The 128,618-nt window shown below is 35.0% G+C and overlaps 1 protein-coding gene across 5 annotated transcripts; it reads right to left on the bottom strand.

Annotated features, from left to right (window-relative positions):
- Positions 1-21,942: 21,942 nt before the first annotated feature.
- On the bottom strand, positions 21,943-98,643 carry UBE3A (ubiquitin protein ligase E3A). Of its 5 annotated transcripts, none has more exons than XM_044670412.1 (9): positions 82,756-83,045; positions 48,407-49,656; positions 38,491-38,635; positions 32,942-33,147; positions 32,350-32,514; positions 29,609-29,764; positions 29,422-29,495; positions 24,658-24,801; positions 21,943-23,915 (listed from the first exon to the last, which is right to left on the bottom strand). In XM_044670412.1, exons 1-9 carry the CDS (start codon positions 82,949-82,951, stop codon positions 23,795-23,797), a joined length of 2,457 nt encoding a protein of 818 aa, XP_044526347.1. In that variant the 5' UTR covers positions 82,952-83,045; the 3' UTR covers positions 21,943-23,794. The 5 variants fall into 5 exon arrangements, with proteins under 5 accessions (XP_044526347.1, XP_044526348.1, XP_044526349.1 ...); XM_044670415.1 differs by lacking the exons at positions 21,943-23,915; positions 24,658-24,801 and adding exons at positions 96,857-96,901; positions 98,589-98,643 and having other exon boundaries at positions 29,418-29,495; positions 82,756-83,066; XM_044670413.1 differs by lacking the exon at positions 29,609-29,764 and having other exon boundaries at positions 82,756-83,066.
- Between the last annotated feature and the right edge of the window lie 29,975 nt (positions 98,644-128,618).

Genomic DNA, 128,618 nt, shown 5'->3' with positions numbered 1-128,618 from the left:
GTGTGTGTGTGTGTGTGTGTGTGTGTGTGTGTGTGTGTGTGTGTGTGTGTGAGAGAGAGAGAGAGAGAGAGAGAGAGAGAGAGAGCGCATGGAAACAATTATGTACAAATAAACAATTATGTACAAATAAAACAGAAACAAAATAATTTAAAGATAATTATAAAAGAGCAGCTAAGTGATACAGTGGATAGAGTGTTGGGCCTGGAGTCAGGAAGAATAATCTTCCTGAATTCAAATTTGATCACCAACACTAGTTGTCGCTTAGCTCTATTTGTCTGTTTCCTCATCTATAAAACAGGCTGGAGAAGGAGATGGCAAACCACTCCAGTCTCTTTGCCAAGAAAACCCAGAGTTGGACATTACTGAACAACACTTTCTTGCAGAAGTGAAGTTTTAGCTGACACTTGAAGGAAACTCTGGCAGTAAAAGATGGCAGTGAAGAGGGAGAGAGTTCCAGACGTGGGCATTAGCCAATGAAAACGACCAGTTTAAAGAGGCAGGAGGTCAAGAGCCTAGTTTGAGGAATCTTAAGGAGGTCAGTTGCCACCAGTCCACAGGGGACATGGTCGAATATAAGGTATAAGAAGAGGCAGAAAAGGGCAAGGTGCTGAAAGGCTTTAAAAGTCAAACATATTTTATATTTGATCCTGGAAGCAATAGGGAGCCACTGTAGCTGATAAAGCTGTTGATGAACTGATGAATCATGGGGAAAGGTTCAGAAATTTGATCAACTTGCAGAATGCTTTGTTAACTCCCAACGTAGTCAAGCAGTCCTTCCCATGGTGTTATGAATCATAGTGATAGTAAATGAGACCAGTGAATTTTACATGAATTAACTCATAGTTTAGGCTTTAAAGCAAAAATGATGGAGGAGAGAGAAGACTGCCTATATATAGACCCTAAGTTAGATATCATAGAGCATAGCGACAAAAAAGAAAGAAATTAAGAGACTGAGAAACAAAATCCAAGGAGTCAGTAAAAGTCATGTTTTCAAAACTCTATATACCAATGCCCAAAGTCTGGGTAAGAAATGAGGGAACCTAGAAATCCTAAGGCAAGGTAGCAAAGTTGACTCCATATTGTGTGGTACAGTAGATAAGAGCATGGAGTCAGGGAGGTCTGAGTTCAAATCCTGCCTCAGACACTTACTAGCTGTGTGATGCTGGGCAAATCACTTAACCCTGTTTGCCTCTATTTCCTCATCTGGAAAATAAGCTAGAGAAAGAAATGGCAAACCACTCCAGCATCTTTGCCAAGAAAATCTCAAATGGGGTCATAAAGAGTTGGTCATGACTGAAATGCCTGATACAACAACCAAAGTATCACTGAGACTTATTGGTATAAAATCCATGTCTCTGAATGGGTACACTTCATTCAAAAGAAACAGGAGTGGTAAAAGGGTGGAAGGGAAGAGGTAATAAGAAGAGACATAAAAACAAGATATACTAATATATACCTACAAGTAGGAGCTAATTATTTATTGTCTTTTCTTAGTGATTAATTTCATCTTCCAAAAGATGAAGGAATCAACAAAGGGAAATTCTATTCTGCATCTGGTTTTCATAACAGAGAGGAATTGGTTGCTGGGGTGGAAGTGATGGAAACTTTAGGAGGAAGTAAGTACTCTCTTCCAGAGTTTGTGATGGCAGATGCAGTAGGATATGATTTCTCCTGAATTTGGGGGAAAGCAGATTTCAAAGGGCTCAGTAGATAAGTGGAACAATAATAGTTGATGTGAGGATGAGCTGCTTTGAGAGGCAAAACTTCCAGGAAATGGCAGTCCTACTGCACACTGCCCTCATCAGACTTCATCAGGAGTATTGGTATGGATGAACCAGCAAAGGAGACTGACTGTCAGACAGAGAGAACTAGGAGAGGGCATGTATGTACTCCTTTGTGCACTCCATCTACCCTCTAAACTGGTTGGTTTGGTTTTTTTCTCTTTACATAATACTTCTCTTTCCTCTGTTTTTACACACTGGTTTCCCATGCCTGGAATGCACTCCCTCCTTCCTCCTACGACTCAGAACTCCTGGCTTTCTTCAGGGGTCAAGCATTGCCTCCTATGGGAAACCTATTCAGATCCCTTCTCTCTCACCTTTTCCAACTTCCCCACACTTGTTAGTGTTCTCCTCCTGGAAATTAAATATGTTTATATTTAGTTTATAAGTACACATTCTTTCTCCTCAATGGAAGGTAAACTTTTAGTGGGCAGGAGCTATTTAAAATTTTTGTCTTGAGACCCCTAGTGCCTAACTCAGAGGAGGTGTTATAACAAATGCTTGTAGAATGAATTATATACCATTTTCTCTAAGTAAAAGTAGCTCATCTTATGGGCCTTCATCAAATCCCCATCCCATCTAGCTGGTGGTTAGCTAGTCTTTTCTTGAAGACCTCTGATGATGGGGGAATTATCTTCTGATGCATTTCATTGTATTTTTGTGCAACTCTTATTTTTTCCTAAAGCCTAACCTATATTTGTCTTTCTGTAACTCTCATCCATTGCTTCTAATTCTGCCCCAGGGGAAAAAGCAAAACATATGGAAATCCCTCCCAGGCAAAGCATCAGCTTTAAGCCAAAGGCACCCCTCTCTGGAGGAATACTCCAAAAAACGTCCCTTCTTTCCTATTCTTCCAACCTTGGTGAGGTTCTTATTAATGTATATTACAACATATAAGCACATACACATGAATACACATGCTTGACAAGGGATCGGCCAGCCTTTGCCTGAAGATCTCAAATGAGAGATAACCCAATGTCTCTAAAGGCAGCTCATTCCACTTGAAAATAGTTGATTGCTCAGAAGTTTTACTAATGTGGGGTGCAAATTTGCTTGTCTACACCCATTGCTACTGTTTCTTCTGAGATAAGGCAGAATCAGTCAAATCTCTTTTCCAGACGAGTATTTAAAATTTTGTTGTTCAATCTCGTCTGATTCTTCATGATCCCATTTAGACTTTTCTTGACAAAGATACTGGAGTGGTTTGCCATATTTTTTTCCAGTTCATCTTACAGATAAGAAAATTGAGACAAACAGGGTAAAGTGACTTGCCTAGGGCCACATAGTATGAGGCAGGATTTGAATTCAGGTCTTCCAGATATTCGGTCTGGCATTCTATCCACTGTTACCTAGCTGCCTTACCTTTAAAATAATTAGAGGTAGATATTGTGTCCTTCCTAAATTGTCTCTTTTTCAGTCTGAAGATTCCTAATTCCTAGGTGGCTACATGGAGAGAGCATGGGTCTTGGAGTCAGGAAAACCCAGGTTCAAATTTAGCTTCAGATACTAGCTGTGTGACCTTGGGTAAATCACTTAATCTCTGTTTGCCCCAGTTTGCTCATCTGGAAAATTGAAATAATAATAGCACTACCTACCTGCCAGAGTTGAGAGGATCAAATGAGATAATAATCGTAAAGTGCTTAGCATAGTAAATTCTTCATAAATATTAGCTTTTGAGTCCATGTCATAAGAACACAGTAATAACATGGTCTCAAAACTCTTCACAAATCTAGCTGCTCTCCTCCACATATTCTCTAGTCCAGTGATGGGCAAACTTTTTAAAGAGGGGACCAAAGGAAAGGAAATGCTCATCTGTCAGTCTGTTTCTAAGGCAACTCTTTTGAGGTTTCATTGTATTGTATCTTACTCATTGTACTTGTCAGATTAGGAATAATGTCCCGCAGCCGGATAAAACATTTCAGGGGGCCACATCTGGCCTGTGGGCCATAGTTTGCCCATCACTGCTCTAGTCTATTGATGTCCCTCTAAACTTTAGTGCTCAAGACTGAACACAATGTTCCAGAACTGGTCTTGCTAGGAGACAGTGCAGTGTGAATACTTATACTTATTCCTTAAAGCTATGACTGTTAATACAGACCAGTATCATCTTTTTTTTAAAACAACATTTAATTTTTAATTTATTATTTTTTTAAATAACATTTTATTTTATTTTTAAACCCTTACTTTCTGTCTTGGAGTCAATACTGTGTATTGGTTCCAAGGCAGAAGAGTGGTAAGGGCTAGTCAATGGGGATCAAGTGACTTGCCCAGGGTCACACAGCTGGGAAGTATCTGAGGCTGGATTTGAACCCAGGACCTCCCATCTCTAGGCCTGGCTCTCAATCCACTGAGCTACCCAGATTACCCCCAGTATCATCTTTGATTTTTGTTGGCTGCCTCATTATGCTACCAACCCATGAATGGAGCTACCCATTCTGTTTGGCTTTTAAAACCCTTTACAACCTCACCCCATATCAGACTCCACCTGGACTCAATGTTTATTTCTTTTTAAAAAAGTTTTTTAAACCCCTACCTTCTGTCTTAGAATCCAAGGCAGAAGAGAGGCAAGGGATAGGCAATAGGGATTAAGTGACTTGCCCAGGGTCACAGTTAGTCTGAGGGTCATATTTGAATGCAGGGCCTCTTGTCTCTAGCCTGGAGCTCAAGATACTCCCATCTTACCTCCAATTCCTGAATTCTATGGCTTCCTTCAAGATTCAACATAAATCCCTTTCTCCATTTCCCCACAAACATCCCCAACCGTTGAGGTTAGTCTTCCCTCTGAGATTACCTTCTATTGTATGTATTTCATGCTGTATAGCTGAATGCATGGTGTTTCTCCCTTTAGAATGAGTTCCTGGAGGGGAAGAACTGTTTTTGTCTTTCTCTGTTTTCACAGCACTTAGTACAGCGTTTTGTACTTAGAAGGCACTTAATATAATACATGTCTATTATTATTGATTTTATGGTTGTTGTTGATGGTAATGATGGTGATAATGATAAAGGAAAAATCAGAAAGGTGAAGGGAAGGCCCATGTGCAGAATATCTTATACCCTGAGAGAAAGTTAATATGAGAGACTCTGACCAAACAGGCAGGCTTCAGGGGAGTGAAAGAATTTTTAGCCTGAAGGGGAGAAGAACATTAGGAAGGCATCAAAGTCAGGCAGTCAACAAGCATTTATTAAGAGCCCAGCACTTTTAAGTGCAGGGGATGTTTTAGAATCTTTTGTTTTAGAAGACCAAAAATATTATGGTGAATGATGACTTGTGTGAATCAGATTTAAGTGAGGTCAGGTTGTGCAGAATTGTCGGTCTCACTTTCTCTTTTAGAGTGATTGTAGTCCAGGGGCAAAATAAAAAGGGACAATTGGTGATGGTCGAGGATGCAGGGGATGGCCCTAGATTAGTGATTCCCAAAGTGGGTGCCACCGCCCCCTGGTGGGTGCTGCAGCAATCCAGGGGGGTGGTGATGACCACAGGTACATTTGGGGGGGGTGAATAACTGTAAGAGGGCGGTGATAGTATGTGACAGGGGCCACTAAGTAATATTTTTTCTGGAAAGGGGGCAGCAGGTCAAAAAAGTTTGTGAACCACTGCCCTAGAATCTTCAATGTCTGGCCAAGCTCTAAATGCTCCACAGCATTTGCTTCAGCCACCTTGATGGCCATTGGGATGAATTGTTCAGGACCATCCATTTCTCTGAGAGAGGTCTTCACATTTTGAGGCAGACATACCTCTAGATCCCTGTTGGTAAACCTATGGCTCATGTGCCAGAGGAGGCTACTCCCTCCCCCTCTCTAGCCTCCCCCTTTCTCCCATCACCCACCCCTCTGCCCAGCAGCCCAATGAGAGCGCTTCCTTCCTCCTCCGCCTGGGGTAAGCGGGTGGCTCACATGCAGTTTGGGCACTTGGTCTCTAAAAGGTTTGCCCTCACTGCCCTAGATCAACAACAGGTTTAAAACCTGTTGGCAACTTGATTATCCCACCTACCTAGATGCTTTTACCAGAGCCTAAAGGCATAAAGGCAGGAGATATAAAGAAAAGGTGAATGCATGTTTTCTGCCTTCAGAGAGTACTTATTCTAATGGGAACAACCACATGCTTGGGAGTCAGTAGAATTCTGAGAAACACAAGATGAAGTCCAGTACTCCTGTGCAAAACAAATAGCAAACCAGCATTGGGCCTTCAACTGAGAGGGTTATGTTTGATCAAAGTCTGATAAAATAATGCTAAATGCATCATTTGGGACAATTAGTTCTCAAAGCAAACACACCCACCTGGCTCTCATCATGCTTCTTGTCCTATGTCAGATGAGCTGGATTCACATTAAGAGCAGGTACAACCAAGTGAGGCCTGGCAACTCTCCTCTTCTCTGGTGCAGGACATAGATGTCAGAGTGAGCAATGGCAGCTGCCATGTCAATGTTCTTAGTTCTGTCATACAAAGTGGAGTGAGCAGAACTAGGAGAACATTATACACAGTAACAGCAATACTGTATGATGAACAACTGTGAGTGACTTAACTATTCTCAGCAATACAGTGATCCAAGACAATTCTGAAGAACTTTTGATGAAAAATGCTATCCACCTCCAGAGAAAGGCCTGATTGAATCTGAATATAGAACAAAGCATTCTATTTTTCGTATGTGTCTGCTTTCAAAACATGACCAATATGGAAATGTTTTATGTGACCAAAAAAAATGTTCTCTTTGTGGCCTCTGTTCACTTTCCAAAATCAACAAATCACTGGCTGGAGCCTCTTAACATAGCCCCCTATCCTTTTTCATGGAGGAAGAGGATCTGATGTCCTAGCAACCTACAAAGCACTCCATGGCAAGTCTGAACAACAAACTCAGCTGCCTGAATAGAATGAACTGGGTAGTAGTATCAGCCACAGGTAACTAACCACACTCACCTGCATACTACTAGGACCTTGGCTGCTAAGCAGGACCTTATTCTGCTCTGAGCAAGATTCAATCAGACTTAGGAAGAGGGCAGCAGAGCTTGGGGGCATTCGGTCACATGAAGAGATCCCTAGGGTGTGGCTCTTTGGACACCTCCTACATTGAGCCCTCAGGATCTAGAGGGAGTGAGTGTGATTCCTAAACCAGGGAAAAGATGAAAATCAAATATTTGGAAAAATCTTATTCAACCCTTACTATCAACTGTAAGGAAGAGAGCCTGCTTAAGAAAAAACTCAGTCTTTTGGAGAACCTGAAAAAATATGAAGCCAAAACCTGGCTGATGGAGCAGAAAGCCATGTCCAGGCAATATTGCAAGAAGCTCTGGAGGTCAGAATTGGCTCATGCCAGGTTGCTAGGCAACAAGGACCTGGTCAGACAGCTCACCAAGGACTCGTTCTTTAGCTCCTATAGCTCTGTGATGGCAGGTGGTGAACCAGTGCTGATGGCTACAGTGCAGAGCAGGCCAGACAAGAGGAAGATTCCCATACCAGACTATGATGGCCCCAACAGGGATGACTTCTCTCCTGCTACCAATGGCAGTTTGTTGGTGGAGAAGGAAAGCAAGAAACATCTGAACAGGTCTCTGAAAGGTTCAAAGAGAAAGCTAAATCTAGATGCAAAACAAAGCAGTTTGGAATGGAACATGGGAAGAAGGAAGTTAGCCCATCAGGAATGGGGTAGTCTGGACAAACAAATTCAATTTTATCTCCGGAGGGGTAAAGAACAGGAGGGACAGGAACGAAAATCCATCTCTGCCAACTATAGATCTCATTTTAATCAAAAGCTACCAAGTTCTCCAAATCAGCAGCACCCAGCTACCACCCATGTCGGGTGGGATAAGCCAGTTGATGGCCAGGACACAGCCAGTGGCAGGCCAAAGGACAAGTTTCTGGGACATCTACGTTATAGTGGTAGAAGAGAAAGTAGCTACCTAGCCAAATCAAGACTCAGCTCAAGAAGAGTCTTGTTGGCTCAGGAAGAGGAAACATCATCCACGTCCTTGCAGGCTGAAATCCAGTCGATGATGAATCAAACACCACATTTTAAAGAGAAAGTCAAGCACTACCTTCGGAAAGTGGTGATTCCACCATGGCATGCTCCTCTCCCAGAAGACCATAATACCAAAGGGCCCCAAGGGAGGGGTGGAAAAGATCCCTGTTATGTCTGGGATTCAAAGGCTGATATAGAGCAAGAGTGGAGGAAATGGCTTCCGGTGGGACCAGAATCTAGTTCACAAAGCATTACCTTAAAGAAGCTAGATTGGTGTTTTGCTCCAAAGGCTGCTACCCCAGAAATCCTTTTCCTGGAGAGTTACAATGCAATCCTCACTAAAGAAAGTCAGATGAAGAGAAATTGATTCCATAACAACCATTACTGCTCAACTACCAAACTGTCTTAATGGATAATTTCCTTCTTTGGATGAAGAAATGGCCAAGAAGCTGGGCCCAATTGTGGTTGAAATGGGGTACCAGGATCTGGAGATACCTTTGCTCAGATTTGTGAGAAGTCATGACCAGCCAAAGCCAGGGAAGGGATTTTTTTTTCTCCTTTCAAAGCATCACTTTGAGGGCCATGGTTGTGAATGTTTCAGGTTGTCCAGATCCATCTTCCTCTGTGGGTCCTGTATTTCAATATTGCAAAACCCTTTCCTTAGAAAGGATTTCTAGGAATCCAGTGATCTTGAGAAACTTTTTTTCTAGTAAACAGATGTATGTGTGTGTGTGTATATGTGTATAACTGAGTATAAAAGGAAGACCAGAGAAAACCAATTTGTATAAAGAGAAGTTTCAAGATGGAATATCAACTTGGGTAGGGAAGATGAGCGGAAGGAAGGGAAGCTAATTATTTTTTTCTAAATTTCTTACATTGAATTAAACCAAGCAAATGAAAAAGGACTTTTGCTTACCAAGAGCTGGAAGGAATCCAGTAGAATGTCAAAGCTGTGATTAGTGGAATTTGTCTTCTCAAATGCTTAAAGGGAAGAGCCAATGCAGATCACCTCTTACCCCCTCCTTCCCTTCCCCTACACTTATTTGCTTAACTTTCTTTAGGTCAAGGCACAGATCCATTTTATATGCCTGTTCTCCACCTCTCCCTCAAACCCCAACCCCATATCTAGAGCTTCATTTCTTGTACCATTAGCTTTTGGCTCACAGATTCAGAGCTCTGGCTGCCCAAAAATAGAATAAAAACATCTTCAAAGATCCAGTGGTACAGTAAAATGATGACTGAATCTAGTCAGAAGATCCAGGATTTCATTTTCTTATCTATTTAATACAGGGGTTGAACTAGATGACTCATCTCTGCCACCTCTAAATCTATGATCCTAAGCAACTTATTGAGTCAATCAAAATTAAGACTTTTTCCCATTGTGACATGAGAAGTCTCTTTGCCTCAGTGGGACATTATGGTATAGTGGAAAGGTGGGTGTGAATACCAGTTCTAACATCAACTATATGGCCTTGGACAATTTATTTAACCTCTCAGTTTTCTCATCTGAAGCATGGTGATAATACAAGTACTATCATGAAGAGCTGAAAACATTTTGTCTTAAAGTACTTAGATACATTGTTATTATTATTGGGCTCAACTAAGGAGATAAAAATGCCTTACTTTCAAGATTAAAATTAGAAAACCTCCTTGAGCCATTTCCAAAAGTATCTGCCAAACATAGGTATGTGGAGTATGGAGCAGTAGGCAGGGTGCTGTCTTTGAAGCCAGGAAGATGTATTCAAATCCTATTTCTGATACATACTGAGTGTGATATTGGCTAAGTCATTTAATTTCTCCTTGGGCGAGGCAACCCTCTAACATTCTAAATTGTAAAGAAGGTGCAGACATGCAGTGGTAAAAAGTTTTCTCATTTGATAGGTACCTGTAACAGTGCAATTGATATAGTTCCAATCCCTATGCCTCTTTGTGACTGCTTAAAATTCTGAGCCCACCGAGTCAGTAGAAATGATCAATGAAATTGTTAACGATGAGGTATGTTTTCATAGGTAGTGGGACCATATGATAATATGGTATTTTATTATTAATTTGGATAGGCCATATACCCTACAACAAAACAGGAGCAACTAGGTGATATAGTGGAAAGAGTTCCAGGCCTGGAGTCGGGAAGACTCATCTTCCTGAGGTTCTGGTGTGGCTTCAGACACTTACTGTGTGATCCTTGACAAGTCACTTAACTTTGCCTCAGTTTCCTCATCTGTAAAATGAGCTAGAGAAGAAAATGGCAAACCATTCCAGTATCTCTGCTAAGAAAAACCCAAATAGAGTAACAAAGTAGCAGAAATGAATGAAAAACGACTGAACAACAAAAGAATGAAAACTATAGCTGGCATATTAGAGTAGAAAAGGACCTTATGAAATCATATCTTTTCAATGTGGTATACGGAAAAGTCACTTAATTAAATTGAACCAAGATGACTTGGTTTAAAATTTGCTTCTGCTCCTTGCTATGTGTGTAGTGTAACTTTAAACAAGTCCTTTAAATAAGTGTCCGGATCTATTTCCTCATCAGAATAAAGGGGCCAGACTGAAAGACCTCCATGATCCAAAAACTTCTCATTTCATAGACGAGAGACTTTCTTGGAGTGATGTGCCCAAAGGTCTCACGAGTAAGTTAGGGGCAGAGGTAGGATTCGTATTCAGGTCTCCTAACTTTTCAGAAGTCTTTTCGTTACGTCATACTATTGTATATGCCTTTAATATCCAATTTTAACACTAATTAAACAAGACAAGTTATTTCTGTCCCCTGAAACTAAAATTCCAATATTTCTGTGGTTCTCAAATGGCCATAGATTCTGTGGTCTGATTTAGTTGGCTTCTTGGGTGGATTGTTTGAGAAGATCATGTGCATGTATCTTATAATCACAAAAAATGTACCATTAATTGATGCTGGTCCCAAGAGTAATTTGTCCATGTTGGACGGAAGGGATAGGAAGGTTGGGTGGGCATTTAAGTTTGGGGGCCAATTTTTTTCTTAAGGAATATATCACTGGAATATCATGGACATCGATAGGACAGGGTGACTCAATATAGAATATTAAAATATAAAATCCTACTTCATGCTAAACAATCCCTAATCCAAGCTGTTGTAGCCATTTTACATTTAACAACCAACTTCAAATAAGTCATGATCAAAACCAAGATCAAGGAGCTGTCACTTACCTGTGTCATAGATGATATATATTACACTTTCAAAGACTGTCCTTTATCCAAAAATCACTACCTTATATGTCTAATAAAAACAACTACACGGGGCATAAAAGGTAGTTTTCTAGAAATATTCAAACTAGTTGCTGCATCTTCACTGGTCAGGAAGCCTTTTTCATAAATCAAATTCCTTGTAGGAATTCATATCTGAAATGGGCATTTGGGGATACACTGTGAATTTGAGATGTGGCATATCTTTCTGCTGATAGTATTCCTTGAAAATGGAGTCTTCATGGAGTTTCTGTGCCAAGAACAAATCTATTGGAAGAAAACACAAAACGTGTTTACTTGTAACCATTGACAGCTTTGGGGAGATAGTAGAGTTGTGTGGAAAGGAACAATGGATTTACATTCATAAGACCTGAGTTTTAATCCAGGCTCTGCCCACCTGTGCAACTTAGGCAAATCACTTACTTTCAGTGGACCTCAGTTTTTTCATTTATAAAATAAAGAGCTTAGACAAAATGATCTCCAATGGTCCTTGCAGACCTAAAGCTGATTATAATACTAGAAATTTCCCTTTGGTTGAACCTGTTTTCCTCATAACATTCTAAATCGAGAGATGAGAATTTCTGTCCTTGGAAGAACTTAATTTCTAGATTTCTTTTTCCTCCATAGAAATAGGCACTAGGATCTAGAATTCTTGATCATGGATTAGGACTTATTCAAGGAAGAAAATATATTTTGGAATTGAGCCATCTGGGTGAAGGGGGAATCCCTGTCTCAAACTCTTGTGCGTGAATTCATTACATTTTTAAATTGAGGATTTACCAGGTAGCATCATGATCAGTATTTTCTGAAAGATGATCTTCACTTTCTTCTTGAAGAATGCATTATTTGTTATGATAAATAAATGCAAGTCTTCTGTGTAGCTTACAAGCCTTTTGCTCTCTTTCGTTTCTCATTCCTGAACTATATTTTCCAAAATAGTTTTCAGCATCTTCCTACATGCTCATCTTTGTCTTGAAGTCACTAAATGTGGTAAAATAGGTTGGAAGACAAAAAATTCTTGGTAGAATTTTCCTCCCTTCTCATGCTCTACAATGGATTTTGATGCAGAGGTGCAACTGCCTTCATATTGATCCATCACAAGCACTGTAAGATGAGGTGGTCAACTGTACCATTAAAATATTGTTTTTTGTTTCCCTTAGGGAGCATGGTGAAACCATCTCTGCCAAACCCTTTATTTGCATTTCCAAAGAAAACCTTCCTTCTAATTTAGCTAACGTTTTCTTATATCTTCTGGTCTCAAAAATGTCCCTGTTGATAGTCAAAATTCTTTATATGTCAACTTAACAGTTTTGCACTAAGATCTCATTTATAGTACAAACAGCTGAATTAAAAGGCAATATGAAAACGATATGAATCTTAATCATCTCTGTCCCCTTATCATTTTGCCAGTCACTACCAAAGAGAAAGGGTACTGCAAATGGCTATAGTTCATTTTGTCTGGAAAGAGTATTGGATTTAGAATGAGAATCCTAGTTCAAATTCAGAATCTGCTATCTTCCTACTTGTATGACCTTGTACTTAGCCACTATGGGTATGAGATCCTCAATTTGTAAAATGAATAACATAGACTAAATGACCTCTAAAGTTGTTTTTTTTTTTTTTTACAAACCTTGAATTAATGATTCTGAGATTGCATGTCCAAAAAAATTATATTCATGTAGTCACTATTAAACATACTGTCACAAGAACAAGACTCAAAGCAGATTCAGTCTCTCAATTCTAAATATGTTCAAGTCAGTACCTACCAACAAAGCATAAAATGATCAGAAAGTCAAAGAGCAAAGTAGACTTGTCAAAATCAAATACCAGATGATTCTACACCCCTGGAATTCCTATTGTACTACAAATTACTTGGGATAAGAGATCATTCTTCTAAATGGGTTTCATAGTGGGACAACAATATTTTGTGTTCCTACTGACCCTACATTAAAATGTTTTGGGGTTAGAAGAGGTAGAGAATGAAGCAGCAGTGAGTTAATTTGACTCAGAACATCTGACAACCAAAGGAAACCAAATGGAGCTGGTTTCTCCACTTGTAGTCATTTCTGTCAATTAAGTGCTGGATTTCATGCCATATACACATGGTTCATTGTTCTTTTAATGGTGTTTTTAATTGTGTGGTTTGTAAGAATGGATATCACTTCAATGAATTGTGCAAAAGTTGAAACTTTCAAAAAGCATACTTTAGTGACTATAAGAAATATCGCAGTATTTGTTGCTCTGGGGAAACCAAGTGTTTAAAGGATCACTGAAGCCTATAATTTAAAAAGATTAGATATAGAGAAGCACAAAGGCAGTTTAAAAGGAAAAAAATAACCAACAAGAACTGAGTTACTATTGCTACAAAACAGACTAATCTGCAGAAAACAAGCAAAAACCTATGCAGAGACCTAGTAGCTGGATTTTTTTTTAATTCTTCTATACAGTTAAACCTAGGCTTACTGATATTGGAAGAACACAAAGAGATAAACAAAAACAAGATTCAGTTGCTAATTGTTGTTATTAAGAAAATAAAACATGAGAAAGATGGGAACATTGAATGGAAAAAAAAACTCCATGAAAACCACTGGCAGAGAGATTCAAGTGAACTTGTAAGATCTGAGTATCTTCATCATATTGTAAAATATCAACTCAAAAAATGTTCTGGGGATTTAAAAAAATTTTTCCAGTTGGTCTGGAAGTCTTATCCCCATTTAGCAAATAATGAACTCTACATTTATAAGCTGAGAAGTAGCATTTTTTGGAATTAAGGAAATTCCCAAATGATGATCTTATACTGTAACATCTTTACCAAGTCCCATATCATGAAAGTTCTGGAAATCTATCAAAGAGATGAACATAAACAGACCTAGGAACTCACTTGATTTTATCCCCATTAAAAACCTATGGGCTAGAATGGGGGTGGGGGTGGAGAGGAGAGACTTCCCCAAAGGCACATTTAATATCCAATGTAGTACAAATTATGGCATATGAATGTAAGAGAATGGGATTTAAGTTACGTTTTTTCTGTCATGTCCAACTCTCCATGACCCCATTTGGGATTTTCTTGGCAAAGATACTGGGGTGTTTTACATTTCCTGCTCTATCTCATTTTAAAAGATGAGAAAACTGGGGCAAACAGGGTTAAATGATTTGTTCAGGGTCACACAGCTAGTGTCTGAGGTCAGATTTGAAATCAGGAAGATAAGTCTTCCTTATTCCAGGCCCAGCACACTCTATCCTTTGTGCCCCTAACATGCCAATGTAATGGAATACTATTATGCTCTAAGAAATGATGAAAGGGATGATTTCAGAGAATTATGGGAAGACTTATGAACTAATGTGAAGTGAATAGAACCAGGAGAACAATGCATACTATTAACATTGTAAAAATGAACACTTTTGAAAGACTGATCAACAATAGTTATGTGGAATTTTAATTAGGTATATTTCTGGGACTTTAAGTCTATCCAGCCCATCATTCGATAAGCATTGATCAAGCTTTATCTTCCATTATGCTACACACTGGGGAAACAAAGAAAGACCAAAACATGGTCCATGCCCTCAAGAATCCTGGGGGGGGGGCAACATGCAAATAACTGTATATATATGCAGCCAGATCAAGTGTTTCTGGAGTCAGCTAGGAGTAGAGAACTTTCTACCTCTCCTTCAGGGAGCTAGGAATCACAAGTTTTCCTTTGCCCTCCCCATTTCCTTCAATTCCTCCTCTTCCCTTTCTCCTACAAGCTAGTCGGATCTTCACTGTAGTGTTCTGCGAGACCTTAAGCCAAACTGTCTTTAGAACGTCCATCTCAACATGGCTATAGCAAAAGGATCACATTTGTCTGATTATAGAGATCTACTGTTACAGATAGTAGAAGAGATACAAGAATATAGCCTAACATCTTTCAGGACCTGAAGCCCATTCTACCTTAGTCAGTTAGTCAATAAGCATTTACTAAGTCTTTGGCAGGCAGCTAGATGGCTCAGTGGAAAGCGTGTTGGGCCCAGAGTCAGAAAGACCCTAATTCAAATCTAGCCTCAGACTTACTAGCTGTGTGACTCCAGACAAATCGCTTAATCTGTTTGCTTTAAAACACTGGAAAAGGAAATTGCAACCACTAGTATCTTTGCTTAAAAAAATAATACCATGGGCTGTATGATCCTCAGGGTCACAAAGAGTCATACATGACTGAATAACAATGTGCCAAAAACTGTGCTAAACACTGGGTATAAAAAGGTAAAAACACAGTTCCAGACCTCAAGGAAGTCGCTCTAGTGGAGAAAACATGCAAATGACTGTGCTCAAATATTATGTATACACAAGATATATACAGAGTAAATGTAAAGTCATCTCAAAGAAACTAGTTGTGTGTGGGGGCGGCGGGGGTAGAGCAAAGGAGGGTGCTGAGAAAAGTCTTATAAAGAAGGAGAGATTTTATTTGAATCTTGAAGCTAGGTAAACTAGAAGTCAAAAGTGAGGAGGGAGAGCATTACCAGAATGAGGAAAAGTCAAATGTAGTTGGATCATGTAGCACATGGAATTGAAGAAGCCTGGAAAGGTAGGAAGGGGGATAGATTGTGAAATAAATAAAGTCAGAGCATGCTATACTTGATGGTGGAGGTAACAAGGAGTCACTGGAATTTATAGAATAGGAAAATATTGTGGTCAGATCTGGGCTCTAAGAAAATCACTTTGGTAGATGAGTAGAGAATTTGTACACTTATGATAGTGCCTGGCACAAAGTAAGCACTTAGCTGTACTATTTCTAATAGTGAAGTTTCTGACAAAAAAGGTATATGGTCAGAACCTATCTTCTTCAGTAACAGAGAGTATTAGTGTACTGTTTATTAAAGCAGAGAAGTTTAATAATATATATATTTAAGAAATATTTCCATAAAAAGGCTTCAGTCCTTAGTATGTTTAGCTTCAGATATTTGATATTGGATAAATGAGGTAGATGGCTGTCCAGACTTTCAGCTTCAGTCAATAAGAAAGTTCGGTAGACATTAATTTTGGAATTCTTGCAAGTTCAATCCACTATTCTCATTTTTCATTCACTAATGGCAAAATTTACAAATTGTAAAGGATGATTACATGGGAAAATTTTGACATAAAGTCACTCAAGACACTAGGGCTGCCTTTTCAGCATGTACATGGAAAGTGGCAGTATTCAAAAATGAATTCTCTCCAAATCATGGACTTTTGTGCTTTTTGAGGACAGTTTAGGATGTAATTAAGTGATGTCTAGAAAATGGAAGGGAACATCAAGATCCTATGAAGTGAGAATACAGGCCATTCTAGTACGGAAAAAAACATGAGCAACTGTTTTGAATAATAAATTCTCAAAATATTAAAAGATATGGGGAGTTTACTCCAACTACCAAACTCCTTAAGTGATGGGCAGTCATTCCATATTCAGGAAGTTCTCGTTAACATGTTTCATATATTAATCTAAAATCAATTTTTGTATTACTTCAACTCATTACTTCATTAATCAGAGCAACAGAGAACAAGTTTAACTGCTCTGTCATCATCTCTTTAGATACTCTCATTTCCTCACCTCTGGTCTTTTCTGGGCAAAGTAGCCCAGAATTGCACAACCTAAATTTTGACGTATCATGGTCACCAAATTATATATCTAGATGCAAGGCAGCTTACAAAGAGGTTCCTCTTATCTTTGTTCACCTTCAGAAAATATTTACTTTTTGAATTTTTGTCAGAGCTTGTGAGCTCATTTGTTTTTCAGTTACCATCTCATAATTTTAAGCATATCTCAACAATAGCTGTTTTGAATAATTTCATAATGAAGATTTCATATTGTATATGTTATAATTAACTTTCTTTCCTAAAAGTTATGCCCTGGTCTTAAAGGAGCAAAGGAGTCATGGATTCAAACCTATTCCACATTATTCATAGGCTCTTGTTAAATCTGGAAGGAATCCTGAAGGTCATCTAGTTCAAACATTTTATGAGAATGATTTCTAATGGGAAACTGCCCCAAACAGGTTGCAACTTGCCCAAGGTCACTCAGCTACTAAATAACAGAGCTGGGATTAATATCCAGGTTCTCTATCTTCAAACCTAGTATCTAGTGTGCCAAGCTGCCTTCAAACCTTTCTAAAGCAATCTTGAAAAACTGTCAGTTCTGGGATATTCAGGTTCATAATGATATGGGTCTGAGAGTTTGGATTGGGGGTTCCAGAAATAACTTAAAAGTTGACCAGGCCCCTTTGTGTATGGCAAGATAGGAACAGGATGATTTTGGGCTATGCAAAGAGACTATAAGTTATTCAGGGAAAAAAATGACATTATCTCACACTAGCATAGAATTAAGCTGAGTTCTAGGTACAGAAGACTGTGATCCAGATAAAGAATTTTCCCCCATAGAATTCGGCATTTATTCATAAATTCAAAGTACTTTGCCACTACCAATGGATAAACTCCCACATTAAACTGTGAGGCAAGGAAATAAATTCCAGATATCTTATTTACAATTACTTACTTTAACTTTTTGTACTTACATTACAGATAACCTACTAAAAAAGTTAATGGTCATGAAAATCTTATAAATCTTATAAATATACATTGGACCTAAAGTCAGTAAGATCCGGGTTCAAATCTGGCCTCAGATATTTCCTGTGGCCGACTAAGTCACTTAAATTGTATGCCTCAGTTTCTTCAACTATGAAATGAGAATAACTAACATCTACCTGTCAGAGTTGGTGTGAGAGTAACATGAAACATTTGTAAAGCATTTTGTAAATTTTAAAAGTGCTATATAAATGCTAGCTTATATAATTATACATATGTATACCAAACATCAGCTCATAATCCCCATATCTTCTAGCTTCTTCAAAGGAGGAAAATAATAAAAATAATAAAATACTTCAGCAGTTTCCTTACTGAGAATGAATAAGTCTCACATATCATCTTGCAATCTGGTCTTCCAGCTGTTTTCAGGAATAATTCCCCCAAAATGATGTTGGGGTGAAGGGATGATGACTTGAATTAAAAGCACACAAACAATTAAATAGCACATGAACAATCTGTATTTCATACTGAATTGTATTTATAATTTTGTCAATGTGGGTACTCTTTTTATACGATGTAGACCCCAATCAAGCAATGCCTACCCAGGCTGTGGGGCTCTTATTCACGTCCTTCCATAAAGTGGTCATGGGGGGTCTGGAAGAAGGCTCTTGCCTCAGTGCTTGCAGTCTTCTTTGCTTTCATTTAGATATCATGAGAACAATGGACCATCCTAGACCAATTTCTTAACTGACATTTCTTAAATAACTCTTCTCTCTAATAAATGTTTCTAATGTGTTTCTAATGCTTGCATGTATCCACTATTGCCCTTTGAATAGTCCCCCTCGAGGATGTGTGAAATCTTTCCTACAACATAAAAATCAATCCAAGATATATGTCCTTAAGTATTGGTAATGAAATTTATAAGAAAATCAGAAGTGATCCTAGATTAGATCTGGACATAGGTCAACCCGAAGGACTGTGCTGCAGTTGGCCACTCTCATAATGGGTACGAAGAGTCAATATGTCATTGATCTCTCTCTCTCTCTCTCTCTGGAGATATCTTTTCCAAAAAAATCAAAGAGACTGTGGAAAAGCTCAAAAAATTTTAAACATTCTTGGTTATAACTTCTTTTTCCTCATGACTGCAAACTAAATAATGTTCATTAGAATTATAAGGCCATTTCTTTTTATTTAAAGTAAGAATTTCTTTAATATAAAATAGAATTGGGGAAGGAATGCAGCTAAGTGGCTCTGTGGATAGAGCCAGGCCTGGAGAGGGAAAGGTCCTGGGTTCAAATGTGACCTCAGATGCTTCTCAGGTACGTGACGCTGTGCAAGTTACTTAACTCTGGTTGCCTAACACTTACCATTTTTATGTCTCAGAACCAATACATAGTATTAATTCTAAGGTGAAGATAAAGATTTTATTTTTAATTAACTGGCCAAGCTTCACTGTGTGGTTGTTATTTAATTGAGGGCTCTTCATTATTATTAATAGCTGACTTCTTTAGGATAAGATATATTTACTTATTTGATCTTCCTTAACACCTGTGAGAAAGCTAAAAAAAATCGTCCTCATGCTCATTTACAAATAAAGAAATTAAAGCTCTAAGAAATCAAAGAAATAGAACCAGAACTCAAATCTAGGGTACCTTCAAGCTTCAATTCCAGAGCTTTTGCAACTAAATTCCTACTTTTACCTTTTCTCCAATCCACTGCCATAATAATGTTCTTATGCATAGAACTGAACATATCTTTTTTTAAATTATAAAAATCTCAATGGTTTACTACTGCATTGTGAATGTCTGAATTTCCTTTGTAGCATTGCAGATCCTCCTTAACTGCATTACTTCCACATAATCTCCACTTTGGCTACACTAGAAAATTCTGGGGCTCTTCAGTGCACACCACACACTTATCTCCAAGTCTTTTCTCAGATTGATCCCTATCTTCCTCTGTCCTTGGCTATTTAATTCCTACCTACTTTCTAAATCTTAACTTATACAATCCCTTCTTGAAAGCCTTTCCAGAGTCGCTAGTCTGATAACCTTTTCCTCCAGAGCTCACCTGACTTATACTTTCTAAGACATTAGATAATATTGTGCACTGTAGCAACTGACTTTGGTGTCTTATTTCTCTACTTGACTATAAGCTCTTTTGAGGCAGGTTTCCCCAACTCAGATTTCTCCTAGCACAGTTTTCAGTACACAGTAGAGGCTTAATATATGATGTATTTTGTATAAGAGCCTCTTATGCAGGTTGTATTTAATTGGGATACTAGACATTTTGTGTACATTGATTACTTTTTTCCAGTCTTAGTCCAGTCCAGTGGGTAGAGAGTCTCCAACAGTGTATTCTTTATGGGATGAATTCTTAAGATGAGCTAAGTCTGAGTCTGATGATTCTTTAAGGTGCCCCTGGATCCAGCTCTACCAAGAACATAAAGAAAATAGAAGTAATACATGACCAAATCACAGTTTAAAACATACTATTTAGTCTAACATTGTAGCCTGTTTCTTTTCTCTTTCAACTGACCAAGTTTCAAATTCTAAATTAAAAAAAAAATTTTTAAAGAAATGGTTGCAAAGACACATTCTATTTGAATTTGATACAAAGCCTATGATGTTTATTTATTAACTACTAGTAGTCTTTGAATATTTTATCTTTATGAAAAAATTTCTAGTGTTCAAAGATTATTGAGAATCAATACAACCAACCATTTGTAATTCTGAACTAGACTGTTTTGTGCCATACTTGTTTGTAACTGATGAAAGCATTATCAGTCAATGAAAGCTAAGGATTATTTCATGTGAGGGATAACTATAAAGTATACTGGTCAATTATAAAATAGTCCTTTGCCAATATTGGAAGGAAAAGTAAAAAATAATTCCTATAACATAAAAATTTCCAAGCAGATTGGAAGAGGTGGGGGAAATCATATTGTTGCATATTAAGCTGCTATGATTTATTCAGAAGACCTTAATAAGTATATGTATTTTCACCTTCTTTGGAGCTTTTATGATCATAACGTAAATTATACTACTGAGAGAATATCATAATAAAAATAAAATATTAACCTTTTTATTTAACATTGATTAATTCCAATTACTTTTACTAAAAGGTGATAAAAATGTCATTATGGTATAGTTTATCTAGATAAATTTAAAACCCATTCTTAAAGATATACAAGACATGCACTTTGTATTCTCTAAGTAGTTAGTAGCAACTGTACCAGTTCTAAATCTGTTTCTTAAAAAAAAATTGTAGAAGGGAAAAGAACCTCTAAAATTGTCATCTGACACCTCTATCTACAGATGAGGAAACTGAAGCCAAGAGAAGTTATATGAATTGCCCAAGTTAAGGCAGCTAGTTAACGAAATTCCAGAAACTGCAACCAAAGTCTGAAGCCTGAACATAATAGTTTCACAAGAAGTAAACCACTTTTCTAGAAATATAAAAGTTGATAATTACTTACATTGAAAAAAAAAAGCCTTTTTTCCTAAGGTGGCTGTATAATACTATTTTAAAAAAATAGCAAACATTCATAAAACATTGATATTCTAAATCAGAAATCTGTGTTGTAAGCAAAAAGTAGCTTTCTGTTTTTACCATGATGGCAAAAGTGGAAAATAATATACCTTCAAAAAGAGAATACCTAAGTTCTACATGGAAAACTTTTTAAAAAGTGGGGATTAACTGGTGGCTTTATACAACAATAAATTTGGAAAATAATAAATGCTAAAATTGAACTTCCCGTTTTTTGTTATTCTTACTCTATTTAAAAAGTCAATTCCTTTTCTTAGTATTATAATTAGCAAAAAAAGGTCAGTTCTAGGGAGTGAGTTTTTAATGAAAGCATTCTTTTTCTGAGTTTCACTGATGCTGTTCTTTTTCAGATACAAAAATTATTGTTGAGAAAATGGATATTTAAAATAAATTCAGTTTTTAAGGAAGGAATATTGCCAACCAACCTTACATATGTGTATATATATATATATATGTATATATACAAATATACGTATATATTTGCTATATTAAGAAACACAGACTAAAATTCAGAGAAATACAGTCTCAATGAAATTACTAGTTTCATCCAAACTGTTGATACACCAAACCAGAGCTATTATTCACAGAACAAGAATTGTTTGAAATTTTGTTCAATTTCTACCTATCCAGTCTATTTTTTAATACTAATTAGTAATGGAAAATAACAAGAATGTGGAAAGAAGTTGTAGCCTACACAAGAAAATAAGATTCTGAAGAGAATGGCTCGTGTACCCATTTTTTTTTCCTTAAAGCCTTTCCTTATTGTAGATTTAAAAAATAAATTCCCAATATTTTAAAATAGTACACCTAGTGTTTTAAATCTACTAGGTTCATGAATCAAAAACTTGTTGGAGAAATAAGATTTTAGTAGTAGATATGGTAACAAAATTTAAAGAGAATAAATGAATAGTTTTAACTTGCTTCACCCATTTATTATATAAAATGTCCAACGGCACCTTGAGTTTCCCTTGCTCTCATTTTTAATGTACAGGAAAAAAACCAAAAAACCAGAATAGGTAGTATGTCCTTTAGAAAAATGGATACTTTTGAATGTTTGCTATCATGTAGTATATATACCTTAACAAGGTTCTAAAACAGGTGAACCCAAACTACACCCAATTTAACTTATCAAATTAAGGAAATCACTGTCTTATTTTTCCACTGGGTCATGGTGAAAAAAAGGTCACTGTTTTATTCAGCATTATAGTCACATAACAGTTCTGTTTCTATTACTAGAAAGAATTTATTAAAATAATCCTGAAAGACATCTTTTCCCACCTCCAATGATTTCAAGAATTGCCCTTTTCCTGCCAATTTCACACAAATCATCAAGCTGATTTAATCTGTAGAAGTCAGTTAAAACAATTGTCAAGGCACAAGCTCAGCTCTGCACAACAGCTACAGCTTGTAGTAAAAAGATTTACCAGTTATGTCCCCTTAGTTAAAAATACACAATCCCTTTATTGTATATTGCAACAGGAGAAATTAACATTACAGACACATTAGACTAGGAAAGGGGAAACTACTTACTTCTGAATTGTCATTTAAATTGAAAGCCTATTGTTTATTTTCTGTAATACATGAAGTAATTTTTAGCATTTACTTTTCAAAATAATATTGAATAGTTGGGGACATACAATAGAAATAGGTCTTAAGATCAAAAGTTTCATTCATTTCCAGGTTTGCTTATTGTTAGATTCAATAAAAAACAAGGAACAGTAGCCATCTCTTTTGATTATGTCGCAACACTGATCATGTGCCTTGATAAAGGAGCAACAACAGTTCATTAAATAGGACGATGACATCATGTAGGGAAGACTTTGGATTGTCGATTTTAAAATCAATGTAATAGGCAATTAATAAAACTTAATTTTAAGTGCACTTCCACATGCTTTGTCTATAATATAACAAATTTCCTATCTTTCTTGCAATACACTTGACTCACTACCATTTGGCTGAATATGCACTTTTCCCCAGTAAATGTTAAAAACAAAACAAAACGAAACAAAAAACACAACCTAAAATCTATACCCTTTCATATACTAAGTAAGAAACAGGATTGCTTACTGAAACAGTATATTGCAAGACACGTGAAGACAACATACAGTGGCATGAGTTTGTTTTTGTTTTTTTTAATTTGTTGTGCTGTAACTAAAGTAAAGTTCTCAGGGCTGCAGTTAAAACATTCCAAGTTCTCCCTTCCATCTTTATTGATTCTCAAGATTTTGCACAGAAAACTCTTTGGGGGCTAGAACAGCAGTAATTGCATCACACTGTTTCCAGGACTTCAAGTTTTAAAAGCAAACTGTTCAAAAAAGTACAGTTCCTGATTTGAATAGATACAGGGACAAAAAAAAAATAGCACATACTTGAAGGTTACATGGGCTACAAATGATGGCAATATTTTCCTTGGGAAAGTACAGTTTGTTGGTATTTTTTCTTTAAATACTCAAAAAGGCTCAACTTCAAGCAGTAATAAACACAAGCAAAAGTGATTTAACCCTTAAAATAAATATTCAGGAAAACCTCTCTGTACATACAAGTGAAAGAATATGTAACACTTTCACGTGAAAAGAAAAAAATAAAGAATTTGTTCATACAAGCAGCTGAAATCTGCTGTTCCAGCCCTAATGTCCCCAGTAAAGAAGGGAGGCACAAACACGGGTGACTACTGTAGCTCACTAACTTATGGCCTTTTTTGTATAGGGACATCATCACCACCAATTTTTATCCCTTTTGTTATATTTATTAATTTTTTTTTACAGCATGCCAAATCCTTTGGCATATGTGATGGCCTTCAACAATCTTTCTTTAAGTTTTTCTTTGCTGGAGTATTCCGGAAGCAAAAGGACATTAAAGCAAGTGTGAGATGTAGGTAACCTAAATGAGAAGAAAAAGGAAAAAATGGAAAAGTATTAAGACATGGGAAAAAAACAGCATATACATGTGTTACAATTTGTGAAAGATGTATATTTTCCTCAAGTTGGTTTACCATTATTAATTCACACTAAATCAAACTTTAGCAATGTTTTTGGATTTAAATTATAAACAAGATCTTCTAGCTTAAAAACATACAAGCTCCAAAGAGTCTTTTCTGATCAACTACCTGTAAATTATTCAATGTTATAAGTAGTTTTAAAATTACACATACTAGTCTAAATCTGGGAAGAAATGCTATTTAGATTCAATAATACACAAATTGGAAGGTGGTAATTCCATTTCTCTATTAAAAAATGGCAAAAGGCCCAAATCCCATGCCTGGATTTAAATATTTCTGAAAGAATATCTAACCAGGGACTTGAACAGACCCAAGCTGTGAATTTAAAAATAAAAAAAAAAGTGAACAATCATAATTTACTGAGACAAAAAGTTTTATTTTATTGAGCTGAGGTGAACTAAATTTTTAGTGAATAATAATAATGAAGCTAAATACTTAATAAACCAGTACAGAACTTCAAATATTTTTGAAAAATATCTAAATTGAATCAAAATCAGAATTGGTTCACACAAATTCTTGAATATCACAGTAAAACTGTATTTGGAGCATCATGTTTATACTTCCAAAAGGTAAATTTCTGGAACATATTAAAGGAATTATATATTCATTGAATTCCATAATTACCTTTCTGTGTCTGGGCCATTTTTGGCTATAATCATCTTTAATTTTCCTAGTCCTCCCACAGGTGCTCTGTCTGTACCTGTTGTAAACTGCAAGAAGAGTCTTTTCTGCTCATCTGTAAACGAATGGACGATTTCCCAGAACTCTCTAAGTAGGGGAGAAGATGTAATGGTAAATTCTATCTTTTAGTTTGGATTGAGAACTGAACCAAAAATCTTTTGAAACTGTGACTGGGTAAAGAATTACATTCATGAGCTTAAGACAAAAGTTTTAAAAATTAGTATTATATGAGTTTTCTATTAAAAAATCTATTGCATAAAAAAACCAACACTATGATCAAACACGGTTTGCCTACCTAGAGATAAGGCAAATCATAAGCCATTCCAATTAGAAAAAACCCATTTGTAAAATCTCACAGAAGATAAGAGTTATAAATAGTATTACTTCATAAAAAAATTATTCTATAAAGGCAAATTTATGATATGCCTTTGATGGTATTTAAGGATTAGGCAGGAAGGGGGGAATAAAAAACAGGTGAAAAAATGAAAAAGATTTTTATAGCAAACTTATTTAACACTGACAGTGTATGCACTACTTTTATATTTGAATATCAAAATCTTGGGTAATAAAGGAGGAAGTAGAAACACTTAGAGAAAACAAAAATGGGAATATCTGTTGAACTAGAATAATAAGACATAGCAAGATTCAAAGATGAGGTTGACAATTTTGAGGTCACTAATGAATTGATTTTGAATACAAGAGTGAACAAAATTTCAGACGATCCTATTAGCAAATAAAAGGTGACAGAATATTAAAACTACCCAAGCCATATAACCATTTCTAAAAAATTTTTGTGATAATAACATTCACAAGCAATGAGAATAACTTCAAAGAAGGAACAGGAAAGGAAGAGGAAGTGGGTTTTAATAAAGTAAATCTTACAGCAGAACATATTGAGTAAACAGTACAGAGAATACAAAATACTACTGTGCTTGGTTTTATTGATTATTTTAGAAAGCTTTTGCATTGATATAGGTTTTTATAAAACAAATTGTCTCACATGCCTATGTAAAATCATGAGATCCTTGAAAGATATACTTTTGTTCTATAACCCTCTGATTACGTGAGAGACATAATGTAGGAAAATATATTCTTGCCAAAGGAGCTTGCCACTACCATTAAATATGTCCAAATACAGAGTCCAAATAAAAAGAGATATGTTTAACAGTTGAAGCCCTCCAGATATTCCTATTACGTTACTGACACTGTGCTGAACAACTTCATAAATGAGATTATCTGATAATCAGTTAAAAGAATTCAGCCTAACTATTCAAAAGAAAAAAACCAGATGGACGAAAAAAGTCTATTGTTCAGACTATGATATACAATTGGACAAATAAGCCACAAAAAGACAAACCTTTGATCTGAAATGAAGGTCTATCTTGTTAACATCAATATTCTTCTGGTGAGGTTGTATAGCTATGATTAATACAGCACTAGCAGCGACAAATACAAATATATATCAAGTACTCAGGGTGGGAAGGAATGTATGTGGAGAAGGGGAGGGGAGATAGAGAGAATGTGTGTGTAGAGGTCAGGAAGTTTCATGTAGAAGGTGATTCTTGAGAGAGTTCATTCCAGGCAGAGAAAATGGCTAGTACAAAGGCACAGAGATGAGAAATGGGGAGTTATGTTAAGGAGGAGAGAAGTCTAGCCAGGCTGTTATCATAATGTAGGAAGGGGGAGTAATGCATAATGAGAAAGGAAAGATGGACTGGAGGGGAGGGGGAGGTAGTAAAGAACTTTAAAAAGCTAGCACTTATAATTTATCTTGGAGGCAATAAAGAATCACTTTTGTTTACCGAATAGGGAAGCCATGGAAAAATCTGTACTGGAAGCAGTGTATAAGGTAGTCTATAGCTGTAAAATCTTTGGGAGGGAGAACAATAAAGAGACTGTTACATTAATTCAGATGAGCTAAAAAAGGCCTGAATGAAGGTATATAGGTATGTGAATATAGAGATGGTGGCATATGCAAGAGATGTCATGGGGGTGAAAAGAGTGAGCAATGACCTGCTACACTAGGTAAGAAAGAGAGTGCAAATCTGAGGACAATGCAAAGATTAGAAGATTCAAGAATGCTGGTGCATTTCAGAGAAAGTTTGAAAGTGGAGGTGTGGATGGTAGAGAAAATGAGATCAGTTTTGTACATACTGTGTTTGAGATGCCTCTAAAATCCCAACTATGAAATGTTTAATAGGTAATTGTTGACATGAGACATGAGAGGCTAGGGCTGTATAAATAGATGGGTAAGTAGCTGTCTCCATAGAGATGAAAGCTAAACAGAGAGAGTATGAGGCAAAGTGGAATGAAGGAAGAGGAAGAAGGGGGGGGGAGGAGAGAGATGAGTGGGGAGGAAGAGGAAAAGGAAAAAGGAAGAGGAGAAAAGAGGAAAAGGAAAGAGGAGGAGGGAGGAAAGAAACTGGAGAGAGGAAGGAAAAAAGGAAAGAGGAGGGAGAAGGGAAATGAGAGGATAAAATCTTGGCACAAATCTATAGTTAGGGTCAGAGACATAGGTGATAAACCTGCAAAGGAGATACATTGGTCAGACAGGCTGGTCAGCAGAGAAATGTAAGGAAACCCAGAGAAGAGAGAGTATCAAGAACGAGAGGGTGGACAACAGTGTGAAATGAAAGACAAAGGTTGGAGAAAAGGATAGAGAACAACTAGCAGATCTGGCAGTCTTAAGAAGTTATTGTTAACTTCAGAGGGAGCAGTTTGAGTTGAGTGAAGTCAGAAGTCAGATTACCAAGGGTCAAGGAGAGAGAGAAGAAATGAAAGCAGAGACTACAGACAGCCTTTTCAAGAAGTTTGACTGAGACTGGCACAATGGTGGGCTTGTCACACGATGAGACTGCCTGTATATTCCCACTGGGATCCACGGAATATCAAGAGAGACTGAAGAAAGCCCCATACACAGTATGGAGGATTGTTGGGAGAACATGGGAAAAAACTACATGGGATAATATAGCAGACCGACTGCAATCTGTGCAACACTGTTGATGCATATAATTGGTATCACAAATCTAATTAACAATGTATCAATACAAGATGCAAATATACCACATTGTAAAAATATTCCTGAAAAATAGTTTTATGGATAAATGCCCTCAAAACAAAGTTATAAAAATCATATATGCGGTAGAATCTCCTTTATAATCTTGGTATTGGGTTGAGAAGATAGTTTAACATGTTTCAGACTTAAGAAACTTGCACTATTTACATTTTGAGGATATCATTTCAATGATGATATACTTGAAACCTTGTAACAAAAGGTCAAGTTATGAAAGGAATACAAGTTAACTTTCCATGATCTATACCAGTGAAAATAAACCATAGTAGTGTTTGGGTAATCTGACATTTTAGAGGGGAAGGAAAATCCCTTTTAATTGGCTTTGGCATACATATATGCATGCTTATCTCCTATGAGAATTCACACCATTTAAATACAAAATGATGGGCAGGATGGTGTAACAGAAAGAGCACTGGATTTTTAGTTAAAAGACATGGGGAGTTTGGGTCTCATCTGCTCTTCCCTGACTGTGTGACCTAAAGGGAGTCACTTAACCTGCCTCGGTTTCTGTAGCTATAAGATAAAGAGGTTGAAGGGCACGACTCTGTGGTATCTCTCTAAGCTGGAGGTCACACTGAATGCTAGTTAAGATGACAGTTGAGTGTTCCACACCCCAGCCCCAAAACCTGTTTTTCCCTTGCCCCTATTTTAAAAGCTCTTAATAGGCAAATGGAAACCTCTGGAATCATCCTTACCCCCTTATTCTGTTTTATACTCCAATAAAAACAAGCAACTAATAGCTAAGTGAGATCCCTATTTGGTGGAAATAGGGCCCAGAGAATGGGTTCAGTTAGATGAATGAAATCTTAAATAGGTGATTCTATCCTATAGGAAGTATTTAAATAGGAGACTATAAGAAGCTTAGCTATTTGATTAAAAATAAAATCCAAGATGATAGTGAAAACATTATTAACTCATTGCCTTATAAGAGAGTAGAAACTTCCATTAGTGAAAAATAAAAATAACCTCCAAACTTATGGAATCTCTTGGAAACATGAGGACTCTTTAAGTTCAGTTTCCCAAAACTTTTCTGTTAAATGGCTTTTTATGTCCCTGTGGTGAGTCAAAATGCAGAGATGCCGAAGGGAAAATTTTCTTAGAGCGTAAGTAGGAATGTAGATCACAACTGAAAAATGTTGATATTTCATATCCACACTAACAATGCTAATTTAGCAGAGAAAGGGAGTTAGCAGTTTTTTTACCTCATTCCACTCCCTGAAATTTGTATTTTAAACCCATCATTAAAGCTATGGCAGTAGGGATGGAGAAATGGCCTGAGGTCATGAGTCTTAAGTCAAGAAATGCTTCTTTTCAGTGTGGAAAAGAATAGAGCTAATGTCAAAGTTTTCTTCAACTTCAGCTGGCAATATTCCTAAAAATATTATAAAATATATGCTCCGAACACAGACTAAAGTATGTGGCCTATACATGATGTACTTGATTTATTTACAAAATAAATCAAAGTCTTGAATTTTTAAAAAAAAGTGTTTAAAAAAAGTTTTTTTCCCCCTTCCCATGGCTCTAACTTTAAAGGCTAGTTCACTAAAGAATATATAAAGGGACCTAAAACATGAAATACCCTTCAGCCCCCACTTAGTGGATAAAATGGTGCCATTCTAGACAGAGCAGCTTACCTAATAATAAGAGAGTCCCTGGTATAGCCACCATCATATTCTGTGGTTTCTTCTAATGCTTGGAAGTCTAGATTCTGAAAACAAAAGAGTATCTCTTAACATCTTCTGGACTTGCCTCTTTGGAACGAATCAGTGAATAAATGATTACTTTTTTTTTTTTTTTTTAAATATGTGCCTGCTTTCTTACCCGGCTTCCACAGATAAGCAATTCAATTTCCTCTGGTCTGAATAAGTACTTCAAGGGAGACTCATTGGTCACCATATGAAAACCTCTCCGAAAGGCCTTGAACTGCTTTTCTACTGATTTATTGAGAATATAGTCAGCATAGAGACTGACAAATTCCTGAAGGAAAACATTAATCAAAGGAATTTATTGTGGCAATGAAAACAAAAGGCAAAACATTTGGGTTGTATAATTTTTCCCAAAGAAAATCAGGTTCAAGAATATTTTAAAAACTCAGTACAATGTTCATAGAAATTTAAAAAAAGCATATTTAACAATTCACAGATTTTTTTTTTGGTTTATGGCATATCCCTATATAAGATGGTGACAAATACTATCATATACTTCATTACCTCATGGAAATTAAAAGAATTTACAAAACAACTAACTCAATCTAAAGCAGTTGAAGTCTTGGTTTACAAAATGTTGAAGTCTCCTCAACTGTGTATTTCTGTAAATGTGCTAAATAACTATCTCTTACATATGTTTCTCTCTACCTTTACTTCAAATAGGAGAATTTACTTTAAAAGGTTAGTGACTTCCACAAAATGGTATTAATAGAGTCTAAGCAAGCAGAAAGTTACATCCCTTTCTCGTACAAAATGCTGGGAAACAAGGTAAGTTGTTTTTAGTCCTCAGTGTTCCAGGGAAAGGACCTTTTAGGTCAGTGATGGGCAAACTTTTTAAAGAGGGGGCCAAAGGAAAGGAAATGCTCATCTGTCAGTCTGTTTCTAAGGCAACTCTTTCGAAGTTTCATTGTATTGTATCCTACTCATTGTATTTGTCAGATTAGGAATAATGTCCCAAAGCCAGATAGAGCATTTCAGGGGGCCACATCTGGCCCACTGGCTGTAGTTTGCCCATCACTGTTTTAGGTCATTTCTTCCTATCCTCACATTTTATACTTGAAGAAACTGAGGCATAGGGTAGTTAAGTGACTTGCCCAAGGTCATAGAGGTGGTAAGTACCAGAGACAGCATTTGAATCCAAATTTTCTGATTCCAGAGTCAGTGCTCCTTCCACTGTACCATACTGCTTCCTTGTCATTATTTCTTCTATGAGACCCATAAGCTATGGTACTATAAAATAAAATTAACTCTTATGGATTCTACATCACATGACTTACTTTGAATGCTGGTCTTTTGTTACAAATTAAATTTCTGTTACTGAAAGAATGCCAAACTGTGATTTTACTCTTGTTTTTATCTATTTTTATACCAATGGAACTGGTGATGGAAATCTGATTTACAAGAAACCTTACATAAACACAATTACTCCATAAAGATATATGCATTAAGAAAAAGTACATAGGTATCATTTTGTTGATGTTAACACACATTGAACAGTTTCCTGATATCTCTTTTATCAGATTCTTTTTCTCTACTTATATGTTGGCTCAGGTCTTTCATCATTTTCACTAGGTTGTTTATAACTGTTCCCTTAATGGTCTTTCTTGCCTTAAGTCTTACCACTCTAGAATACCCTATACACTGTTACCAAAATTACTTTCCCAACACACAAACCTGACAATGTCAATCTCCTTTCTCAATAAATTCCAGTGACTCCTTATTAACTTGAGGATAAAATATAAACTCATGTTTAACTTTGAAAAGCCTTTTCCCACTATCTTTTTCCATGCCCTTGTAATCCATGCAAACTGACCTTCTCTATTCCTTTCATGAATTCTCCACCATCTGGTCTTTGCACTGTGCTCCCTTAGAGCTAAAACAACTCCCTTCTTAACTATCTCATAAATACCACACCTACTATCTGAAACCTCTCCTGATTTCTCCAATTCTAATGCCTTCCTTCTATATAGTTTGTATTGTTCCTAAATTTCCCTCTTACAGTATTTAGTCTTGTCTCATTACTCCTTGAGAGTAGGGAATCTTTGATTCTTATTTGCATCTCCAGGATCTAGCACAGTGGCCCAAACATAGTAGGCATTTAATATTTGGTGACTAGGTGATTAAAAACTCTTATAAATTAAGTCAGTAGAATGCAAACAAACAAAAAAGCAAGACAAAAATCTTTACAATCAACTTTGCCTAATTTGTAAATACAGGACAAAAATACCTCATTTTAGACAAGTTTTTTCCTTTGCAAAGAAAGAAAACATAACCTGACTTCTAGGGAAAATTCTAGTCTTTCAAAGTTTGTCTTCCATCACAGGCTCTTTTATTTATACCCTCCACACCCCTTTGATGGTTATCAGTCTCCAAAATCTGTCCTGATTACTTTATCTCCACCTTAACATCTATCTGAATCACCTAAAAAGTGAGTATAAAATGCTGGCAGCTATCCTGTCATACGCTTATACAAAAAGTGTAGCTATGTGGTACCGCTGAGTAAATTATCAAGGACTCATTGCTTGAACAAATAATTATCTCCTTGTTGCTCACTAAGATTATATATATGTATATATATATATATATATATATATATATATATACACACACACACACATATATATCTTATGAACTATGTTATATATTGTTCTTAAGTATTATTGTAAAACCCACAATTCTTTGAAATTATTCAAAGGATTAAGAAAAATGTAGACTTGAAGACTTAAATAAAATTGTTATTTGATTACTTAACTTTTAAGTGTAGTGCTTAGATACTTATATGAAAATACCCATAATACATGACATTCTACAATGCCCAGAACTTAAAAGCAATAAAGAACTCAAAGCTTGGATTACCTTTCTGTTTTCATTTGTAATGGGAATTTTATCACCATTTTCCTTTAGATCATACATCATTGGATTACCAAAGAGATCTGTCTGAGATATTTGGAAAGTGATCATCATGTCATCTTCCACACTTCCTTCATACTCCAGCAAATCTTTTAAACTCTGATACAGAACCTAAAAATTAAGAAGATAAAAAAAAATGACAAGCGAGCCTACTGGTGACTTTAAAACCATAACAAATAGTTAAGCATTTCTCTTGAAAAAAAGGTTTAACATGTCATGATAGGCAGAACTTGGTAAAATAACCCATATTTGGGAGAAAGTATAGGAAGGGCAGCATGCCACCCATGCTCTCAAGGAAAAGTGAAAAGACTATCACTATCTGATAGTTTCACTATCTTGTTTCCTTCTGAAGTCTTTCGGTTACTCTACGAAGTTCAATCAAGTTAAAACAATTTACAATATTAGTAATACCACCATGATAGTTAATACTTAAATAAGTAGCTAATATTTTTAAATATTAAATATAAAATATTTTAAATATCAAATGCATTCTTATATTCACGTCAAGTTTAAGAGATAAAATCAAAAGTAAACTTACCGGGTGAGAGTCTGCCAGATCACGGAAAGTTCCTTTTTTCCCCATTAGTTTCCTGTAGACAACCATGGGAAAATGCACATCCAGTATACAGTTATTGTAAATAGCCAGACCCAGTACAATGCCAATCAGGGTAAACTGACCCTCGGTTTCAAAAGAAGATGGATTAAACCAAAAAAGTTTTGTAGATTCATCATATGTGAACATACCTATAAGAAATGATTTTAAACATATTATTTATTTTCTTTAAGTAAAAATTAATGACTGGAGAAAAACAATAAAATTTAGTAACATACAAATATCAAAATGAATTGCACAAGGGTAGAAAAATTCACTTTTACAAATGGAAAATCAGCTTTAAAAAACAAAAGCACAAATTTCAGAATACATTGCAAGCATGGTTTTTAAAAAGTGGTAGCATATAATTTCAGAAAGCTAATGAAACATGCAAAAATAAACTTCCAGTGGACTTTGCTATAATGGGTCGGAAGATTTTTCTTAAATTTACATCCTATAATATTCCATTTAAAGAGAGGTAAAAAGTCTCTCTTTAACTTTTAAAGTTCTAAATCTATTCCTACTGTAGTGACCGAACATGAAAAAATAATGGATTTCCAGAAAAAGAAGAAAATTTCCAATATTTTGTATGGTAAAAAAAAAGTCGCACTGAATAATTTTAAATGAAATAGTTCTAAAAATAATTTTAGTGTCATTTTTAATACCACAATTTCATAGCAGAATTTTAGGAGTTTATTCTTCTCATGTAAATATGGGTAGATGTATTTGAGCTCATAAATGCATTCAAGATATACAGGGCATCTAGATGGAAGAATGAATGATCACTGAACCTGGAGTCAGGAAGATTTAAGTTAAATCTTAAGTTTCAGACACTTACATTATAACCTGTGAGACCCTGGGCAAGTCATTTAACCTCTGTCTTAGTTTCCCAGGTTGCAAAATAGGGATAATCATAGTGTCTCTCTTCCAGAATTGTAGTGTGGATAAAATGAGATAATTATAAAGTGATATACACAGTGCCTAGCACGTAGTAAGTACTAAATGAACACGATCTTGTCATTATTATTAATATTAAATTTATATAGCTGATCAATTCAGTTACGTTATTGTTAACATAAGGATATTATATGAACTGATTGTAAATCAATAAGAGAAGCAAATAAATCTCTGTATTTATAGCTTACTTTTTTTTAACTTCACAATTTTTCTTCTCCCTCTTAGCTCTTGTAGAACTTTACTCTTGTCTTATAAGCTTGCCACTTTCTACTTTATATTACATTTATTTGTGGATATAGCTTATTTACACCTTTTATAAGATCTTTGCAGGGCAAGGAGTTCTATCTGTTTACTTTAAAATTTCTGTGAGAATCATATGCACTAGTTTCAATATATTTTGTGGGATGCCTGAGTTTCTATTCTAAATTATGTATGGTATCTTCTACACATATAGTATTATTCTGCACTTCAAGAATCCTGTCTTCCTTTTAGAACAATTCAGAGATCAGTCTTTGGTTTTTAAATCTTATTACTATACTGAAGGCCACTCATATTTTCCTTTCAATTATCTAAAAGCTAAAAATTATTTAATAATATAATTGCACTGCAAAGGGTTTTTTTACTTCACTGAAGTTATTTTTAAAACTTTTGCTAATATGTAAGATAGCAGAACATAATATTCAGTTTTTCAAAGAATTATAAATATTAGTGACTATAACTTCTGAAGAAATGAGGTAAATATATATTATAAAGTCAATATTTTAAAGCTTTTAAATGCTTCCTAATTTTGATAATTATTTAGTCATTTTATATTTAAGTTTTATTCTCCCTCCTATACTCCACTCCCTAATCTAAATTGTCTTTTATATAATTTATAAAGAACCTAAATTTAGCTTTGGTAATCTTTAAAAAAATTTAACATGATATACAAATGACTGATTTCAAAAGTGCCTAATTTTCACTATTATTTATACCACAGAGGGGCAGGCAAGGTGGTTCAGTGGGTAGAGAGCCAAGACCAGAGATGGGAAGGTCCTGGGTTTAAATCTGCTTCAGATATTTTCTAGCTCTATGATCCTGGACAGGTCACTTAACCCAAGCCTTATCTTGGAACCAATATTTAGTATCAATTCTAAGACAGAAGGAATGGGCTAAAAATAAAAAATACCATGGGGTAGGTAGGTGGCTCAGTGGAGAGAGAGCTGGGTCTGGAGTCAAGGGGTCTTGGGATCAAATCTGGTTGTAGACACTTCCTAGCTATGTGACCTTGGGCAAGTCACTTAACCCCAAGTATCTAGCCCTTACTGGTCTTCTACCTTAGAATGGATATTAGTATCTATTCTTAAAGGCAGAAGGTAAGGGTTAAAAAAAAGAAAGATACCAGTGAATTGAAATCTGATGTGAATTTTTATTACTAAACTGATTCTTAATTCTTAGAATCAGTATTAGGAATTACATAGAAAAACAAAGACCAGCAGCCATTCTCTAATATCTCTTCAATGAAAGGTAATGGTAATAAATTAATAATAATAAATATAATTTATATTAAAAAGCAAACAACTTGCATTTTAGAAGAAAATTTTTTGAAGTAAACAGTAAATGTGTCACTACAATACAAATTGGACTTTCTAATAGACTTTGTGGATTAACCTGATTGATTAGAGGGAGCAAATTTGGTCAATAAACTAAACTGGAAGTAAGGCATTCCATTCTAGATTTCAAACATAAGCACTGCTTCTTGTCTTAAAAAAAGAAACAACAGCAAAGGAGTATATGTGCAAAACTATTGGAAAAGTAAATCAAAAAAGCCCATCTTATTGATAGTTGGTCAGCAGTGTGATCTTGGTATATGGAAAGGGAGGAACTTTCATGTCCTTGGCATAATTTGTTTGGTATTTCAGGAATATCCTGGAATTTCATTAAAGAGACCTGCTTCTCTGATAACATTTTCATGGCACTTAACATGGCATTTTGAGAGTAAGATAAAAAAATGGCACTTACAATATAAATGCAAACATGTACCACGATATATATAATTTCTAAAAGTACATATTTCATCACATAGGATATATATGCAGACACTGACTGTTCAAAAATAGGCCTACGAAAAGACTTAACAAAGTCTTTCAAAATATTATCAGTAAACTAATATGACCACAATTAAAATAACTGGAAACCTCACATTCAAAGGGCAAAAATACTTCTATTTGTTGTGGTCGTATTTTTTCTAAGTGACTGTATAAAACAAAATGCTATTGCTTCCAAGACAACGAGGAGGATGTTTAAATGTGTGTTTAATTTAAATTGACATCCCTGTGGCTAAATATCAACATAAGCTAGGAACCATGCTGATGCATCCCCTACAGTCATACTATCGAATATTAAGTGGAACCTCACTCTGCAGGTTATCACTTTATTCATCATCTCTTAATAATTCTGTCAATTTCTCAAGTGATTATTTTCAGACAATTTCTTGACTCAATTCCATTTCCCGCCCATTTTTTTTTTTTTTTACCAAATAGAGCTCCTTTAATGCTTCTGCCTGTCCCAATTTCCTCAAGAGTATAAGAGTTGGCCCTTCCTTTTGCCTAGTTAATCCTTTCAAATATGCCTAAGGTACCATCTCCTTCTCTCTATTCTGGCATCCTGTTTGATTGCTCATTCTTTCAATCTCACTGATCTTCAATCGCTTTCTCCTGATACCAATGAACATGCTTGGTCTCATTGACCCTTTAAAAAGAAAAACCTTCCCTTTGGGCCCTTTACCTTTGAACTTATAGTTCCACCTTTCTCCTTTCCTTAACTGTTAAAAACAGTCAACTTTTGCTGACTCGCCCACTCCCTCACTTCTCAAAGTCTCAGCAATCTTACCATACTACAGTTAGATTGAAAATACTGGGAATAGAGTTACCAATGAAATCAAATAGCCCAATTTAATAGCCTTTTCTTGGTGTTCAACTTCTCTGACTTTGCTGCAATACTCAACACTACTCGCTAACCTGTTCTTGATACTCTACCCTTTCCTGGCATTCAGAGAATTGCAAGAGACCTTAGAAGCCCTCTAGTACAATCTATATTTGAACAAGAATATCCTTTATCACATGTTCATACAGTGTTTGATTAGCCTTTGCTTGAAGAATTCTACAAATCAGACTTCCTAACTGTAGTCTATTCCACTTTTGGAGAGTTCTAATAGTTAGGGTTTCCTTTTCATATAAACATTAAATCAGTCTCTCTGTCTCTCCTATTCATTGCTCCTACTTTATGTATCTATCTTATCTTCATACTAGATTCTAAACTCCTTCAGGGAACAAGCTATAGCATGTTTCATCTTTAAATCCCAGGTATGTAGGAACAATGTCTTCTACAGAATGTTGGTAGAATAAAAGAAATTGTCTTAGAATCAGAAAATCTGGGTTCAAATCCCAAGTCTGATATTTTATAGCAGTACTTGACTCTGGGTAAGTTGGTTTTCTTCTGAGCCTTAATATCCTCATCTGTAAAATGAGGATAATTCTTATACTACTAGCATCATAAGATTGTGAAATTACTTAACAAACCTAGAAGTGCAATGAAACTATTATATATATGTTATTTATAATATATATATTCAAACTGAATCTAATGTTTTTCTTTCCCCCTTAAACTCAAAATTTGGCTGCTTTTGTGACTAACATACCATTAAACCAAACCACAACAAATCAAAATTATTTATGAAGTAATAAAGAAGAAAAGTCCTTTAGATTCCTTTAAGATATGATATAGAATAGACATTATCCCCAAATGCTTAGTACAGTTTTAAGCTATTAAAGCTGTAATGCAAGAGCTTTTGCTGCAACCCTGTTGAACAAAGCTGAACTAAAATAGTCATTCAATCCTAAAACTTCATTAAGACTTTTGAACACACTACATAATATATTATCTACTCAAACCTCAAAATTAACTGAAATAACCAACTTTATTCTGGACTGCACAATCTCACTAATCCAAGGACTTCCTTACACTTTTTATATTATTCACTAATTTACTATGTGCTAACAGTAATTATTTAAAGAGCCCTATATTAAGCAAAGCCACACATAATGATCTACCCAGGCATTTTTTTCCTTCTTCCTTCTCTTGTTTTGTCCATTTGGAAGAATTCAGATTTCAAGACAGAATGCTAATAATATTCTATATCTTCTACTCTAAGAAAAAGGGAGCCGGAAGAAAAGATGAAAATCAATTCATCAGATTTGAATGGTTTCTAAGGAGTTTTAAATATAATTTATATAAATGATGCCATTTCTACATTAATGAGTCACTTAATCACTTAAATAAGGATTTAAATATTTTGTTATCAGCTGCTAGTTTACAACTAACTTGATGAAATGTGTAAAATAGTTTTGCTCCATTCTGCTGAATCAGGAATCAATTTTAAAATATACTGATCCTCAAAAGGGAAGTCAAATGATCATGTCTAAAGGAGGGATATAATTGGGAGAAATCTAGTACACATAAGTGATTTAAAAGAATGAACATTTTACCAGACTACATACCAATATCTGGGTTGAAGATTTCCTCCACAACCAGTTGAAAAAATTCTTTGGAAACACCTCCTTCATCAACTCCTTGCTCTCCTTCAAATTCCACATATAACTGCTTCTTCAAGTCTGCAGGATTCTCCATGGCAATCATCTCTAGCTAGTAGTGAAAGAACATACATATAATACAAAATTTAATGGGAAGTATTATGATGGAAATAAAAAAAGTGAAAGCAATAAAGGGAAAATTCAAATTGGGAGGTAAGATTTAAAGGTGGCAAATGCATAATGAACTTGCTAGGTGTTAATGATACACTTTAAAGAGAAATTTGAAAAGTAAGATACTTAGGATCTAAGACATTTTTTGCAACATAAGTACAATCTACTTTAATGACTTGTTCTGCCTTCTAGAAGAAGGAAAGAAATAACATAGGAAAATAGCCCCAAATTGGGTCTGGGTCAATACTATCTATGATTACTAATTTGCCTTGAAACTGACATGTAATGGAAAATCAGAATTAAACTGTCTGTTAACTCTTAGTCACAGGTAGGATATTAGAAGAGAAAGAAGAAAGGAAGACTACAGAAAGGAAAAGTTAACATTCAAATCATACATAATATTAGTACAGTACAGTTCCACATCCACTAATGTTCCAAGATCTACCATGGAAGGTTGAAACTGTGGATATAAGCAAATACCTACTGATTATATATATGTGTATGTGTATATATATATATATGTACATATATATATATATATATATATGTACATATATATATATATTCCCCTTTCCACATTCCTACATTCCTGCCCCTCAACTCAATGCTCTGCAACTCTGCAGTCTCTCATCTCCCTCTCTCACAACCCCACTCCTCAAATGCATATGAAAAAAATGAATGATGCTAGGGACAGATTACTATAGAGGGTGGGAGGGGGATAGGGATGGACTTAACTTCTTAGGGAGACTTCCAGAGCTTGAGATTGACCAAGGATAATTGTAACTATGGAAAGCAAAAACACAGATAAGGGGGGCCCTATTATAATGCAGTGGAGTACAAACATATTTCCAAATTAAATCTGATAGTGTCATTCATATTTACAGACTACAGAATAAATATGAGCATGTATACAATGACCAACAAGCTCATTCTCAGTAAGATTAACATGTTTGTCACATGGGAACATTTTATGGTCTTAACTCTCATCAGTTTTTCACTTACACGGTTCCTTCATAATAAGCTAAGCCAGTGAAATCATGTCCTATTTTGGATTTACTCACAGAAAATGGTACATAGCACACTTCAAGTGACTTGATACTTAGTATTTGAGGTGGTTCAAAGGATAGTGTGGTGAGGAGTCAGGAAGTCTAAGATCAATTCTTTTTGAAATCAATTCAATTTGGAACAAGTCTTAACTCTCAGCCTCAGTTTCCACATCTAAAAATTTGGGAGTTAGACTCAATGACATCTAAGGTATCTTATAACTTTAAACTTATGATCCTATAAGCAATTCTCTTTCCTAGCATTTCTGCACAACCAGAGTATGACAGAAACCAATGCTCACAAGGATGATTCTGAAATACCCTCCAATCACAGATAAATTATGTTGATAACAGTTTTTGTTAGGTCTATTTTATTATATTGTTAACTGACTAAATTTGGTAATTATGTAGTTTTTTATTAGGCATATAAGCAATGCCTTTTTTAGTAAAACATTTATGAATATGAAAGTTTCAAGTTCATTAAAATTATTTTACTCCAGAAATGAAAGACACAGAAGAGTTAATCTGCTTACATTTCTCATCTAAGCTGGTGCACCTACTTGCCCAATGCTTTCAAACTCTAGTTAGCAATATTTCATTTTCAGAGGCAATTTCCAGCCACATAGTAAGCATTGAACAAATGCTGGATGATAGAGTCTAGTCCTATTAGCATTGAATATCCCTTACAAGTAGTAAATAACTGCTTTTATTCTTAAGATGGCTAGGTACTTCAGGAAGATAACAGTGCACCTTGTCTCTGCAATTTGCATTTCAGGTCATTAAAAAACATGAATTCACCATTTCTCTTGTGTTTAAGTATTCTGATATAAAACTTCTCATAAAGTTGCATGTGATTTTAGGCCATGACAGCTTTATTTCAATAAAAGAGGTAATAAATTTTGTAACATAATGAGCATATCAAAAGGACAATGAGAAAATACTAGTCTGAAACAGTTTGGAAAGTATAATGCTCACTAAAATATATCAAATAGATGATGTTCCTATGACTCTAACCTAGATCTTTTCTCTGTCTTATTACATTTACTTCTCTTTTAAGTACATACATATTGCATACATATATAATTTCTTCCAATTAGGAGAAATCTTAGGTAAGGAGTAAAGATCAGTTGTATCATATAACATTTAAAAGCTGTCTAAAATAAAATTTAAAATAACTATATAATTAATAGCATTTTTTCAGAGGCTTTAATGCAATTCCCAGTTTAGTTTTTATTCGTTATGATTTTGCATGCACGTAAAATGTTTTTGAATTCTGGGGCTTTTAATTGTCCTAGAAATTTTAAAGGGAAAATTTTTTTTTAAAAAACAAATAAGCAAGTAAGCAAACTCTAAAGAGTCATTATCTCTTGTGTGTTCAGTGATATCCAAATCTTACATTACGATAATCATAAAAATGCCAGATATGTAGGCATTTAAGAGAATTTTACAATTCAGAAATATTAAAGTGCATTGGACTGTATAATAATGATGATACATATACTACTGTGATTCTTTAGTTTTTTTGCTTAAAACATAGTATTGTTTTTTGTGAAGAATCCCTGTCACATGATGGGAGATTTGGGTAGAGATGATGGGCAAGCATGCAATTATGAGTGTATATTGCACACAGTTCCAAGAAAACATGGGCATTCTTATGACTTCAAGGTAAGTTGCATATAATTCCCAACACACTCTGAAGAACACTGATATACTATTTATACTTATCACTTTATGATAGACAATGTCCTTAGTCTGTGGAAGCATATGGATATCATTTTGACAGATAAAACAGGATTTTAATCTGTAACTATTTTCACAAAAGAAATAATCTTAAAACTATATGGACATTTTATTAAAGTCAACTGTTCACTAGTAAGGAAAAGGTTTCTAATGAGAGACCTGATGCAACTGGACAATAGGTGATACTGAGGCCATCTATGAATTTATTTCTGCTCTTCATTAATATGGACTAGGTTAGTTCTGATAAGAAAATGAAAGGATACTGTGAAAAGTACTTTCCTACTTGCTTTGCTATTCCAGTTTTATGAAATCATGGGGCTATATGCAAGCTTTTTAATATTTCTAACTGAATCAGAACATAATAATAAATGGTAGAAGCAGCAATCAAGCAGAATGTACTTACTATAGCACAAAGGACAAGGGTGTTGGACTTGGAGTGAAGAGGACCTGGGTTTAATTTCCATTTTTGATATTTACTAGATAAGTAACTTTGTACAAGTCAGTCCTTCCTTCCTTCCTTCCTTCCTTCCTTCCTTCCTTCCTTCCTTCCTTCCTTCCTTCCTTCCTTCCTTTTTTTTAAACCATTACCTTCAGTCTTGGAGTCAATACTGTGTAAGGGCTAGGCAATGGGGGTTAAATGACTTGCCCAGAGTCACCCAGCGAGGAAGTGTCTGAGGCCAGATTTGAACCTTGGACCTCCCATCTCTAGGCCTGGCTCTCAATCCACTGAGCTACCCAGCTTCCCCCTGTACAAGTCCTTTCTGAGACAGTTTTCACAAGTATAAAATGGGGATAATAATACCTGTAGTGCCTTCAAAAGGACTGTGTTAAGGTTTAACTGAGATAAAAGTATATAAACTGCTTGGCAAATTTTATAACACTATACACATGCCAATTGTTATTATTGATGCCATGGTTCCTAAAGCAATTTAATATATTTTAATATACATAGGATTCATAAAACATGCACCTGCTACAATTCACTTATATGCAAATAAAGTTCTATGTTTAATCTACAGTACAGAGTTCATATTACCAAATCTTTTCTAGGTAGGATCTTTAAATAGAGGTGAGGAAGAGGGCTGGGGTGGCAAGAGAGAGGATAGAAAATGTGTGCAGAAGGAATGATACTCAGGGAATTAGGGCTACTGTTGGACTTTTTCCTCTTAAGGCTGATAGCTAAGTACCACTTTACCATCTCCCATCTTATTTGGTTTATAGTTATGGAAAGTATTCCCTATCCAATTTTGTAAGGTATCTGTTCTAGCCATCACATGCCTACTTAATTTTGCCCCCCCAAGAATGTTGTGGGCTCTGCTAAACCACTTCTCACACTATGATATATCTCTAGTCTGTCTTCATCTTCTCCACCCTCTTATGCCTGGTATTCACCCAAATGTAAATTTGTACATTCAAATTTTCTGAACTTAAATGCTCATTTAAGTTGTTCATCTATTCTATCCATTCTTTCTTACATCTCAACTCCAAAAGGATAATGTTGTTTTCTATAACGTGCACTAGTGTCTACACTCCTCTAAATACTGTCCAATACAACTTTTAAAATGAAAGAACCATTATTTGCCATTAATAGCATAATTTTCCTCCACACTGCATGCTTACATTGAGATAGCTAAAGTTTGATGTGAATGTGACAAGATTTGCCTATATTTTAAAAGAGCACACAATTATGGTAATAGAAATTAGGATAAGTTTCAAAATCAGGAAAGTAAAGTCAAAATTGATTTGTAATTTATGCCAATTCAGACAAGGAACATGTCATCTTCAAAGGTTTGTTAAGCAAAAATAAAGATTATGTAAAACATTTAAGCAGATATAGTTCAACAAGTTAAGGAAAAATAGTTTTAAGTACGACCTAACCTACTTATTACAAATAATTCTTACTCTTTCCATAATTCATTATGATTGTTACCATTATTTTGTGCATTTAAAAAAGATTTAATATACCTTACTTACTAGTGAATTTGAAGTGATAAAGATGATTTTAAAAAGCTAAACAATATAATATCTATCTGTACAGTTTTATTTGTAATAAGTGAAAATTGGAAACAATTTACAATGCAATGCCAATAATAAAAACATGGGAAATTGATGTAATGGAATATTAGTAAGATGTAAAAATGAGGAATATGAACACAAATACAAAGGGACATAAATACAGCCCAAAGAAAGCAGAATTAGAATATACACTGAAGACAAGGATGCAAAAAATTAAGTGATAAAATCTTATAAACACATCAAGGAAAAAGAAATCAGATAGGGACAAGTAAGCAATTACTATTAACTTTGTTGTTTTCCTTTCTTTGATCAAAATGTAAATATTTTGGATTTTAAATTCATTTTGTTTACAAGTCTGTGTTGAGATTAAGGAGACCTAAAAGCACAGTATGAAAAAGTCTTCCTTTTTAGTTTAGTAATTATAATTATATTCCTACTCCTATTGAAACTATGGAACCTAAAGTATACTTTCGATGGTTCAGAACTGTCAGGTTCCTCATTCTTTTTCTTCAACTGTGGCTTGCATACACAGAAATAAAATACCAAATTAAAACTACAGGACAGGGTTATGCTCCCATACAAGTGGTAGAAAAAGAAAAAAGTGGAAAGATCAGTCTTTCCTTTAAAACACATTGTGAGACCATGGGCAAATCTCTAAACCATACTCGCAATAGATATACCTTAAAGGGTTGTTGTGAGAAATAAACTTTAAAGCACTATGAAAATGTTATGTTATTATGATGTCTCTATACACCTTCCCCCCAAGAAGAAAAACAATTATCCATGCCTGGAAGGTGGAATCCATACATTTCTAACCTATCCTTTTAACCTATCCCCGATAAATATGCAGAGCCTTGATCATGAAGGCTTTCTAATCCTAGTTCTACCAATAACTGACTAAAATAACTTTAAATCCTTTGGTCATAGCTTCCTCATGAATAAAATAGAGAAGTTGGATGAAATAATCTCTAAAGGCTTTTCAAGCCCTCCTATTTTATGATTCTATGTGGCTTAATGATTACTGCTTGATATCCCATTCTCTTTTTCATTTATTTTATGACATATGCAGGGGGGGGGGCATCTGGGTAGTTCAGTGGATTGAGAGCCAGGCCCAGAGATAGGAGGTTCTGGGTTCAAATCTGGCCTGACACTTCCTAGTTGTGTGACCCTGGGCAAGTCACTTAACCCCCATAGCCTAGCCCAGTTATGGGCAAACTTTTCAAAGAAGGGGCCAAAGGAAAGGAAACGCTCATCTGTCAGTCTTTTTCTAAGGCAACTCTTTCGAAGTTTCATTGTATTGTATCCTACTCGTATTCGTCAGATTAGGAATAATGTTGTGGCCAGAATATTTCAGGGGGCCTCATCTGACCCGCAGGCAGTAGTTTGCCCATCATTGGCCTAGCCCTTATCACTCTTCTGCCTAAGAACCAATTGGTTTTTAGGCAGAAGAGTGGTAAGAGTTTAAAAAAAAAAGATATATGCAGGTTATAAATGTGGCATCTTTATCTACTTTAAGGCAACATTTTGCTAAAATTTCTCTGAATTTTGTATTTTAATTCCTGATATGCTATATGTTTATTTTTCTTTAAAAAAATGAAATTACTTTAACAGAGATCATCAAACCTGCCTAAAGAGAACACCTGCAATTTTAGAGAAAAAGTGGTCATTTGAAAAATGATCTTCAAATACCACTATCAAATATTTTTACAGCTAACTTTGACTTTTAGGTGGGTAAATGCAGTATATATGGATAAATCTTAATTTATTATTTCATCAAAAATTTGCAAGTGTTTAGAAAGTCATTTGTCAATAAAATTAACTGTCTTTTATTTACATTCACTTAGCCACAGTTTGATGCTTTAGGTCTTTCTTAGTCAAAATAATATATTTTAATTTCCAAATCTCTGAAGGTATGAAAAACAAAGGACAATACAGCAAACTTACCATGAACAGCTCTTCTTAAATGGGTTTTGGCCTCATTTCTCCAAAACTGGAGTCAGTGATAATTTTATGAGGACATGCTATATAGCTATAACCTCTAATCATGGCCAACATTACATGTGAGTAAGGACTGGTTAGAGGAACTGGTTATATTGTGAGAGGACTTTGGGAGGGGTTGAGGTCCAAGTTCATGACAAATGTTTTCAAGTATCTGATGGCCGATCTTTTAGAAAATAGAATAGATCTAGGACCAGAGTTACAACTGGACCCTCTGCTTTTCAGATGAGAGAACTGAAGCCCAGAGAGATTAAGTGAGGACCTTTCCTAATGTACCATAGGACACGAGTAACAAGAACTCCAGAGCCAAGTCCTCCTGATTCAAATATAGTTCCTTTCCACTGTCATATGCTATTCTATTTGGCCCAGGGCCTTGTTCTACTGAACAAGGAACTGGTGGATATTGCTGATTTTAGCTTAATGTAAGGAAAAACATTCAGACAATTAGAAATATCTGTAAGTGGACTTTTTTTGGGGGCCTTTGGAGCTTGATGACCCTCAATGGAAGAGTGATTGTCCAAGTGTAGATTGAATTAGGGTATCTTTGAAGCCCCTTCTAATTGTGAGATTCCTTCATTTTTTAAGAAAAGGAAGTTGAGAATAGTAGTTTTTTCTCCTCTAAGTCTTTAAAGTCCTTTAAAGCAAGATTTCTTTGTTATTTGAAGGGCAGGCATAATTACTGCCCAAGGAGCAGTATCCACAGAGCTAAAAGAACAAACGAATATACCAAAAAGTCCTAATATCTAGTTTTGTCCTCTGGAACTCCTATCTACCTTGAAAATGTGTATTATATATATATGTACAATGCCTAAATTTCAACCAAACACTAAATATTTGCAGGAATTTGCTGATTGAGAATTAGTTATTCAAATCACGTGGCTCTGATTTACATGGTTAAAATGGGGAAAAAAAAGATAAGTTAGTTTGAATATAAAGGGGAGATGTATATTTTGTTTTCTTTAAATCCTTACCTTCTATCTTAGAATTGATACTAAGTACTTGTTCCAAGGCAGAAAAGTGGTAAGGACTAGGCAACTGGAGTTAAGTGACTGCCCAGGGTCAGATAGCTAGGAAATGTATGAGAACAGATTTAAACCCAGAACCTCTTTTTTTCCAGGTTTAGCTTTCTATCCATTGAGCCCCTTAGTTGCCCTGAGAAATGTAAATCTGCCATTTGCCTGCTCTAAGGCTTTTCGCCACTATCTAACCAACTTCTGCTTTGCAAAGAGAACCAGGGAACTTGTGTTTTAAAAACTTAAAACATCCTCTAGTATTAAGAAACTTTTTATTTTACAATCAGTAAAACAGATTTGCCTAATTAAGTAATTACCAAGTTAATTAAGATTTACCTATGAATTTAGAGCTTAAATCTCTGTATTCTACCAATCCAACTTGGCATCTTCTCTGCAATTGATATTCTATATGAGTTAGTTAGAACACTAAGAAGCTGTGATTTGCTCAAGGTCACAAAGCCACTAAGTATCAGAAAACAGGTCTTCCTAGCTTCAAGGTTACTCTACTTATCTATTTACTAGGATCAAGCTACATAATCAAGGTCTAATATAACTTTTAAAAAATAACTCTACCACAAGATTCCTGATTCTATTAGTGTAAACTACTGATCTTTATTCCTTGAGTAGGTAAGATTCAATTTTTTCAAAACCAGAACAAAAAAAGTATTGTTTCCATGCTGAAAATATTATAAAGTTGTTTTTTAAATTAGTTTGAGCAAAATAATATGGGTTAAATTTATTTAATAATTTTTAAATGCTATAATGTAGCATAGTTAATTTTCGGTCATTCTGGAGCTAATTTTTGGCCCTTCCTCCTAATATTTTTATTTATGTCATTGCTGCTATTTTACCCATAATTCCATGTGAGGATTTGCAGAAGGAAGATGATAAAAGGCCATATCTTTCAGTTTTCTGGGTTCATAGTGATAATTTGGGAGTCATTTTGTAGTTTTCATTGACCTATGAAATTAGCCCCTCCATTAGTAAAAATACGTAGATGAGCCAGGCCCTGCACTAAGTACTAGGGATACATAAAAGAAAGGCAGAAGGATAGTCTCACTGTTAAGGAGCTCACATTCTAAATTCAGAAAGCAGAGGCTAGTTTAGTATTGTGGAGGGCAGGGAAATTCCTTCTGCAGAAAGTGGAGTCTGAGCTACATAGTATGATACAGACTTGGGAAAACCTGGGTCCAAATCCAAGCTGTTGATGATTTCTATGGTCCCAGGCAAAGCTTTTCTCCTTTCTCTGAGAGGTCCACAATTTCCTTATCTGTAAATTGAGTGAGCTCGAATGGATCTGAGGTCCCTTTTTCAACTCGAAATCTTATGATTCACATATAATGTTTGAAAAAACAATTGTCAGTAATGCAAGTAAATGATGCCTGCTTACTGTCTGTACTGGAGCCACTAATTGTCTTTCTCTTCTAATGTTTGTGGCCTTTGCTAGTTAGCCTCTGGATCTGGGGTATCTTCTACTTCCTTAATTTCTATTTTAAATTTAAATTATCAAAAGCTTGGAACTGGCTGGTAGAACACTTTTATTATGCTCTTGCAGAAATGAAAAACTCTATTCTCTTCTAGTAAAAAAAGGCAATTAGTATATTAATGTAAAAACATATTTTAGTCTTTAGTTTGTAAAGAATATCAAATTGATGACTGAATCTGATGGGCAAAAGTCATAATCCTACTGCATTACTCAAGAGAAGAAATTCAATAGTACCTATGGTTTCTATACTTACCATAACTTTCATGTTATAGTATGCTATCATCATGCCATATCACATATTCCCAAATAATTATAAAATTAATTCAGCATATAGAACCATACACTGGCTTCTCCATCTTTCCTATAAGGGACTTGCTAATATTCTAGTATACATTTCATATTATCACATAACTTACCCGGACAAGTGCATCATCTATGATATGATCACGTCTGACTTTGAGTCGTAAATATGGATTCAACTGTTGTCCTTGAACTAAGCTGTAGAGAACAGTAATGCGTCGTTCACTGTACATGCGGATTCTATTATCATAATACAATCCCAGGTTCTTGGTGACAGCATTCAATATAAAGGGACAAGTCATAAAAGAGAATTTGTTTTCTGTTTCTACCTTGAAAAAAGTGTAATCTTTGTCCATTTCTAGAACATCATTCAGTGGTTCATTAATAAACTCTTCAAAAGGGATAAGTGGTTTTCTGCAATCTATAGTTTTAACACCAAGTTCAGTTTCTAGTGGGTCTACTCGAGGACCCTTCTTATTTCTTCTCTCCTCTCCCAAAAGCTCCTGAAGTGTCAATTCACTGGATTCTGGGATGGGCTCTTCATCTTCCTCTTCATTATGATCTGTATCTACTTCTCCTCCTACTACATTTGCATAGTAAACCATTTTCAAGCACTTTGAAGCAGCAACAATGGCATCATCATCGTTCACTAGATTACGACTATTAAATTCATTGCTTATGACTTTGTAAGTAATAAGCTGTTGAAATGTTTCCATCATTCGCCGAATCTGGTCTGCACTGTATTTAGACCATAGTCTAACCAGTTTTGCTTGAGCTGCAAGCGGTAATTTGCTCATTGCTTTGCAAAACAATGGCAAAGCCATTTCCAGATATTCAGGGCTATGAAGATTGCCATTCTCCATGACAATAATGAACAAATTCAGATAATTAGGATCCCGAGAGTACACATTGTGATAAGTCAAGTCACATTCCACATTAGGTGACAAGTACACAAGTGCATTAAGAAAGGCAGTTTCTATTTTTTCATTAGAAAGCAATCTGTTGTAGACTCTTCTGATTGCTTCAATATCCACGGATACTTCATCAGGTCCTAATTTTTGTAAGTTGTTATCTCCTTGAGAGTTGCTATCACCTATCCTTGAGGATGATGCTTCTGAATCTTCCTCCATAGCAGCAGCAGAACATGCAGCTTTTTCCTTTTCATCTTCATCCTTGTCTTCATCCTTTCCTTGAAGAGATTTCAGTTCTTCCTTTGTATGTTGTTTTGCTTTACGAAAGCTCTGTACCAAGGCCTCAGCACTAGAAAATACTCTTCCAATAACTCGTATTAAAGGGGAAAAATCCTCTTTCTCTCTACATAATTCAAGAATTTCGTATACCTTTTCTTCTGTTAAGTAAGTCACATCTATAAAGTTTGGGGAAGAAAAAAGAAAGACATTTTTATAAGTCAAATATTAACTTTTCAAAAATATCTAATAAAGCAAAAATAAACACTTTTTAATCAATACTATTAAGGCTTGACAATTATTATAAAAAGTAACTATGCATTCCTAGGATATATTTTAACCACTTAGAATATAGTTTATTCTATGTAATTCGATGTTATTCTGCATAACATGGCAATCGGTCCCAGCTCAATGAAAATATTCAGTGTGATTTAGAATAATGTGGTCATTTCAAGGGTTTTTAAATTTGCATTAATTGGGATATAGCTATATAATCAGAAATACAAATACAATTTTATGACTATACATTTTCACTCTAGCTTAATAAATATATTAAATCTAAATAAATAAAATGAATGAATAAGTAAGGTTAATTTTAGTCAACCTTCCAAAATTCTCTCACTGAAACCTGAACTCTACCCTGGGACCCTGGGCTTTGTTTTACCCAGACCCTTTCTAGATGACCTCCACGAGGGGGTCTTATCCTATTAGATTGTAAACGCTTTGAATATAGGGACTGTCTTAGTGTGTTGCTGGGTATCTTGTAAGCACTTAATGAATGCTTCTTAAAATTATTTCATTGTTTCAACAATATAAAACATGAAGAACTTGAAAGCATGTAAAATAAATACTTAAACTTTTTTTAATCTTAATGACAAGTGTCCTTTTTATATGGAAATGATTACTGTTACATCAACCAAATATATCAAGATAGTCTTTTATATTGAAACTTCATTTCATATCCAAAATAGCTTCAATTTGGCAAGTCTCTTGTCATCCCCCCTCCCAATAACTTTCCCTTGTTTCATTCCTCATGTAAAGGGAAAGTAGAAAAGATATCTCTATTCCCAAACTGGAAAGAACCACACAGTTTTATTAGCTCCATTTCTACTTCCACATGAAAGCACAATAATGTCTTCTGATTTTTTTTTTCTACCTTATTCCAGATCTTTTCCAGAAAAAAATACTTCAGTGAATCAAATAACAAAATCTTAAGAGTTGAAAAGCTGAAAAGGACTTTGGTATAGATGAGGAAAATGAGACCTAACTGAAAAGCTGAAAAGGACTTAGGTATAGATGAGGAAAATGAGACCTCCATTTCTACTTCCACATGAAAGCACAATAATGTCTTCTGATTTTTTTCTATCTTTTTTTTTTTTTTAAACCCTTGTACTTCGGTGTATTGTCTCATAGGTGGAAGATTGGTAAGGGTGGGCAATGGGGGTCAAGTGACTTGCCCAGGGTCACACAGCTGGGAAGTGGCTGAGGCTGGGTTTGAACCTAGGACCTCCTGTCTCTAGGCCTGACTCTCACTCCACTGAGCTACCCAGCTGCCCCCCTTTTTTTTCTATCTTATTCCAGATCTTTTCCAGAAAAAAATACTTCAGTGAATCAAATAACAAAATCTTAAGAGTTGAAAAGCTGAAAAGGACTTTGGTATAGATGAGGAAAATGAGACCTAATTGAAACTGAGTGACTTTTCCAAAGTTAAACATTTTTCAAAGGCAGAATCTAGAAGTGTAGTTCCCTAACCTCAAGAACTGCTCTTTCAATCATGTCATGTTACCTCATAGGTCTTTAATTTCCAGTCTAAAAGGCAGCATACTACTTATAAGATCACAGGATTAGAGCTAGAAGGGAACTTATAGGATATGTCATCAAAATTCTTTAGGAAACTGAAGCCCAGAAAGGTTAAGTGGTTTGTCCAAGGCCATACCACTAGAAAGTATGGAGCCTTGAAGTAGAATTCACTACTTACTACATAATTACTGGGAGTGGGGAGGATTCTTGTTTTAGTCCAAGGCATGGGAATGGATTGTTTAAAGGATTTTCGAAATATAGCTCTTTTCCCTGAAGAAAAGGGAACAGCGAGCAACTGGTATAAATATTAAGCAAAGGGATAGAAAAGGGAACTGCTAGATATGTATGAGGGCAAAAAGGGGAGTAATTTATGTATAGCCTACAGGTAAGGTCAAAGTGATTGTGGAAGGTATTGAATGTCAGGCAAAAGGAATTTTGATTTTATCCCAAAGTTAATAGGAAACCACTAGAGAATTTTGAGTAGAGGAATATTATGATGAGATCTGTATATAAAAATAAGTTTAAGTACAGATTAGAGAGAGCACTGATTGGGCTGTAGGCAGGAAGACTAAGATAACTAGCACTTATGTGACTTTAGGCAGTGATTCCGGAAGTGGGTGCTACCACCCCCTGGTGGGTGCTGCAGCAATCCAGGGAGGCGGTGATGGCCACAGTTGCATTTATCTTTCCTATTAATTGCTATTAAAATTAAAAAAAATTAATTTCCAGGGGGCTAAGTAATATTTTTTTCTGGTAAGGGGGCAGTAGGCCAAAAAAGTTTGGGAGCCACTGCTTTAGATGAATCGCTTAATCTCTGTGGCTTCAATTTACTCACCTATGAAATGAGAAAGTTGGATAAGATAATCTCTAAGATTCCTTCTCCTTTTATATTTTATTACTAGTTTGAAGGTGATTACAAGGTAGGCAAGTAGTAACAGGGCTTTATAGTATTAGGTAGTGGTAGTAGCAGTAGCAGCAGCAATTCACATTTACATGGCACTCAAGGTTTTTATAGAGCATTACACATATATTATCTGATAGTAGGGTGATGGCAACAAGAATATAAAGAAAGTAATATAAGGAATATTCTATTGTATGGGGCAGTTAGGTGGCTTAGTGGATAAACAGCCAGGCTTGGAGATGGGAGGTCCTGGTTTCAAATCTGGTTCAGACATTTCAGAGCTATGTGACCCTGAGTAAGTTATATAACCTCAAATACCCAGTCCTTACTGCTCTTCAGCTGTAGAATCAATATTTAGGAATGATTCTAAGACAGAAGGTGAGGGTTAAAAAACATCCTATAGTTAAATAGACACCCACATTACTTAATATACATATTAGTTGAAATAAAGTGACAAGGACAGAGATACTTTATAGTTTCCACCATTTCCTCCTACCATCTCTAAAGTATATAGAAGAGCTCTTATCCCTTGTTCCTTCTCTCAACTTCTCCCCCAAGTATTTGGCAGACCACACAATGATAGTATTGATAAGCATCAGTTACTTGGCAAAAAGATCTATAGTGGCTGCTTCCAATAGAAACAGTCCCCAAACAAGGACTGAACCTCATTCTCCCCATACCACCTCCAAATGCTACTGCGGTTTTATCAAATTCCTGGGCTTGCATTTAGGAAAAAGCTCATGAATGTAACGGTGTTAAAGAGGTCAAAACTAATGGGATGGGATGAAGCATTTTAAACTCATCCAATATGAAATTAAAAGATTCTTCTGTGCCAGGCAAAGTCTGCCTCTATTTCTCATTCTTGACTAAGCTTTTTCCCTGGCTTTCGTGTATAGGTGGCATCAAATTATATAAGAATATAAGCCTAGGCCTAGAAATAAATTTGGAAATGTTTGTCCCTCAGTGGTAAAATAATCAATTTTAAGAAAGATTTTATCTCCCTTAATAATCCAATAAAGTATTTTAACAACCATATATTTAGGATGGTGAAAAGATGAGCAATACTTCCAATTCATGTCAGGATTGGCTGAAGGATCTGGAGAAGAGAAGCTAGAGGGAAAGGATGGATTGTATATAGAGATTCTGAATCTTGGACTTCGTCCCCATAAGTCCCTTAGTTTTCTCAAAATTCCCTTTAATCTATCCTGCGCCTCCACGTTTGTGTGGTCATGTTATTGTTTTACTGTTGGCTATAATTCTGCCCTCTCGCTCTTTGGTTCCTGGGAGCAAGCTGGTTAGTACCTTTTAGTCTCTTTTGTTAGTTTATTTTTAACAAAATGTTTATAAATATAACATTAATATTTTGCATATTAACTTTAATATCCACAATTGTGAAGGAATATAGCTATTCTTAAGTATTTTTAAGTACCTATTTTTCTCTATAGAAGGGTTAGATCTTTTCTCCTTAGCCCTACAGGGCAAACTTTATGGGTATGTCCAAGAAATCAAATTTTATGTTGATGGAGAGAAAAATTTACTAACACTTTAAGTTGTCTCAAAATAAAGTGGACTGCCTCTAGAAAATCATGAGTTCCCCATTTCTAGGTCTTAGCAGAGATCAAAAGACTTTGCCAGGAATGTTACAGATGGAATTCATAATTTAGATAGGTAGGAGTTGGACTAGATGAACACTGGGGTTCATTCAACATTTAAAAATCTCTGGTGTTTTACAATAGCACTAAATTAAAATAAAGCAAGTTTCCAACTTTAAGTACATTAAAAAACAAATATGTGGAACTTACCAGAAAGAAACTTATCAATCACTTTATAATTATGGGGAGAATTCAATACATAAGTTATAACTTAAGAAAATATATATAGTTCAAAACTGTTAAGACCAAGTGTTAGGGCTGATGACTGCAAACAAAATAGGAAAGGTACAGTTAGAAGTAATTTTAGCATGACTCATCCATATTATCTACTTATACAATTGGGAATCCAGTAGTTTTTGGTGTTTATTTTTTTAAGTTAGTTAATTTCTTAATTCCCAGAAAAATAAGAGCCTAAAGTAAGGACAACTCTATCATTGCTTTCCATAAAAGTTTAGCCAAAACAAAAGAGTAACAAGGAGACCTAGGATCCCTTGACTAATAAACAATCCCCATGCCAAGAGACACCACGGGCAATAACAGGTTAGAGTATGAACTATCACGAGGGATACCTGAACAATAAGAGGACTAGTACCTCATAAAATATATGTAGAGTTAGCCAAAAGTTGATGTCAATTTCAGTGAAGTAAAATTCCCCTCTAAGACTGGAGAGGAAAAAGTGAGTCCTTTAGAAAGTCACTTAACCTATCTGGACCATGGTTTCTTTATAGGTAAACTAAAGGACCTGACCTAGATGATTTCCTAGTTCCCTTCTGATTCTAAATCTTAGGGTTCTCTTTCATTGTACTAGATCTTAAGCTAGAAGAGATCTCAAAGGTCATTTAATACAGTCCCCTTATTTTACTGATGAAGAAACTGAGGCCCAAGACCATGAAAGAGCAATAAGCATCAGGGGTGAGATTTAATCCTAAATCTCCAAACTACAGAGCCCTTTCTCATATAAGTTACTTTTCCCCCTAAAAAAACCCTTATCTTCTTAGAATCAATACTAAGTACTGGATCCAAGGCAGACAACTGGTAAGGGCTAGGCAACAAGGGTTAAGTGACTTGCCCATCGTCACACAGCTAAGAAATGTCTGAGGCCACAACTGAACCCAGGACCTCCCATCTCTAGGCTAGGCTCTTTCTATTGAGCCTTTTAACTGCTCCCATAAGTCACTCTTGTTTCTTTTCCCTGCATTTGGGTTTCCCAATTTTTTAAATATAATTAGTCTTGGCTGCATCATATCTCAGTTTTAAAGATTTCAGAGATAATATAGGGAGGATTCCATGACCTAATATTTTAGTAATAAAGTTAGTTCAAAAGAGATGATTCATTTATTATTATCTATAATAAAAATAAAACAGAAAGAATGAAAGAAAGAGGTTAACCAAGAATGAATGCTAAAAAAAAAATTAAAATCATATCAGGATGTCAATAAGACAAAATTTAAGTATAAACTGAGGCTTTTGGTAAATTCTAAAGAACAACAATGAGAGCCTTTTAATTATACTTAAAGAAAGATCCTGATGAAGGAACTGATACCTGGAGATGGGACAAATGCTAAGCCAATTTTTAAAAAGAAGAAAAAAGTGGATCCTTCAGATTTGTCAACTTTACTTCAGTTCCTGGAAATACTGTAAAAAAGATTATGAAAGACTTAGCTATTTGGCACTTAGAAAGGGGATAATAGGAACCATGACTCTGAGAATACAACCCCCTCTCCCCCAAAAAAGGACAAAGGCATGTTGGATAAATCTGATTTTGTTGCTTAACATGGTAGGTAAATTATATTAAGTGAATGTCTTAGACACAGTCTATCTAGATTTTAACAAGGAATAACCTCTGTTTGCCTCAGTTTCCTTAACTCTAAAATGGGAATAATAATTGTATATCCCAAGGTTGTTGTGAGGCTCCAATGAGATAACATTTGTAAAGTGAACAAAATAGGCAAGGCACTATATAAATATCATCACCACCTTCACCATTATTATCATAATAGTTTTTTGTACTTTTATATTAACTTTAGAGGGAGTGTCCTGTCTAAATTTCTCCCCTCTTGTTCTTTTGTATAGAACAAACATAAGGCACTTAATCAAATAAACTTGAAAAAAGATAAGACTGCTCTAAGGCTCTGTATAGCTCAGTTCTGTATAGTATTTTTGCAAATTAATTAAACTTGTGAACTGACAAAACTAGAGGCAATTAACAAGCTAATTTAATAGGAATAAATGAAGACTTACACTTAGTTAAAAAAAAATCATCTGTACAAGTGGGACATGATCTTATATAGCTAGAAAACAGTTTATATGGGAAAGTGGTCTTTGAATTGGCTGAGTGCAAGTGCTATAAGTCAGTATTGTGTTTTAGTAACTTCTAAGGTATTAATGTATTCTCTTAGGTAGCATTAATAGAAGACATCCAAAAACTTTGGAGTTAATTGTACCACCATAATCTGTCCCAGGGAAGATCATATCTGGAATCATGTCCATTTCTGGACCCAGTTTTAGAAGTTACTGACAAAATGAGGTACATTGGTAAGGTGGTAACTGGGATAATGAGAGAGAAACTAGCACAAATTCAAAGGACACACTATTTCATATAGCAAGGAGGAAACTTGCAGAAATCTTTATTCCCAGAACTGATACAAGTTAAAAAATATTTAAACGAGATCAGATAAATCTACAAATTACAAGATTTTCAAGAGGAGCTATGGTCTCCTAAAGCTGATACCAGGGAAAATAATGATGCTCGCCCACAAATAGTGCCAGTGATAGAAACAGAATCTCCAAAATAGTCATTTTATATTCTTATTTACACAGATCCTCATAAAAACACTTTAGCATACTGTCTTCCTAAAAGACACATAATTATATTTTATATATAATAAGAATGGGCAAAATGAGTACAAATATTTTCCTTTCTAAATTCCATATTCAATCATCAAGGTCTGAGAAACAAAACCACTAAAGATTCAAGGTCCATGATGGCAATATCTCAAAAGCCCCCACACCATTCCTAATTGGTATAATCATTTATATATCATAATATTGCATAAAATTAACAGTAATGCCTAAGAGATGACACTAGGACATAATTGAATATTATCACAGAAAAGTCACTAGTCATATATATATTCCGTGACAGGTTTCTAAGAATTAAAGGCAAAGCTGTGGGTGAAGTAGAGTTATGCTGCTTTTGCTGGAGAATTGCTTTCAGCACAAAAACCAGAATAGTCACAGATTTGATTTTACTTGGTTAGTGACAATGAGCACTTAACATTTTGGGCCAGTTTTTTTAATCTGTAAAAATTGGAATAATACTTACACTACTACCTACCTCCTAGATATATGAAAAAACCACTAAATCTCAAAGTATTATATGAGTATGAAAAATCTCTGAGTTTGCTCAGTCTTTGCTTCCAAAAATAATTTGAGAAACCATCTCAGTGATTTGCTATTACTTGTATGATCAAATATAACATTCTATAACATTTGAAGCCCTTCATGGATTGGCCTAGACTGGCCTTTTGCTCCCTTTCTGGACTGCTTATTGTCCTCCCATAGGTCATTCTGTGCCTTTCCATTATTGCAGTGCACTCCAGGATCCTCTCTTCCTACTGGATACCCCGACTTCCTTCAAACCTCAGCTTAAGTTCTGCCTTATGCACAATGTCCCTGTGCCCTTTCCTGTTAGTGCCTTCTCTTAGAAATGACCATTTGTCTACTTAGCTGTACATATGCTGTATGGACAGAGTTGTTGTTAGCATGTTTTCTTTCTTGTTAGACAGTGAACTCAGTGAGGGTAGGGACTGTGCATTTGTCTTTCTTTACAACTTTAAATCTTAGCACAGATGAAGTGTGCTTGCTAACAGATCATTTTCCATTTTTCCTACTAAATTCATCTCCCCATAATTGGTATTTGCCAAGATAGAATGAAATCTTATTCTCTCATATCTGAGAACATTGGATTAAGAATCAATAGAACTCATTCCTCCTAATTCATAAACATCTCTGGCATTTACCTTCTGTTTTTCCACTCTCATCCTAGATTGATCAGGCTGTTCAAACTACCAAAACCCCTTTAATCAGTCATTGGGGTTCCAGTGTCTGCCTCCTTAGTCCATGCCACGCAAATGACCCAATGAACAGGCCTGAGGATGGTATCCTCCTGCTCATAAACCTTCAGTGGCTCCCAAACCTAAACTTATCAATGAAAGAAGGCTTTTCACAACCACTCTAACTTATTTTCAGGCTTTTCCCTTAAGCCAAATAAGTAGCTCCTCACATGACATGTTACCACCACTTTCTAGGGCAATCTCAAAGCCTCTGTCATGAAAGTCAAAATGAACTTCTTTCTTTTAATCTCTGCCTATTTGTAGCTTTGCCCTTTCAGACTCAATCCAGGTGCTACCTCTTCCATGATGATTTCACTGATCTCTACTACTCCCACCCAAACTCACCCAAAATAGATTCTTTTTACTGTTTGATATCTCAAGTCACTGGGTTTGACTTCTCGTTTTGCATATAATTATTTGAATTATAATTATTTGTGCACATGTCTTATCCCTATCAATTTTGTGATTCTTATCTTGAATTCAGTCTCTGGAAGAGTACCTTGTATACACAGGTACTTATTTAATGTTTGACTTAATTAAAATCTCAACTCCTTTTCTTTTGGAAAAGGCTGATTTCTTTTTGGAAAAGGCCTTGCCTACCTCCTGAAAGAAGGTAGTTGAAGAAGTTAGAAGGTGTAATGATTAGAGTACCAGATTTATAGTGAGAAAGATTAGTTAAATGTTGCCTCAAAGACATTTAATAGTTTTTTTGACCATGGGCAAGTCACTTAAAAGTCTGTCAGCTTTAATTTCTTTAAATGTAAAATGGGTTTAATAATATATCCAATACAAAGGATTGTAGGGGTCAAAGGAAATAACACAATGTACCCCTCAAATCATAAAGTACTATTTAGCTAACATTATGTTGCGAATCAAATGATATAAAATGTTAACAATACTTAGAAAACTGTTAAATGCCAAAAAGATTTGGTTGGGGTGGGGGTGGGGGTGGGGGTGGGGGGTTAGTGGGAGAAATTGTTAAAACTAATGGTTAAAAATATAGTTCAGTGTCTATGGCCTCCAATTACCCTTGGAATTATTATCAATAAAGGCTTAAAGTCTTGTCTGAATTACAAATAAAGCATACACATAAACAATTATGTCTCCACTGTTCTCTACCCTTCTGTCTCAGTATGTCACAATTACTATGAAAGCAGAAATAGTGTAAGGGAGTATAAAGGGACAGATTTAGCAGGACCATTGTATGTAACCTATATCCTTTAAAAATAAATGCCTTTTTCCATATTGCCTGAATTTTGGTAGATCACTTTTGTTAAAATACCATACTCAAGAAGGTATGTCAACGTGGATTCACAAACATCTTCCTTTAAAAATTCAAGTTTCGGGGGCAGCTGGGTAGCTCAGTGGAGTGAGAGTCAGGCCTAGAGACAGGAGGTCCTAGGTTCAAACCCGGCCTCAGCCACTTCCCAGCTGTGTGACCCTGGGCAAGTCACTTGACCCCCATTGCCCACCCTTACCAATCTTCCACCTATGAGACAATACACCGAAGTACAAGGGTTAAAAAAAAAAAAAAATTCAAGTTTCTGTAGGTCAGGAATTCTTAACTTGGAGTCCATGAACTTTTTTATTTTTTAAAACCCTTATCTTCCATCTGATAATTGATATTAAGTATCACTTGCAAGGCAGAACATGTGATAAGGACTAGGCAATTTAAGTGACTTGCCTGGTCATATGGCTAGGAAGTGTCTGAGGTTTGATTTGAACCTAGGACCTCTGGTCTCCAGGACTGGACTCTATTCATTGAGCAACATACCTGCAATCATGAACTTTAAAAATAATTTAAAAAAATTTTTAAATTTAAATTTTAAAAATAATTTAAAAAATTTTTTAGCAGACTGCTACTTGTGACTATGAAAAAAAATGTTTTGGAAACTGTTCTAATTGGATGAAAGGTCTTTGATGCACTGACTCAGTGCAAATAAAATTCAGGATTACTTATACACTCTAGGCCTCATTTCCTCATATATATAATGGTAGGTAGGACTAAATGTGGGACATTTTGAAGAGTATAACAGGTAAGAGAATGTTAACTTATGTATCTAGTGTCTTTTTGTCTGCAAATAACCTCTAAAAATTGATATAAAGAGGGGTACAAGTGTGCCAAAAGGAATTTCTATTTTTGAATTTCGACTAAGGATAACTCTGCACAGACAGAACTCTTTTGTTCTCTTTTGTACCATATAATCCTTGATTCTAGAACAAAAATTAATTACATATAAAGTTACACTGGAATATAATTCATTCACAAACTGCAAGCCTACTGATTCTTTTAAGAATACAACCAGCATCAAATTCTCTCATAAGAGCTTTCAGTGTCCAGTTTCTCCTTCACTGAGTTTTAATGATCATCAAAAAGAGATAGGAAATATGCTTTTATCCTGCCAATCCCAAGTGGACTTTTCACAAAAGTGTGAGTTAAGGGGGAAAAAAATTCAAACTATTCTCAATGTTGAACCCAAGTCTTTACTTTCTTTTTTTTAAGCTGTGCCCTTATGTACCCTTATAATGGAATGAGAATGTGCACATTAAAAACTCATGTTCTAGAACTGCTTGGGTGACTAGGTCACTGTTCCAACCATTATAAGAAATTTTGCTTTACAGCTACAGCTTCCTCATTTTTTTTATGCCCTGGCTCAATCATGGTGCTTGAATCCCAATAAAGAGATGAAAGAGGAATTAAGAGCAACTGAGTTAGGGTTGAGTAGTTCAAGAGTCAGGTGTGTTAGTTAAAATCAGGTGAGTTAGTCTCTGGATTCATTTATGCTAATAACTTACTGAATGACCTATTATCTCATCTTTAGAATGGAGAAGATGATGTATGCCCCAGTGTACTGATTTCACTGAGTTGCTGTGAGGGGGTTAAGTAAGATGATATATGTGAAAACACATTGAAAAGCATGTTTGCCAAATAAAGCCAAGATAACCAGACCATATTATTATTTTGATCAATAATGAATTCCTTTCTTTCTTTTTTTTAATTCCTGTTTTAAAAAAATAACACCCAACTGAAAGAAGTCTTTATTGGATTTTGTACTTAAGCTTTCCATTTTAAACAAAGCTGACTGATTTAAAATAGTACCCAAACCACATTCTTCATTCTCCTGTGCTGTTTGGAATATCCTTGCTCAGATATAACTAACACTTCAAGATTCGTCTTCATGATGATTTTTATATAAAACAAAAAAGATTGTTAAACTTGTTTCAAAATGTGTTTCGTAAAATGTCTATTAAAACCTGGCTAAGTATATTTGAAAGGCGTTTTTATTTCCGTTCTCCACAAAGAAGGACAACTTACAGATTAAAAACTTCAAAACGATTAACAGATAGGGAGGGGCATTAAAAAACAACCATTTTTTAAAAGTCCCTTTCTGATACTTAATCTTAAAGATTCTAATGAGGTTGACCAAAAAAATCTACCTTAACACCAAATGTTCGTCAGTAACACTCAAAAAGATCTTAATGTCTGGAAAGGAGAATATAGCCATGGCATCCTTATGCTCTTCTATTACATTACATCATTTCATCTGCAAATTTGCTAACAAGACTATAAAAGAACAACTGTTTTGCCACCAACTCTAAAAGGCAGAGGTGTTTTTTTTTTTTTTTAAAGCAATTCTGGGCTCTAGCTCACAAGATTATAGTGTGAACATTCCTGAAAGATGACCTATTCCATGATCATCATTTTAGATTAGGGTATAGGGAGAACATGTAACATGCAAGTAAATTTTTTTTGACAAAACTGAAGCTAGAATAGGGATTGTTCTGACTCCAAAAGTTCAAAATTTTGAATCCAAAATTCTTTTTTCTGAGTTCTATCGAAGTTCTACTTTAAGTTATAACACAATTTGACCTTTAGTTTACTTTAGGATGCATCCATGTCAGAAGAAAAGAAAGCAAGCATGTTGTAGCTAATTGTACTTAAACAAGGCAAAGATTAGGAAAAGATTTTTTATATTACCCATTTCCCATATTTCTAAATTCAGCTTAAGGAAAGCTTATTATAATGATAAAAACTTTTCAATAAAAAATTTCATATATCTAAAAACATTTTTGAGGAAAAAAAGGTATTTTACACAAATAAGAAAAATTGGAAGAATATAAGTTTTCATCTACTTGAAGATATGGCCTGACCAAATGACCTTAAAAGTTCCTTCCAATTTCCCTCAAACTCAGTTGGTGTAGAGCTATGCAATAGTAGTTCACATAAAGGGGCCAATGAGGGAAAACGAGGATTATGTTGCCCTTCCTAATTTGGAAACACAATAATAAAAATATATGTCATATTTGAAAAATAATAGAGGGAGTGCTGAGCCTTTTTAACTCCAAAATGATAAACCTATAGCTAAAATTGTTATTGATACTGTAGAAAGGGCTGAAAGCACTCAATAATCTTTATAGCTAGACATACTTAGTAAATATTTCCATAAATGATAGTAATGTCAAATTACTAACTCAAATACTGCAAATAACTCAGCAACTATGAAAGCAAATTTAGATTTAACAATTTAAAACAATGTTCTAATATTTACCTATCTGAAACAGTGATTGAATATTCATTTAGAAAGTCTTCCTCATGAAGGTTGTACACAGGGCAGTAGAAACATTTTTATTGAGGATGTTGAAATTTTGATTATTAAGATTTTCAGGTCGATTTTTCTTTCTCCTGCAGCTTTTATTTTTTGAAGGCAGTTCCCTGTTAAACTATGACAAAGAGCTTAAAGTTCTTTTGGTTAAAGTGGAGATCTGCTTCTAGAATCACTTTTTCCAAGAATCTCTTGAAAAGTCTTTTCTTGGAGAACTTGAAGAGGTCTTCATTAAGAGTTCAGCTTATAAATCTATCTTCCAGGTTCATAGACACAGGTAGAAACTGAAAAATGAGCCAATATTCCTTTTCTTTGTGATCATAAATATAATTTCGTGATAAAAATAGGCTTCCTGTAAAAAATAGTACTTAATTGGACAAATTTTTTTTTCTATAGACTACAGTAATGAGAGAAGGCACCCTTGGTTTATTTATCTTTTTATTAAACTTGGAAACTTGTAAAGTTTTAAAAGCACCTATATATACTTAAATGCTTGATAAATACTCATTAGTAATATTATATAATTTTTACAGCAACGTTAAGATTATGAGTTTAACATTTAGTTCAGAATTTGACCAGAGAACTCACACAGTTGTTCAAGAATTAGCATATATTGCATGAGATGTTATAAAAATAAACTTTTATTTCATTATATTATATTCTGTGTGAAGTTACCCTCCACGGCTTCTTATTTCTGCTTCCTGCCATTTCTCTTCACCACACACACTGTGGAGAAGATAGTCTAATTCTTTAACAGACTGACTTGTCTCCCTTCAGGATGTTCACTTTTATTAAGGCTGAAAGATATGTGAGGAAAAGACTCTGGTTCCAGTGAATAGTTTATACATTATTCAGTGAATGGGAAATGGAAGATTAACATTATGTTTGAACTTCCCCTTCCATCCAAGCTCAGAGGGCCAGAAAATGTGCCTGTGGCAAAAATGGAACAGTTGTCAAGACTTTTGTTCTAGTACTTAACAGGGACACATGCAACTCTTCTCTCCTACATGCTGCTGATTTTTTCTACTCACTCTTTCTCCCTTCTCTATTTTTGTTAAGGATACAATCAACTTTTCTGATTCACAATCCTGAAGATAGACTCAACTCTTCATTCTTCCTGGCCTTCCTTCCACACACCCTCATTCCACCCCTGTATCTGCTGCCAAGCCTTAACAATTTGAATCCTGAATCATGTGTAATATCTGTATCTCTCCTGTTCCTGCTCTCCACTCACATGGCTAGCTCTGTAGTTCAGGCTTTCATCACTTCACTCCTATATCTCGCTAACATTCTTGAATTAATCTTCCTACACTAGTCTCTTTTCTTTATAGTGTATCTTCTAAACATTCCTATTGATATTCCTAAAATATAGGTCTGACCATGGGCAGTCCCCTGCCAACTTTCCATGCCTCCCTATTGTTTTGAGGATAAAAACAAACTATACAGCATTTGAAATCTTTCACAATGTGGTTCCAGTTCATCTTTTCAGAGGATTGACAGATATTCAAATATTCAATAAGAAATTAAAAAAAACAACACTGTGATTGAAAAGATCTATTATAATGTAAAAGAAGCATATGCTTAAACCTAATCACAGATCAAAAAGGGTAGCTAGATGGCACAATAGATAAAACTTGGACCTGGAGTCAGGAAGATTCATCTTCCTGAGGTCCACTTACCAATTGTGTGACCCTGGGCAAGGTGCTTAACCCTGCTTGCCTCAGTTTACTCATCTGTAAAATGAGTTGGAGAAGGAAGTGCTAAACTACCCCATCTTTGCCAAAAAAATTCCAAGAAAACCTCAAATGGAGTTAATGGAAGGTCAGACAAGACTGAAAAATGATTAAAGAATAACAATTACAGATGAAAAAGTTATGGAATACGATCTAATTTTCTCATTCTATGCTAGAACCTAGCTAGAACTATTAGGTATCTTTCCACAGTAGAGAAAAATAAGCTAATAAAATACTTCAAGAATGAGAGAGTTGTGTCTAAAGCCTGAAATTCATTTTAGCAAGGACTAGGAGACATGATTTCTGATTAAAATTGTTTTCAAAACAAAAACATGCTTTTGGAGTATATTACATTTGTAACAATAGATTATGACTAAAGCATCATGACTGTAATAATTACGAAAATCATATTAAGAGCTAACTGGATTTCATAAATATCTTACCAATAAGTAGCCTTTGCTGTATTATTTAGTTATGGTTTTTTAATAGAGAATGGTTCTTGCTATTATGATGCAAAATATTTTACTTTAAAAGAGAACAAATGGTTTTTTAAAGCATTTGTTTCAAGTTGTCTTCATTAAATACAATTAAAATGTATAACTGCAAATTATACAAAAACAAGAATTTCTCTAATAATGAAGTGAGGATATCATAAAGTGCTGGGTAAAATTAATTAATATTGCTAATTTAATTTCCCTCATATCCTGATCATTACCAATACTACTTAAATACAAGAGCTGACAGAAGTGGTAGTGGTAATAAGTATTAAATAGTCTCTGGTTGTGTTTTCAGCTTAACAAAATCCCAAAAGATGATTTAAAATTATTTCTTTCACCATGAAAACAACAATAAAGTTGCCTAAACTTAACATCTTTGGCTTTAATGGAATCTTAAATTTAAAGATAGGACGCATAAAATTTTTAACAAAAGGGGGGCAGCTGGGTAGCTCAGTGGATTGAGAGCCAGGCCTAGAGACAGGAGGTCCTAGGTTCAAATCCGGCCTCAGACACTTCCCAGCTGTGTGACCCTGGGCAAGTCACTTGATCCCCATTGCCTACCCTTACCACTCTTCCACCTATAAGTCAATACACAGAAGTTAAAGGTTTAAAATTAAAAAATAAAAATTAAAAAAAAAATTTTAACAAAAGGTAAGCCACATACAATAGCAAGTGTTCCTTGAATAGACATCTCCTAAAACTTAATGTAAAATATAAAGAGTTTATTTCAAATAGTTAAGACTTTTAAAGTACAGTAAAATAAGCCAGAAATACTATCAGAAACAAAATTAATCCACAGGTTTAGAATTTAAAATGTAGATGTAGAAACCAATATTAAACAAGTTTTCATGAGCTGGCTTTAAAATATGGGTAAACTTAAACTGATTAAGGGTAGGCAGGAATTTCAGGATATTTTAAATGTTTCATCATAGTATGAAAGTGACTGTTGGTGGATTTTCCAAGATTGTTAGTAGAATACAAGTTCTAGCTAGAAAAAAAAATTTTTTTAAATACAAACTGAACAAAAGTTTGTGAATCATCAGAGGTCCAAAATAGGTTAATTGAGAGAAGGTTATCATTAAAAGGTCAATAACTGGGTACATTCAATTAAATAGAACCCCATTCACAAGTTAGATAACTTCAATACCTAAAGATTTAAAAATATAGAAGTTATATGAATACATGGTTGGGGAACAGGAGTATTCTAGTTAACTCAGGGGTAACCCAACTACCTGAGGCAAAGATGTCCCTGCACATGCTTTTCAAGAAAATGTCTATGTAACTGATAAGTGTACAATTATATTGTTTAGTCTCTGATTAGATTTATACACCAAGAAAAAACTATATTACTATATTCATTAATTCATCCAATAACACTCACAAAGACCTGTGCTAGATACTGATACAGATGCAAATTTTGGATTAGCCATGGTTCTTATTTAAGTTCTACTCATAGAACTTTAATGCTATCAGTGGAACAGAATTTACACACACACACACACACACACACACACACACACACACACACACACACACACAAAACAAACAAAATATGGCATGAACAGAGGTATGAAGTGTTATTTAAGATTTGGAAGGAGAGAGGAGTTAATCATTACCAACTAAGGAAGACCTGAGGTGATTTCTAGGAGAAGCTTTTATTTGGGTAAGCTTTAAATGATGTGTATAAACTCAAAAGGTAGAAGTGACTGGTGGTAATAGAGGAATTTTAAAAATTTCAGAAATAGGGAATTGCTTGATCAAAAGGTAAACCTAAGGATCAAAGTTAAGTTAGGAAGAAGTTAAGTAAATCATGAGGAAGGGGGTCTCCTTTAGTTCAGGTAAAATAAAGTGCATATATAAAGAGCAGTAGTGTGAGATCAAATAAAAGAGGGAGGGAAGCATTAGATTATGAAAGACCTTAATTTTAAGGGAGTTTAAACTTTAAGTAGAAAATAATTACCATCTACTAAAGAATTTGAGGAGAGGTAGGGCCAATACTATGCATAAGGAATATGTCTGGCAATTGGGTAAAGACTGAATTTGATGCTGGCTATAGCAAAAAGACAAGAAAAAGAAATTGGAAGAATAAGAACAGACAACACAAAACTATGACTTTTGACAGATAATGATGGTATATTTAGGAAATTCTAGAAATTCAACTAAAAAACTAGTTGAAACAAAATTAATAATTTTAACAGAGCTGCAGGATATAAAATAAACCCACAGAAATCAAAAGCATTTCTATTTACTACCAACAAGAGAAATAACTGCAGACAATATAAATGACTTGGGAGTCTCTATGCCCAGACAAACCCAGGCACTATATAAACATAATCACAAAGTATTTTTCACATGAAAACAGATCTAAAAATTGGAGAAATATTAATTGCTCTTGGGTAGGCTGAGCCAATATAATAAAAATGACAATTCTACCTACTATAATTTACTTATTCAGTATCATATCAATCAAAACTCTAAATATTTATTTTATATAGTTAGAAAAAATAGTAACAAAATTCACATGGAAAAGTAAAAGGTCAAGAATATTATCAAAATTATGAGGAAAAAAGGTGAAGGGAAGCGGACTATTTCAAACTATATTACAAAGTGGGTATTCATCAAAACAATCATACTGGTTAAGAAATAAGAGGTAGACCAGTAGAATAGATTAAGTACGCAAAATACAGAAATAAATGAGCATGATAATCTGTGGTTAAGTAGTTCAGTTGTGCTGTATTCTTTATGACCCTTTGATCCATAGCAGCATGTTCACTGTCCACAAGGTGTTTTTTGGGTAAAGATACTGCAGTGGTTTGCCATTTCCTTGTGAATGTATGTGAAAATACCAAAGATCCAAGCTTTGAGGGCAAGAAGAAAGCAATCTGGCAGAAACCAGGCCTCAACCAACATTTCACAACACATAGCAAGATAAAGTCAAAATGGATAAATGATTTAGACATAAAGGATGGCATCATACATAAGTTAGGACAGCTATGTGATCCTGGGAAAGTCACTTAATCGCACCTGCCTACCCCTTAGTGCTCTTCTGTCTTAGAACCAGTACTTAATATTAAGTTGAAGACATAAGGATTTAATATATTGTTTTTTAATGCAAAAAATAAATTAGTATAGCATGGCAAAAATGTACTAGTCAGATTTATAAATAAGAGATGAGTTTATGACCAAATAAAACAGAGAGATTCATTGGAAGAGAGGTAATTTTGTTTGCATGAAACTTAAACAGTTTCCCTCATTTTTGATGTAACCATTATACAAAACCAATGAAACCCAAATTAGAAGAAAAGCAGAAAATTGGGAAACAATTTTTATAGCAAGTTTCTGATAAAGGACCTCATTTCTCGAATATTTAGGGAATGAACCAAATTTATAAATAACGAATCTTTTCCAAACTGACAATTATTAAAGTATATAAATAGGCAGTTGTCAGAAGAAAAAATTAAAGCTATCAATAATTACATGCAAAAATTCTCTAAATCACTATTGATTAGAGAAATACAAATTAAAATAACTCTGAGGTCATCTCATATCTATCAGACAGGCTAACATGACAAAAAATAAATGATAAATGCTGGGGGTGATGTAGAAAAATGCGAATGCACTATTGGTTGAATTGGGAACTGATTCAGCCATTCTGGAGAAAATGTTTTAGAATTATGCTCAGCTATAAAATTATACGTATCCTTTAAACTAGAAATACTGTTACAAGGTCTATGTATACCAGAGGGGGGGGGGGAAAGGAAAAGGACCATATATACAAAAATATTTATAGGAAAATATTTTTGTGATGGAATTGGAAATTGTGGGGATGCCCATCAATTCAGGAATGTATAAGTTGTGATACATGATTGTAATGGAATACTATTATGCTATTAAAAATGATAAGCAGGATGGTTTCAAAAAAAATTTCATGAACTGATAAAACTGAAGTGAGCAGAATCAGGAAACCACTATGCACAGTAACTATAATACTGTAATGAAGATCAACTGTGAAAGACTTAGTTATTACTCTAATCAATACAATGATCCAAGACAATTCCCAAGGACCCATGATGAAAAATATTATTCATCTCCAGAGAGAGAATTATTGGACTTAAAGCAGATTGAAGAAATTTCCCCTTTCTTTCTTGCTTGCTCTTTTTTTTTTTTGCAACAAGGCTAAAAAGGAAATATTTTATATAATTTAATTTGTATAATTGATACATATTGCTTGCCTTCTCAGTGGGTAGGGGAGGAGCAGGAATGATGGAGTGAATTTGGAACTCAAAATTTTAAGGAAACAAATATAAATGAACAAAAATGGGGGGAAAAAGAGTGAATTGGGGGCCAAGTGGATTCATTAGGAAGCAATTGTAATAGTCCAGGAAAATGAGGTCATAATGAAAGCCTCTACACTATAGTGATGGGAAGACTGGATATAAAAAGCAGAGGCGTAAAAGGTGGGATATTGTAGAAGTAGAATGGACTTCAGAACTGATTGAATATGAAAATCAGATAAAAAGCAAAGATTAAATCATTGTAATTATGGGATATGGGAGACAAAGTAATGACAGACAGAAACAGTGAAGGACAAAGCAGGAGAAGATCTGGGAAGAAAATGAGCTCAATTTTAGACATTCTGAGTTGACAGAATAATGGGACATCTAAGTAGAGATGTCCTTTATGCACCTGAGAAAGTCCCACCCCCGAGGAGCTTACATTTTATTAACTGTCTTATCCTTATCAAAGCTAAAGATGTGGAAGTAAATGAGAGGGAGGTAATAGTTTCAATGTATGTTATCCTACTCAGACCACACCTAGAATGTTGTGTTCAATTCTAAGCATCATATTTTAGGGAGGGCACTAAGAAACCAGAGCCCATGCAATTGAGAGTAACCAATCTTCAACTTGTTTCTATAATCATTAAATACTTTCTATATGACAAGAGAGAAAGATAAAGAAACAAACAAAAAATAAAAATCCCCACACTAAACACTCCGTGGCTGTAAGGAATTTGTGTCCCTGTGATGGTGAACAAACTTCAGATTAGTCTAAGTATCAAACGAAAGAAATAGAGGTATTTATGGAGAAAAGGGAAGGAAGGCTGAGGTGAGAAAGAAGGAAATTCGATCACTGTTTTCAAATATTTGAGGATATAGTAGAGTGTTTGTTCCCTCTTGTTCTGTTTGGTCTCAGGGACAAAAGCTGAAGGGAGGCAGATTTAGGGACAAAGTAGAGAAAAACTTTTGAAAGCTTTTCAAAAGTAGAATGGGCTACTAGGGAGATTAAGTGAGTTCTCTCTCCCTAGAGGCTTTCAAGCAGAGGATGGACAAATAATTGTTGAATATTATTGTAGAGAGTATTTTTGTTTGGGTAAAGGTCACTTAAACAAGATGGCCAGTAAGTGACCTTTGGATCCTGGGATTATTTTGGGGGGAAGAAAATTTAAAAAATGTAAGTCAAGGATAAACTCTGGAGAACATCTTATCTTAAGTGGTCAGGAAATAGAAGTCTTAATGAAAGAAAAAGAAAGAGAAATGTTAAAGAAAGAGAAGAATCAAGAGAGTAAGGTATCTGAAGCAGGCTTAGACTATCCAGAAGGAAGTGTGTGGTGAAAGTGAAGGGAGGAAGGTAGGAGGATTGGAGGAATGGGAGAAAGGAGAGAGGAAGGTAGAGGAAGGGAAAGGAAGGTAGAGGTCCCCAGCTCTGGCAGAGGAAAATTGACCAGAGCCCTTCAGGAGCTCAAATCTCAAATAAAAGATCAGAGAGCAACTTTAGGGTTTTGAATAGCTAGGTTTTATTTAGATTAGGAAAGGGAAGGTCTAGGGAAAACTAGGAGGTAGGAAGAAAGGGAAAAAGGTGCCAAGAGAGAGTGCTGCAGGGTTCAGCCTCCGGCAGGAGAGAGCTAGCAAGAGCTCAGGGTAGAGAGCTAGGGAGAGCTCTGGTTAGAAAGCACTGGGTAGAGAGCTCAGAGCTTCCAGCATAGAGAGAGAAAAGGCACCAAACTTTCTCTTTTATACCTTCCCTGACACCTTCCACAAAGGAAGTGGGTGTTGTCAGGGGAAGTTGTAGCAGAGAGGGTCCTGGGAGTTGTAGTCTTCCAGGGCTTATAAAAATTTCAAATGACACAGAAAGCATGATCAGTAATGTCAAAAGTTCTTTAAAAAATCATGAAAATATAAACTGAGACAAAAGCCATTGTTAATCTTTAAAATTATTTATTTCTCAAAAAAATTTTATTTCTCCCTTTAGAATGTAAACTACTCAAGATGAGGGATGGTTTCTCTTTTCTTTATGCACAGTTAACAAAAGCGCTAAGCACAAAGTCAGTGCCAAATAAATAGTTACTATTATAAGATTGAAGAAAGACTAAGTTATAAAGAAGTGATGACTGTAGGGTCTAGTAAAACAGGCCACATAGTGCATCCTCCCTCATTCCCTCTCCATTAGCCTAACCCTTGAGCCTCAAATGGCTAAGTAGAATGTGCCTGACTCTTGCCTTCTGGTCAGAATCCACTGGGATTTCCTCTTTCCCAAAACCTTCATGCCAATTTCCCCTTTTCAGTTTCAGGATGAACACTAAGTCCCATATTTATTCCCCTTTATCACTGTTTGTGAGCTGGGCCCCAGGAGCACCACCTCCCAAGCCAGATGAAGGATGGACATAGCTGTTCACACTGATTCTAGGAGCAGGGAGTTAACAGGTATAATCTTTCCAGTCATACTGTGAACCAACCAGGCCATACCATCTTCTCTGTTGTTGCATACTCCAGAATCTCATGTATTAATAATATCTGTTATTGTTGCTACATCCCAAGGACACAGGATTTTTCCATTTATCCTGAAGTGGACCCTCCTATATGTTGCTTTCCTCAATTAAAATGTGAGCTCTTGGAAAACAGAGTTTCTGGTTTTCTATTTGTATCCTCAGCAGGTAACACTATATTTAGCATATAGTAAGAACTTAAAAAATGCAGGTATGCACAAACATTTCAAGAATTTTTGGCTTGAACAAAAAAGGAATGAAACCTAATTGGATGAGAAAAAGGTTAAGGGATGACATTAGGTTGATGGGAAGGAGCTGGTGAGAGAGAATAATTAAAGACACATGAAAGAGAAAGGAAGACAAGATGAAGCAAGATTCTGGAGGGCATGAGCTCAAGAACACAGGATTAACCTTTTTTTTTTTTTTTTTAAACCCTTACCTTCCATCTTAGAATCAATTCTAAGATTTGGTTCCAAGGCAGAAGTGGTAAAGGCTAGGCAATTGGAGCTAAATGACTTGCCTGGAGTCATACAGTTAGGAAGTATCTGAGGACAGATTTGAACCCAGGAACTCCCATCTTTAGCTCTGGCTCTCTATCCACTGAACCACCCAGCTTTCTCTAGAAGGATTAATTTTAACAAGGAATAAAGATATCATTTGTCTAAGGCAAAAGCAAAAGAGAAAAGAACGTGTGATAATTCTCAAAAGTTAATAATTGAGGGAAATCTCTTCTGAAAACAATGTTCTCAGTGAAACAGAAGGCTAAATCATTTGCTACAAAATATTAGTGGGGTCAAGGGCAGTCAAATTAACAGTGAGTTTGGAATTCTTATAATGAATAACTTTACTCAAAAGAATAGAGTGGAAGAACTGGTAAAAAGATGAGGCTAAAAAAGCCGTTTCATATCTTTCATCTGTTGGATAGAACAGTGGTTAAGGAAATTCTTTTATTAGGGATGAATGGTACTAGTGGAGTTGCCTGGGACAATGGAGCATTTAGATTTGTCCAGAGTCACAGAGTGGTATCTGAGGAATTATTTGATCCACACACTTCACTGCCTCTCTTCCTCTCTGAAGTACATGATTATTACAATAAGGATGGAATTTGTGCAAGGTAGATGGGAAAGGAGGAGCCAGAGAAGGAGTGGTTGACAGTTGGGTGACAGTTGGTGACAGTTAAGAACAGAGAGAATTCTGGGAGGCTCCAGAGGAGGAAGGAGAGGAGGAACTTCCAGAGGAGGACTGAGAGAAGGAGGAGGAGAACATCTCAGCTCAAATCCAGTCCTGAGGGCTTCCTGAGGATCTTTCTTTGGACACTGAAACCCTGATTCCCTGGTCAAAGCATCCCATCACTTCTCACCCAGCAAGACTTCAACCAACAATTCAGCTAAGTTTTGGGACTCCATTTTGGGAGTGATCTCTTAGGCTCCTTCCCCCATTAACCAACCTTGCTGAGAGACCCTTTCTGGTCTAACTTACAGTTATAGAAAGGAATAGAAATAGAAAATAGAAATAAAAACTTAAGAAGGGGCGAGGGGAGACACTTAGGAGTGGGAACCCCAGAGGTTCCCATCCAAGTGATGGACCCCATAGAAATAGAGAAGAGGGAACCCCAAAATCCCTCTGCCCTTCACCCCTTTCCCCAATCCCTGAATTGTGATTAATAAAAGTCATTCATTAGTCAGATAGCGTTCCACAGTGCCTGAGAGACAACAAGGGGGAGGGGAATCACAGCTTGGTCTGGCTGCCTCCATCTTGGAGCCAGACCACTTGTTGTGAAGTTGACTGACCTCAGGGGAGGCTTGCATGAACCCCGCCCTCATTGAGAATCGGATTGGGGTCCCTCATACCTCATCTTAAAGCCCCCAATTCCTGTGGGGTGGCACAACCATCCAGGTCACCCAGTTTTGGGGTGACACCCCCTCAAAGTCTCAGCAGTGTATATTTGGCAGGAGAGGAGAGCTAGAGGAGATTCTCTCTTCAAAGACTTTCTCTCTCCCCCTCTATCATAACATTGGGCAGCTGGCTCTCATTTCTTATTATATAACATTTTCTATTTTATAAAACTTTACCTGAAAGGGAGGAGGTGGGTGGGGAAGGAGAGGAAAGTGCTGCGTACACACACAAAATTAACAATGTGGCTACTATTAAAAAAAATGAAGCAGAGGGAAAACTAGGTGGCACAATGAATAGAGTGCTAGGCATGGAGGTGGAAGATATGGGTTCAAATGGCCTCAGATAATTCCTAGATGTAATTGCCTAGTCTTTACCACTCTTCTGCCTTGGCAATGATACTTGGCAAAGGCTTAAAAAAAAAAAAAAAAAAAGCAGAAACCAGTATCACAAATTCTCCCACCTCCAGTAGCACTTCCAAAGAACTTGTTACTACCTTTTAATTGCTATTCACAACTCTTTAAACATATTTCCTTTGATTTTTTTAATAAGGCATATATGAACATTCCAATCTCTTCAACTATTCTGATCATTTCTTAGAAGCAAATGCAACTAATTGCAAACAAAGCAACGCCTGCAGGAAGCAATACAATACGTGTAAAAAATTATTTCTCCTTCTCTAGGTGGCTGGAGGGAGGCCACATATATGTTTCATTATAACCTTCTTTATATTATTTATGCCATTCGCTTTCTTAATAAAACATTTTTTCCTATTGCTACACAAAATTCTACTCCAATGCTTCCTGTCATGGAGTAAAGATAATCTGAGATCCTGAAAGCTATGCCAGTATAACGAAAGTTCTGCCAGGTTCTGTTAAAGTCTGAGTATGGTCCCAGCAACAGACCGCTTTGCAGGATGGTAACTTGGTACTATTTTGGTGACAGCAACCCATAAAATAAAAACAAATACAAAATTCTATTTCTGTAATGATAGTGGCAGAATGGCTGAAAGGAGGGAAGAGGGTAATAAGAATCACAATCTCTTAGTCCAGAAATGGGCAAACTTTTTAAAGAGGGGGCCAAAGGAAAGGAAATGCTCATCTGTCAGTCTGTTTCTAAGGCAACTCTTTTGAAATTTCATTGTATTATATCCTACTCATTTGCCAGCTTAGGAATAGCAGCTGGATAGAACATTTCAGGGGGCCGCATCTGGCCTGCAGGCCATAGTTTGCCCATCATTATACCATCTGGAAACATTAACTTAGCTGTAAGAACTTTATAAATGATTCCTTTGAGCACAATAGTATTCCATCACCAGCATATACCACAATTTGTTCAGCCATTCCCCAATTGAAGGGCATACCCTCCTTTTCCAGTTTTTTGCTACCAGAAAGAGCACAGCTATATTTTTTGCACATGTCATTTTCCTATGATCTCTTTGGGGTACAAGCCCAGCAATGGTATGGCTGGATCAAAGGGCAGGCATTCTTTTAGTGCTCTTTGGGCATAGTTCCAAATTGCCATCCAGAATGGTTGAATCAATTCACAACTCCACCAGCAATGCATTAACATCCCAATTCTGCCACATCCCCTCCAGCATTCATTACTCTCCCCTGCTGTCATTTTAGCCAATCTGCTAGGTGTGAGGTGATACCTCAGAGTTGTTTTGATTTGCATTTCTCTAATTATTAGAGATTTAGAACACTTTCTCATGTGCTTATTGATAGTTTTGATTTCTTTATCTGAAAATTGCCTATTCATGTCCCTTGTCCATTTATTGATTGGAGAATGGCTTGATTTTTTTGTACCATTGACTTGCTCCTCCTATAGAGTAATTAGACCTTTGTCAGAGTTTTTTTGTTATAAAGATTTTTTCCCAATTTGTTGTTTCTCTTCTGATTATAGTTGCATTGTTTTTGTTTGTACAAACCCTTTTTAATTTAATAATTGAAATTATTTATTTTACATTTTGTAATTTTCTCTAACTTTGCTTGGTTTTAAAATCTTTTCTTTCCCAGAGATCTGACAAGTATACTATTCCATGTGAACTGGAAAGACCTCCAGGAACTGATGCAGAGTGAAAGGAGCAGAACCAGGAGAACATTGTACACAGACACTGATACACTGTGGTAAAATTGAATGTAATGGACTTCTGTACTAGCAACAATGCAATGACCCAGGACAATTCTGAGGGATTTATGGAAAAGAACACTACCCACATTCAGAGGAAGGATTACAGGAGTGGAAACACAGAAGAAAAACAATTGCTTGAACAGATGCGTTGATGCAGACATGATTAGGATGTAGACTCTTAATGACCATCCTAGAACAATTATCAATAATATGGAAATAGTTCTTGATCAATGACACTGGAAGAAACCAGTGGAAATGTGCGTCGGCTACTGGGGATGGGGGGAGAGAGAGCAAGAACATGAATCATGTAACCATGGACAAAATGTTTCTTTAAAAAAAAAATAACTTTATATATGAGCTCCTTATCCAATGATCAAAGAAAGGATATATTCCAAAAAGAACCAAACAGAACCAATCATGACATTCTTGCTACCAAAAAAAAAAAAAAAAAAAACCACAAAAAAACAGACAACAAAAGGAAGTTGAAGCTAATTGGAATGCTCACAGATTTTCTTTAAAGGAGCACATAATGCAGGGTTGATTCTATCATAAATCTAGAAGCAACTAGAAATATCATTTCATGGTGTATGTGGTCATCTCTTATTATATTTTTTCATATATATTTGCTAAAAGACCACCCACTATAGCTTATGTTCAACATTTGCTGCCAAGGAGGAAGAGATAAAGAAATTCTATGATATGTTTGATAAGATGCTCTAAAGTCAATCAACACATACTTCTGGTATTCATTAATTTCAATAAATTATGACACATAAATTAGGATAGTAAGGATGGAAAATACAGTTAAACACTAAGAAATGAGACAAGAGGGTTAAGGACTGCATGAAATCCTCACAGCTCTATTACTACACATACCTGAGAACAGAATTAGGAAGGCACTGGACATTATATGTAATTTTTAAAAATTAAATTGATTTGAACAGGTGCTGAAGATCTGTGCAGTCAGATTACTGACTTCTATTAAAAAAAATCAAACTGAATACAAAAATAGAACAATAAAGTGGAAAAAATATATGGTATGAAAATAGAACTCTAACTTGATCAGTTTAAAAATGCTAAAAGAGAGGGTGGAAAATAATGGCTAAGCGGGCAGCTGGGTGGCTCGGTGGATTAAGTGCCAGTCCTAGAGACAGGAGGTCCTGGGTTCAATCCTGACCTCAGACACTTCCTAGCTGTGTGATCCTGGGCAAGTCACTTAACCCCCATTGCCTAGCCCTTACCACTCTTCTGCCTTAGAACCAATACACAGTATTGATTCTAAGATGGAAGGTAAGGGTTTAATTTAAAAAAAAAATCAAAACAATAATAATGACTAGAGGAAATGACACTGACGCCAATTATTAATAATAGCATATAAAAGTTTAGCTGATATAAATCAATTCCTATAATGAGTAAATCAAAAGAGCATAAAAATTACTTAGATCAGTAACACTTCATCTACCTGTCAGATAGAGAATGATAACAGCAATGCTCTTTTATATTGTTTATAAAGTGTTATGGAAAAGGAGTGGAAGATAATGAGAAGGATCAGCTCATAAAACAATAGAAGCAATGCAAGGAAAAACAAATTTAAAATAAAGTTGGCAAGAAAACATCTAGAAAAATCATCCTACAGGCACTTAAGGATGAAACTGGAAGAATAACAAATGAAAGACAAAAAAATCTCTAAAGATAAAAAACAAAAAAAAAAAACAAAAAAAAAACCTCTTCACAGTAGTGGAGTTATCACATCTGAATTCTATCTTAACAGTCTCAGATATACTTCTCAAGAAGCAAAAAAATAAAAATAAAAAAATAACAAAGAAGCAAACACAGTGCTGAAGGCGCTAAGGGATCAATTCTCAAAATACAGTCATCCCTTGCTATATCATGGTTCAGTTATCGCAGCTTCATTGTATAGCAGGTTTTTAAATATATATATATATAAAATTCTGCATCACAGAGTTTTCACTATATTGTGGGACCAGCCACAGCACTGTGTTCTGTGTTGCTGGGTTCTGAGTGCTGACTGGCTCAATGTTTATAAGTGTGGAAAAGGAATAGGAGAGTGGAAAAGTCTTACAAAGCCTTTATATATATATATGAATAATAAAATAAATATAACACTGCTACTTTGCAGATTTTTACCTATTACAGAGGGTCTCTGGAATGTAACTCCCGTGATAGGTGAGGGATCACTGTATCTCAAAGAAAGGAAAATAAAAAAGGTGTGGGGAAGGAAAAAAGATCTTAAACTATTTAAAGGGGAAAAAGGTGACTAGATCTGTAGAATCAGGGACATTTTTTTTGTTCTTGACTATCAGTTCCCTAACCTTAAGTTGTGAAATAAACTTAACTCTTGTGTTTTTCAATATAGTCTCAAGGGGTCTTGCAATTTACTGGCCCTGGGAAGGTCCTTAGGTGGATTTTTTCACCACCAATTCATCTGGGTCCTTCTCTATATAAATATCTATTTCTGGAGGACCATTTCTTTTTCATTATTTATGTATGGGGACATCCTTGATGAAGGTATAAAACAGGAACAGACAGGCTTTCCAAAGGAAAATTACAATAACAGATTGTTCCTTTAACATCACAACTGCAAATACAAAATCTCACTAGTTTGTTTGATATTAAAAAAAAAAAAAAAAAAAAGGCATCAGATTTGATGGAACAAAACATCACCTTAAAGCAGTGATTCCCAAAGTGGGCGCTACCACCCCCTGGTGGGTGCTGCAGTGATGGCCACAAGTGCATTTATCTTTCCTATTAATTGATATTACAATTTAAAAAAAATTAATTTCCAGGGGGCTAAGTAATATTTTTTCTGGAAAGGGGGGGGCAGTAGGCCAAAAAAGTTTGGGAACCACTGCCTTAAAGGTAATTCTCTAACAAGTTGTCTTCCGGGGCAGCTAGGTAACTCAGTGTGGATAGAGAGCCAGGCCTGGAGATGGGAGATCCTGGGTTCAAATGTGACCTCAGATAATTCCTGGCTATGTGACCTGAGCAAGTCAACTGCCTCATTTTTTACTGCTCTTCTGATTTGGAACAAATACTTAGTGCTGATTCTAAGATAGTAAGTAAGGGTTTAAACACACACACGTTATCTTCCAGAATCTATTAAATTTATACAAGACTTCCAGAAAAACTTTATCTTGTTTAAAGTCTTTGTGATGATTAAAATCAAGAAAGACAAAAAAAGGAAAACATATTTGCTATTTATATTTTTTGCTATTCTCAGAAAGGAGACCCAGCCTTGCACTTAAAATGAAGAGGTAATTTTCTATAGATGGTGAGGTCCTACAATTTTAGAATGACATTGTATTAATTACATCAAGCCCTAGAACAGAGATGTCAAACTCTTGGGGAGAAATACTCCCTAAACCAGACTAAAATACCACTGAGAAATGTTTAACAAAATAAATAATACCACACAGATAATGTTAATTTGTGGTTTTCTAAGTCGATATGGGTTCCAGTTCCACTTCAGTTTGACATTACTGTCTGAATATATATTCACAATAGAGGTTAGTTTAACTATTCACACAGGCATAACTATATGGACGATGAATACTCATTGTTTAGACTATAATATTCAATTGGAGGGAGAACCTAAAGAACTATTTATTAAAACCTATTCATTAGACTATAAGTCTTGGAGAGTTACTGAAAAGAGACAAAGAGTTAGGCTCAGAAGAGAACAAGAAGGAAAATGTACTGCCTTTGGGAGTTACAAAGTATTTTTAAAGACACTAAGCAGCAACTTGAAATAAGTCAATAATCTTAAAACCAACATTCATCTGGTAATGAGTATGGCTAGAAGTCATGATGTATCTTTGAAGAGCTGAAGCCAAGGATCATACAAAGGAAAACGGGAGAGATATGGGTATAAATAGATTGCAACACTTTACAAACTAGGAATTATATAGGAAAAGGATTATAAATTATATCATCAAAGAAATATGTAATTGAAAAAAGAGACAATGAGAATGAAGGATAGCCAAAGGACAGTCCAGGTGCTGCTTGACCTGTATCTCCACAATAATTAAGAGGACAGGAGGAAGACTGGGCAGACCTCCCTACTCCACATTTATGCATAACAAGAAATGAACAGGATGGGCAAAAAATGGAAAGATTGCTACCTGCCAAATTGATAAAAATCAGAGGTTTACTGGCATATTAGAGCAAGAGAGGAGGAGATAGAGAAGGAGGGAAAGAAAGAAGAAATGGAGAGTTAGGAGGAGAAACCAAAAGTTGAGGAGAGCACACAAAAATAAACTTCAAGTTGGACTACCTGAATTACAAGACTAAATTATGAATACGAAACCAGTATTAAGAAGAAACCAAAATTAAGAAGATTTGGCCTTCATAAGTGACTTGAATGCTCTTGTTGACATGACACCACAATAACAGCTTTAAGAAGACCTCTTCCTCTCCATCAAAAAAATTGAAAATGAAAAAAATTTTGAAGAGGTACTCAATTTCTTCAGCTGAGACAGCTAACATTTCAAAGCAAGCATAGCATTTTGTAATCTTTAAACAGCAAATAAAGATGTTAGTAAACTTCACGGTTGAATATCATGACTAAAGCAGAATACATTTTGCTTTCTATTTAAGGATATCACTTCTACTTTCCAGTATATTACTTCTCAAAACTGGCAAGACAAATGTTCTAAGATGTTTAAAAATACTATTAAATAACCTAAAATACATAGAGAACTAATTTAATATTTATAATTGTTTACATTGATTTAGAGCAATATCGAGAATAGTCAGTCTATTGGTTGAACATCAACTTTTTTAAAAAAACCAATTTATCTTTTAAATCAAGTGTTAATATTACAAATTTATGTCATTTCCTAAAAGAAAAAAATTCTTTAAAAATTTTCTTCTTTTTCCTTTTTAAACTGTATTATTTATTCTGATGCTATCTTGTGACATTCTGGATATGTGTTGATTTCTCCCTAATAAAACACTTTATGTTTTATGATTGTCTTATATATTCAGTAATTTGTTTTGTCTGCATCTTATAATTTTATATTCATATCATGTTTAGATGATTTAAAAAATAATCTATGATCACAAAGCATATGCTTCTTTCACATACCTTTCTCTGTCTTATTCTCACACTATTGTAGACAACTTCATTATTGTCACTGTTCTCTTTCCCTACTTTAATGAAAATAGGGGATAGCAGAAAAATACTCTGAAGAACAAGGGGTAAATGGTCCTACTGGACCATACTTAACTTTGCATTACTACTAGACAGAGTTGTTATATAGAGAATCAAAGAGTAAATTAAAAATACAAACAACTCAATTCCAATGAACAAGGTCACATCAGGCTATTTAAATATTAAATTTTTCTGTAGCTAAAGAGAATCTTTTAAACAGAGCCCTGCTATAGTGCAGCTTCAATATAACACTATCTTTTGGGTCCATAATGTAAGGATGCTTAGATCTTGTGTTTAACTTAATTCCTGGAAATGATTTTGCAGCTTGACATCTAATAAACTGTTTTTTCATATTCTTCATTAACTGGAACTTTGAGATTTAATCCCACAAACCATGCTATGTTTTTTACAACTGTGGGAAAATGAGATTTGGGTTAAAAGTTTATCTCTATAAGATTGCTCAAAATATGGTTGTTGCTTGGAACATGCTCAAATATAGCTGTTGAATTAAAATAAGTTTCTATCCCAGTTTAGTGAAATTGATAGGGGTAACCTACAACACAATTAAAATTTCTTCAAAATTACTGCAACTTGTTCTGGGGAAGTGAACCCTAAAGGAAAGGCTATTGAATTTTTTTGTATACTAAGCACATATTTTTCTAAGAAGCAAGTTATTAAAATTTAACTTAAGATCAAATTAAAAACCATTTCTCACACTTTCAAAAAATCTGAATAGAACATGTCATTGGATGAGAATATGGAAACCTGATTTAAAATGAGGTTCTGTAACTAAAATTAATTAATGAGCTATATGACCTTAGGTAAGTAATCTAACTTTTGTGGCTTACAGTTTCCCCACCTATAAGATGTACAGTCTTCTGGACAAGACATTCCATGATTCTCACTTCCAGGACTTTTCAAGCTTTTGTCAAGCCAGGAAACATTAGGTAGAAAGTAAAGTAACAAAAATTCTTTTGAATAATTGGGGGAAGGGAGGACAGGGAGAAGAGGAAAGAAGATAAAAAATATTTTTATTTCTGGCAAATGTTATATAAATTTTCATTTTGCTTTAATCATGGAAATACTGTGTTTCACTTATAAAGATTTGGATACATGAGGGTTTAAATATGACTGTAGAAATATATGTGGTCTTTAGTTAATTAGTTAATACTGTACTTTATGCCTCTGTATACAAATGGTTCTGGCTATCATGAGAATCATTAAGTAAAACAAATTGGAGTTAAAAGATAATCTAGGTAATTTATAAGTACAGAAGTAGAAGGGAAGAGAAAAGCAGGGATAGGCAAACTTTATGACTTGTTTATAGGAAAGACTACTGGTTTTTTAAAAATCTCCACATGCAGCCCCAAACTTTTCATTTTATTGATTTATCCCACCATTTGGGGATTTATTTGGATTAGTAAGCATTTTTAAAATTAAATTCACATATTTCTATCCCTACAAGATTAGCAGACTATTTATGCAGAGCTTGGGAGTTTGGGAGCAAATTTTATCATTCTGAATAAGAGAACATGTAGATATAGAGAGGGTAAATGGGTCTGAGTTCCCAGGTAAAGATCATAAGGATATTAGAAGGTATAAGAAGGCAAAAGGGAGATTTCTAACCTTCACTTCTTCAAAATCTTGCTTAGAGTAAACCCAAGAAAGAGGGAAGAATCATGTGGCCATCTATTCATAGGATTATTACTAAAGATACAGTCTAACAATTAAATTTAGGTACAATAAGATTTGAATAAATTCTTGCAGACCTATCTGGTAAGCTAACCACCATTTATAATATTGGTTCCATAGGAATGTATTATGCATTGTCAGATCTGGGGAATAATAACAAATGCTTGAAAAAAATAAAGTTAGCTTGTAATAGGGATGCTTGTTGTATCCTTTGAAAAGAGCAAGGTTTATGTTATACTCTCATTTCTTAATAATGTGACATTTCTAGCATCACCTTCAAAAAATAAATTTGAATTAAAATCAAAATGCTGGAACATCTTACCTTTAAAGTCATCTCTAGGGCCTTGAACTTCCTTCTTGTTCATTTTCCTATCAGTGCAGGAGTTGTTATGGGCACCTTTAGAGTTGTTTTCAAGGTAAGCTGAGCTGGTTCCTTTCTTGGAGGGATGAGGATCACAGAGTTTTGCATTAATCTTATAAAGCTCGAGGGCCTTAATAGCTGCTGCATTGTTATCCATACGAAGAAAAGTTGGACAGGAAGCACAAAACTCATTCGTGCAGACCTCATTTCCACAGCCCTCAGTTAACTGGTGGTAGTAGCGTTCTATTAGATGCTTTGCAGCTGCTCGCTTCCTGTACCGAACATTCAAACAGTAAGCAGAAAGATTAGTATGGCGTTCATATACAAAGCTCATTCAGATCTTCAGCAAAGCAAAAATTAGTCAAGCACTGTATGTATGATATCAAAAAGAAATAAAAAATAATGTAAGAATCCAGTTTTTACCAAAAACTAGGTTGCCATTGACAAAAAATGTGTTTTATCATCAGTAGGGTTAAATGAAAACATTCATTATTAAGATATTCCATGTAAGTAAAACGTTTTGTGCTTTATTTCATTCTTGTGTAAAAAGGCTTTGGGAAATATAAATTATTAAGCATATTTAATGAAAACTACATGGATTCTACATAATATTTTCATACATTAAAAATATTGTTTTTTAAAAATGTTTTTATTATTAAATTTTAGACTTTACAATAAACCACTTTCCAAAATTTAAAAATACACCTCTGATTTCCTTTTACCTAGAGATTATATTTAGACTTGTAACAGTCTGCAAATACCACATTTCTAATTGGCTATAAAATCTCACAAACTTATAAACTTAAACTTATTTTTTTCATTACATTTATTTACCACCTTATATACATGAAAATATTTTGATAGGCAATTGCCTATGTTACTCTTATTCTGAAAGGAACTTTGATGACAAAGTCTGTTACTACTATTTTTATAAGTTAATCTTGTACTGTCTTCTAAGTTTATTATGTATATTATTGACCTCAAAAAGCACAAGGAATATATAGTCAACATATTTGTAACCTTCAAGTGCTTAGAATGTTTTGCATATAGTGGGCACTTTTTACTAGTGTTCAAAAGAAAGTTGGAAGACCATCTGGCCCACTGAGTTATATAGGGGATTCCTGAATGGGAAAGTTATTTGGAGTATATAAAATCAGTCCTAACTAAAATTCTATGATCCTATGATTCTGGTAAAATGAAGCTAATATAGGAGGACAATGAATACAGAATCATTTTATTATAGCCCAAGCGAAAAAGAGAAGGGTACAGTATCCTAGGAGATAAAGAGAGCCTAAACTAAATATAAAACATGTATATTGATGTTCTGGCCCTCTAAGTTGTTTTTTGTTGTTGTTGTTGTCGTTCTGGTTTAATTTTGGTGTGGTTTCTTCCCGAAAAGGAATATAGTGGGGATATAAATGGGAAGAAGGTGAGATGCAGTAGAGATTGAATGTCTTTGTAACCAGAGAAAACCACAGAGGTCCAAGAATAGTGAATAAGTGAATAACATATTGAATAAAAGGCATATGAAGAAAACCATGCACTTCAAAGCAGGATTTTATTATAAAGCTACCAAGACATTCTATCTCACAGGCAGGTAACAAAACATTCAGAAACAAATACAATTTATTCTTCTGCTTCTATCTTGAGAAGTACATGCAGATTTGGAAACTATGACTCATGCAAAAACAGTACCAAAAAGCAAGGGTAATGTGCTATAAAATGGGATCAACAGATACTTTTACTTTCTGCAGATAAAAAACAAGATAGGTAATAGCCATACACTATGGATTTACCAAAGCCATTTTTAATTAAAAGTAAAATAATAAAATAAATCTCATTTATGTACATCTCCATTAAAATTCATTATAAATGTTGGAGAAGAAACACACTAAATAAATAACAAAGATGTTTTTCCTAAGGAATGTGTTTTGTCTTATGTTCACCAAAAAAGTTACATAATTTGCATAAAGTAGAATTCATTCCCTTTTTTTGATGTTGTAATCCTTACCTTCTATCTTAGTATCAATTCTAAGAAGAGCGACAAGGACTAACTAGACAATAGGAATTAAGTGACTTGCCCAGGGTCACACAGGTAGGAAGAGTCTCAAGCCAGATTTGAACCTAGGACCTCCCAGCTCCAAACATAATGCTCTAACCACTGTGTCACCTAGCTGCCCCAGCATAACTCATCCTTAAATTAGTTGTGCCAAGGAAGTCTTACAGAAAGTCTCAAGAGTTATTTTCAAGAAATAATGGGTCCTCCAAAGACTTTTCAGTTTTAAATTTGCATACATGCAAAAATTTAATTAGAAGCCATAATGATCATTTTGAGAATCTGCTTAAGAGCAGCATGAAACAAATTAAATATCTAATTGGCAGAATACCTATATATACCTACATAGATGTGTTATGTACAAATAATCTTTCAATAGGATTATTATCATGTTCTAGAAACAGCAATTCCCTAAATCATGAACCAATATTGACTAATTAATACACAAAGTCTTCTCTTTCCTTTCTAATAATGCCCCTGATTTTGAAATCAATGTGGCACAGTGGCAAGAAAACTTAAATCAGAAGAGATTTGGGTTCAAATTCTATTATCTCTTATTGTGTTGGCCATAGGTTAATCACCAAATCTCTCTGAGCTTTAGTTTCTTCAGATGTAAAAAGGATAATAACTGCCAAGTTGACCTCATTTGATCCTTACAATAACCCTGTGAGGTAAATGCTATTATTATCTTCATTTTATAGTTGAGGATTATCAGAAGTTAGGCAGGCTGAGAGTAAATCTGAACTCATCTCTTACTGATTTCAGGCCTACTGCTCTATCCAGTATGCCACCTAAATGCCCACTTGCAAAAGCCAGCCTCTTTCTTTCTGGCATCATTTATATCCTTGTTACATGAAGATAATTCTCATAAACATAAAATAATAGCTAACATTTATAAAATGCTTATTTTGTGCCAGATGCTGTGTCAAGTGCTTTATTATTATATCATTTGAGTTAGTATTTGTTGATATCTTTAGGTTCACACAATCTCAATAATGAAGCTGTCTTAATCTTTTCCCTTCTTTTGAAATCTATTCCTTCCCAAGACAGTTTTGAAATTGATTTTTGAATGTTTTGAAAATTATGTTGCCTCCAGCAATTTTTTTTTAAATTTTTTTTTAAGTCCAAGCACTCTTCCTGGCTATTGGTATTGGAACATTGAAACCAAAAGTAGTGATTTCATTATCATCAAGGAAAAGTACAAGTCTTAATAGAACCACTAGCCAATCTGTTCAGTTTTGATCTCTGTTGTTTTCTTTCCAGTTTTATCTCTTAGCAGGACATGATTTAGTTGAGTTCTACTTTTTCTTTCTGTTTCGTAAAATGACGCTATTCCTAGTCTTCCGTCATTCTCTATAATACTTTTAAAATAAGCCTGCACATGAATCTATTGTTACCATAAATTGACACATCTCTCCACTGTTATAAGGAAGAGATAAGATAAATGTAGGTTTGAAGAGGACAGAGGTATGAGACCAACTGGGAAAGATTCTGGAATGCTGTCTGTCTCTCTCTGGATATGAACCTGGAGGGAGTGGATGCCGAGTCCTGAGGGTTTGATCTTATCCTTATTGCTGCCTGTGTGCTGTGCGTCCTGGAAGATATCTTAAGAGACTGTCACTCTCCTATATTAATATCAAGCTCTCAGTAAGCAGAGGTCTAGGTCCTTTTTGGATCTAGGACCTTTCCCTGGGCCTTGCCAAGCTTGCCACAGACCCTTACCTTTAATACTAATTAAGGGGGTTTAGTGCAGGTTAGCCAGAGTTCCTGAACTGGGAAGTTTTAGGTGAGAGAGGAGAGGGAATAGAGTAGTCCAACAAATTCTCTGAAGACTCTCCGCGAGGAGACATTTAGATCTTGGGGACTTTAGGTAGTGGTAATTAGCATTAGGGTTATCCTATTTCCTTTTTAACCTTTCCCTACTAAAATAAACACTTTCCCAGTTGGTCTCATGCCTCTGTCCTCTGCAAACTTACATTTACCTTACATTTACCTCTTCCTTATAACACCACTGAGCAAGGTTATCAAGTGGTTAGTCATTTAACAAGCAAATTTATTAAGTGCCTACCATCTGCCAAACACTGTACCAAGTGCTAGGGATAAAAAGAAAAGAAAAATACTATTCTTTGCCCTAAAGGTCCTTAAATCTTATTGCTTTTTATTGGCTGAACCTACTTCTGAACTCTTCTGACCTTATTCTAAAGGTGACTTTTTGTATGGGTTAAGCTCCCCTAAGAAATGGAGATAATTACAGTTAATATCTTACATGCAGCTAAATACCACTAGAGAAAGCCCCACAACCATACTATCATACTGTCTGGGTCCATTACAAGTTTATATGTTAACTAACCTTCATTGAGTCCTCACTGCTGGACAGCAATCTTTTTATTCTTCCCTGATTGATCTTCTATCCCACTTTGCACAAGCAAACCTGTTCTTTTCTCCTCAAAGTACTGGCCCTAACCCCCATCCTTCCACCTGCTTAAGTGGAAAGTATTGTGTGAATACTTCACGGGAAATAGTCATCCATCACTAGCTCCTTCTTCCTAATTCTACTCTTAAAGCTATCTCCTCAACATCACCTTCCTACTCTTGTTCCATAAAGAGAGGAAAAGGCAATCTACACCCCCCTCAATATCAACTCTTTCATTCATGCCTGTCAACCAATATCCCATTTTCTCTAGAAACCTGACACTTTGATCATCATCTTTCTCCTTCATTTTCAATTTCACCTTTTTTTAGTGGCTCTTTCCATTCTACTTACAAAGACGCCTTAAAATTCTTTACTTGATCATGTTATATCCTAAAATTACTTCTCTATATCTCTCCTAGAAAAAAGCAGTCTGTGTCTTATCTCCACTGTCGTGCCTTCCTCTCCCCCCTCCCCCCCAAACTTCTCAACTCTTTGCAATCTGGACTCCACGAATACCACTTAACAGAAATTGATTTCTCCTAGGTTTCCCACCATTTCTTAATTGTCTAGAACCAACTGTCTTTTCTCAATTTTCAATATTCTTGAATACTATTGCATCTAACACTGTTCACTCTTCTAGACACTAGCTCCCTCCCTGGGTTTTAGTTATACTTTTGTCTCCTGATTTTCTCTCTAGCTTTGTGGTTATTCTTATTCATCCCATTTGCTGGATCATCATTGTCACACTCCATCCTTTTTGTGTGGGTATATCCCCAAGGCTCTATCCAGAATCCACTCCTCTTTTCCTTGTGAATTCTCTCAATGATTTCATCATCTTTCGTGGATTTAACTGCGAACACTATGCAGACAACTCCCTGATTTATATATCCAGCCCTACACTCCTATATTTTAGTTTCATATCATCAGCTTCTTGCTGGTTATCTCTACCTGGGTGGTCCATATACATTTTATGCTCAACATGTGCAAAATAGAATTCATCATCTCCACCCACTCCCAACCTCTTTCCATCCATACTCTTTCTACTCAGGGCAATATCAGTCAGTTCCAGGCATTAAGGTTCATATTCTAAGTCATTCTCAACCTGTCACTGTCACTCACTCATAACCTACACCCCATCAGCTAAGAAGGATTGCCAATGCTACCTCAATAAGCCTTCTCTTGTATTTGTCTAACCCTTTTTTCTTCCTGATCTTCCTGAAATTTAAGTGCCATCCCTCTAAAATTATTTCTAATTTAGTGTGTGTGGGTACATACAAATGCACTTGGAGGCATGATACATATGTGTAGCTTGTTTGTACACAAGCTGTTTACATGTTGTCTTTCCCATTAGACTGTGAGCTTCTTAAGAGCAGGGACTGTCTTTTACCTTCTTTTCATTTGGCACAGTGTCTGGCACATATTGGACAAAATAAATGCCTTTTGATTTACATGGTCATCACCATAGTTTAAGCCATTGTCACATCTCACCTAAATTACTGCAACAGTATCCTAATTAGTCTCCCAGTCTCAAGGTCTTTTCTTTCCTAGAAATTCTTTCCTAGAAATAGTTGCTAAGCTGTTATACCCTAAAAAAAAAATTAATCCATTGTTACTTCCCTGATCAAGAAATTTTCACAACTGTCTCCTGGCCTAATTTCCCTTTTTGGGGCTATTAAAGTCCTTTGCACTCTGGCTCCTGCCTATCCTTCCAGGCATATTACACATCACTTCCAACAAAACTGGCCTGCATGGCATTTCATCTCCCATCTCTGTATCTTTGCACTGGCTAATATCTCCATGCCTAGAAAATACTTCCTCATCTCTAGCTTATAGAATCTCTAGGCTTACCACAAAATTCAATTTAAGTGCTACTTGATAGAGGAATGCTATACTGATTTTCAGTTGTATACTCTATGCAGAAATTACTCTCTTTATATATTTTATATTTAATTTTCTCTGTACATCTTTGTCCTCCCTCTTCTCCCAACATAAACAAAATATAAATTCCATGAGGGCAGGGACTGTTTATTTTGTTTCTTTGACCCCCCCCCACCCTCTAGCATATGATTGGTAATTAATAAATGCTTATTGAACAAATGAATTTATTTCCCCATTATTTTCAGTATCAAAAGCTGCCTTTAAATAGACTTTTGATGAATTGGAATGTTCCTATATTCATGTCTTATCTTTAAAACTCTTTTCAATTTAGTATTGACTCTGATTTTATTCTATAATCTAGCTGCACATGCTTATGAAGTGATTCTCCTATCATAAACTATTAATCTCCTAAATGGTCTCTCTCCATCAAGCCTCTCTCCATGTCAGTCCTCCAAATTTTTGCCAAAGTGATTTTCATTAAGTACAGTTCTAACAATGTCACTCCCTTATTAAACTACTATTACTTCTGGAATTAAATAAAAACTCATCTGATTAGCCCATCATATCCTGGTCCTAATATATCTTTCCAGTCTCATTGTATGTTATTCCCTTTCCTGTACTCTGTGATCCTTCCAAATTGATTTTTTCTTTGTTCCTCAAACTCCCATTTCCCACCTCCAAATGTTTTCACTGGTTGTCATTCATTCTTAAAATGCTCTCTCCTCCTCACCTATACCTCAAAGAATCCCTCTCTTTCTTCATGATGTAGTTTAAACACTACCCTCTGCATAAGCCTTTCCTGATTCTTTCAACTGCTAAATCTTGATGGGTAGTTATATTGGCAATTATGTTAATGAAGAACAATACTGACATTTATCTGATGTGCAGAACCTCACATAAATTCTACTTTGTCTGAGAATGATTTAAAAACACAATCTATAAGCATTTTCTATGTCTACTATGGGCCAGGTACTATGCAAGGTGCTAGAAACCCAAAGACAAAAATGGAATAGTCCCTAACCTGAAGGCATTTTTCATATGTATAAGCTCTTAGAAATGTTAAATACTTCAAACAAATCAATGAAGCCATATTATCTATATGGATCACAGAAGGTTATAAAATAGGGCTAATTTTCTTCCATATTTCATTTCCTCTTTTCTTTGTATACTCTATCTTGGAAATGGTAATGAGAAAACAAACCTAAGAAAGGCTATTGTCCTTGCCTCTCTCAGTAGGCTAACTCACTCCTTTTATTGCTGCAGAAATAGCAAAGTGAAAATTATGTCAAAAAAGAATTTATGCAAAATAAATATGAAGTTAGATTCTATAATAAGTTACCTGCTTGTCCATTTCCCCCCAGATTAAGGTAACTCCTTTTATGAAGAAAAATAAGCCATTTCTTATTTTACGGAAATGTAGACATTCACAAGTATGAAACTTAAGTCAACTTATTTTGTATTAACAACTCTAAAACCTAAGTTCAAATTAAGCATCAGAAATGATGCCAGAAGTATCAGAATAGTAGACAGCTTGGTGGTACAGTAGATACAATTGCCAGTCTAAAGTCAGACGACTCATCTCTCTGAGTTCAGACACTTATTAGCTATGGGACCCTGGGCAAGTCACTTAACCCTATTGGTGTCAAATTTCCTCATCTGTAAAATGAGTTGGAGAAGGAAATGGCAAGCCACTCCAGTATCTTTGCCAAGAAAATCCTAAATGGGGTCCCAAAGAGGCAGGCCCAACTAAAACAAATGAACAACAAAAAATGCATTAATAGTTCCTTCTAAGTTTAAATCATGATATGTATAATGAAATTAAATAAAATACTCCCTTTTTTTAATCTCTGACAAATCAGATTGAATTTTTTCCTGTATCATTGCCTTTCTTTTAATTTGAAGTTTTCTTATTTTTAAAACCCTTACCTTACTAAGTATTGGTTCTAAGGCAGAAGAGCTGTAGGACTAGGCAAATGGGCTTCAGTAACTTGCCCAGAGTTATACAACTTGAAACTGTCAAGAGGCCAAATTTGAACCTAGGATCTCCATCTCCAGGCATGGCTCTGTATCCACCGAGTCACTTAGCTGCTCCTTTCATTGCCTTTCTATCTCACCCCTCCAAAATCATCCGGTCTCCATGTTTGGAATACACTCCTTTATAACATCATCCTTAGCTTCCACCAAATATCTCTATGAAGCCTTTCCAGATCTTCTTAGATATACATTTCCATCCATTCTCTCTTCAAATCACCTTATATTTACTTTTTGGTCTATATGTTATGCTTCCCAGTGGCATGTAAGTGGGACAATGAATAATAGCAATGCTGGACCCGGAGAGAGGAAGACCTGAGCTCAAATACAGCTTCAGATTCTACTAGATAAGTGACCGAGCAAGTCATTAAATTTCTTTCCATCTTAGTTTCTTCATCTGTAAAATCAAGATAATATAAGCACCTATCTCCAAGGAGGTTGTGAGATAATATTTGTAATGCATTTTGCAAACTTTAAAGCTACAAGTAAATTTTAGTTACAATGATAACAATGATAATGATCTCTGAAAACTAAGTCAGTCTTTTGCATCTTTGAGAGCTAAGACCATCATATAGTACAGGGTTTTTGCAATGGTAAGTGCTTAATAAATGTTTGCGTTGAAAATAATTACTAGGCATGGGATACTTTCCCCACTTTTCACAAAATACTCATTTTAGAAGTGATAAAATACTTTCAAGATTCTTAAATAACTAATAAGTTAAGTTATTGTAACATGAATTTAAATGTTTATCAGTAGTAAAGCCATAAAAATGTGATGTATCAGGATTTCCCAAAAAAACTGGAATTTTTATGACAATTATTTTAAAAGAAAAAACTGTACTTTAAGGCATAACAAGGAAAAATATCTTAACATTTGTTTTTTTAATTAAAAATTTATATCTTAATAGCTTAGTTTTTTATAGTACTTAGAGCATCATTTACACAGTAAGTATTCAGAATTCTGAATGTATCATTAACATAACAAAAACCTGGTTTCCTTGATGCATTTTAAATTTAACAGAAATTTCATCTCTTGCCTTCTAATTTTTCCTAAGCTATGTAAATGATGTAAAGTAATGATTTACCCAACCTGAGAACCAATCTAATCTTATATTCATAGCAACTATATATTTGTGGGAAAATATTTTTTTAAAAACACTTATGGCCACTATGACTACATATCCATAGGTGTATAAAGAAGGAACACTGTGTTTTCATAGACAAAGGTAGGTGAGATCTATAATAAATCAGATTCTGGAGAAATGACAATGATTCTAAGTAGGGATTTTTAAGGTATATCCTAGTAACAACTCTGGCAGTGATTTGCTATAAAAAGATAACCTCTCAGGACTCACCATTAATAGACTTTGATCTAATCTCCAGTTTTAGAAATCAAGTTAAGAAAGAAACTTGAGTAGATGGTATGTTGATAGGTAGGGGAGAGAAAGAAAACCTTGGAGTACTACTTGAATTACTTTTTTCAGGCTTTACATACCAGTAACGTCCTGATAAATGTTTAACGATCAACTCTCTAAAAACACATGACATATAATTACATTTAAACTGCACTAACATTTACTCCATTATTTTAAGTCTAGACAATCAACAAAACACTGTATCAAGCCTTTTTTTATATAACATTTGCTGATTTCAAAGGTATAAATGCTCATACTGAAAATCAAAATAGGTTCTAGGGAACTGATAAGGAACTCATTACAGTATACTCTGCTTTACATATAATTTAAAGCTAATAATTACAAAGTGACAGGAGGGAAAGTGTTTATATTAATTCTAAATTCTTTTCATTTAACTTTGTTACTACTGCCATATTAGTATTATTCCTTTATTAAAATAGAATCGATTTTGGCTAAATTTCTGAGACTATTCATATCAACTGTTCATCCACTCCTATATTCCTGTTTTTATATTTCCACCTGAATGTTATAATACTTCAAATCATAACCAAACCTGAATGTACTTGCCCATGAAACATAATCCCCCCCAATTTACCTATTTCTGTCAATTGTCATCATTTACCCACATTTAGCACTTCAGTTATAACTGACATTTTCTCTTCCCCATCTCTCATCTTCACAAATTTAATAAGTCTTCTCAATTCTATCTCCATAATTGTCTACCTAGCCCATTGAATAGCTGTTTGAATCTCTTTTAAATCTGCCCTCCCCCTTCAATTTTAACATCACCACAGTAGAAATTCTCATTACCAAATTCCTGTACAACTGAAAAAGATCCCTAACTGGTCTGCCCCTTTCCAAGATATAGAGAATTATTATCATCTAACTTTAGAATCACAGATTCCTGGAAGTTCAACTAGCACTTCAGAAATCAAATGGTCCAGTCCCCAGGTGACATACATCCCACATCCCACTGAAAACAGCACCAGGATCAAGCTTGTTAGACCAATATTAATTATACCAAGATCTAATAATTCCATTCTTCTGTTCAAAATCATTCAGCAACTCTCTAATGCCTGGTAAATTTCACTGCAAAGCTAATGTAACCTCAATACCACTCCAAGAATTTCACACTATTCCCTTCATGGATCTTAATGCCTCAAGACTCCTCTCTCCACTACATGATAAACTCTAATGCCTTCTTAACATTTTTTAGATCAAATAAAATCTTTAGTTGGCATTTAATCCCTTCATAAATTGGCTCCAACTTACTTTCACTCTATTTCACATGTTCTACAACCTACTCAAACCATGCTAATGGTGTTCCTCAAAAGGCATTCTTCTGTGACCTTTTGCATCATGTCCCCCTTTTCTGCGGTATATTCCTTCTTTATCTCTACTTCTGACTCCTTCATAGCTTAGCTCAAGCATCACTTTCTACATGAGGCTTTTCTAGGACCTTGCAGCTTCTGGTACTTCCCTTTCATAAGTATCTTCTATCTATTTATGTAAACACATACACACACTCCCATCTCCATAAGCTCCCTGAGGGCAGAGACTTTCTTTTTCTTGTCTCTTCATCTCCAGCACCTCACAGTGCTTAAACATTGGTAAAACTTGCTAAATATGTGACTAACTCACTAATATATGCTACACTCCAACAAAATCATGTTCCTTCCTATCCCTATACAAATCCATCCTCCATAACTTTGCTTATATTAACTCCTAAACCTATAATACCTTACCTGGCTATTCTTCTTCTATTAAGGCCTTATCCAGCTTTGGAAAACTTTCTTAAATACTATCTCCTCCATCAAACTTCCACCAATCCCCTCCTAGTTAGAAATATTTCCTTTTTCCAACTTCAACTCTATTTTAAACCTGTTTATACTCTTATATTCTATTATACACTACTGCTATTACACAGTATTATGTGTTTACAGAAGTGCTATATAGTCCTCTTGCTAAAGAATTTAACTCTAGAATCAGATTCCTGGGAATTAACAATGGGACTTCAGAAATCAAATGGTACATGTCTCAGGTGCTACATGCATCCCATTTGAGAGCACTCCTAGCAAATAACCATCCACACTCTCTGTGACAATCTCTAATGGTGGGAACTCACTACATCTCATATAGTAATAATCCATTCCATTTTTGAATTGTGATGTTAACAAGTTTTTTTCTTTCTACTAAATGAAAAACTCAGTTTTATAAATTTTACACAATGACCCTAATTCTAAGACCAAGCAGAGCAGGTTTAGTTTCTCTTCCACATGAAGATTTTATACCTTGTAGGAGCTAAAAATGGCCTTTTCAACACCCTCATTTTACTTATGTTAAATTTCATCAAGAGAACACTCTAGTTCTATTATTTGGACCTAAAAACATTCAACTGACTAATTCTATTAGTGTCTGGCAAACGTAGTAGGAAAGATAAGAAAAAAAATTTGCTGGAATTCAATATGAATCAGAGGAATATGATGTCAGAAGGCACTGGAAAGGTCTTAGAAAACAAGGAGAGAGTACTCCTTTTTTATTTCAGGAAGCTGATAATCTGGGGGACACTCCCTGATCTATACCAATCATTGCATATATGAGACCAAAGTCATAACCAAAAAATAATGGCACCCAAGATAATTTTATAATCTCAAGAGAAAGGCCATTATTTTGGACAGCTCTAACTATTCATGTTCATTTATCACCTAAACTTGGAAGTTTTTCTTCCTATGTCTTTCAATGAGTAAAAAAAAAATGAGAGAAGTTAAAAGATGCTTTGAACAAATTCAATATCTAAGTAAAGCAGCGTATAAGAAAAATAAGGTATATATTCAAATAGCCATGCTAAGCATTCAAATGAAACATTAAGTCAATTGCTTAAAAATTGAGAAATCGGATAGTCTTAAGATTGGAGGGACCATAGAAATCATCTAATCCAACACCTACCTGAAGCATGAATCTCCCAGTTTCAAGGCACATTTTATATGTGTCTCATCTACTTTTCAGGATATATTTAAAGCTATGTCGCCAGAAGTATGCTTGCTTAAGCTTATGAGGAAGAAAAGAACAAGCAAAAAACTCTTCAACTTTCTGCAGAGACCAAACATAGAAAATTTTATTTGACAAAGAACTCCTTTTTTTTTTAAGTTAAGCAATTGATGGGGTTTAAATTTTAAATACTTATAAAAAGTTTGTATCCCCTGCTGTGTTTAAGGCTGATTCTGTTATAAAGAAAAAATTAAATGTGATGAGCACAGGACAGGAGTCAATACATTTCATTTTTGGTCCTGGGCCAAGTATGTCAGAAGCTGAGATTTTTTGAATAAGTCATTTATTTTGGTAGGCTTCATTTTTCCTTGATAAAAAAATAAGGACGAGGGGGTAGGGTTGGATTAAATGATCTCTAAGGTCCCATCCATATTTCAAATTCCATACTCTTATTTCTCCCCCAAAAAATAATACTAAGTACTACTGTTAACAGTAATTATCTCCCTTTACTTGGTAGTTGTGTTCCTAGAAAGGGATAAGTCAGATAATATTAAATAAATTCAAGATGCTAATTACATGAAAACTATAATATAGATAAAAGTGCTTTGAACACTATAAAGCACAATGCAAATGGAAGATGGCATAATCATTTATAATAACTGAACTGTGTTGGTGAATCCTATTTTGTATTTATAAAGTTAAAAATCTTTTTTCTGATATTATCATCCTTTAATTTTACCTATTTTATGAGTTTAGATTTTCATATACAGGTATTTGGTTCTTGTAGAGTATAGCACATCTGTACTGAATAAAAAAATTTGCCTACCGAACCCCACTGACTAGCTGTCATATCCCAGTCTCTCCAGTGGAAGTGGAACTGAAAAGCTGGAAGAAAAAGATGCAAAAAGCTAGAACTATACTTCCACATGTCTGTATTTCTCCCTTCTTCTACCATATAAGGAGGATAAAGAGACAACTAAAAATTCAGGCCACAGAGGAATTAAGTGCTATCTGTAACTATGAAAAAAATGGAAGGTTCTAGGGAGGTGCTAACATCTAGAAATGAAAGACCTGAAAAAACCTAATGACTTGCAGCACAGTGAAGAAGTATAAGCATGTTTTTGTTCATGGTCATCTTAAGACCTTACTTGAAGTCAATTAACTTTAAAACTATGCTATTTCTGCTATATTTTAAAAACATAATAGCCACTTGATATGGTCTGTATAAAAATGAACAAATTACACTAAATTTCCCAAATAATTACTATCAATTTTACTTACATTCGGCTAGCTTCAATGTCGTCAGAGTGAGGTTCTCCTGGTGATCTATAAGATGCAAGTGAAAAACATTAAACAAAATATACTACTTTCTGAAATATCTACATATAATTATTTGGAAGATAACATTTCTTTAAAATAAATTTGGTAATACATTAAATTCTTTAGGTCACAACAAATTCCTAGTCAAAATGTTCAAATTTATAATATGTACTGAAAAAACTTGAATACATGGGAAAAGTAAATAAAAGAGGTTGCATGCTAAAGTTTAAAAATATAGCTTGTCTAATAAAAGCCAGTGTATTATCTTCCTAAGAACAGCAAGGGAGGGGGGTTGAGGGGAAGGGGGAGAGCTGGGTAGTTCAGTGGATTGAGAGCCAGGCCTAGAAATGGGAGGTCCTAGATTCAAATCTGGCCTCAGACACTGCCCAGCTATGTGACCCTGGGCAAGTCACTTAACCCCCCATTGCCTAGTCCTTATTACTCTTCTGCCTTGGAACCAATATACAGTATTGATTCTAAGATGGAAGGTAAGGGTTAAAAAAAAAAAAAGAATATTAAGTGGAAGCCAATAATGGTAAAAGGAATCAAAATTTGAATGAGAAATCAAGAGTATTCCTAAAGAACAAAGATTTGAGGTAAAAATACACAACTGCAAAGTTTGCTAGGGTCTCTTGACTAACAACTCTTACATAGAATGATTTACTCATGCAAAATCCAAAGTAGCAAATTAGTCTAAAAGGAATCCCAATTGACACTGTAAGTTATCAGGCAATAAATCCTAGTTGACACAGTTTTTTAAGTTATCAGCCAACAACAGATTGACCATTCTTATGATGATAGGGTTGGGCTAATATTGACATTTCTTTGGTCTCTTTATATGCACACTAACTAGGGATGATAGGAGATATTATTGCCAGGATAAATTTGAATAGTAAAAGAAACCAAGTTTTGTATTAAACTTTGCTATAAATAATTGAGAATTGCACATAGTTTTTGTATAAAAATTGCCAACCAGTAGTTTTGTAGTATTTTGTTTGTTCAATAGAAAACTATTTATCCTTATTTTATCTAGAGATACTTAGAAACCCAAGTCTACTAAGTCAATCCTTACTAATTCATAGGGTTATGAACCTTCCTTACCCTATATGTTGCTTTTAGAAAACAGGCCGAGTTCTAGTAAGTAAATTCATTTTATTAACTGCTTTAAACAATATTACAGTATATTTAATATAAACATTATTTCCAATACTTGCAAACTCAAAAATTTTTTTAAAGCAAAGACTAAGTTTTCAAAGGGACATCAAGTCTTGACCTAGGAATTAATCAGAAAATGAGGATTTGAACTTCAAAATTTTAAAGACATCAGAAGAATCTTATAATCAGAGCCACCAGGAAAAAAAAAAGGACAATTCTGTATTTTCCACATTTCTTAAAAATAGTCTAAAATTACCTCTTTAGTTGACTTTCCAAACTTTTGTTTACCCCTTTTTGTTCACCCCTTTTTGTTCACACTATTGCTAAGAATAAGAATGTACAAATAGGTCCCAGCTCAATATTCATTTTAGAATCTTTATATGTAGTAGTTATTAGATTTTAAAATTTCATTGAAAACCACTTTGAGAACTAAATTGATAGCCTGCTGGAGGTGGCAGTGACTTGGCTGTGACACAAATGCAAAAATTTCACTCCACCCTCTCCCCCAGGGAGCAAGCAAATCACCTTCGTGACACACCTGGTCTCCACCAGCCTTGTGGGTAAGAACCCCAAGATTGCTTCCAAACTTGTATCTCCCAGACAGAAGTGCTAAAAACTGATGATAACCCCATGTACCAGCTGACTCATTTTTGAAAGTGCGACCCTCCAGCATCAGATGTCATATTGTAAGGAGGCAGAGCAGGCTTGCAAAACAAAAAATAAACCTGCTGGCACTAAGGGAAGAGAGGCAGATTAGAAGCTTTCAAACACTTAGGCAGCAAAACTTTCAAAATTAACAGGAAAGATAAAGGAATAAAGGAAAAAGGGAGGACCCAAAGAGAACATAGAAAGGGGGAAAAAAACTGCAAAGGTATAAAGATAAGACACAAGCAAGAAAGGAAACAAATCCAAGTCTTAGAAGCAAAGATATTTAATTGCTGCAGAGGTGTGTGATTCCAGAAGAGGATGGAAGTTATGTCGATTACCATATAACATGTACATTCCAGTCTAACTTTAGTGTTGAACTTTTCCCATTTGTGTTGGCTCTATCGAGGAAAAGTGTGACTAATAGCTAAATAAAACTATGAAGTTGTTCTATCTAACCTGGTCTTGGAAACTGACCATTAGTAACTAATTTATAAAATCAAAGCGAGTTGTTCAATACCATTTAAAACTAACAAATAATTTTAAATGAATCCAGACTTAAGGAAAGATAAAAAATGAGAAAGAAAGGAAGGACAGATTGGTGCCAGTTTCATTTCTCTAAAAAAGAGACTGGATTTAAATCTCTTAACTAAATGATTATTCTAGATATCTTTCTAGACAATTTTATAAATGTGATTTTTAATTAAACGTAAGTATCCACAGAACAAATAGAAAAACTTTTCTTATAAAAAAATTTAAGTAAATGGTTCAAGTCAGACATGTTAAATTTCTAGTAGCCCTGCTTACATTTTATTTTATAAATAATTTTCTAAACCAATAAGCAAGAGAGGACAGGAAACAAAACTAGCAAATTTCCAAGACAGGTCCAACTTTCAAAAACTGTGGAGTATCAAGCACCTTTCAATGATATTACATAATATTCAATCAATTTGAACAAACTGTGTTTGTTCAAAAGGAAGTTTTTTATCTCCTAATGACAAATATTTACAGTTTTTTAAGAGTACAATAAAAACTCAAATTTTTTTACTAAATTTAGAAAATACAAGGGGGAAAATTACTTTTGGGGTATTATCTTTCTAAAACTGTTAAATGAAAACTTATGAAAGATTTTAAAATTTTAATAAGCAAATTATTTTGGAATGAAAGAGAAAATCTCAGGGCAAATACTCATGTAATTTTCAGCCTTGATTTGGATTGCAGAAAATGTGATCACAAGACACCCATTAATCTGAATACTGCAGCATGAGCTAGCAAATTCAAATGGTGGCTCACTTCCAATAATACTGGGTGCAGCTTCTCCATTCTGTAAGCCACTGCTTTTACTTCACTTTAACTCACGAGGAGAGAAAAGTATACTCGTTCTATTAAAATTGTAAAATCTTCTAGAATAATGTTTCAATAAAAAGTTCACCAAATGAAATGCATATTTTAAAGTTTAAACTTCTAAGTCTCCTAATATTTTTCCATAACATTCAGAATAATAATAGTAATAATAATAATAAAGTCATAAGCCTAGAATCATTTCCCTACCAAAATACTTTGTCCTGTCCTTTGTCCAAATTGTCTACTTATGTCTACTTGTGGCTGCTACAAACATTTTTTGAGAAGGAAAAAGTAGTGGTAATTTTTCAAAAGACATGAAAAAGTAGGTAAAATGTTATGCCCAATACTCTTGACTGTATTTCTACAAATTTTATATTTTTATTTGTATAACTACCAATAATTACTACATAACCTTACTTTACAAAAAGATAGCCCACCAAAGACCATGAAATAATATTCAAAGTTACCTTTTACAAGCTGTGGCCATTCGGTGACATCGAGGTGATCACAGCTTTGAGTCACTGATTAAAAACAGGTTGTCACACCAGTCTAGTTGCTAACTTGAGCTGAGCGTAGGCTTAATAACTCTAATAAAAACAAACTTTCAGTTAGAATTCCTCATCAGTTAGCATTTCAATCCAATCTAATCCAATGTTCAGAGAGCATTTCTCTTTAAACTTCTGTCAATTTCTAAACATAATAGCATACCAATTACAATTTCAGTTTTTAAAAAACAATGATTTATTAAGCATCTATTAGGTAAGGTTTTGTGATAGGCATGGAAATAGAAAGAGAGCTACAACAAGCTATAGCTTTCAAAGAAATTCAAGTTGAGTGGTGGGGGGAGAATGCTGGTGTTAGGGGTAGGAGTGGTGGTAGTGGAATGTAAACAAAACTATTTTAAAAAACAGGATGACAAGCTAATAAATGCAAAGGAGAGGTTCAGGTAAAATGCTAGGAGATATCTGAGGAGAAAAAGAACACTTTTAGCTGAATGAAATCAGAAGATAAAACTTACTGGAGGAGGTGGCAACTGAGCTGGGCTTCAAAAGAAGGGAGATACAGAAAGCTTTTGAAGAGAGGGGGATGGGAAAAAACTAGGCATGGGAAAAAAACATAAGCATAGGTATAGAGATCAGAGAGGATAGAAGCTGAACGGGAAATGAAGAACAGTTTAGTTTGGTTGAAATAGTGTACATAATAGAGAATAAATATGAGATACTGTTGGAAAAGTGGATCAAATCTATGCTATGAAGGAAAAGAAGATTCAGTACTGTAAATGGAGAGTCACTGAAGGTTTTGAGTAAAGTGAACAGAATGATATATTAGTTAGAGAACAGACTGAAGAGAGGAAATATTATAGGTAGGAAATGTTGAAAGGAATATATAATAGTCTAGTTAAGAAGAAATGAGGTCTTGAACATATTTGGTTTCAGAAGAATGGAAGGAAAATAAGTAGAACTGTGATAGGACTTCGCATATTAGAAGATTGAAAGAGAAACAAAAGTTAATAATGGTTCTGGTTATGAGCCTGGATGACTGGGAGAATAGTAAAACTGCCTACAGAAATAGGTAAATTGGGAGGGTGTGGCAGGTTTGAGTGAAAAGATATGGAGTTGAGTTTGGGACATGTTGAGTTTGAGGTAAGGTAGAATATATGAGGCAATTGAAAAATATGGAATTTTGGGAAGAAATCTAATTTTTGAGGTGATAATTCAAGCTATGGTTTTAAAAGCTTTTCTTGTATTTATTCTTAAGTTTATCAGCTTATAATTTGCTTACAGCCTATATATGTATGAATATGAACAATGGTTCAAAGTATGGGAGACAAGCAAAACTTAATAGTAGTAGTGTAATGGTACTATCATGAACACTGAGATTCTTGAAAAAAGTTAATAACTAAGCATACACCTGAAAGAACAATATAAACATAAATTAATACTGAATATACACTCAGGAGTCCTTCAAGGCATTCTTGGATTGGTTTATATGGGTTGGGCAAATGTTAGCAAGAATCTTTAGGAACATTACAAAGATACCTTATTCTTTATTGAACTATAAAAAAAATTGCCCCAAAGCTAAATGATATTTCAAAAACATAGCGAAATAAACCTTATTTTTTTCATATGTATGAATATGTGTGTGTATGTATTTTTAATTTAAGAAACTGCCCTGTTCCTGTCCCCTAAGGATCTGAGTCTTATGTTTCCAACAGGTTTAACAAACATTTTATTTCTATGCCTCATTATGATTGTGACAATCTTCAAACAATCATACAAGTGTAGCCAAGAGCTGACATTGAGATATTAGTTTTATATTAATTTTTAAAAAATACAAACGTACCATATTTCTCTAGTACTTCAGGTGATCTTGTGAATTCTAAAATCAGGCTCCTACAGAATCCTGACCTATAATATAAAATATGCCTCATTTAAATTTTTGTACCAATAAATCATTGTGATATTTGTTTTCATTATTTAAAATGTTTTAAAATAAGATTAAAATGCACATTTACTGCAGGTAATGTTCATTAACATGAATAACAAGAAGTTATACACTAAAAAACTTCTTAAACTTAAAAATTTCTAATCAGTATATTCACAAAGCTGAAATTCTTGTTCTGGCTATTGCTGCCACTGAACAAAACTACACAAAGTTTCAGATATACTATTGAAATCTTCATTATGAATTATTTTTTAAATTTATGGTCAAACTATTCAAACACTCTACCATATTTAATATTTCAAATTTAGATGTTTCAAATATATTCTTAACTTCTTTTATTCTCAATTTCTTATGATGGTTAGAGTTTATATACAGAAATTTGTCCATCTGCAATTTGGAATACTTCTCTGTAAGTGGCCGGTTAGGCCTTTGAACAATGATTTATGGATGCCAGCTTATGTGGTATTTGAAAAAAAATTCAGGTCTAAATGAAAACAAATTCAATTTTTCTTTTCTTTCAAAGTGATGCCACTGTTTTTAAAGCTTATTAGGGCAACCTCCTTGGAGCTTAAATATCTCACAATTTCACTGCTTTGGGTCCTTCCTCTATATTTATCTGCATCATGCAGTGTTCTACTAATGTATAGTGATGTTCTACTGTTGAATGACCCTAAAATTATTCTTTGCAGTGGGGCACAGCTTACTTGGCCCTTCAGAAATGTTTGTTAGAAGAAATTACTTGTTAGATACATGGATAGGGATAATAATGTTAAAGTTTTTGCATAAAAAATTCCAGTGTAGATAAAATTAGAAGGAAAACAACTCACTGGGAGGAAATTTGTGTCAGTTTCTCTATTAATGGCCTCATTTTAAAGATATGTATAAGACAGTCAAATTTATAAGAATAAGAGTCACTTCCCAGTTGACAAGTTAGATATGAATAGGTATTTCTTTCAGAGAAAAGAAACACATCAATAGCAATAAAAATGTTAATGATCATATGTAAATTAAAACAACATGAAGGTACTACTCAAATCCAAAAGTTTGGCACAGATAAAGGGGAGAATGACGATATTGGAGAGCCTGTGGGATGGTTTCAGAGAAATCTGAGAAGGACTGAACTGATATGAAGTGAAGAGAACCAGAAGAACAATTTATACAATAACTACAATATTATAACAGCAACTCTTAAAAGATTTAAGAATTCTGATCAACACAATGACCAACCACAATTCCTGAAAGCAAATGATGAAATACTCGATCTATCTTTAGCAATGGGCTTAAGAGTGTAGATTGATGCATTTTTAGAGGGGGTTGTTTTTCTTGACTTTACATATTTGAAGTAGGTTTTGTTTTTCTTGACTTCTCAGAGCAAGAAAGAAGTGCAGGAAGGAGAGAAGTGGGAACTAAGAACTGAATTATAAAAATTTGTTTAAAAAAATCTTAACCAGAAATAATATTTCTCTATTTTCAAATAAACAGATTTTGAAATCTTGGCTGTTCTAGTCACAAATTAAAATAATGACAATTTGAAAATATTATAGCTACTGAGCATACTTGACTAGCAAAGGCTTTTAGCATTTTAAATGATCATATATTTCTAACAGTTAATTGAAATGTCTTTGGGAGGCATGTTTTTTAAAAATCTTTTAAAAATTACTCCTTTGGTAACAACTGTTTTATATCCTCTTCTAAAATATTTAAGTTCTATTTGATTAGGGGTATGTGTTTAATATCCTGGTAAAAATAGACTTTGTAATTAAATATTGGAGAAAGAAGGCAGACTTTAAGAAGAAAAAAATCCCACCTAATCTTGTGAGTCAAGTGGTTGCTATAGTAACAAATGAATGTAAATTTTATTTCTTATAACTCCTAACTAAAGTATTCAGAAGAAGGAATGAGTTTGAAGAAAGTAAATAAAAGGGCTGAGAAACCATCTAAGGAAAAGATAATCACAGGGTTTCTTACAGACAAGTCAGTAGCTTCTAAGTACTGCTCAACAAATTGTTCTCATGGCAGCAACTGTATAGATATAGAACTAGAAGACCACAGGAAACTGACTCTCATTTGGAAAGTTCTTCCTCATTATAGTCAAATGTGGAAAGAATAAGATTTTTTAAAAGCAAGGCCTACTTTTCTTGATCTAGTGAGAAAAGTAAAGGTTTACTCATTTCAGACTGGCTTTGAACTACAAATTTAGTCCAACCCTTTATTTTGAAGATGGTTTTGTAAAACTAAGGCTCTGAGAGGGTAGTTACTTGCCCAAGGTCACACAGGTAGGTAAATAGCTCTGCAAGGATTCCAAGACATCCTCAGACAAGAGACAATATTACAAGTGATACTGCATTATTTAAAGTATAAAGACAGTGTAAATGAAAGTATCCTGCTTAAAGCAAGAGAAAATCCAGGAATAATTTAAATGATGAATGAAAACAACTGGGATTAGCAGAAAAAGGTATCTAGTTTTTTTGTCCAACAGTTTACTCTTAAAACCATTTACATCTAATGATAATGAATATATATTTTAAATAAGGTTTATCCTCATTTTTAAAAAGCAAAACTGAATGTAAAAAAACACTCCAACATTCCTTTCAGTAAACAACACCTATAAGAGACCTAAAAACTAGACCATAAACAAGCCTCATTTGGTGAAACTTAGCTCAACTGCAAAGTATCTTAAAGGCTCCAGCAGGCTTTGCATACACAAATATATGAAAATCAACATAACTCTAAGACTTATAGTAAATACATATCTGCAAATGATGAATGCAAATAAATGCTACCCATATCAAGTTATACCAAAAAATAGAATTTGCTTCTTTCTGTCCCTCACAGAGCACAAAATCCATAATGTACTTTGCTAATTAACTTGTGAAAATAAAATGAAGCTTAATTTTATAATATCTAATCAAGGAAACAGAATAAAAATATGGAACTGGGTTTTCTTTTATGTCCTAGTTAAAGGAAAAAAAAAACAAGTGGATCGGTCAAATAGCAAGAGTGAGGGATAACTAGTGGGCAATCTATCAACTTCTTTGATCACACATCCCATCAGTAAAAAAAAATTTAGGGCACATATCCACAATATGCTTATTTACTTATTTATAAATTGCATACACATAATACTGTACTAATAATGATATATACCTTAAAGCTTACACAAAAACAGAAATTATAAAAGGATGAAACAAAGATTAAATAATGTTTTAGCCTAGAGTCAATAGGGAACAACTGGAGTTTATTCAGTAGGAAAGTGGAAAGGTCAGAAGACCACTTTAGGATAATAACTTTGACATTGTGTGGATGGACTAAAGAAAGGAGACTTGAGGTAGGAAGAGAAATTAGGAGTCCTCTAGTCCAAATGGTCATGAGGGCCTACCTAGAGTGTGGCAGTAGCTGTGTGTGGTGAGAGAGGGGAATGCAAGAGATGTTGTGGAAGTAGAAACTACACAGATTTACAAGTGATTGCATGCTGTCAGGGAAAATGAGGAGGCAACAATAACACCAAGGTTGCAAACGTGAATAATAATGAAGAATATAGTGTCCAAAACAAAAAGAGAAATTTAGAAGGCAGGGAGGACAGGTTTTGAGGAAAAGATAGTGAATTCCTCTTTGGACATGCTGGGTTTGAAATGCCTACATGGCCCCAATCTAAGATGTCTAAATGTGGGTCTGCAGAGTTCGATAATACAGATCAATGAGTCTTCTACATAAGGGTGAGCTTTAAACTCATCAGAGGTAAGTGCAGATAGGAAAGTGCCCAGGACAGAGCATTATGCTCACTGTTAATAGAAGGGAGAGGGATGATAAGTCAGAAGAACTAAGAAGTGTACTGAAAATCCAATGAAAAGAAAACTACTATTTTTAGAAGATGAGGGTGATCAAGAATGTCAAAAACCTCAGAAGAACATCAAATTTGGCAAATCAGAGATCATTACTAACTGAAATGAGTCACTATTGATTTGATTACTGTGCCTAGGGGAGGGAAGGGGTTGACAGAGAATCAGGGTAGAAGGATGGATAGGATATGAAGGTGAAGCATGGTTATGATTCTTATTTTTCCCTTTTCGCTATGAGTTTAAATCAATAACAAACATTCCAATATACAAAGAAAAACAAAACAGAGAATATATGAAATTGTTACCTTGAATTCTATTGAGTAAAACTTTTAAAAAATCATACGTTAAACCTAATTATTGTATCCCTTTCTGAACTTTTCTTCTGTGTATTTTTATAAATGTTTTATGATATTCATTCTTTCTTTTTGCATCTTTATTGCTACTCTGTTGATCTCCCCACCTTTCACCTATGGAAGGCTTCCTTGACAAGTAAGTATAATCAAACAAAACATGACAAAACATTATCTATTGTGAATACTTAAGGAGAGGACTGATGATGGGTAAGGATTGGAGATGAAGAAATTAAAACTAAATTACCATGTCAGATTACAGTAATCCTCAGTGGGCTAACCAAAAATATGTTAGTAAAGTGAGTTAAGAATGTTACAAATAGAACTTGTTTTCAATAGCTGAATTATAGGAGACTGTTATTAGACAGTCTTTCAATTAGAACATTTTATTAACTAGCCATGTTTATAATTCACCAACACTACACCTAATTTTCATTCACAATTGCAAAAACAAACAAACAAAAAAAAACAACAACATAAAACGCTTCTGAATTTTTCAAAAGCAAACATAAACACAAAATTTAATTTATAAAATCGGGATATGATTTCAATGGTGTAGGGAGTTCATATAAGGAACTTCCTTTACCAAAACCAATCAGAAACTTTTCTGCCATTTGTAGTCTTAGAGAATTGGTTAGGGCACAAGAAGTTAAGTGACATGTTCAAGGCTACATGGCCAGTTTATGTCAAAAGTGGGACTTGAACCCAAATTGGTCTGCCTGACTTGTAGGAGAATTCTCTATTTTTTCATTATGGATTGTGAACATTTAATTATTGTTAATGAAATGTGCATTTGATTATATAATTCTTTGAAAATTAGACATCTATATGTTATTTTCCTGCTTTCAACTCGCTTGATGAACTGGAACATACCACTTAGTCCTTGATCATGCTGAATAAGAATTTACAATATAATAAAGTATAAACTAACTGCTGAGGAACTACAAAATAAAAGTATAAGTTTGATGGCACTAATCATAGAAGGCATCTAGGAAAGATGAGATAAATTTTAAGTTAGGTTTTGAAAGTAAGGGACAAGAAACTGATAAAGAAGAGTGGGGGAGGCTGAGAAACAAGAGGTCCTGGGTTCAAATTTGGTCTGAGACACTTCCTAGCTGTGTGATCCTGGACAAGTCACTTAACTCTCATTGCCTAGCCCTTTCTGCTCTTCTACCTTTAAATTAATACTTAAAAGTGATTCTAAAACAGAAGGTAAGGATTTTGAAATTTTTTTTGAAAAAGAGTGGGAAATTTATTCCAGATATAAGAATGATATATATATGTATAGTAAAAGTCAGAAACTAGGAAAGTGTTAACAGGAGAAAGTAAAATTATTTATTTGGCTGGAATTAAAAGAACTAGTGGCGATTTGGTTAAGTAATGAGACTGGAAAGAGCAGTCGGTTGCAGTGGAGTTGTAGGGCATTCTCTTCAATATTAGGCAAGGGAGTATAGAATTGGCAAAAACATGAAGTCATATTAGGTTCTCGAGCCACAACTGATCTTTCACACTGAAACCTTTTAAAGAGGTAATATGGGGGGCAGCTGGGTAGCTCAGTGGATTGAGAGCCAGGCCTAGAGACAGGAGGTCCTAGGTTCAAATCTGGCCTCAAGACACTTCCCAGCTGTGTGACCCTGGGCAAGTCACTTGACCCCCATTGCCTACCCTTACCACTCTTCTGCCTTGGAGCCAATACACAGTATTGACTCCAAGACAGAAGGTAAGGGTTAAAAAAAAAAAAAAAAAAAAAAAAAAAAAGAGGTAATATGGTATAGAGAAAAAAATCACTTGCTCTTGACCTACCTGGGTTTATAAACCCATCTAAGAGACTACCAGAGTGAGCTAGAGAAGTCCTTTTAATCTCCTTGGTGTCAGGCTGGAGGTTTCTCTCAGCTCTAGGATCCTGTGATCTTCTATCCTACAGTCCTTCACTATTCAGATATATGTTTTTATAAGTTACTATTTGCTTCTTTTCCATGACAGAGCACCCTTGCAATTCCACATTAAGGCCCTTAAAAAACAAACAGAATAGTCTTGGGTCTGCAAACTTGTCAAAAGTCCTTTGGAAGTATAAAGAAGTCCTATCCACCTGATTTTTCCCCTTACACATACCATTGTTTATACAACTTCAAGGAACTGTAATAGATCAACACGACTCCCCCTCATTACAACAGAGTTGGGTTAATTAAGTGTTCAGCAATATTAACCTTTACTCTAAAAGCCTGATCTATATATAATAATATATTTTAAGGTTCTAGGAGTTAAACCTCCCCTCACCTCCGAAAGGGGAATAATTTTGGCAATATGACAATTTTCTGGTACAGTGACAGTGTACAATGACAAGTTATATGTTTTGACCAGCAAGTTCTACAATTTCACCTTCAGTGCCTTCAAAATTGTTGGGTGGATGCCATCTGGTCACAATGATGAATTTTTTTTTGAGAGAGAATCCCCTAGGTATTTTAGTATTAGAATTCAAATTAGTTTAAGCACTTTTTACATCGCGGAATGAATTCAAACCCTTATAACCAAAATTAAGCCAATATTTTTGTTCACTTCAAACCTCTCTTTGTCATGTAAAGATTACATTTCCTACAAAATATCTGTATTTTGCTTTTGGTCCTAAATGTTAAAACATTATGTCAACTATTATTATAATTATCCTCAAATCAATACTTTATAATAAATCATTATTATTTAATTATTCAAGAAGAGTACTTTTGAACACACACACACCCCCCCCCCCCCCCCCCCAAATTGGTGACATCTGACCAGGTCATCATCTGTTCTTAAATTGAGACATATTTAACATTTCTTTTAATTTGGGGTAGCAGCAGTCATCCTACAAGATTGCTTTAGTATTAAAGCAACCAAGTTTCAATATATGTTTATTGACTCGGTTTGGATAATCTTTCAAATTATTCACAGAATTTCTCTGGTTCTTCATTCTCTACAACATGTAGGACAAAACTATTTTCATGCTGATGATCCTCCTGCTATGTGCTCAATATTAACAAAATATAATTAGAGATAACCACATATATTATGGAATATTTCTTGTTCCCCATAGAAACAAAAATTAAATTCCAATTTTTTTTTAACTGTGAGACTATGTGAGCCATTATTCCATTTAACTATATATCTCCTTTGTCTTTTTTCATGAGCAGTAGCTGGCACATAGCAGGCACTTAATAAATGTCAGCAGTACTGAATCAGCTTAGTGGGTACTAGACAAGGAGTTGATAACTTTATATGAACTAGTAGTCACTGCCCATCAATGGTCTAAATCTGTATCATTTTTAGCATTCTGTGGCCTCTCTCCCACCTTATTTCATTGAAGAAGCACAAGAGGCCCAGACAGGGAGTCATATAGCATGTTTATGTTTCATACATTACCATAGCTGAAGGGCTTCATTTTCTACAGGCCAGTTTGCTGATACTGAGCCTCTCCATGCTAAAGTAGGTTGGTTCTTAAAGTTAAAACAGTTTTTCTAGGACCACACTCAAAATGCCTTTCCAGTCCACAATTTGTCAGCAATTATAATCTGCTATTATAGCCTTTGAAAACACTGGATCACTTCAAGGCTGGAATGAAGCATTGGAGTAGGGCTTTGCTAGAGATTTATGGATACTTCTGAAAAATATATTTATATAGTATAAGATTTGATTAATTTTTATAAGGTAATAATATTTTATCATATTCTTTACTAAATGGGGAAAAGAAAGGATTTGGTGTTTTTAATGTACTTTATTTTGAGTCAAATATCCCAAAATAAATGTAGGCCCTTTTAAAAATATCACTTCATGGTACAAAAAGTAATAATTTTTAATTGTTTGATACTTGCAACAATCCTATGAGTAGGATCCAAATTAAGTAATATTATTACCCAAGTATAGATGAGGAAAATGAAGCTTAAAAAGTTTAAGTAATTTATCCAAGATCACAAGACTAGAAAGTGGTACATCCAACCCTAGGAACCAGGTCATGGAATTCCTTTTCACCATGACATGCTGCCTACCATAATTTTATATAACACTTAACAGTTTTTGTGCAAACTTAAGGAATATCTTTTTAGTTTATAATGGCATCTTTTTGTTAGCTGACAGTAAAAAAAAAAGGGGGGGGGTCCATCGCTATTCCTTTTATATCTCCTCAGTCTAGTTACATGGGTCTATCAAATTAGATAATATATGTAAAGTACTTAGCACAGGTCTTGAACAGTGTCACTTAAATATTTGCTCCCTTGTTCCCTTGTCTATGTGATAAGAATATTTTTTTTGGTTATAAAGAGACTGTATATTAACAAGGTTATAAAGCTCATTACACTACAGAAGTTTCATAAAAAATGTTTAATATAAATCAAATATTTGTCAAAAAGCATTTACTACATAAAAATTCACATTTTTACAAGACAAAGAATTCATTAATAATATGAATAATCATCCTATTTTCAATGTTAAGTATGGAGTTTTGTGTATCATTTTCTCAAATTAGAGGTTATCTATAATAAAGTAGGATAAAACTTAAAATTTTCATTTAAACCAGTGATTCCCAAAGTGGGCACCACCACCCCCTGGTGGGTGCTGCAGTGATGGGGGGGGGAGGCGGTGATGGCCACAGGTGCATTTGGGGGCAGTGTATAACTGTAAGGGGGAGGCGGTAGGCCAAAAAAGTTTGGGAACCACTGATATAAATATGAATTTATATGATTTCTCATAATGTTATTGGGCAAAAATATAGAACATAAGTTATCTGTTCTTTTCAGGAATTCTGAAAGGAACAAAATATTAAGTTAATAGAGCCTACTATATGTTAAAAAAAAGGTATTATCATACATAAAAAGGTAGAATAAAGACAAAGACTAATATATAAAAGATAAATATTTAAATTACATTTAAGGCTACAGAAATCCATAGAGATCGTTTGTAGAACTTCTTCATTTTACAAACTAAGAAAATGAAGCACAGAAAAACCTAAACAACAGTATACACACATACACATAAAAGTGTGAACATAATCATTTTCCATGAAATTTCTATGGCCTGAAGAGTAGTGAAATTATGATCAAGTATACTTATTTTTTTAAACCCTTATTTTCCATCATAGAATCATACTAAGTATCAATTCCAAGGCAGAAGAGAGCTAACAGCCAGGCAATTGGGATTAAGTGACTTGCCTAGAGTTAGTTACACAGCTAGCAAGTACCAGGGGCCAAATTTGAAACCAGGACCTCCTGTCTCCAGGCCTGCCTCTCTATTCACTGAGTTACATTTTCCTTAAAAATTCCTTAACTAATTTCCTTAACAATAAATCTCTCCCCCACCAAAATACCCACACTCCAACCCAAATAAGATGACTGCATCCTGGACTTCTAAAATAAGAATGTCTTCTTATACTGTTCATAAACTAGATACAGTAGTAGTTTCAAAAGCATCACAGAAAATACTGAATATTGGCTGCATTACTGTAAACCAAGTCAGTATTTTGATTTCAGAACAAGCTTTTGAACATAGTTTTCAACTTGGCATCTTGGTTTTACAAGGACCTCAGTAGTATCTAGTTTAATTTGTACTGGAATAAAAAAAAAAAGGATCCTAAGCTACAGCAACATACCCAAGATAGTTGTCATCAAGCCTTTGTAAGAAGATTTCTAGTGAAGTGGAGCCTACTACCTTTTGAGAAAGCCCATTCCATTTTTGCTTAGGTTTAATGAATCCCCTATCTCCCCCATATTTTAGTTCATAGGATCCAACTAACTTTTCTGTATTCTTTGAAAACCACTACATCTTAGGCTATGGCAAACTTCCTTTTATGCTACCATAAATTTTAAAGATGGAGTGGTCATTTCCACCCCAATGTTGCCATCACTTCTACTTTAGTCATTTAGTAATTCCTCGTTTGTAGTAAGAGCCAGAATAACAATGTCCATTGTTGGTTCTTCTACCTTTGAAAGAATAGAATTACCATTAAGACAAAATAAAATAATATCAATTTCTCTCCTTCTAACAAAGAGAGCTATAGCAGAAATCCAGATAATTGAAATGTAAAATCACATCTGTTATCATGCTTCTGAGAGAAGTCAGCATTTTATTTACTGACTTTGTTTCTGTCCAGAGTGTCTGTTATTATCATAATTCATTTTTACCCAAATGGCCTCTTCTTCTGGTTTTCCTAGCTCAGAATATATGACTTCAAGAAGGAACTGTGTTTTTGTCAGCACAGAGAACTCCTGATCTATTCAAGTACAAAACACCTAGTGCTTTTAAAAATAAATTCAAGAGAGTTGCCTTTAAGTCCAAAGAGGTTAAATGACCTGTTCAAAGTTACACAAAGCTGGAAGTTGTTTGAGGTCATTTGTAAATGCAGGTCGTTTTGATCCAACCGCAGTACCTTATTTATTATGTTGCCACTTAAATATTTTATAAAAATATAAATATATATAATGTTGATCCATCCACTCTACGCTTATTTTATCAATTCAGTTCCTTTTGAATAAGATATACTCTTCCAGAAAGAAATGATGGAGTCTGAATGCCTATTGAAGCATACCATTTTTCACTTTATTCTCTTCATAGGATTTTAAAAATGTGTCTTCTTCCACATGATGACTATGGAATTATGCTTTGTATAATAACACATGTATAACAATATTGAATTGCTTACTGTCGTAGAGAGAAAAAGAATTTATAACTCAAAATGTTAACAAGTGAATGCCAAAAACTGTTTATACATGTAACTGGGAAAAAAATAAAGCATTACTGAAGGAAAAAAATAAGATATATTCTTCCAGAACAATATTGCAGTCATAGGTTCTAGTCCACCAAGTTTCAGTTATATCTCTGAGGAATAATTGGTCTTCTTGTGCTAAGATCTCTAGTACATTAATCAATCTTCAAAAATATATTAATCACAACATGCCAGGCCTTGTACTAATTACTAGGGATAAAAAGATAAAATAAAATAGTTCCTAACTTCAAGGAGCTTATAGTCTCTGAAGTTAGACAAGATGTAGAGACACATACAGAGTATGTACATACAAAAGAGATACAAGGGTATGTGGGGAGAGGGTAGCCTTTGTGGGAACTAGTAAAAGCTCTGTGTAGCAGCACTTTAGCTCAATCTTGAAAAAAACAAAGGATTTCACCAAATGAAACTTAAGGATGGGTATATTCTAGGCATAGACAAAAATCAAAGAAATAGGAAAGGGTGCTATATAAAAGAAACAGTAAGAAGGCAAGACTGAAGGGGCTGTAAATTGCCTAAAGAGGAGTAATGTATAATAAGGCTGGAAATAAGTTGAAGCCAGATTTTAAGGGCTTCAAAGCTGGAAGTATATAACTGATAGACCTAATCAGGGGACAATATCCACCTTGGCCTGATAATGAAGAATGACATGCAAGCTAAGAATGGTTTTTTACATTTTAAAATATGATAAAACTTTAAATATACTATAAAACTTTTAAAAGTTCCCTAGTTTGGGGGCAGCTGGGTAGCTCAGTGGAGTGAGAGTCAGGCCTAGAGACAGGAGGTCCTAGGTTCAAACCCGGCCTCAGCTACTTCCCAGCTGTGTGACCCTGGGCAAGTCACTTGACCCCCATTGCCCACCCTTACCACTCTTCCACCTATGAGAAAATACACCGAAGCACCAAAAAAAAAAAAAAAAAAAGTTCCCTAGTTTAACTCAATTCCCTCTGAATCAGTTTACACTGAAGATTCTGAAATTTTCTCTTTCATATAACACAATAATACACAATTATATTCATTACACTCCTATTTTTCAGCCATTCTCCAAACACATCTAAGAAGTGATCTAAGGCATTCCCTTAGACTCTATTTGCTTTTCTGTTCTTCATCAAATATTTGGGCATCTCTAATTCTTCAGTTTTCTTGTTTGGTTTAATCATGTCTCCACCTTTAAATATTTAACTTTGGCTTTGAGGCAGGGGGCACACTAGGCTCTACCCCCTGCTGTGCTTTTGAATGGAGTGATTGATCTCTGCTTGGTCTCATCTTGGGTTGCCTGAATTCCTGCACTGAACACTACTTCTTGGGGTAAGCCCTATTCCCCACCTTGGATTTGAGATTCAGAAAACTAGATCTTCAGGGATTTCCACTGTGTCCCAGGACAAAGTGCTAGGGTCTTCTTTGAACTTATAAACACCTGGACTTTCCCAGTCTGAGCTGGGGTTTTCTGTGAGGCAAGGGGAGGCTAAACTCTTACTGTCCACAAAGACCCATAAACTATATGTGTCTCTAGGTGGTTCCTGATCATGCTGGGAAGGTGTGAACTTGTTTGCTTATGCTGGCATTGGCTTTGCTGACCAGTGCCAGCTGGATGATTTTTTGGCCACATCTGGGGTAGAAGTCATTTTTAATAGTTTCTTACTAGATTTACTGCTTAGGGAGGTACAAATTTAAGGTTTTGTTGGAGCATGTATGTGGGAGTTGGATGGTGTACGCTGGTTCTAAAGACATAATTATGTAAACAGTATAAAGAGAAATAATTCTTGAGTTGTATTTGATGAGCCAAAGGTATCATGTGTGCTGAGGGAGGAAAAGAGGAGATAGGTGAATTTAATTAATAAGTATATATACTATTCTATTATGATGTGAGTGGGATGGATTCTCAAAGACTATGTTAGTGGAATGCCAAATTGAAAGGCTTTAAGGACAGATGCAGTGAAACAGTAGGCCTGCTTGCCTTCTAAATAACAAGCCTAGCTAAGTTCATTCATTAGATTGATAAAATCTTCATTCACAGAAATATAGAAAAAGTAGGACAATGGCAACAAGTTAAATGAAAAAGCAAAAACAAAACTGAACACGGTGTAATTATAACTACCAAGTTTTCCTCTGAAGAAGTTGAGAAAATGTTTCTCCTTTCTTTTACTGAAGCAGAGAGGACTATGGTTATGGAATTTAAATTATGCATATTCACTAAGACTTTATTATATTGGTTAGTTTTACTAAACTATTTTGTTTTCTTTAAAAGGTGAAGGTATAGGGGATGGGGATTAGGAAGGGAAATAAGTGAGGAGATAGGATATAATCAGTAATAAATATAATACAAGAAGGATATCATTTATAAAAAAGTTAGGTAGAATTAAGGCAGCTAGGTAGAACAGTGGATAGTTAGGCATCTTCCTGAATTCAAATCTGGTGTCAGACACTTATTAACTGGCGTGACCCTGGGGAAGTCACTTAATTCTGTTTGCCTCCGTTTTTCATCCATAAAATAAGATGGAGAAGGAAATGGAAAATAACTCCAGTATCTTTGCCAAGAAAACCCTAAATGAGGACACAACGAGTTAGGAACAACTTTTAGGACTCAACAACAACAAAGATAGAATTTGCTGTGTAAACTGTGAAAATCTGCTGAGGAATGAGGAAGAGAACATTAGGAAACACCACTTTACAAAAGTAAATCACTCCCACCCTCTTTATGAATTAGAAAATGCTAATGTCCTATAAAGTTGCCATGATGGTTTGCAACTGATGACTTTACCCCATCTAGTGGAAAAATGCAGCAGGTCCATCAATTTCAAAAGAATTAAGCTGAAGCATAGGGTTTGGGCATCAGTAGGATTTATTTAAGATGTGCAGAACCAACTGTCTGTTTAGTATAGACAAGAAAGGTTTCTTTTTTGAGATGAATAGCCATTCTGGAGTTTCTTGCAGAAAAGGAACTTAGCCTACAGTCAGTTCAATAAAGCACCTATTCATTTATAATATTCTCTAAGTTGCTAAATTACTAAGAGAAACCTGTGTAAGACTAGCAATAGATTTAAAAAGGTAGAGGCTGAATTATAATAACTTCAGAGTTACTAATACCAATGGATTCCATATTGCACTAAAGAAATAAGTGGTTCATAAGTATTCCATATTTTCCAGCATTGATTTACTTCATAAGCTTATTCAAAATGCTGACTCTAAATAATCAAGTCTTACATATCGCCTTCCTCTGGGTGGCATTTGAAACATAACAAATTCCTGTTCAGAAGTCCTAGAAATGAAGTCCAATAATGGGGCCACTGCTTTTTCTATTGAGGAGTCTATGTCTCTCTAAGACTTCTACACTATCAGTTCAATGAATCATTTACCATTTTTCTGAAATATGGTAGGCCAAAGAGGGGAACATGATGAACACAACTCATATTAACAATTCAAGGGCCTCTGAAAAACCAGAAGCCTATTGCAAATCCATGTAAAATAAAGCATTATTTGTTCATTAGTGAAGCTAAGTCTTCCAAGTTATCTTAATTTAGGTGAAAGGTTAATGTAAAAAAAGCAATGTTTGGATAAGTAAAATTCCTATAAAATATTAATTGATGGCAAACTTGTATATATCACCTAGGATCTGAATCCAAGTCCTAGTCACACTAACTAGATGTGTGACTAGACTGGACAAGTCATTTATGACTATTTCCTCGTACCAAATAAAAAAGAGGAGAAAGGTCTAGTTTTTCCTTAAAAGTCCCTTCTAGCCCTAAAATTCTATGTTATATGTATATTTTCACTGGAAGATTAACTAAACCTGTAAAAAGCAACGAAAATGTACTTAATTTACACAGACAACAAAAGCAGCCTACTCATTCATTTCAAGGGAAAAGATGTTTCAATTTATAAATATCTTTATTCACTATAAGAAAGCAAACAATGAAAACTGAATTGTGAGACACTTTTACAGCCAGATGTACAAATGTATAATATTTTTCAATAGGTTTTAACTCAGTCTTCTTAAAAAGACATAATCCCTAAAATTTATTAGATACTTCTCTATTAAAAAATTAAATTTTAATTTTTTATTTCTTGTATTTCTGAAATGTTTGGCCAATTAATCAACTAACATCTACTATGTGTCAGGCACTGTGGTAGGCTCTGGGGACATGAAAATAAAAATAAAAGTCTATGTCTTCAAGAAGCTTACATTATATTGGGGAAAATATGTACAAATATTTGGAAAAAGGGGAATTTCCTAACTGTAATACATTAAAACAACAGAAGTTTAATATTCATCACAACTTTGGAAAAACTCAATCACATAATAAAACAGGAATACTGATGTGAGTGACGGCTAAGTAAATTTTGGTACAAAGGAAAAGTTTAGAGCTGGAAGGAACCTTAGAGGTTGTCTAATCCAAGTCCTTCATTTTTTAGAGAGAAGATATGAGGCCTCAGGACACTGAGCGACTTGCCCATGGTGCTCTAGGCAGTAATCAGCAGAGCTAGTCCCCTGACTCCAAATTCAGAGCTCTCTCTACCTACCGTACACTATGTGACTCCCAGTTTGGAATATTACTATGGAGTTTAAAAGGGTGAAAAAATGATATAATAAATTAAAAGGATAGAAAAGGATAAAAAAAACTAAAAAAAATAAATGTCATGAATTTATAAAGACCAATCTTGGTCTCAAAGAAGAGATGTAAGAATGCATTTCTTTTTGCAGAGATGAAAGAATATAGGTGTGGGAATACTGCACCTAATCTCAGATTTATTTTGATGTGTTTGGTTTTTAGAACTGGTTTTTCTTCTTTTTAATTCAGTTATAAGACATGACTCTGTGGAAGGATACAAAGGGAGGGATAAAATTTTAAAAATGTAGAATATATAAAACAAAAGATTTCAATAAAAATGTATTTTATAATATAATTAACAGAATCATAGTTCTAGAGCTAGAAAAGACTGTCAATGCCATCTAGTCCAAACTGCTCATTTTACAGATGAGAAAACTGAGGCTCAAGGAGGTTAAGCCACTTGCCCAAGAGCAAAATAGAGGCCATAATTCTTTCGGGGATAATGGACTAATTGTGAAGTCAGGAAAACTCAGCTGTGAATTCTAAGCAGATCACCCAATTCAGACTTACCATCCCAACTCTTCAATCTGTCACTGTCCAATGTCAAATTAATGGACAAATTTTAAAGATTCTAACTACATCCACTCTTACAAAGGATCCCCTCTTTTATACTCACAAGTTTAATTCCTAATTCATTCATACTATCATCACTTCTAATCTGGGACTGCTTCTAATTGGTTTCATTGACTCCAGGCTCTCCTTTCTCTAAAAAATTTTTCATAAAGCTTTCAAAATGATATACCTAAAGCATCAATATAACTATGGTACTATACTATTTAAAACTTTTCCTACTGCCTTTAGAATAAAATACAAACTTTAATTTGGAATTTAAAGTCCTTTATAGTCTGACTCCAAACAATCTTTCTGGGTTTATTATGCCTTACTTTCCTCTCACATACTCTACATTCAAGTTAAACCAGTTTACTTACTATTCTCTGTATTAAGACATTCTGTGAAATAACTCTGGCCTCGCTGCTGGCCTTTGAACAAGATTTCATCTATAAACTGAGTATTTTCACTGGCTATATCCCATGTGCCTGGAATTCACTCCCTCCTCAACTTTTGGCTTCCCTCAAATCTCAACTAAAATTCCACTTTTAGCAAGAAATCTTTCCTGATTCTTTATATCCTTAATGAGATGTGTCTTTCCGCTGTGATTATCTCTAATTTCTTTACATCTTTTTTCTACATAGTTATTTGCACACTCTCTCTCTCTTCACCCCCAGTCCCTATTAGATTGTGTTTTGCCTTTACGTATGTCCTCAATGCTTAAACATGGTGCTTGGCACATACCAGTCACTTAGTAAATATTTATTGTTGATTTGATTTGTACAAATTGTTCCTAATCCTGGAATACATGCCTGTTCCATCTCTACTTCTTGAAATCACTAACTCAAGTGACACTTCCTACAAACCCTTTCCTGATTAACAACTCTCTCTCCCTAAGCCCTCCAAATTACTTTAGGTATCTTTTTTTATTTGTTTTTCCTTGTGTATGTTGTTACTCTCTCTTCCAAATTAATATCCTTGAGAGCAGGGACTGATTTCATCCGTGAACCTGTAGCAGAGTACTTGGTACACAGCAGGCACCTAATAAATGCTAGTTGCACCAAATACTCCAAATTCCATCATGAATATGAAACAGTGTGATACAGGAGAAGTAGCACCAGATTTGGAGGTAAACCACCTCATTGTTCAAAACCTAACTCTGATATCTGTGTGACCTAAAAGGTCAAAAACTTGAAAGAAAACAATTTAAAAAGAGAGATGATGGAGCAGTGGAGCTCAAACTATCCTAACAAAACACTATTCAAAAACTACTTGTTACTGCTTTAAAACATGTTTAAATCTGATCAATGGCAGTGGACTGAGGGCCAGACCTAGAGACAGGAGGTCCTAGGTTCAAATCTGGCCTCAGATGCTTCCTAGTTGTGTAACCCTAGGCAAGTCACTTAACCCTGATTACCTAGCCCTTATCATTCTTCTACCTTGGAAGCAATACACAGTATTGATTCTAAGATAGAAGGTAAGGGTTTAAAAAAAAACAAAAACTTTATCAACAGAGATTGGGAGGGCAAGACACAGAAGCCCGGGAACACAGTGACTTGTTGTTGGATAAATCCAAGGACACCACTGGATACTCACTTTTCAATTCCTTGCTATAGCACACACAAAAAAATACTGGGTTAAGGATTCCCTATCCTATTCAGCAAAAGCTAATGGGACAACTGGAAAGCAAATTTATAAAACTAAAATAGAAAAAAAGGCACATCATTAAAAAAGAGGAAAATGGAAGGTAGTACCTTGCACAGGCTTAAATAAGGGAGAAAATATAACTAAACAGAAAATAGTCCTAGAAAGTAAAATGGGCAATTTAAAATATAGAAAATTGAAAAGGTCTTACATGAATAGTCATTGCAGCTAGAATTGGAAGGGAAGGTGTTTACTGGGGGAAAAATATAGCAACTAACTCTGATAAAGATCATATATAAAGAAAAGCCAATCCCTAAAATGGATTAAGTGGCCAAAGAAGATGAACAGCTTTCAAGAGAAAAAATCGAAAGATCTCAAGAATCATATGAAAGAATGCTCTGGGTATCACCACTAAGAAAATGCAAATTAAAACATCAATGAGGTTCCACCTCAATTTCACTAAACTGACAAAAATTATAAAAGATTAAAACAGTGAAATGTTAAAGGAGATATGGGAAGACAGACACACTAATGAACTCTAGGTAAAGTATTTGTAAATTAGTCAATCATCTAGCATTTATTATGATATATTACATAATATATAATAAGCCAGGCACTTGCTAAGCAATAAGGTTACAAAGGCAAAAAATAAAGTCTCTGCTGCTCTCAAGGAACTAGCTCACTCTAATGGAGGAGACAACATGCAAACAACTATGTACAAACAAGATATATAAAAGTTAAATCAGAGATAATCAGAAGGAAAGAACTTCAGAATTAAGGAGGAAACAGAAAAGGCTTCTTGTAGAAGGTGGAATATTAGGTGAGGCTTGATGGAAATCAAGAAAGCTATGAGATAAGATGAGGAGGGAGAATATTTTAGGCATGGTAGGGAACCAGTAAAAATACCCCCAAGTTGGGAGATGGGAGTATCTTTTGTGAAGAATTGCAATGAAGGCAATGTTACTGAATTGCAGAGGTGCCAAGGTTATGAAGGGCTAAATATTCTGAGAAACTATTATACTTAAAAATTCAGAAGTAGCATAGTACAGTAAAGAACCAGTCAAGGAGCCAGGAAAATATGGATTCAAATATGGGTCACCTCTAACAACAAACTGGCTATATGACCCTGGACCAGTCACAATTTCTAAAATATTAACCAGCACTTGGTAAAGGGAGTTTTTTTATCTGGCAGCAGCTACCTGTATATGTAAAAGCATTCTTTCCTCCTGACTGCAAAGAAGTGTTATAATTTCTTTTTCTTTTTTTTTTTTTTTTTGCTCATTTATTGAAAAAAAATGGAGAGGGAGAAGGACTCTCAAGGTATATGAGGGAGAAGCATTGGAGAATATCAGCCCTTTCTTTTGTTTTTAAAGAACATCAGGAATGTATTTTAAAGGAAAAAATTCAGAGTATATGACTCTTTCTAGTAAGGTTATTTACCTTTTGGATGATGGATTTACCAATTCCATCAAGAAAGAAAGAAATGCCACTGGCAGAACTGTTAAACTGGTAACAATGTTCTCAATTCCTCCATATTCTACCTTTGAAGGACCTTAGGCACTCAGTCCTTTCTCTCTAACCCTATTCTTCTAAAATTTTGTGCACTGCCCCTTATTACTCCAGTAGATTATACTAGTTTCCTAATAAGTCTTGCCTCCTCCACCATTTCTCATTCCAATCTATTCTTCAGACTGTGGTCAAACTAATCTTCCTCATGCATAGAAATAATCAAGTCACTCCTGTGCTAAAAATCATGGGATCATAGATTGAAAACTAAAAGGAAACTTCTATCATTTAGTCTTCATTTTAATAATAGCTAACATTTATGTAGTGCTTTTTAAAAAATGTAATACTTTACAGTATGAAAAGTACTTTACATATAAGTTAGTCTTTTTAATAATCTTCCATTTTACAGATGGAAAAATTGAGATTCAGAGAGATTGACAAGGACATATAGGTAACTGTTACCTTTAACACTTACATATTGCCTATTATATGAAGTTAACTGTTCCAACTCCTTTAATACTTAAGATCCTCCCCAATAAGATGTCACCCTACCTTTCCAACCTAATCTCATATTAATAATCAGTGTTCCAGTCTACAAATTGTAATACTTGTTCCCTAGAATACACATTGTACTTTTTCTTCTCAAGCTTTTGTTTATGCTTCTCCCTGTACCTCCCCTCAAATTCATATCCAATTTAAATACCAGCTCCTCCAACTAAATTGTCCTTGACTATCCCAGCAAAGGACCATTTCTCTCTTAGACATCACAAAGGATTTTGTTTTAAACTTATGTATATGGTTACTTGTTCAGATAACATTTTTCTACGTATGTGGTGAGCCTCATGAAGGTAGACATTATATTATCTAAACTCACCCAAAGTATAACATAGAACTTTGCACATAGCAGGCATATGACAAATGTTTAATTAAACTGAACTAATTAATCTGTTTTTATAATTCTTTGATCAGGAGTCAGGTATAGAAAGAGATAATGTTAGTGGGGAAAATAGAAAGGCATTCAAAACCTTTTCCTGTGCTTTGGGTAGATAATCTGAATATAATTCTTCAAAGACAGGGGCTGTCTTTTCTTTTCACTTGTATTTTTATTTGAAGTATTAATGTCTGTGAGCCTAGTCAAGTTAACAATTCATAAATATTCTTTCTGTGATCACAGATTTAGTTAGAAGAGACCTCAGCAGCCATCAAATCCTAACAACCTCATTTTACAAATGAGGAAACTGAGGCACAAGTGTGCTATAGGAATGTGATGATGTGACCATCATCGCCAGCTAGTTAGAATTTGAACCTAGGTTTTCCTGACTCCAAGCCCAGTAACCTATCCTAAGCTACCCTAATTATTCCTTCATATTGAAAAGTCTGAGAAATACTGCTTCAAATGAAACTAATTGTGATTTTACTAAGTAAGCAGGATAGACTGGAATTGGTAAGAGAATGGCTTCTAACAGGAATAACAGACCACTAATATTCATATTTCTAATCATATAAAAACCTTTATTTCTAGTTCTCCTCATTCACTAAAAATATATTACATATACAGCATCAAGTAAGATAGGCTATTGTTTCTCCCAATAGTCTCCTAGCTCCTTGTAGGCAGAGATTGGCCTTATATTTTGTATTCCCTTTAATATCTATCACTATACCTCCCAGATAACAACAGACAGGAAATAAATTTACTAATTGAAAATCATGTACATGCAATTTTCTAAAGTACAGGAAAAAGGGGAGGATTCAATGAGTCTATAAAGATCAGAGGCAGCACAGCACACACAGTACAAAGGACTAGCTAACTTGGAATCAAGAAGGTCTGAGTTCAAGTCCTGCCTAAATTTAACATGAGTGTAACCTCAAATAGTTCACTTTTCCTCTCAGTGTCCCAGGCAATTATATAAGTAAATGGCTTTTCCCATGGGAATTTATTGCTTGTGATCTGAATTTGAAGGAGTTTTTCACACACAAAGTTCACCACACTGACCTATCTTCTCTCCCAGAGACCAAAACAAAGTAGAAGGAAGAAAAAAACCTAAATTGCAGCAGTCAATAACAAAGAGCTCTAAAGTAGAAAGTCTGGAAATCTGGCATGATTTTCAAGAAGTCTCAAATATTTCTCTACTCTATCTAGAGGTCTATAGAGAGGATAAAATATTCACTTACAGGTTTGTTCAGAACTTTACAAATATTGTCTCATTTAATCCTCACAACACCATGTGGTGGTGACTATCTGAGTTCAAATCCTGCCACATGCTTAGTTAGTTGTGTGATGTTGGGCAAATCATTTAATATAGCTAGTATCAACAGTAAAATAGGGATAATGATAACATTTACTTCCTGTAGATGTTGAGAGGATCAAGAGAGAGATTTGTAAAAACTTGGTGCTACACCAATGCTTATCTCAGCCACTACACACCAATTCATCTATACCATTCAACTGTCTCCTTAAAACAGTTAAGGCATCTGAAAAATACAAAGCACTATGAAAATAGCCATAAATCTGCACTATTGAGAACATATGTTTTTATGAGTTTATCCAAGTACTTTAAAGATGAAAATCATTTTTAGCTATTTTTTATACTTGGAAAACAGCTCATTTACTCAAAAAACTAAATAACTAATGTCAATGATTTTGAACACAAGTTTAAAAAATGCCAGAGAATACCTCCAACAACTTTTTTTTTTTAAAAAGAAAACACCTGGAAATATTGTTTCAGGCTAAACTTTTAGACATGACCAGCAGTTTTGGACACTTACACTGCTTACAATAAGAGTAAAGGCGAAAAAATTCTCCAAGTTTTCAAGAGAAGAAACTGGGCATGTCCTCAAAGTCAAGGTAACAAAATTGCCATATGACAAAAAAAAAAAAAAAAAGTGTTACAAGAATTTTAACAGAATACCGCAGATTCCTCTTCTAAAGTTCTATTCCCAAGAAGCAAAAGTGACCCTGGATTCCTGAAAGCTATGAGGATGCAGGTAGGGGTGGGTGTGTTACTTAGGGCAAGGCATAAATTTCTAGGGGACCCTACCACAATGGAAAGGCATTGAATATGGCCCTAATTAAGGACTCTTAAGAACCATTCATCCTAGCTAAGCTGGAAAGACTTATCAACAAAGGTTTTGTTCCCAGCCTGCCAATGGATGAATTTGGCCACAGCAACTCATGTAACAGTCCCAGAGAAGTTTCATTAACTATCAGGAGAGGTAGTAACCAATACCAATGAAATCACAGTTCCTTTTAAATAGCTACATAGTACCTTACTCTGATACTTTAAAAGATCTGCGATTTTATCAGAATACTCCTTCAATAGGTAGATCTTAACCTTACATATTTCATGAGATGGTATAGCTAAAAAATTCATCACCTATTGGCCCACATTCTGTGAATGAGCATCTCTACACCGAATCAAACTGGTCCTCCAGTAACAGGGCTAGTTTGTCACACCTTGAGGAATGGAGAACCTAAAGTGCCATCACACAATAGGAATAAAAGTAGGGACCTGCATATTTTTTTAATATTCTTATACTTCTTTTCTTATTTTATCTTACGATTCATTATTTTCTTGGGATATAATTTCCAGAATAGAACTTATTAAAATATAATAATGAGGACAAGTAATGCCCAGAATAATAATTCACATTTATTTAGTACCTTAAAGTTTATGAAGTGTGGTACTTATTGAGATAAAAGTGAGGAAGGGGAAAAATTGATGAAGAGAGCTTGAGCAGGGAGCTAATCAAGCAATGAAAGAAGCTCCTGATGAATCTGAAAATGTTTAAAAGTGGGATAAAGGTGAGTCTGTACCAGATACTTAAGGAAAAGTTTATATAGCAAATGATCACTGGGCAAATACAAAATTTTCAAGTAATTAACTGGTTAAAGATGTATAAAATTCTGTGTAGATATTATTCAAGAGTTACCACAAGCATATTAACTAATCAGCATATTTTGTTACCATGAACAAATTGCACATGTGAACGACTAAAATTATAAGGAATTACTATGCTAAAACCAATTAGAAATTGAAGCATGAACATCAATGTATTTTTATATCCAACTGAAAGATGTAGAGATGATAATTTTACTTCTATGAGAATAAAGTTGAAATGCATACTTTGCCAAGGGTTTATTCAATTTCCAATAGATCCAACAAGAAGCCTCAAATAAAGTGAATCTGAATTAAAGCAGTACTACCTGGTTGCTATTAATACTAGATCAGCTGGGGCCAATCAAAAATTTGTTCTTATCCACTAAGGACCCAACAGAGCTGCATTCTTAGATACAGAGGATCCCAAAAGTCTTTGTGCAGTTTCAAGCTTTAATAGCTTTTTAAAAGCTTGAAATAGTTTTAATTACCATAAAACTACACAGACTTTTAGGACAGTCTATAGTCCTGCATAGCACAACTATCTTCAGGTTGTAATCCTCTTTCACCTTTAAAACTTCCTTCTCTAATAGCTGGGTTTCCACTATAGACCTACTCTGATGCCTCCTCCTGGCATGAAGATAGACCTGCATCTTTGAAAGCTATGTTAGTACAGCATCAGGTCTAGAATGCCAAATTGAAAAAAAGGCTTCCAATACTTACTCACTGATGAACTCTATGTCTGGTGTATGAGGACAAATCTACCTCTTTGGAGAAACTTATCACTACACTAATAAAATGTCTTAACAACAACATGAGATAAGAGATAAAACTCTAAAAAAGCTATGTGAGTTATGTGAAGCCTAAGGAGAGTATTGCCACTGAAGAAATCAGTTTAAATATTGATAAATAATTGTAATTTATTTCAATTTCTTATTTCAATTGTCTTGTATAATTTTCATTTGTTTCATGCTTATGTTTGTCTCCCTAAAATAATTTAATAATCATGAGGAAAGAACATCTCTTTTAACTCCCTAAATTCTCCTCCAATGCTTTTCACACTTTGTTGAATGCAACTGCCTATGCAGGGTTAATAGGCCCTAATTTGTTCTCAAATCCATGATTATTATCTTTGTCTATGAAATTCTTTTATGTCTTTTAAGAAAACTGAACTCACTTTTTGTTATCTGTCAAACCTGATATTTAAAACTCCTGGAGTAGCCCTTTGGTACTGTGGTTACTCTGTTTACCATCTACAATCAATAATAATGACAATACAATGTTATCATGAAAAAAAATTACAGAAGTTTATATTTTAAAAACTCTTTAAGTTGTAAGTTGCTGCCCCCTTGAAGAAGGTTTTTTTAAAAAATGATTAAGGTTTTATGTCTAGCTGCTACCCAGTTACTTCCCTTTAAGTGGTTTCATTAATATTTGTTATCACCAAAGCTATCACTGATAAATTGCTTGCCTGAACTTCTGGGGCTAAAGGAACATCTCCCATCCCAAACACAACTTTAGACACCCCTGGAATAAGGGCCCAAGTGTTACTATTCTTAATTCTTGCTTGGTGGCTACCTAATAAAAAATGATCTTGATTAGGTTCTACATCTCTTCTATTTTTGCCGTCTCATAGAATGTCATAAAAAGAAAACAAAATGAGACCATGAATCATCTTTCTAGGATTCTAAGCTTTTTAAAAAAAATACACACCACCTGTCTCTTCAATAAAATTAATCCGGAGAAAATAAAGTGTTATTTGTCTGCTTTTCATCTAAACATATTTCACTTACAGATGAGCAGCTTCATCCATATGAACGAAGCTCTAAGGCACAGGCCAAGAGCCTGGCGCTGGCGCTGGTGCTGGTTAGTGTGCGTGTGTGTTTTCTTCCCTCTTTCATTCACTCCATTGGGGGAGGGGAAGGAGCAGAACTATTTCCAGGTGTGGGGGAGAGGGAGTCACGGAGAAGGGGGGAGGGAGGAGAAAGGGAGAAGGGGAGAGTTCTCTCATTCACTCAGTTGGGAGAGGGAAAGGGAGTGGAACTATTTGCAGTTATGTATGCATTTTCTTGCGTGTGTTTGTATGTGTGTATTCTTCCCTTTCTCATTCACTCAGCTGGAAGAGAGGGAGAGCAAAACTATTTCCAGGTCTGAATTTCACACACTTCTCCCGCAGGCAAATGCCATGAACTTCAGTGCAACTTCAAAGGGGGTCCCGGGAGCCTAGAAACACTTTATCCAAAGGCAAGGTTTTGAGGCCGACCCCATCAAATCTAACAGCTATTTTACCCACTCCACATACGCCCCACCCCCCACCCTCCAAGAAAGAAACTAGAGCTCTACTAGCAAATAAACCCTAAAAGCAGCGAGGGGAAAGGAAGGAAGCAAGAACCTGACAGTTTGGATGGAAAAGGACTAGCTCCTCCCGGGGCCCAGCAACTGATCAGTCCCCGGGCCCGCGAACCCAAGCTGGGGTGTGCGTCTGGTCCTGATCAGGGGCTGTTAAAATCCTCCAGGCGGAGGCAGCGGCGGGGCCACCTCCTAAACTGACAGTTAGGGCTCCCGGCCTGTCTGGGGAACACGGCCCCAGCTAGAGAGGACGGGGCCCTCGGCCCAGCGCCCCGCCCGCCCGCCCGGGGAGCCCAGGGAAGAGGCCCGGGTCCCGCCAACACCGACCTGTGGTGGTGCCCGTGGCTGGGCCGCAGCCCTCGCAGCAGCAGCAGCAGCAGCAGCGGTAGTGGTGGTAGCAGCAGCAGCAGCAGCAGCAGCAGACGCCGCCGCCGCCCCGCTTCTCCTCCTCCTCCTCCTCCCGCCGCCGCCGCCTCCTCTTTCCCCTTCGCTGCCGCCACCGCCGGGGCTCATGCGGGACCCGCGCTTCCTTCTCCGGGACCCAGGAGAGGGAAAGGAGCCCGCGGGGCCGCCGGGGTCCCCTCGCTCTTCTCCAGCCGCAGCTGCCGCCGCCGCTCCCCCCACCCCGGGGGGCTCAGGGGCCCGCTCGGCCGGTGCTGGGCAGCGG

Source organism: Gracilinanus agilis, chromosome 3, assembly GCF_016433145.1.
Source record: "Gracilinanus agilis isolate LMUSP501 chromosome 3, AgileGrace, whole genome shotgun sequence".
Taxonomy (NCBI): Eukaryota; Metazoa; Chordata; class Mammalia; order Didelphimorphia; family Didelphidae; genus Gracilinanus; species Gracilinanus agilis.
Note: the sequence above shows the minus strand (reverse complement) of the source record. Positions and strands in the feature narration are given on the sequence as shown.

What these genes read in the sequence shown, in the direction of transcription:
- UBE3A (XM_044670412.1), bottom strand. Translation starts at nt 82,951, where the DNA reads ATGGATAACAATGCAGCAGCTATTAAGGCCCTCGAGCTTTATAAGATT. An exon ending in TTACAAATGAAAACAGAAAG is followed by an intron (nt 29,765 to 32,349) that starts GTAATCCAAGCT and finishes GTTTTCCTTCAG; the next exon opens with GAATTTGTCAGTCTCTATGC. An exon ending in AGGGACTCTCTTATTATTAG is followed by an intron (nt 24,802 to 29,421) that starts GTAAGCTGCTCT and finishes TCCCCTACTTAG; the next exon opens with AGAGTTCTGGGAAATCGTCC.